We start from the raw sequence: 144,179 nt of genomic DNA, 5'->3' as shown, positions 1-144,179 counted from the left end.
CAGGTGCCCCACATCCTCCTTATCAACTGATGAGGTCATTGTTTGTTAGGACACTGGCAGCTAGAAAGTTGTAATGGTGCAAAATGAAAAAATGTGACTTTATGTGAATAATAGGCAGGCTTGATCCACTTGCTGACTTGTACACAACTTTTGGGCAGTTTCTAGCCATTTTGCCAAGGCACCCCTGAAGACTGGTTTAAAAAGTCTGCTCTACATCCAGGGAGTGGGCCCATGACGCCCTACATTCAGAGAGTGGACCCATGAGCCCCTACATTTAAGGGGCGGACCCATGATTACCTAAATTTATGGGGCGGACCCATGATTCCCTACATTCAGGGAGCGGGCTCATGATAACCTACATTCAGAGGGCGGGCCCATGATCCCCTACATTCAGGGAGCAGGCCCATAATTACCTACTTTCAAGGAGCGGACCATGATTACCTACATTCAGGGGGCAGATCCATGATTACCTACATTCAAGGAGCAGACCATGATTACCTACATTCAAGGAGCGGACCATGATTACCTACATTCAAGGAGCGGACCATGATTACCTACATTCAGGGGGCAAACCCATGATTCCCTACATTCAGGGGGGGACCCATGATTATCTACATTCAGGGGGCGGACCCATGATTACCTGCATTTAGGGGGCGGCCCCATGATTCCCTACATTCAGGGGGCAGTCCCATGATTCCCTACATTCAGGGGGCGGACCCATGATGCCCTACATTCAGAGAGTGGGGCCATGATCCCCTACATTCAGAGAGTGGGCCCATGATCCCCTACATTCAGAGAGTGGGCCCATGATCCCCTACATTCAGGGAGTGGGCCCATTATCCCCTAAATTCAGAGAGTGGGCCCATGATCCCCTACATTCAGAGAGTGGGCCCATGATCCCCTACATTCAGAGAGTGGGCCCATGATCCCCTACATTCAGAGAGGGGGCCCATGATTCCCCACATTCAGGGAGAGGGCCCATGATTCCCTACATTCAGGGAGTGGGCACATGATTCCCTACATTCAGGGAGAGGGCCCATGATCCCCTACATTCAGGGAGAGGGCCCATGATTCCCTACATTCAGAGAGTGGGCCCATGATCCCCTACATTCAGAGAGTGGGCCCATGATCCCCTACATTCAGAGAGTGGGCCCATGATCCCCTACATTCAGAGAGTGGGCCCATGATCCCCTACATTCAGAGAGGGGGCCCATGATTCCCCACATTCAGGGAGAGGGCCCATGATTCCCCACATTCAGGGAGTGGGCCCATGATTCCCTACATTCAGGGAGAGGGCCCATGATCCCGTACATTCAGGGAGAGGGCCCATGATCCCCTACATTCAGGGAGTGGGCCCATGATCCCCTACATTCAGGGAGTGGGCCCATGATGCCCTACATCAATATTTCTCAACCTTTTTTTCAGTCAAGGCACCCTTTACAATTCCGCAAAATCTCAAGGGCACCCCCTAAAATTTTTAAAAATGAAATTTTTAGTTTTACATAACGCAGCAACATCCATATGTTTATAACACCCAATATTAGCGGCCATTTGTTCTCCCAAAGCAAACACCTTTAAACACTGGTACTGACTAGTATCTCAATGTTTCGCTCTCCCAGCTAACCCCAGTACTGATGAAGAGGGGCAGGAGAGGGGCAGACAAGGGTGCTGTGCAGGTGCCCCACATCCTCCTTATCAACTGATGAGGTCATTGTTTTTTAGGACACTGGCAGCTAGAAAGTTGTAATGGTGCAAAATGAAAACCTTTGACTTTATGTAAATAATAGGCAGGCTTGATCCACTTGCTGACTTGTATACAACTTTTGGGCAGTTTCTAGCCATTTTGCCAAGGCACCCCTGAAGACTGGTTTAAAAAGGCTGCTCTACATCCAGGGAGTGGGCCCATGACGCCCTACATTCAGAGAGTGGACCCATGAGCCCCTACATTTAAGGGGCGGACCCATGATTACCTAAATTTATGGGGCGGACCCATGATTCCCTACATTCAGGGAGCGGGCTCATGATAACCTACATTCAGAGGGCGGGCCCATGATCCCCTACATTCAGGGAGCAGGCCCATAATTACCTACTTTCAAGGAGCGGACCATGATTACCTACATTCAGGGGGCGGATCCATGATTACCTACATTCAAGGAGCGGACTATGATTACCTACATTCAAGGAGCGGACCATGATTACCTACATTCAAGGAGCGGACCATGATTACCTACATTCAGGGGGCAAACCCATGATTCCCTACATTCAGGGGGGGACCCATGATTATCTACATTCAGGGGGCGGACCCATGATTACCTGCATTTAGGGGGCGGCCCCATGATTCCCTACATTCAGGGGGCAGTCCCATGATTCCCTACATTCAGGGGGCGGACCCATGATGCCCTACATTCAGAGAGTGGGCCCATGATCCCCTACATTCAGAGAGTGGGCCCATGATCCCCTACATTCAGAAAGTGGGCCCATGATCCCCTACATTCAGGGAGTGGGCCCATTATCCCCTACATTCAGAGAGTGGGCCCATGATCCCCTACATTCAGAGAGTGGGCCCATGATCCCCTACATTCAGAGAGTGGGCCCATGATCCCCTACATTCAGAGAGTGGGCCCATGATCCCCTACATTCAGAGAGGGGGCCCATGATTCCCCACATTCAGGGAGAGGGCCCATGATTCCCTACATTCAGGGAGTGGGCCCATGATTCCCTACATTCAGGGAGAGGGCCCATGATCCCCTACATTCAGGGAGAGGGCCCATGATTCCCTACATTCAGAGAGTGGGCCCATGATCCCCTACATTCAGAGAGTGGGCCCATGATCCCCTACATTCAGAGAGTGGGCCCATGATCCCCTACATTCAGAGAGTGGGCCCATGATCCCCTACATTCAGAGAGGGGGCCCATGATTCCCCACATTCAGGGAGAGGGCCCATGATTCCCTACATTCAGGGAGTGGGCCCATGATTCCCTACATTCAGGGAGAGGGCCCATGATCCCCTACATTCAGGGAGAGGGCCCATGATTCCCTACATTCAGGGAGTGGGCCCATGATCCCCTACATTCAGGGAGTGGGCCCATGATCCCCTACATTCAGGGAGTGGGCCCATGATGCCCTACATCAATATTTCTCAACCTTTTTTTCAGTCAAGGCACCCTTTACAATTCCGCAAAATCTCAAGGGCACCCCCTAAAATTTTTAAAATGAAATTTTTAGTTTTACATAACGCAGCAACATCCATATGTTTATAACACCCAATATTAGCGGCCATTTGTTCTCCCAAAGCAAACACCTTTAAACACTGGTACTGACTAGTATCTCAATGTTTCGCTCTCCCAGCTAACCCCAGTACTGATGAAGAGGGGCAGGAGAGGGGCAGACAAGGGTGCTGTGCAGGTGCCCCACATCCTCCTTATCAACTGATGAGGTCATTGTTTTTTAGGACACTGGCAGCTAGAAAGTTGTAATGGTGCAAAATGAAAACCTTTGACTTTATGTAAATAATAGGCAGGCTTGATCCACTTGCTGACTTGTATACAACTTTTGGGCAGTTTCTAGCCATTTTGCCAAGGCACCCCTGAAGACTGGTTTAAAAAGGCTGCTCTACATCCAGGGAGTGGGCCCATGACGCCCTACATTCAGGGAGTGGACCCATGAGCCCCTACATTTAAGGGGCGGACCCATGATTACCTAAATTTAGGGGGCGGACCCATGATTCCCTACATTCAGGGGGCGGGCTCATGATCCCCTACATTCAGGGAGCAGGCCCATAATTACCTACATTCAAGGAGCGGACCATGATTACCTACATTCAGGGGTCGGATCCATGATTCCCTAAATTCAGGGGGTGGATCCATGATTACCTACATTCAGGGAGCAAACCCATGATTCCCTACATTCAGGGGGCGGACCCATGATTATCTACATTCAGGGGGCGGACCCATGATTACCTACATTTAGGGGGCGTTCCCATGATTCCCTACATTCAGGGGGCGGTCCCATGATTCCCTACATTCAGGGGGCGGTCCCATGATTCCCTACATTCAGGGGGCGGACCCATGATGCCCTACATTCAGAGAGTGGGCCCATGATCCCCTACATTCAGGGAGTGGGCCCATTATCCCCTACATTCAGAGAGTGGGCCCATGATCCCCTACATTCAGAGAGTGGGCCCATGATCCCCTACATTCAGAGAGTGGGCCCATGATCCCCTACATTCAGGGAGTGGGCCCATGATCCCCTACATTCAGAGAGTGGGCCCATGATCCCCTACATTCAGAGAGTGGGCCCATGATCCCCTACATTCAGAGAGGGGGCCCATGATCCCCTACATTAAGAGAGGGGGCCCATGATTCCCTACATTCAGGGAATGGGCCCATGATTCCCTACATTCAGGGAGAGGGCCCATGATTCCCTACATTCAGAGAGGGGGCCAATGATTCCTTACATTCAGAGTGGGGACCCATGATCCCCTACATTCAGGGACAGGGCCCATGATCCCCTACATTCAGAGAGGGGGCCCATGATCCCCTACATTCAGGGAGTGGGCCCATGATGCCCTACATCAATATTTCTCAACCTTTTTTTCAGTCAAGGCACCCTTTACAATTCCGCAAAATCTCAAGGGCACCCCCTAAAATTTAAAAAGATGAAATTATTAGTTTTACATAATGCAGCAACATCCATATGTTTTTAACACCCAATATTAGTGGCCATTTGTTCTCCCAAAGCAAACACCTTTAAACACTGGTACTGACTAGTATCTCAATGTTTCTCTCTCCCAGCTAACCCCAGTGCTGATGAAGAGGGGCAGGAGAGGGGCAGACAAGGGTGCTGTGCAGGTGCCCCACATCCTCCTTATCAACTGATGAGGTCATTGTTTGTTAGGACACTGGCAGCTAGAAAGTTGTAATGGTGCAAAATGAAAACCTTTGACTTTATGTAAATAATAGGCAGGCTTGATCCACTTGCTGACTTGTATACAACTTTTGGGCAGTTTCTAGCCATTTTGCCAAGGCACCCGAGAAGACTGGCTGAAAAAGGCTGCTCTACATCCAGGGAGTGGGCCCATGACGCCCTACATTCAGGGAGTGGACCCATGAGCCCCTACATTTAAGGGGTGGACCCATTATTACATAAATTTAGGGGGCGGACCCATGAGTCCCTACATTCAGGGGGCGGACCCATGATTATCTACATTCAGGGGGCGGACCCATGATTACCTACATTTAGGGGGCGGTCCCATGATTCCCTACATTCAGGGGGCGGTCCCATGATTCCCTACATTCAGGGGGCGGTCCCATGATTCCCTACATTCAGGGGGCGGTCCCATGATTCCCTACATTCAGGGGGCGGACCCATGATGCCCTACATTCAGAGGGTGGGCCCATGATCCCCTACATTCAGGGAGTGGGCCCATTATCCCCTACATTCAGAGAGTGGGCCCATGATCCCCTACATTCAGGGGGCGGGACCCATGATTATCTACATTCAGGGGGGGACCCATGATTCCCTACATTCAGGGGGCGGTCCCATGATTCCCTACATTCAGGGGGCGGTCCCATGATTCCCTACATTCAGGGGGCGGACCCATGATGCCCTACATTCAGAGAGTGGGCCCATGATCCCCTACATTCAGAGAGTGGGCCCATGATCCCTTACATTCAGAGAGTGGGCCCATGATCCCCTACATTCAGAGAGTGGGTCCATGATCCCCTACATTCAGAGAGGGGGCCCATGATCCCCTACATTCAGAGAGGGGGCCCATGATCCCCTACATTCAGAGAGGGGGCCCATGATTCCCTACATTCAGGGAGAGGGCCCATGATTCCTTACATTCAGAGTGGGGACCCATGATCCCCTACATTCAGGGAGTGGGCCCATGATCCCCTACATTCAGGGAGAGGGCCCATGATTCCCTACATTTAGGGAGTGGGCCCATGATCCCCTACATTCAGGGAGAGGGCCCATGATTCTCTACATTCAGGGAGAGGGCCCATGATTCCCTACATTCAGGGGGCAAACCCATGATTCCCTACATTCAGGGGGCGGACCCATGATTACCTAATTCAGGGGGCGGATCCATGATTCCCTAAATTCAGGGGGCGGATCCATGATTACCTACATTCAGGGGGCAAACCCATGATTCCCTACATTCAGGGGGCAAACCCATGATTCCCTACATTCAGGGGGCGGACCCATGATTACCTACATTCAGGGGGCGGATCCATGATTCCCTAAATTCAGGGGGCGGATCCATGATTACCTACATTCAGGGGGCGGACCCATGATTACCTACATTCAGGGGTCGGACCCATGATCCCCTACATTCAGGGGGCGGACCATGATTACTTACATTCAGGGGGCGGACCCATGATTACCTACATTCAGGGGGCGGACTCATGATTACCTACATTCAGGGGGCGGACCCATGATTACTTACATTCAGGGGGCGGACCCATGATTACCTACATTCAGGGGGCGGACCCATGATTCTCTACATTCAGGGGGCGGACCCATGATTACCTACATTCAGGGGGCAAACCCATGATTCCCTACATTCAGGGGGCGGACCCATGATTCCCTACATTCAGGGGGTGGGCCCATGATCCCCTACATTCAGGTAGCAGGCCCATAATAACCTACATTCAAGGAGCGGACCCATGATTACCTACATTCAGGGAACGGACCCATGATTAACTACATTCAGGGGGCGGATCCATGATTACCTACATTCAGGGGAAGGATCCATGATTCCCTAAATTCAGTGGGCGGATCCATAATTACCTACATTCAGGGGGCAAACCCATGATTCCCTACATTCAGGGGGCAAACCCATGATTCCCTACATTCAGGGGGCAAACCCATGATTCCCTACATTCAGGGGGCGGACCCATGATTACCTACATTCAGGGGGCGGATCCATGATTCCCTAAATTCAGGGGGCGGATCCATGATTACCTACATTCAGGGGGAAAACCCATGATTCCCTACATTCAGGGGGCGGACCCATGATTACTTACATTCAGGGGGCGGACCCATGATTACCTACATTCAGGGGGCGGACCCATGATTCTCTACATTCAGGGGGCAAACCCATGATTCCCTACATTCAGGGGGCGGACCCATGATTCCCTACATTCAGGGGGTGGACCCATGATTCCCTACAATCAGGGGGCGGACCCATGATTCCCTACATTCAGGGGGCGGACCCATGATTCCCTACATTCAGGGGGTGGGCCCATGATTACCTACATTCAGGGGGTGGACCCATGATTTCCTACATTCAGGGGGTGGGCCCATGATTACTTACATTCAGGGGCCCATGACACCCTGCCTTCACAATATTGCCCTGACATCTTTCAACCTGGAAAGCTGAGTACATCTTGTGGCAGAAAAGAAGTATTTATTTTTGATTGGTCAATTGAATTATCACTGGGCACATAGATCCAGTTCAGAAGATCCCCACAAAATAGGAGCTTTCCTTGCAATGGGGGAATAACCCAAAGTTCAAAGTCCACACATAAACACCAAAAAATATCCAAGAGTCCAAAACCTTTTCTTGATAAAAATTGGTTCAGGGTTTAACTTCCACACCACAAATAATTATCCACAGTGATGATGCCATTTTAGGCGTCCCACCATTTTTAAACCAGAGCCCTGAATTGTTCAATCCCTGAAACGCGTTGGCTATCTTGTTTGTTCCTACTGTGAACTAGAAATGAGCTTGGGTGACCTCTTAACCAATTTCTATCCCGGATCTGAACTCCCGCTTTGTTTTGTACTCCAGTGAGCTGTGGGCTGGGTCACGTGAAGTGCGGGGCAGGGAATGACCCAGCCCCCAGCTGACCGGAATAAGAAAAAGTTGGCATTAAGCCTTTGGGTCAGAGTTGGGTTTGGAGGACGCCTGACCTTATCTCTAGTTCACCGCAGGAGTGAACAAAACAGCAAATTTGTTTCACGGAGGTCAAACAAGCTTCTTCAGGGCTCTGGATAAAAAAATGACGGCATATCCGGAGATAATTTCTGTGTAAGTCACAGAACATCTGGAGAATGTGAGGCATAAAAACAAAGGGCAAGCCCCCCAGAACATTCTTCGTCATTTTCTGTGCCTCCAGTAAACAATCTTTGCGTTCAACCCTTTTCTGTTTCTAGCTGAGATTTGCTCCTTTAGGTAGGTTCACACTTGAGTGTTGGCTTCTTCGTTGTTTTTTTTTGTGTTTTTGCACGCGTTTTCAGAGGTAAGAGGTTTTGTTTAGGCCAGGGGTCTCCAACTTTCTAAACAAAGAGACAATTTACTGTCTGTAAAACTGTATGGGGGGGGGGGCACTGTAGCCAGTGCTAGAAAAAATTTCCTGGAATCAGTGGGAGTGAACAAAGCCATATGATTGGTATTAGGGGGAGGAATAGTGCCCCATCATTAGTGTCAGTTAGAGGACTAGTGCCCCATCATTGGGATCAGTAGGAGGAGAAGTGCACCATCATTGGTGTCAATGGGAGGAATTGTGTCCTATCATTGTTATCGGTGGGAGGAATAGTGCACCATGATTGATGTCAATGGTAGTGTAGCACCCCCCCTAGGTCTACTGAGAGCAGGAAGGTACCTCCAGATACAGGGAGTGGGCTTACATTCACCCCAGGGCTGAGTCCATGGCTATAATGGGAAGTTTGAACAGAATATAGGCGCCAGTCACTTTAGATATTTTTCAATGCTTTAATTAGAACTTGAGAAAGGTTGTAGGAGAGAGGTTGAGGGGAGCAGGGGCGTAACTACCACCATAGCGACCCATGTGGGCGCTATGGGGCCCGCAGCCGAGTGGGGCCCAGTGAGGATAAGAGCACAGTCTCCCAGCCAGGGGAAGAGAGAGGAAAGGAAGAGCTGTCCGTATCAGCAGAGAGCTGAATTGCCCGATGTAAGAGATTTCATTAGAACTTCCAGTGTTCCCGGGGCTCACATCACATAGCTCCACCTTTTGGCCCGGTGCCTTTGATAGACAGAACGCCGATCCAATGCGGGACATGTGATGTCATCAAAGGCGTTGGGCCAAGAGGTGGGGCTATGTGACGATGAGCCCCGGGAAGACAGGAAATTCAAATGAAAGCTATTACAGTGGGCAATCCCGCTCTCTGCTGATCTGGGTGGCTTGCCTCTTCCTCTGCATAGGTGGGGCTGTATTGGGCACAGGTCACGCTGTATGTGGCACAGGTCACGCTGCATTGACACTAGGGCAGCTGTTGGGGGGGGGGCTGTTTGCAGGGGGGCCCCATACAACATTTTGCTATGGGGCCCTGCTATTTCTAGTTACGCCCCTGGAGGGGAGGTTTCAGATACCCTTTTTAGCAGATCACTTACAGACTCCTTGAATCAAAGAACAAAACAGCTTTTCTTCTAGCAGATCTTGAATACCTGGGTAGGTCTCTCACACAAACCTAACAACCAGTAAGATGTCTGGATAAGTCTCTCTCACAAACTTAGCAGCCAGGAGCTTGTTACCTTGATCGGATTGTAGAACAGCTTCACAATACCAGAACCTTTAAGCCATCCGGCGGTACTGTGAGGGTAGGTTAGATGTAGGTGCGTCCTCCCACCGAGTCACCAGGCCCTTCTGAGAGACCAGCCTTCATCCTGGCTCTCTCCAGCAAGGGCCCTCCCCTGGATCTCCTCAGCTTGGCTCGGCTTCTTCCACTCAGGCAAGACAGCCTAAGGACCACCTCAGGAGTAGTAGGCCCCAAACAGGCTTCTGGGCCTACTTGCAGAGCTTGCAGCAACGTAGCCTCAGGCCTGGAGGGCCACGAGGTGAGGACTGACTAGAACACATGGCCTCTGACCAATAATTACCCCTTCTCAGATTGCACAGTGGCCAGGAACCTCCTACTGGGCTGTTTCCGGAAAAAGAATATTCATTACAGCTCAACCTACCGGTAGTTGTTATTTTCACACTCTCCTGTGGTACCAGTGACACCTACTGTCAACAGTGGGAAATGCACAACACAGTCAAATTTAGAGCAGAACCAAATAAACTATGTACAATCGATCTGAGCTGTTTACAACTCAGCCAAAAACTAAATTTACAAAATAGCCACATTTTTGTGATCAGGGGCCATAGTAGGAATAGTGCCCCATAATTGGTGTCAATGGAAGGAATAGTGCACAATCATTGATGACAATGGGAGAAATAGTGCCCCATCATTGGTGTCAATTAAAGAAATAGTGCCCCATCATTGGTATAAGTGGGAGGAATAGTGCACCATCATTGATGTCAATGGGAGAAATAGTGCCCCATCCTTGGTGTCAATGGAAGGAATAGTGCACCATCATTGGTGTCAATGGGAGAAATAGTGCCCCATCCTTGGTGTCAATGGAAGGAATAGTGCACCATCATTGGTGTCAGTGGGAAGAACTATTTCCCACTGTTGCTGGCAGTGGGGGTAATAATGCCCCAAGGGCTGGATAAAAGCTGGCAAAGGGCCACATTCGGCCCCCGGCCCACAGTTTGGGGACCACTGGCTTAGGCCAATGTAAAGAAGGTTATTAGGAGGAGGATCAGAACAAATTACCACTGACAGTGATTTGCACATGAGATAGAAACTGAAACTGTCACAATAATGAATCTATCTGCAACTTTGAAACAAAACGTATACAATACATCAAATATACAATATATATATATATATATATATATATATATATTAGAACCAGGGCTTTTTTTTCAAACAATAGGTGCTGGAACTCAACCACGACCCCCCCCCCCGCACACACACCCTCCAAATCACATCAAATAGTGGGTGTGGTCATATTTCACAAACAGTAGGAGGGTCTTAAAGGGGCATTAAATATCAGGATTGCATTACATACAGAGTGCAGAGTTCATGGGGGTTACATACAGAGTGCAGAGCTGTCACTTATAAATACAGAAACCAGACTTCTGTGTTTACAAGTGATTGTGGTGACCAGGCACCAAAGGGTCTGAGCCAGAGGAGGTGGAACCGAGTTCCACCAATTCCCCCTGAAAAAAAGCCCTGATTAGAACACACCACTTCCAGAATGAATAAAACAGTCAACAAAGTTCATGAAGAGATGGCTGATGGTCCTATCACACCCGAACGTTTCATAAATGCTTTTAAGATCATGTGAGTTTTTTTTGTGCATTTTCGCACTACACTACATTCATTTCATGGGCTACCCTACATGCAGCAAATGCAACCCAGTAGCTCACATAGCTTTTTGTTGAGCTTCATGTGTTTTTTTAACCACGTGCTTTGACACGTTTGTCAATCATTTTTTTTCCTCATGGAAAAACGCACGTCTACTTTTGGGGTGCCATTAACAATGAAATGCAACACGCGCTTTTCACGCTTTTTGTAAATGCATACAATTTTACGTGCATTTACGAAACACTAAGCCTAGGTTCACACTGACAGCGGGAATAAACTCGCACAATTTCATTCCCGCATGTCAGTCCTGACGTCGGGGGGGGGGGGGGGGGATTTTCAGAGACATCTGACTCCCCGAAGTTGCCAGACGTAACACAGAAACTACTTTTGGGAATCGGTGCGGTGTTGCAAATGCGGCGTCACACCGATTCGGACGGTGCCATTGCCGGCAATAGCTGCTGATTTGGCATGCGATTTTACAATCACATGCCAAATTGCTGCAATGTGATCCAGGGCTAAAGTGTGAATGAGGCCCAAGTCGCTGCATTTCCAGAAAGCACACAAATTTGTTTGCGTTCCTGACACACATATAAATGTTCTTAATGGCACCCCAACGCATCTACTAACACACGCGTTTTCGCATTGCGTTCCGGTGTGACATGATTTCACGAAATCAGGGACTTTGTTTGCGCGTTTAAGAGCAGCCACTGAAATGAATGTGCTGCCCAATGCTCGGGAACGCATAAAAAACGCATGGATATGCGCAGTGTAAATGGAGCCTTAGAAGGACAGAGAATTACCTACAGTGAACCTTTATGGACAGCGTCACATAGGACCCAGTTCATGGAAAACTGATGAGCAAAAAATTGCGGCAGAGGCGGAGCATTTGCCTGCAGAAACCAATCAGAGAATTCTGAATCCGGTTGCTTTCTTTGCGACCCAGCTTTTGTAAATCACCCCCCTTGTGTTGTCTCTGGAAAAGCTTAAAATAAATGGCAGTTTTGCGGGTAAAATGACACAAGGGGAGCTGGATGGGGAATTAAAGTGTTACTAAACCCACAGCAGTAAAATCAGTCTGTATGCAGTAAAGCATGCTTGTTTTACTCACTGTGGAACCTAAGGGGTTAATCCTCCTCGTTGTGTAAAAAGGCTGTTTAATCCTGTCTTTTCTAATCCTCCCCTTCTTCCACTGTCCCCGAACCATCTCCTGATAGTACAGAGCCTTTGGAGTCATTCTGCACACGCTCGGTTTGGTGTGTATTGCTAGAGAATTTTTTTTTTCTTGGGAGGGTGCATGTGATCAGCACAGGGCCAATCAGCACTGTCCAGATAGAGGGTCGGGGGTCATGCAGCCTCATGAGACAGTCAAAGGAGAATGAAAACTCCTCCTATAAGCTTTAACTAGACACTGATAGAAGTCACAAGATTGCTATATACTGCTGATGAGAAAAGGTATTTATCAGTTTATATTTACTAAAATAATTGCATTTCCATGTTCTGTGTACTGTGGGAGACCAGATATAGTGAATGCAGGGCCCTGGGTTTAGTAACACTTTAAGAACCAGATGCAAAACTCCGAATTATAGCAAATCTCTTGGAAAGACATGTTGGTCCTTGGAATATTCCGGTTGGTTTCCAAGCTGCAAGATTGTGCAGTCCTGGAGCTGTCCACCAGCTGTGGTGCTGAACCTGATTATCGGCACTGATGCGCAGAGGAAACCAGCAAATTACAGAAGCTCAGACTACTGATCAGACCGATAGAAAATAATGGCCGACATGCCGATCCTTCAGCTTCATTAGTGTGCAGGTCATTAAGAACAAGTATGCAGATATGGATTTCTAATTGTTCCTACACACATTTCATAGTTACATAGTTAGGTTGAAAAAAGACACAAGTTCATCTAGCTCAACCATAAAAAAAAAAATAAAATAAGACCAGGATCTTAGTATTGAAGCCAAAGGCTCTGGATGACAGCCAGGCAATTAGCATTTTTAAAAAAGGTGGCTAGCAACTGAGGATCCTATATTTCATTATAGTGTAGTAAATTATGATGCATTTTCATATTCTGAGTACTTTTTAAACATAGAGAAAGTAGATTAGCCACTAGAGGGAGCTCTCAGTGGCTGGAAAGTGCTGTTCAGCCACGCAGGGAGTGCATTGTTTTAAGGCTCATTTACACTTCTCTTAAAGTGGTTGTAAACCCTCATGGTTATGCATTACTTACCTAAACTCTGTCATCCTCCGTCCGGGAACGAGCACACCAGCTGTAGCTGGTTTCTCGTGTCCTGATCTGATTGATCGTAGCGCAGCCATTGGCTTCCGCTGCTGTCAATCAAATCCAATGACGCGGCGCCGGGGGGCGGGGCCGAGTCCTGCATTCTGTGTGAATGGACACAGATGCAGGACTCGGGAGCACGCCCGCACGGGCGCCCACCAAGGAGAGCGCTTTTCCAACATGGACACTCGATGCGGGGAGGAGCCACCAGCTCCGCTGAGGGACCCCAGAAGAGGAGGACCGGGGCCACTCTGTGCAAAACGAACTGCACAGTGGAGGTAAGTATGACATGTTTGTTATTTTAAGAAAAAAAAGGAAAAAAAAAAAACTAGGGTTTACAACCCCTTTAAGAGTAATCTGCAGTGGATCGCTTTTCAGAGGGTGTTTGACAGGCAGCGAAAAGATGTTATGTAGCCCCCTTAGTGCCTGTTTTAACGCCTAAAGCCTACACACTACTGCACCTCAAATGGGTGCATTGCACATGATTGCGGCGTGAACCGATTCGCTTGAAAGGGTCATGTTCAGGGGGTGGTTTTTGCAGCATTGTGGCCACAGCCGATTAGGGAGTACTTAGGGAGCATTAAAAATGCGGCTCAACGGCCTATAATCAGCTGACTCATAGATTTGCATTGTGAGAAGGAGCAGTAAAATCATTGTGTAGCACTGCAGAGTAGGAAGCAGAGGCTGCAAATATAATGAGCAAATATGGCTGCCCCCACATATAGGTAAATTCAAGCTGTACAGTACATGGCAGCAAGGCTTCTTTTAGAATTTGAACACATTGATATCAAGCTGACCTCTTTTATGTGTATCTAAAAAAAAAAACTTTAAATGTATATTCATTCCCTTTAAATCAAACATGTTGGGGGTAAGCAGGAGTTGAGGTGCCACATACCACCATTTTCTGGCTCCTCCAGGTGCCTGCACACTGGATCTGATCCCTTTTAGAACATCTGGATAAGCCAAAAATCCTAAATGCCTTGGAATATTAAATACTGATGGAACTTCCTGTTTGCTGCCATGGTCCCGCCCCTACCCATGCTCATTATGGTTGGCTTCTCGTGCCAATGGGTGGCTTTTATTACCAATAGCAAAATGCATAGGGAGCAAGTTAACCACTCTGGGTTCAGTGCTTAGTTTCCCCAACAGCCAACAAAAAGTGATTGTACGGGTGAACTCACCAGTTGACTTCTTGTAGGTCTTGGAGGCTCCAATAGCGAGATCTCCCGGCCATATTTCCTAGCTGCATTGGAATTTAGTGTGTCCCAGCTCCTCCTGTTCCATTCTCCATATTATAAAGTAAAACATCTAGCAGGGATGGTGGGAACCCCTTGCAATGGACACAGCAGGTGTACAGACCCGGGAACTCAGCACAGGGATGGTGGGAAACTGCCATTCCGCTCCTTAACAGCGAGGTGTGAGGTTGCTGGTTCCTTTGCTCCTGTGCTTCCAGAGACCAGGGGCTAGAGTTGCTCCTCTGCCCCAGGAGTGATGCAGGATCCTGGGGAGGACCCCGGTGGAGGCCCCCTGGATAGGCCTCAGCCTGTGGATGACACTGGGCCTGGCCCAAGGAAAGATGAGTCCCTGTCTGCCTTTAGACGGAGGGTTATTGAAACGCTGAAGCGGATTGAGAAGGAAGAGGAGAAGTTGGTAGCTTTGAAAAATGAATTTAAAAAGAAAAAGCAGATTTGTGCCAAAGTGTTCAGCAAGAAAAGACCGGCTCTGAGGCCTGAGCTGAAAGACCTGGAACAAGCTCTGCGGAAGCAGAAAGAACTGGTGAGTTCTCTGAAGGAGAATAGTGGGACATTTAAAGAAAAATATAAGAATGAAGAAAGATTCAGCCAAATGAGAAGAGGAGCCGCTTCCTGCATGGAGGGTGAGGAGACCAGTGAGGAGATGCAGGTACAGACAGCAGAGAGTGAGAAAGTGGACCCAGAGGATGAGCCCAGCTCTTCAACACCTCAGACATCTGCTGAGCCCTCAATGGTGGAGGCCTCTGTCCCGTTCACTCCCCAGCAATGTGGAACACCTGAGCAGGAGGTTGAAGGTTCTGCCATGCTGGATTTTATCAATAAACTTGAATCCCCTCCAGGTGTGGCTTCCCAGGATGGTGAGGAAAAGATGGACGCCGTTCCTAGCCCTGTGGAAGAAAGACCTGTGGAGAGACAAGGTGCAGGTACAGTGTGTTTGCGGGATGGTGTGAACTTTAATGACAATGTGATTGCTGAGGGTTGTAGTGCTGCAGGCAGTCAGCCCAGACCCATAGACAATACACAACATGCAATAACATCTGCTAATAACTGTCAGCTTCAGTCTGCAGAGAGGTCCATGGACAATACAGAGACTTTGCCTGGACCAGGCACAGCGGCTGTTCCTGTGAATGGTGGAGGAGATGCTGGGTGCAGTAGTGCTACAACTTTCCAGGAGTCTGCAGCAGCCATGACTGTGATTGATCCCAGAAAAGAAACCATGTGCTCGGGGGAGGGTCCTGCCTCTGCTAATCAGAAGACTGCTATCCCAGCTGATTCAGACTCTCTGCCAGCAGGTTTGAATGTGTCTAAGGACAAGACTGCAAATGCTGCTGGTGTAAGAAAAACTTATGCTGGTGTTGCTGCTACAGGATCTGGGAAGGGGCAGCAAGTAGGGAAGGAGCATGAAAATGTTTTATCTTCCTCCATGTTTAAAAGGAGGAATGTTGTGCAATTAAGATGGGAAGGGGGTGGAATCCCCCCACATAGGAGGACAGTGGTGGATAAGATTCTACAGATGGGGTTTACACCCACAGATATCTTCGCCCTGATCAGTCAGGCAGGTTCCTATGAATATGATTTGTCCTTTATCCGTCCGGAGTCTTTGGACATATTTTGGGAGAAGTATGAACACGTGTGTAGGGGCCTGCCGGACTGGAAAGGGCTCATCCCAAAGCTTGTTTCACGCCAGCCCCTCATTAAAATGGTCACAATTTTGGTCCGCAATGAATCCATACCACAAGGGGATTCATCTGCATGGTTGAGGAGGTATGGAGACGTCCTGAGCCCCCTAAAAAAGATTGTAGATGATCGGGGATTATGGACGGGGGGTGGTCTGTGCAGCTAAAATTAAAGGTTGTTGACAATACATAGTACATAGTACATAGTACATACATAGTAGGTGAGGTTGAAAAAAGACACAAGTCCATCAAGTCCAACCTATGTGTGTGATTATGTGTCAGTATTACATTACATATCCCTGTATATTGCGGTCATTCAGGTGATTATCTAATAGTTTCTTGAAGCTATCAATGCTCCCCGCTGAGACCACCGCCTGTGGAAGGGAATTCCACATCCTTGCCGCTCTTACAGTAAAGAACCCTCTACGTAGTTTAAGGTTAAACCTCTTTTCTTCTAATTGTAATGAGTGGCCACGAGTCTTATTAAACTCTCTTCTGCGAAAAAGTTTTATCCCTATTGTGGGGTCACCAGTACAGTATTTGTAAATTGAAATCATATCCCCTCTCAAGCGTCTCTTCTCCAGAGAGAATAAGTTCAGTGCTCGCAACCTTTCCTCATAACTAAGATCCTCCAGACCCTTTATTAGCTTTGTTGCCCTTCTTTGTACTCGCTCCATTTCCAGTACGTCCCTCCTGAGGACTGGTGCCCAGAACTGGACAGCATACTCCAGGTGCGGCCGGACCAGAGTCTTGTAGAGCGGAAGAATTATCGTTTTATCTCTGCAGTTGATCCCCCTTTTAATGCATGCCAATATTCTGTTTGCTTTATTAGCAGCAGCTTGGCATTGCATGCCATTGCTGAGCCTATCATCCACTAGGACCCCCAAGTCCTTTTCCATCCTAGATTCCCCCAGAGGTTCTCCCCCCAGTGTATAGATTGCGTTCATATTTTTGCCACCCAAATGCATTATTTTACATTTTTCTACATTGAACCTCATTTGCCATGTAGTCGCCCACCCCATTAATTTGTTCAGGTCTTTTTGCAAGATTTCCACATCCTGCGAAGAAGTTATTGCCCTGCTTAGCTTAGTATCGTCTGCAAATACAGAGATGGAACTGTTTATCCCATCCTCCAGGTCGTTTATGAACAAATTAAATAGGATTGGTCCCAGCACAGAACCCTGGGGGACCCCACTACCCACCCCTGACCATTCTGAGTACTCCCCATTTATCACCACCCTCTGAACACGCCCTTGTAGCCAGTTTTCAATCCATGTACTCACCCTATGGTCCATGCCAACGCACCTTATTTTGTACAGTAAACGTTTATGGGGAACTGTGTCAAATGCTTTTGCAAAATCCAGATACACCACGTCTACGGGCCTTCCTTTATCTAGATGGCAACTCACCTCCTCATAGAAGGTTAATAGATTGGTTTGGCAAGAACCATTCTTCATGAATCCATGCTGATTACTGCTAATGATATCATTCTTATTATTAAAATCTTGTATATAGTCCCTTATCATCCCCTCCAAGAGTTTACATACTATTGATGTTAGGCTAACTGGTCTGTAATTCCCAGGGATGTTTTTTGGGCCCTTTTTAAATATTGGTGCTACATTGGCTTTTCTCCAATCAGCTGGTACCATTCCAGTCAATAGACTGTCTGTAAAAATTAGGAACAACGGTCTGGCAATCACCTGACTGAGTTCCCTAAGTACCCTCGGATGCAAGCCATCTGGTCCCGGTGATTTATTAATGTTAAGTTTCTCAAGTCTAATTTTAATTCCGTCCTCTGTTAACCATGTAGGTGCTTCCTGTGTTGTGTCATGAGGATAAACACTGCAGTTTTGGTTACTGAAGCCCCCCGATTCACTCGTGAAGACTGAGGAGAAGAATAAATTCAATACCTTTGCCATCTCCCCATCCTTTGTAACCAGATGTCCTTCCTCATTCTTTATGGGGCCAATATGGTCTGTCCTCCCTTTTTTACTGTTTACATACTTAAAGAATTTCTTGGGATTTTTTTTGCTCTCCTCCGCTATGTGTCTTTCATGTTCTATCTTAGCCATCCTAATTGCACCCTTACATTTCTTATTGCATTCTTTATAAATTCTGAATGCTGTGGATGATCCCTCAACCTTGTATTTTTTGAAGGCCTTCTCCTTTGCTTTTATATGCATTTTTACATTGGAGTTAAGCCATCCAGGATGTTTGTTCGCTCTTTTAAATTTATTACCCAATGGGATACATTGGCTAATGCCCTTATTTAATATGCTCTTAAAGCAAACCCATCTCTCCTCCGTATTCTTTGTTCCTAATATTTTATCCCAATTTATGCCTTTTAGCAAGGTTTGTAGTTTAGGGAAGTTGGCTCTTTTGAAATTCAGTGTCTTTGTGTTCCCTTCATGTCTCCTATTTGTGTGATTTATACTGAAACTAATTGTCCTGTGATCTCTGTTACCTAAATTGCCCCGTATTTCCACATCTGTTATCAGGTCTGTATTGTTGGTAATCAGTAGATCTAGTAATGTTTTATTTCTAGTTGGTGCGTCTACCATCTGACCCATAAAATTGTCCTGCAAGACATTAAGGAACTGGCGAGCCTTAAATGAATGCGCGGTTCCCTCCGCCCAGTCTATGTCTGGATAATTAAAATCCCCCATTATGATAACACTTCCCATCCTTGCTGCTAATCCAATTTGTGATAGGAGATCCGTCTCCACTTCCTCCCTCAGGTTAGGGGGCCTATAGCATACTCCCAGTATTATTTTCCCCTTAGCTTCATCCCTTTGGAGCTCTACCCATAAAGATTCCACCTCCTCCCTAGCCCCCTCAGTGATGTCATCTCTCACATTCACTTGTACATTATTCTTGATATATAGGCATACCCCTCCCCCTTTTTTACCCTCTCTATCCTTGCGGTATAGGGTATACCCTTGAATGTTTGCCAGCCAATCATGAGAGCTGTTGAACCAGGTCTCTGAAATTCCCACAAAATCCAAATCCTCCTTGTACAACAGTATCTCTAGTTCACCCATCTTGTCCGCCAGGCTCCTGGCATTGGTGAACATGCCACATAGTTTAGACCGGTCGCATATTGTCCTCATATTGGGTGTTTCAAGATTGCAACTAGGACTTGCTACTATACTCACCTTGTGTTTTTGTGCTTTGGTTAACCTACCACTAATGCCCCCAATACTACCCTCTGGAATATCTTCCGCGCTGGCTATCACTGTCTCTGGACCCTCCCCCCCATCGCCTAGTTTAAAAACCCCTCTAACTTTTTGGCCATCTTCATTCCCAGCAGATCTGCACCCTCCTCATTTAGGTGCAGTCCGTCCCTTCTATAGTACCGGTTACCGACTGAGAAGTCGGCCCAGTCCTCCAGGAACCCAAACCCCTCCTTACTACACCAGCTCTTCAGCCACTTGTTTACTTCCCTAATCTCCCTCTGCCTCTCTGGTGTGGCTCGATGTACCGGTAGTATTCCTGAGAACACTACTTTGGAGGTCCTTTTCCTCAATTTAGCTCCTAAGTCCCTAAAATCGTTCTTTAGGACACTCCATCTGCCTCTGACTTTGTCATTGGTGCCAATGTGCACCATGACAGCCGGGTCTTCCCCAGCCCCTCCCAGTAATCTGTCCACAAGATCCGTGATGTGCCGAACAATGTCGTCCAGCATCTGCCATCCTCAACTTTCCTGGGGAGGGACAGGCTGACCATCTTCTATCCAGGCCAGCCAAAGCTCTGCAATAAGTGTGGTGATAAAGGACATCTTGCATCCTCCTGTCCAGTGATGAAGAGCTCTCTGTGTCAGGGTATAGGACATTTGGCGAAGGATTGTAATATCATCAGGTGCAATCTGTGCACTGCGGTGGGACATCCTTACAGTCAGTGTCCTGAGGCAATGCACAACAATCCTGAGCTCATGAGAGAGTTCTTCCGCATGGACATGGAGGATGCTCGGAATCAGCAGCTGGGGTGCCTGTGAGTCCATCTGAGTCTGTGCCAATACCTAATGTGTCTCCCCAATCTGTGGTGTCCCAGTCTTTGCCAATACCTAATGTGTCTGTGTCTCCTTAGTCTGTGCGTTTACCTAGTGTGCCCGTTTCTTCTGTAGGTAAGGTATCAGTTGCCTAAAATATGTCCAATCCTTCTGTGTCTGTGTCTTCTAAAATTGCAGAGGCAGCAAGAGGTGCTGAGGCAGGTGCGTCAGGTGTGGTGCCAACCCCCCTCCCCCGACGCTGCAGGATTTCTATTGAGGATCGTGGGGTGCAGAGGAGTGGGGAGGATGGTGGAGAGCCTGGCCTGGTGGTAGATAAGGGAAGGGGGAGTGGGGGGGAGGGGGGTGAAGGGGGTGAAGGGGAGGATAGGGGTGGGGAGGCTGTTGAATCTGGTTTGTCTAAGGATGATATGGAGTGGTTGGATGATAGGAGGAGGAGGGAAAAAAGGGGGTTCAGTTACCTTAAATCCTAAATTTTTGCCTTTAGAAAATAAGTTTAAGGTCCTTTCAGATGATGAGGATGAATGGGACTCATTGAGTTCTGCATCCTCTATGGAAGATGAGTGCCAGGGTGCAACGAAGCGCGCTGGTTCTCCAGGAAGAGGGAGTAGTCAGGCTAAGAAATGGCTGCCTCAACTACCCTAATGGCAGTTCCCACTCCGTTAAAAGTGGCAACCATTAATGTTGCCAGCTTAAGATCAGTAAGTGCTGGTCATATGGCCTTATTTCTGCTCAGCGAGTTTGATGCTGACATTTTGTTTTTGCAAGAGACCCATCTGAGTAGTCTGGCCGATATACATCTGGCAAAGAAGGAGTGGAGACGTGGTCCCTCATTTTGGTCTCTTGCGGCCGAGCCTTACAGCGGAGTTGCAGTCCTTTTTTCTGGTATGGTAACGTGCCGGCGGGTAATTGAGGTAGAGATAGGGAGATGCATGGTCTTAGACGTCTCTGTGAAGGGGCAGGACTTGTGCCTGATTAACATCTATGGTCCCCAGACGAAGTGGGACAGGAAATGCCTCTTTACGAAGATTAAGCCTTTTCTTTTTATGGCCCAGCAGGTTATCTTTGGAGGTGATTTCAACACCATTACTAGGTCTAAAGACAGGAGAGGTTTCAGAGATAAGCTGGGCTATGACACCCTTTTTCTTAATGAGATAGTTAGGGAAGCAGGTCTGGTAGATGCGCACATTAAGCGCTGCCCAGACAGCACGGGGTTCACTTTTCAGTGAGGTAGTAGTCAGAGTAGGATAGATAGGTTTTTTTTTAAAGGGAGACTCTGCTTTTTCGGCACCTGTGTGTCGGGCAGTGGAGTTTTCTGATCACTGTATTCTATCTGTAACTCTGAATGCCCCAGACATGCCACCTAGGGGGAGGGGTATCTGGAGATTGAATTCGGCCCTCCTGGAAGACGAGAAAGTAAGACAATCCTTTGAGGATTTTTTTTCAAGCACAGGTAACGATCCTAGACTTTTGCAACAGCAAGTCAGTATGGTGGGAGCATGTTAAACAGCGGACTGTTGGGCTTTTCAAGGCCATAGGAAGAAAGAAGCAGCAGGATAAGTATATCACCTACCAGCAATTGCGGAGGAAACTTGACCGACTTGTTCCGAATGGAGGAGATTCTGGGGCGATCTCTGAGGTGAAGCTCCTCCTTAGGAGACATCAATATGACCGGCACGCCTCTTTGGTTCAGGAGAGGGATTACGGGAAATACCATTCGCCTGACCCTTACCAGAACTGTAAACAGAGCGTAGCAGTTAAGACGGTCAATGGCCTGAGGGACAGTACGGGCTCTCTGATGAAGTCTAGGTCAGGGATCCTGGAGGTTGTCAGGTCATACTATGCTGATCTCCTGGGAGGAAGGAACCTTGATCGGACAAGGATGTTGGGTTTTTTGGACTCTACACCAGGACTGGAAAGTAATGTTCCTTTGATGAATTTGACAGATGAAATCACTGAGGTAATCCAGGCTATTGATAAACTAGCCATCAAGAAAACTCCAGAGCCAGATGGTTTGACAGCCGAGTTCTATAAATGTTTTAAGACGATCCTGGCTCCCTACCTTGCGGAGGTTTTTAATGGCTGTTTGAATGAGGGTTCTCTCCCTCCCTCCATGAGGCAATCTGCAGTGATCCTTCTGTCAAAGGGTAAAGAGCCTTCGATGATTGGGAATTGGCGCCCCATTAGCCTTCTTAATGTCGATAGAAAGATACTGGCAAAGATTTTCTTCTGGCGATTATCACCAGTGGCAGGCAGTTTGTTATCCCACCACCAGCACTGTTCAGTCCAAGGTAGAAGCACTTTCTCAGCGGAGTTAGCTGTCCGGGAGGCCTTGGAGCGTTGTAGGGCTGCTGGTTGGGGTAAATTTTTGCTGACATTGGATCAGGCTAAGGCCTTTGATTGGGTTAATCATGAGTACTTGTGGCTCCTTCTTGACAAATATGGCCTGGAGGGGGGTTTCATTGATTGGCTCAAGATTTTGTACAAAGGGGCTGAAAGCTTTCCTCTGGTTAATGGTTGGGTCGGGCAGCCCTTTGCGGTCGGCTCGGGTGTGCGTCAGGGGTGTCCATTGAGTCCTCTGCTATATGTGTTTGCAATCGACCCCTTCATTAGAAGGCTAGAGAGTGGACCATTGTGTGGGGTACCTTTGGGCATCGCTGGTGAGCCTCCTTTGAAGGTTGCGGCCTATGCTGATGTTTCTGTTTTTATCTCTGGGACTGCGGAGGCGCAGGAGGTGGTCTCAGTGATAGGGCAGTATGCAGAGGCATCAGGTTCAAAGGTAAACCAGGACAAGTGCGAAGCTTTCTGGATGGGTGTGGAAGGTGAGAGCTTTGTTCTCCCGGATGACTTCCCGGAGCCCCAACAAAAAATTCGAGTTCTAGGCATTGAATTCGGCCCAGGTGACTATGGTCATGCAAATTGGGTGAACAGGCTGGAGAATGCCGATGCCAAGGTGGCAAGCTGGAAAGGTTGGCGGCTTTCCTTGAGGGAAAAGGTTGATCTGATCAAGACTTACCTGATTCCGATTTTTCTGTATGTCAGTTTTGTTTGAATTTTGCCAGTTTCTCTCTATACCAGGATCTATAGTTGTTTCTTCCAGCTGTTATGGGGGAACAGAATAAACCTTGTCAAAAGGAATGTGACTTACCTTCCTAGGCGGGAGGGTGGTCTAGGGATGGTCAACCCTGTAGTCTTTTTCTCTCTGATGTTTGTGAAGTACAATCTTGGTAACATGTTGGCAGAGAGACTGCCTGGGTGGGTTGGTATTTTCCAGTCCTGGTTTAGGCCCTTTCTGCGAGACTGGGAGAATGGTGGGCCAGTGAAGAGCTTGAGGGTCAAGCATGAACAGCTCCCAGCTTATGTTGCCCCGTGTTTGAAAATGCTTCGGCAGTGGCAAGTAACAGCAGGAGAAGTCAGATCTCTTCCAAGGAAACTTCTTGAGAAGCGGATCATGAGCTCTGCTTTTTGCGAGCCACTGGTCTTGAGGGATTGCCCAAGCCTGGTTTTGGGGGTGGGTTTGCGATTGATTAATTTGGAGAATCCCAATGAAGTTTAGGGATCAGGCTTGGCTTGCCTTTCATGGAAAACTATATGTGAAGGGCAACTTGAAGTTTCTTTCCATGAGTGATCGGGGCTGCCCGAGAGTGGAGTGTGGAGGAGTGGTGGAGTCCATGGATCACTTTTTACTTCAATGCCCTTTTAATATAGAGGTGTACAAGAGGGTGGGGAGGGCTCTGAGTCTACCCTTCCTCCCCCATATGAGTTATGCAGAGTGGGTGTATGGGGCATTCCAGACTCGTCGGGATTATGATTTGGAAACACTTTTTTTAGTTAGTCTAGTAGTCCGTTATTTCACGTGGAGTGCACGGTGTCAGGCATCCTTACGGTGTAAAATCCTCCCTGTCGAAGTGGTGATGCAGGACATTCTGGGTGAGGTTGGGAAGATTCAGGGTCTTGAGAAAGGCAGGTGGCAGCAGGAGGCCTGGATAAGGGCGTGGAGGAATATCAGGACTCTGTAGCTGCTGCCTGTTGATCTCGGGGTGTGCGGCTTTTCTTTGTATTCTTGATTCACTCCCCTAGATTTTCAAGATCAAATATATTTTTGATAAAAGGCTACATGCATGGTGACGGTGATGTTCCTTAGTCTGGTTCTCCCGTAGGGATTATGTTGTGCGCAATTTGGTTTGTATCATTTATTATGTTCTTGTTTTGTATAATCATATTCAATTATTTTGTAAATATGTTTTATTTATTTATTATGGTTTTATTGTATATAAGTTGTTGTTTGTAAGATTTTTCAATAAACAAAATTAACCCCTCATAATGGGCACAGCAGGTGTACAGACCCAGGAACTCAGCACAGGGATGGTGGGGACCCCTCATAATGGGCACAGCAGGTGTACAGCCCAGGGAACCCAGCACAGGGATGAAGGGAACCCCTCATAATGGGCACAACATTTGTACAGACCCGGGAACTCAGCACAGGGATGGTGGGAACCCCTCATAATGGGCACAGCAGGTGTACAGACCTGGGAACTCAGCACAGGGATCATGGGAACCCCTCATAATGGGCACAGCAGGTGTACAGACCCGTGAACTCAGCACAGGGATCTTACCAAGTGATAGAAGATATTCTCGCTGTGTTTAATTCACACTATGAACGAAAATGGCTGTGGGTGGACAGATACCCGTTATTTAGTGACGGCTCCCAGAGCAGTGATGTCAGAGAATCCAATGAGTGTCCAAACTTCATCATCCATCAGGATGGCGAAAGCTGACGGGTTGCTCCAGGTGATGGCGGTCGCCTCTAGCCTTGTTAAATAAGTGTTAATAATCATGGCTGGGGCTTTTGGCAGAGAACATATTAAACTATTTTCAGCCTCAATTCCCTTCCAGCCTCCAGGAGAAAACTCAGGGCTTAGTCATGCCGGCGTTTGACTAGACGCCCAAAAAAAGTACGTAAATGCAAGACGCCGCTTATTGTCCAAGTCACTGTGTTTCAGATTTAATTATATCTTTGTGTATGTTGGAGGGTTTTCCTGCGGTGCTTGGTGGCAGAGTGGTTAGCATGCCGAATTGCAGAGCTGAGTTAAAGGGCTCAGCTCCCAGCAGGGTTTTTCCCTAGGTTTTCCTTTGTCTATCAGTAGGGCGCGGGGGTCTGACGTTGAGAGTCTCCATGCATTCTGTGCGATTTGTCAGTAATACCAAAGGCATGCTGGGTGGTTAATTGGCCCCTGTCTAAATTGGCCTTGTATGCATGTAAAAATGGGACTGTTGTGAATGTACAGCGTGTAAAGCGCTGTGTAAATTGTTGGCGCTACATAAATACCTTTATATGTAATTTATACTAAATGAAACAATGTATACATATATATTATATATCAACAAAGTTATTATAAGACAATCGTAATAATAATTAAAAAAAATAGTGTGAAAATTTTGCATTTCCATAAAAGGCTTGGCATGCCATAAAATGCGTTTGCACATGGCACGCTGCCACCCCGCTGTTGTTTCTTACTGCAATCATATGGGGGAATGTTGTTACACATAATGGGCCTATAAATGTTGAACACAGCTGTGTGCCACTTGCTCAGTACGGAAGGGGTTAAAGGGTGCCTGTGCACATGAGAAGCAAGTGTAATGTGCTTGTCTAGCCGAGCACCCCCCTTGTATTGGCCCTTGTGTGTATATATACTGTATATACAGTTCTTCTCATAAGTTTACATACCCTGGTAGAATTTATGATTTCTTGGCCATTTTTCAGAGAATATGAATGATAACACAAAAAACATTTCTTTCACTCATGGTTAGTGTTTGGCTGAAGCCATTTATTATCAATCAACTGTGTTTACTCTTTTTAAATCATAACGACAACAGAAACTACCCAAATGACCCTGATCAAAAGTTTACATACCCTGGTGATTTTGGCCTGATAACATGCACACAAGTTGACACAAAGGGGTTTAAATGGCTATTAAAGGTAACCATCCTCACCTGTGATCTGTTTGCTTGTAATTAGTGTGTGTGTATAAAAGGTCAATGAGTTTCTGGACTCCTGACAGACCCTTGCATCTTTCATTTAGGGCTGTACTGACGTTTCTGGATTCTGAGTCATGGGGAAAGCAAAGGAATTGTCAAAGGATCTGCAGGAAAAGGTAGTTGAACTGTATAAAACAGGAAAGGGATATGAAAAGATATCCAAGAAATTGAGAATGCCAATCAGCAGTGTTCAAACTCTAATCAAGAAGTGGAAAATGAGGGGTTCTGTTGAAACCAAACCACGGTCAGGTAGACCAACTAAAATTTCAGCCACAACTGCCAGGAAAATTGTTCGGGATGCAAAGAAAAACCCACAAAGATGAAATACAGGACTCTTTGAAAACATGTGGTGTGGCTGTTTCAAGATGCACAATAAGGAGGCACTTGAAGAAAGATGGGCTGCATGGTCGAGTCGCCAGAAGAAAGTCATTACTACGCAAATGCCACAAAGTATCCCGCTTACAATACGCCAAACAGCACAGAGACAAGCCTCAAACCTTCTGGCACAAAGTCATTTGGAGTGATGAGACCAAAATTTAGCTTTTTGGCAACAGCCATAAACGTTACATTTGGAGAGGAGTCAACCAGGCATATGATGAAAGGTCCACCATTCCTACTGTAAAACACGGAGGTGGATCGCTGATGTTTTGGAGATGTGTGAGCTTCAAAGGCACAGGAAATTTGGTCAAAATGGTTGGCAAGATGAATTCAGTATGTTATCAAAAAATACTGGAGGAACATTTGCATTCATCAGCCAGGAAGCTGCGCATGGGACGTACTTGGACATTCCAACATGACAATGATCCAAAACACAAGGCCAAGTCGACCTGTCATTGGCTACAGCAGAATAAAGTGAAGGTTCTGGAGTGGCCATCTCAGTCTCCTGACCTCAATATCATTGAACAACTCTGGAGAGATCTCAAACGTGCAGTTCATGCAAGACAGCCCAAGAATTTCCAGGAACTGGAGGCTTTTTGCCAAGAGGAATGGTCAGCTTTACCATCTGCGAAGATAAAGAGCCTCATCCACAAATACCACAAAAGACTTCAAGCTGTCATTGATGTTAAAGGAGGCAATACACGGTATTAAGAACTGGGGTATGTAAACTTTTGGGTTGTTTGCCATTATGATTTAAAAAGAGTAAACACAGTTGATTGATAATAAATGGCTTCAGCCAAACACTAACCATGAGTGAAAGAAATGTATTGTGTTATCATTCATATTCTCTGAAAAATGGCCAAAAAAATCATAAATTCTGCCAGGTATGTATGTTAACTTATGAGCACAACTGTATGTCTATCTATCTATCTATCTATCTATCTATCTATCTATCTATCTATCTATCTATCTATCTATCTATCTATCTATCTATCTATCTATCTATCTATCTATCTATCTATCTATCTATCTATCTATCTATATCTATAGAAATATATATACCGTATTTATCGGCATATAACACACACTTTCTTCCCCTTAAAATCAGGGGAAAATCGTGGGTGCATGTTATACGCCAATCCCCCGCTAATTGGGAGCCTTTTGGCGGCTCTCGGCGGCTTTTGGCCACTCTTGGCGGCTTTCGGCCATTCTCGGCGGATTTCGGCGGCTTTCGGCCATTCTCGGCGGCTCTCGGCCGCTCTCGGTGGCTTTTGGCCATTCTCGGCGGCTCTCGCAGTCCCACGTGAGCCGCCAAAAGCCGAGTGCATCCGAGAGCCGCTGAGATTGGCCAAAAGCCGCCAGGAGAGGCCGAGAGCCACCGAGAATGGCCGAGAGCGGCAGCGCCATTTTTAAACGCCATTGCAAACGACACAGGGCAAGGCACATGGACACTGACAAGGCTGCAATGAGGGACAAGGCTGCAATGAGGAACAAGGTACAGATGGACACTGACAAGGCTGCAATGGGGGACAATGCTACATATGGAAACTGACAAGGCTGCAATGGGGGACAAGGCTGCAATGGGGGACAATGCTACAGATGGACACTGACAAGGCTGCAATGAGGGACAAGGCTACAGATGGACACTGATGAGGCTGCATTGATGGGCATTTAAATGTAAGTATTTTTCTTAAACTTCCCTCCTAAACCTGGGGTGCGTGTTTGCGTGTTATACCCCGGCGAGTGTTATACACCGATAAATACTGTATATATATATATATATATATATATGTATATATATATATATATATGTATATGAAATAGGAGCCTGAGATTGTAAGCTCTTTAAAGCGCAGGGACTGATGTGAATATACAGTATGTAAAGAGCTGCATAAATTGCAATAAAAAATGTATATAATAGATAATATATCAAAGACAAAATGTGCATGGAGTGCACACAGGGGTCGCCCCTTAGGACTTTAAAGGCAACAATGGAGTAATAGAAAGTAATTATATATAAAATGCACAGAAGTGCTGTTTTTATTAAATTCGTAGAAAAAATATAAAAAATACAAATATAGATACAGTTAACAATATACATGTGCGTTTACAAAACACATATCAAATTATACAAAGTCGATATGTCAACCCAGTGCTTACACCCTGTAGCCTATATCTTAAAGGTCGAGCGGATGATTATACAGCACATATCCCGACATGTTTTGGAAATTGGTATGTGTTATTCCTTCATCAAGGGATTTACAGTTGGGTGATCAATCTTTATATAGAAGGTTCATGGAAATTAGGACATAGCAAAACAAAGCAAAAAACAAACAAATGGTTTGAAACAGGCTGGCTGGAAAGTCCACAAACAAGCGGGGTGGGCAGCTTCGAGTGCAGGGCTGAGCGCTGACACACATTCACAAGAGGCGCCTGATAGAAGTCTGTATGCGTGACATGTATAGATAAGACGCAGACCTCTGGGCAGCAGTTCCACAACAGTGGAAGCTGCCCACCCCGCTTGTTTGTGGACTTTCCAGCCAGCCTGTTTCAAACCATTTGTTTGTTTTTTGCTTTGTTTTGCTATGTCCTAATTTCCATGAACCTTCTATATAAAGATTGATCACCCAACTGTAAATCCCTTGATGAAGGAATAACACATACCAATTTCCGAAACATGTTGGGATATGTGCTGTATAATCATCCGCTCGACCTTTAAGATATAGGCTACAGGGTGTAAGCACTGGGTTGACATATCGACTTTGTATAATTTGATATGTGTATTGTAAACGCACATGTATATTGTTAACTGTATCTATATTTGTATTTTTTATATTTTTTCTACGAATTTAATAAAAACAGCACTTCTGTGCATTTTATATATAATTACTCTCTATTACTCCATTGTTGCCTTTAAAGTCCTAAGGGGCGACCCCTGTGTGCACTCCATGCACATTTTGTCTTTGATATTTAAGTAAGGATGTCGGCAGTATTTTATACATAATCAATGCTCATTGTATTCTTTATTCAATAAATAATATAAAACAATATATACAGTATCAACTAAGCTATTAAAAAAGATGACCAGAATCCAATTAAAAGAAAAATCAATTCAACGCGAAAAATTCCTGGCATGCCATAAAATGCATTTGCACGCAAGACCTTAGATTGTAAGTTCCTTGAGGACAGGGACTGTGAATGTACAGTATGTAAAGCGCTGAGTAAATTGTCAGTGATATATATATATATATATATATATATATATATATATATATATATACACCTGTAATGAATAATAAATACAATTATGTATACATAATATATATCAACAAAGTTATTAAAAAGATGATTGGAATCCAAAAAAAAAAAAAAAAAGTCATTCAACGATAAAATGAATGGTTGGTGTGCCATAAAATACATTTGTGTGCAGTGGACGCATGACGTTGCACATAGTGGCTCGGCACAGAGGGGGTTAAAGGGTGCCTGTGTACAGGAGATGCACACGGTGTAATGTGCTTGTCTCTGTGGGGCCCCTTGTATATACCGTATGTAATATGGGGACCTTTTGGTGACCATATGCACTTCAATAAATAAATAAATGTATTGTCTGATTGATTCAGAATAATTTCTCTATAGTTAACAACCCATTTCCATTGATATGCCACACATGGGACGGTTAATAGTTAAAGACGAGCTCCAGGCTCCCCCCAAAAATGTAAGGTAAGATCGTAATTCACAGTCATGAATTATCAAACAAATCTCTGTTTCCACCAAGCAATCTAATAATCGAATCGACATACGATCCTAAGAATGAACAAAGTATATATTCTAGCTGCTGATTTTTAATTTAAGGACACTTATCTTTCCAGGGATCCAGCGATGTCCTCACCTGAGCCGATTCTTCAGTCGGCTTCAGGTGAAGGCGCTGGCATCTCACGTAAATGAGACAGCCTTTCGTGACCAGCAGGTAAGGTTACACTGTATAAAAATAAAACACAATGTGTGTTGTGAAATAACCACAACAATAAAAATAAACATGAAAACAGTGAAAAGTGATGTGAAATTCACACCCAAACTAAAGTCCGTATTCCAGCATATAGAGGTTATTAAACCACAAATACAACAGTCCATTGATAGACAGTGAGAAAAAAACTCTAAAGCAGAAATAGTATTCCACGTGCCGTCAATGTTGAAGTGAAGACGCAACAATGAAGCCACCACAGGTTGTATGAAGGCTTGTATGAAGTAAATACTTTTAGGGATGAGTAACTCTATCCCTCCCTTTTTGTACATATCCTCCCCAGTGAGGGGTATTACATTGGATTACATTGGTCTACTCATGTTATTTTTTTTATAGATCTTTGTGCACCCTCCCCTGAAGAGTGGTATCGTCTACGAAACGCGTCGGACTAATTTGGGTGCAGCCATTCTCCTGCAGATGGTTTTACTCACTACATCAATCCGAGTTCACCATTTTATTGTGTATTTTTTAGTGTTTTATTACATCTAGGGATCTAGGGATTATATTTCCAGACCACGTATTGGTTGGCTGGTTGCCATTAATATTCTTCTATATATATGGTCTGTAACATGTCATTGACAAGTTTTTTGTATTGCTGCATGTAATGTTATTATTATGTTATTGTGTCATGTTCTTTATTGTTTTAATAAAAACATGTTTTTCAACATCACCTTTTAGCCATGTTTACTCACCTCATTCAAAGTCACAATATCCCTCTTTCTAGCATACTAGCACATTATGCCATTGTCTTACAGGTGTTTTTTTTTTTTTTAACAGCCACGGTTTACAACCACTTTAAGGTAAGATTGTAACTTACGATCGTGGATTATCAGTTGAATCTCTGTTTCCACCAAGCAATCTAATAATCTGATCGATCAACATACAGTCCTATCCATGAACAAAGTATCTCAGTGCTGCCGATCGAGGCAAAACAATTGATAATTTTCGCTCTGGCGAATGCGTTTGCGATTGAGTCTAAATCGGACGGAAGGGAAGTGATGGGCATTCGATTTTTTTTTGCACATTCCAACGTTCAGATCGATTGGATAAAAAAAAAACAAAAAAAACGAAGGGTGTATGGCCACTGTTAGATTGTAAGCTCCTTCAGGACAGGGACTGGTGTGAATGTACAGTATGTAAAGCCCTGCGTAAATTGTCAGTGTTATATCAATAGCTATAAAATGTAAAAAAATTGAAATGATATATACTGTATGTATATAAATTATACAATATATTTTATATGTATTTTATATACACCTATTCTATACATATATATCAACAAAGTTATTTAAAAAAGCTGATCGAAATATATATATATATATATATATAAAATGTGTCATATTAAAAAAATATAATTTATATATATATATATATATATATATATATATATATTTAATATGATACATTTTATATATACTTACTATATACATATATATATATATATATATATATATATATATATATATATATATATATATTTTTTTTTTTTAATATGATATCTATCTATCTATCTATCTATCTATATATATATATATATATATATATATATATATATATATATATATATATATATATATATATATATATATATATATATATATATATATATATATATACTTTTTTTATATATATATATTATAGTAATATGATAGATTTTATTAATACTTATGTATATATATCAACAGTTATTTTAAGAAATCCAATTAAAATCTAACAAAAAAAAAAATGATATTCAACGTTAAAATTCATGACCATAAAATGTGTTTGCACGCGATGTGCTTTCACCCGGCTATCACATAAAGGCATGTCGTTGCACATAATGGGTTTACAAGTGTTAAACGCAGCTGTACACCACCGGTGAACACACACTGCGTTTTAAGTAGTGTAAGTCTTGCGAGCTTATCACAGGCACGAACACAACACTAACAAACGAAAAAAAAAAGAAAGGTATAAAAAAAAAAAAAAACGCCCATGTGCATGAAAAATGCCATAAGACGTGATTACACGGAGGGCGTTCCTCTTTAAAGGTGTGAACACACATCGGATAATAGATTAAATAGGACAAAGGGTTAATCCCCCGGTCCCTATCCCCAGAGGGGACCAGGCTGAGCCGGGGTCCCATCTGTCTGCACGCTTCCTGTCCATCCCCCACCGCACGCCTCTCCCCTCCTAAAACTCATATTGATTCAGCCCCTGGGCGAAGCATCACCTTCAGCTGTCAGAGCCCACCAAGCAGGCAAGCAGCAGCATCAGCATCAGCAGCAGCAGCAGCATCCACTCCATCAGAGCATCCCTTTAGCCCTTCATCTGGATCCCCCCCATAGGGGACAAGAGAGGGAGGGTGGGGGGAGGCTTCATCTCTCGTAGGTGGGAGAAGGTTGCACCTTTCCCATAAGACACAAGGCGGTGGATGTGGCTCTGATCGTCTCGGCATCCTTTCGAGCAGCTGGGGCTCCGGTCTCCCTGGATACACAGCATCCCTCGCACGCTCAGCCCCTGCCTTGGGGTAAAATCCGGAGGGCAGGATGTCTGGTGTCAGCCCCATCTCCCGGATCCTCTCCCCTCTGCTTCTCCTGGCTACCGTACAAGGTGAGGGGGGGACTAGGGGGAAAACGTTCGTTTTGCTGCAATGCTACATGCATGTAGGTGCAGACCCTGCGCGCCCGTCCATACATTGCACATGCACACCCCATTAACCATAAAAAAAAAAAAAAAAAAAAAAGGAAACACACATGCATCTTCATTTTACGGGGAGCTTTAGGTTAAATCCGCCACACGTGGAAAAAAAAAAAAAAGAAGAGAAAAAAAAGATCGTTGCTTTGCATTAAATTTTCTGCTGCTGCATAGGAATTTTAATGCAATAGGCATTTTTGAATTTTTTTTTGCATGTGTGTCATTGAGCAACAGAGGCAAGGCGTGCCGATTTTTAGGCATGTACCCATATAAATATGAATATATAGGTGTGTATGTATTGTATAGATGTGTATGTATCACGTTTAGGTGCAGTGTCTTTATTGCCTGCGTACGTAGAGGGAAAAAAAAAAAAAAAGGGGCCCCTCGGCTTCCTCTTTTGTCTTTGTTTGTGCCGTATGGATTGCTGGTTACTGTGCCGATATATATAGAATGTGCGACGGGCACGGGTTAGGCGACGTTCTCTGTAGATTTATGCTTAACATGGATCGCTGGGCTGTGGTTGCATGTCTCGGGTTTTTCTACGCGGTTGGACGCATGTGGCTGTCGGGGTTGGCTAGGTGGGGGGGGGGGGAATGGGGGGTGGTGGTGTAGGATGCGCCACAGGCCTGCGCGGCACGGAGGGGGTTAAAGAGTGCCTGTGTACATGAGGAGCAGACGGTGTAACGAGCTTGTCTCCCCGGGCCCCCCCCCCCCCCAATCCCCCCCCAGAGTCAGGTTATCTGGTAGAATGCCGCCCTTCTGTCACGTCTCTGTGGGAGATAATTCAATCAGCCTGCTCGTTGGTGTCTATATTGCTCAGTCATTTTCCTCCCCTCGCTCCTGCGCTCCCCTCTGTCACATTATAATGTATGTGTTTGGAAGTGTCACCTCCTCCCAGTTCTCTCTCCTTTTGGAGGTGAGAAGAGAAGGGGGGGGTGGGGGACAGAAATAGACCACGCTAGGAAAGGGGAGCCAGCAAACAGGTGTACCTGGCCAGCATGCCGGAAGCCATTTTGTGTTGCAAGCCTACATTCGGCCTATCAGCTCCCTGGAAAGGGATGACATCACCAAGGGGGTCTTATTTTTGTAGTGATGTCACTGGTTATGGTGGAATGCTCGCAGGCAGTGTTGGATGGAACAAAATGATTGCTTTAAAGTGAACCTGAAATGACTTGGCTTCCATATTTTTGAGGGGGGGGTCATGACTTTTTAAACTCTTATCTGCGTTCTCAGGAGAAGCGTTATTTTAACGTGTAAACTGAGCAAAGGCCTCCATTTTGTGTCCCTGATCTCTCTTTTCGGGCCTATCGGCTCTCCAGAGAGCGATGACATCACAAGGAGGTGTGATTCCTTTAGAGACGCTCCCAGCAACAAGGCTTGGTCAAGCTCCATTAGTTCAGGAAATGATGGTGTCAATAAACAAGCCGACTCATTGATAACGTCACTAGCATCGATGTGTACTCTTAGGAAAATTGGAGGCAGTCATTTTGTGTTGGCCAAATTCCAATCGGCCTATCAGCTCTTCAGAAAGTGACGCTCCCAGCTACAAGGCTTGGCCGAGTTACCTTTGTTCAGTAAGTGATGGTGTCAATAAACCAGCTGACTAATTGATAATGTTACTAGTATTGACATGTACTCTTACAAAAAATGGAGGCGGTCATTTTGTGTTGGCCAAATTCCAATCTGCCTATCAGCTCTTCAGAAAGTGATGACATCACAGTGATGTCTGCAGCTACAAGGCTTGGCTGAGCTCCATCCGTCCAGGAAGTGGTGTCAATGAACTAGCTGACTCATTGATAACGTTACTAGCTATATTATGTACTCTAACAAAAATTTAGGATGTCATTTTGTGTTGGCCAAAATCCATTCGGCCTATCAGCTCTCCAGTTATGACATCACAGTGACGCTCCCAGCTACAAGGCTTGGCCGAGCTACCTTCGTTCAGTAAGTGATGGTGTCAACAAACCAGCTGACTAATTGATAATGTTACTAGTATTGACATGTACTCTTACAAAAAATGGAGGCAGTCATTTTGTGTTGGCCAAATTCCAATCGGGCTATCAGCTCTTCAGAAAGTGATGACATCACAGTGATGTCTGCAGCTACAAGGCTTGACCAAGGTTCATTCATTCAGGAAGTGATGGTTTCACTGAACCATCTGACTCATTAGTAACCTTACTGGCATCAGTATGTACTCTTATATACTGTACTCTGTACAGTCTTGTGTTAACCAACCTCCATTCATCTTATCAATTGTCCAGAAAGTGATGGCATCACAGAGATTCATACTTTCTCAGTGATGTTCCCACCTACCTGGCTTGACCTAGCTCCATTCCTTCAGGAAGTGATTGTGTCAATGAACCAGCTGACTCATTAGTAACATTACTAGGATAATCTTCCCATCCTCCATTCATCCTATTAGTTGTTCAGAAAGTTATGACATCAAGGATATGCATGATTACTCAGTGGTGTCCCAGGTACAAGGCTTGACCAAGCTCCATTTGTTCAGGAAGGGATGGTTTCAATGAACCAGCTGACTTATTACTAATTTTACTAGTGTTGGCATATACTAGAGGCAGTTATTTTGTGTTGTCAAACTCTATTCAGCCTATCAACTATACAGAAAGTGATGATATCACAGAGATGTATACTTTCTCATTGGTGTTCCCAGCTACATGGCTTGACTAAGCTCCACCCTTTCAGTAAGTGATGGTGTTAGTGAACCAGCTGACTCATTAATAACATTGCTAGTATGAATATCTACGCTAACAAAAAAGTGGAGGCAGTCATTTTGTGTTGGCCAACCTCTATTAAGCCTATCAGTTAACCAAACGTTGATGACATCACAAGGAAGTGTAATTCCTTTAGTGATGTTCCCAACTGCATGCTTTACTGAGCTACATTTTGCCTATCGGCTCTTTAGAAAATGATTACATCAAAGAAATGCATGATTTCTCAGTGGTATCCTCAACTACAAGGCATAATTGAGCTCCATTTGGTTGATCAGCTCTCCAGAAAGTGATTACATCACTGGGACATATACTTTCTCAACAATGTCCCCAGCTTGACCAAGTTATGGTGTGACTGGACCAACTGACTCATTAATAATGTTACTAGCATCAGCCTGTATTCTAACAAAAAAATGTAGGCAGCCATTTTGTGTTGTCCAGAAGATGATGACATCACAAGGACGCATGATTGTTTTAGTGATGTCCTCAGCTACAAGGCTTGACAGAGCTCCATTCTGCCTATCAGCTCTACAGTAAATGATGACATCACAGGGATGCATAATGAACCAGTTGACTCATTAATAATGGACCTCTGTTCAGCCTATCATCTGGCCAGAATTTGATGACATCACAAGGAAACATGATTCCTTTTAGTGAAGTCCTCAGCTACAAGGCCCGGCATGTACTCTTACGAAAAATGAGAGCAGCCATTTTGTGTTGGCCAACCTCTATTCAACCTATCAGTTGTCCAGATAGTGATGACATTACAGAAATGCATGATTTCTCAGTGGTGTCCCCAGCTTCAAGGCTTGGCCAAGCTTCATTAGTTCAGTAAGTAATGGTGTGACTGAACCAGCGGACCCATTAATAGCGTTACCAGCATTGGCATGCACTCTTATGTGTAAAGCTTAAGGAAACAAAATGGCTGCAGAAAAGTGTGTTATTAAAAAAAGAGTGTCAACCATTTTGCATTGGCCACATTCCATTTCCATTTGTTCAGAAAGTGGTGACATCACAAGGATGCCTGATCCCCCAGTGGTGTCCCCAGCTCCAGGGTATGACCGAGCTCCATTCAGGAAGTGATAACGCTACTGAACCAGCTTACTCATTAATAAGGTCACTAGCTCCAGCACGTGCTCTTACAAATAAAGCTTAAAGAAGTAAAATGACTGCCGAAATGTGTATCTGTAAAAAATGGAGGCAACCAAATTGTGTTGGCCAACCTCCATTCAGCTGTGCAGAAAGTGATGACATCATAGAGATACCCGATTCCTCGGTGACCACCTCCATTTCCTTCAATACCTACTAGTGACAGGCTCTCTTGAAAGATGACACTTTGCTCGGTTCTAACTGACATATATTCCTTGTTACCGCCACTCTTTCCTTCAATACCTACTAGTGACAGGTTCTCTTGAAAATTCCATTTTAATTGGTTCTAACGGACATTTATTCCCTTTTGACCACCACTGTTTCTTTCAATACCTACTAGTGAGAGTTTCTCTTGAAAGATGAAACTTTACTTGGTTCTAACTGACATTTATTCCTCTTGACCACCACTCTTTCCTTCAATACCTACTAGTGACAGGTTCTCTTCTAAATTACACTTTACTTGGTTCTAACTGACATTTGTTCCTCTTGACCACCACTGTTTCCTTCAATACCTACTAGTGACAGGTTCTCTTGAAAATTACACTTTAATTGATTCTAATGGACATTTATTCTGTTTTGAACACCACAGTTTCTTTCAATACCTACTAGTGACAGGTTCTCTTAAAAATGACACTTTACTTGGTTCTAACTCACATTTATTCTTTTTGACCACCACTCTTTTCTTCAATACCTACTAGTGACAGGTTCTCTTGAAAATTACACGTTAATTGGTTCTAACGGACATTCCTCTTCCTCTTGACCACTACCATTTCTTTCAATGCCTACTAGAGACAGGTTCTCTTGAAAGATGACACTTTACTTGGTTCTTCTGACTGATATTTATTTCTCTTCACCACCACAGTTTTCTTTAATATCTACTAGTAACTTTCATGTGTGCTCTTTTTTCCTTTTCTCTAATTTTTGTTCTATATAAATAAAGATTATAAAGAAAAAGACTACTAGCGACAGGTTCTCTTGAAAGATGACATTTTACTTGGTTCTAACTGACATCTACTCCTCTTGACCACCCCTCTTTCCTTCAATACCTACTAGTGACAGGTTCTCTTGAAAGATGACACTTGGGTTTAACTGACATTTATTTCTCTTGACCCCCACCGTTTCCTTCAATATCTACTAATGACTTTGATGTGTGCTCTTTTGTGTAATTTATGTTCTATATAAATAAAGATTATAAAAATAAAACTACTAGTGACAGGTTCTCTTGAAAGGTGACACTTGACTTGGCTGTATCCATCTGCAGAAGAACTGCCATTTATTCCTCATCATGATGGCCATCAGTGCCGGAGTTAGACCTTGGGGGGCCCGGGGCACTTCAAATTCAGGGGCCTCTCAACATAGAAATGAAATTATATAACATATAAAAAAGAAACAAATAATCTAATTTATTGACTAAAACAAACAAAAAAAAGAAATAATAACGATTCATAAAGAATTAATATATAATATCTATGTAAATCAATATTTTTAACAATAATTATGTATCTAAAAGTAGACAATTATTACAATGCTAAAATCTTAATATGCAAAGTGGAAATATGTAATTATTTTTACCACTGATGTATAGGCGCGGCCTTTTCATCTGACCTGAATTATTATGATACGGATGAGGGAAATCGAAGCCTGCGCAAACATCAAATCGGTGGTTAAAATTCCAGAGGTTCAGGGAAAAAACCTTTGGGGAAAATCCCATGAATTTTGAAGAATTTTCGAGCGTCAAGATCCAACACCAGGTGTAACGAACCACTTGACCCCTGGAAGATTTACCCCCCCCCCCCCCTTCATGGCCAGGCCATTTTTTTGCTTTTTGGCACTGCGTTACTTTAACTGACTATTGCGCAGTCATGCAACGCTATACCCAAATAAAATGTATGTAATTTATTTCCCCACAAATAGAGCTTTTTTTTTTTTTTTTTGGTGGTATTTGATCACCTCTGCATTTTTTTTTATTTTTTTGCACTATAAACAAAAATAGACTGACAATTTAGAAAAAAATAAAACAATATTTTTTACTTTCTGCTATAAAACATATCCAATTAAAAAAAAAAAAAAAACGAATTTCTTCATAAATTTAGTGCAGTATGTATTCTGCTACATATTTTTGGTAAAAAAAAAAAAAAAAAATCCCAATAAGCTTATATTGATTGGTTTGCGCAAAAGTTACAGCGTCTACAAACTATGGGATATATACTGGAATTCTTATTAATTTATTAATTTTTTTACTAGTAATAGCGGCGATCAGCGAGTTATAACGGAGGCTACGCTGCGGACAATCAGACACTAATTGACATTTTGACACTATGTGGGAACCAGTGACACTAATCAGTGCTAAAAAATATGCACTGTCACTGTACTAATGACATTGGCTGGGAAGGGGTTAACATCAGGGGCGATCAAAGGGTTAAATGTGCGCCTAGCCAGTGTTTGTGTGGTGCTTTTACTAGGGGAAGTGATGCATTTTCAATCCTTGCTTTTGCAGGAACACAAAATCCATCACTTTCCCCCCTGTCCTGTGTCCTGTGTCTCTTCCCGATTATCAGTGGGTGCCGGAGGACATCCATTGCCTGGCACCCGCAGATCAGCTTCTGCTGTTAGTAATCACAGCAAAAGTGGTGCACACGTGCGCGCTGGTGGCGCACGTGCGCGCTGGTGGCGCACATGCGCCTCCTGGGTGGAAGTTGGCGAATCACCTATATATACGTGATTCTGCACAGAACAGCCGCCCTGTAGCAGTGTATCTGCTGTGGGGCGATTGGGAAGTGGTTAAACAAGCTACACCGACTGGATGATCGAACAATGTTTAATTGGTCGATCTGATGGGAAGGAATTGCCAATGAGGACTAAGAAAATTATCATAAATTTATTCTAATCTAAGGAGTAGAGTTTACGCAACGTCTTCATGAGTCCACAGAGAGAGACTTAACAATGTACAGTATTCCCGAGACAAGAGAGTATCTTCGATCGTACTGTAGGCTCCTTTTTTCGCTGAGTTCTCTGTAAAATCTATCCAAGCCTTATGGCAAGTCCCCTCTCTTTTTGCCGAGTGGACGGCATTGAGGTTCAGGAAACGGAAAATCACTTGTGGGAAGTGTGGTCGAGGGATCCGGGACATGGAAAAAACCCACTGGCAGTCAGGCTGGACTGGGACAAAAATTTGGCCCTGGACTTCATCTAGACTGGCCCACTTTGACAGGTCTCTCATGCCGGCTTGCCACCCAAGCCCCCCCCCCTCCCCCACTAGCCATTAGCCGTTCTACATTATTTCTCTTATAGGCAGTAGGGGAAGCTAGACATTATTTCACCTGGGGCAAAGAATCAGTTTGGCGCCCCCCCCCAATGGGACAAGATTAGGCAGGAAAGTGAGGCCGCCCTCCTTCCAGATCGTATGATGAGCTTCTCAGTGTTGACTCCTGAGCATCATGTCTGTATTCAGGCGCGCTGCATAACTAGCCAGGGAGAGGAGGTGAGCACTGCGGGGGGGGGGGGACGACAGAGGACCGGAGGGAGGCAGCGGTCCACTGTCACTGAAATCGGCCCACTGAGCCATCGGCCCACCGGGAAACTCCCTGTAGTCCCAATGGCCAGTACATGCCTGCTGGCAGTGCCAGGACAAGGTCACCTAGAGCCCAGGGGAAAGTGCCCCCCCAAGACGTATGAGCATTATATAGCAGCAAAAATCCCCCCCCACCAAAATAAAATTAAGCACTAATCTGCATGCTTACCCCCAAGCATAAATTCCTCCTCCTCCTCCTAGGACAAATCCACCCCCCCTCCTGAAATCGCCCACCCCAGCACAAACCTCTGACCCCCCCAACCCCCCTTCCAGCTCAAATCCTCTCTCTCCTCAAATCCTCCCCGCACAAATCAAAAACAATCCCCCTGCAATTTCCCCTCCCAGTACACATCCCCCCAATGAAAGCTCTTCTCCCAGAAAAAATTCCTCCCCACCCATCCTCCTAGCACTAATCCCCCCCCCCCCAAAGTTCCACTCCTGGACCCAATACTCCTAATCATCCCTACTTTTACAAACCCCCCCTCCCCCAAATTTCAACTCCTAGCCCAAATACTCCCAATCATTCCTACTAGCAGCCCAAATACTCCCAATCATTCCTACTAGCACAAATCCCCCCCCCACCCCTCCAAAAAAATAAATAATCCAAAAATCCCCCCAAATCACAGCTTCTAGAACCCCCTCCCCCAAATTTTTCCCTCCTAGAACATTTCCTACCCCCTGCCATCCCCTGAATTTCCCCTCCCGACACAAATCACTCCCCCCAATCTCCTTGTGGTGCCCCCACTCCCTCTCATGATACTACATTGCCCGGGGAAGCCATCCCTTCTGCCCCCCCCTGTCTCGGCTCTGCCCACTGGTTAGGAGTCACCTTCACTACTACACTTGGTGCAAGACACGGAAGGAAGGAAGGCATAGCTTCCAACTGTCCCTGATTTGGAGCAATGTCCCTCTGTCCCTCATTCCTCCTCATTTGTCCCTCATTTTGGTCTGATCTATATAGTTGTATAGAAAATGCACTTTTTATCTATCAAAAAAGTATTTTTCAGCGCTAAACCTTTCATCTGATTTCTAAATTGCTGCATTTGTAAATTTCAAAAGCCAATATAAAGGAATAGTAATGGTAAAAAAAGCACTTGTGGGTTTAACCAATCTTGTTTTTTTGTACAACTCTCCCTTAAGGGGGCGTGGTAAGGGGGTGTGTCCTATGCCTGCATACTTTTGCTGATACAGTAGGTGTCCCTCATTCCCATCTCAAAATGTTGGGAGGTATGCGCTTGGCTGTACTCATCTGCAGAAAAAGCCCACGATCACACCGGTGCGGCCTTGAAAACGCGCTACCGATTTCATGGCGGCTTGCGACTTCATACAACAAAAGTTTATTGAATAAATAATGAAATGAACTGAAATGAAATTGGAAAGAAGTAGTGCAGGAACCTTCTTCAAAGTCGCTGTAAAATGAGTTTCAGCAATTTGAACGGTTCCATTGCCGGCAACGGGGTGCGACTTGTCATGCAATTTGGAACTGTCAATTCACATGGCAAGTCGCACCGGTGTGCATGGGGGCTAAGTCCGATGTGTGCTGGAGAATCTCTCCCTCTGCCACAAAGTATCACTTTTACTTAATATATTTTAATCTCTTCCGAATTTCGGCCTGATGGATGTCCATACATTTTCTTTTACATAATCCGATGATCGGGACAGGTTCATTTCATATGGTGGAATGTATCACTTCAGCTCCTATTGGCACCAAACGTTTGACACATTTGTCATTGGCAACATTTTTGTTGTTCATATAATATGGAGAAGGTTTATTAAGGTGCATGAAACATTTAGCAAGAGAGTATAATTGGTGCTAGAGGAATATGTAAAAATTAATTTCAGCTATGGATATTATATATATAGTGACATTGGTCCAGCAATGTAATTATGTATATACCATACCTGGCCGATGCCCCTGGAAACTGAAAATCACTGGAGTACGCACCACTACTACACCACTACTACACCACTACTACACCACTACTCCTGTGATCTTCATTTACTTTTACATCCCACACCAAGTGTCTACCCTGCTGCATTTGGAACACAGAAGGTTGGCTGCTCGGCATGGGCACCATTGAACGCAAAGCATTCTCTGATTGGAGAAGGTGGGGAGGCGGGGAGTTGAAATCCACTTTGTCCAATCAGAGAACGCTTTGCATTCATTCAGAACATACAAAGCATTCTCTGAATGATAATAAAACACAATGGATAGCTGCCCAACCGTACAGATCCTAAGGAGTTGGTATTACCAGTGATCAGAGTGTCACCATAATGGCCCATAGAGTAAGATAAAGCCGACAACCCTGTGTCATCAGTAACTGCAATCCTTTATTGGATACATCGTGAGTACAGCACAAAAAGGCTAAAGCAGGCCATAGATGAGTCGAAAACTGAACGAAAATTCTTGGCTGTTCGATTTTCGCATCATTAGTGTGCCAGCTGCGACACACGATTTCCGTGTCTCAATTGAAAGTGCCTGATCCAACATGCTGGATTTTGTTTTTCGAAAAATGAAACAAATGATGGCACAATCATATGTGCCATTTTCGTTTTTCAATCGACACAATGTTTGGTTTTCAACTCGTCTAACGCGTTTCGACTAGAAAGCTTTAATCATAGCACGAGAGGGAGTATTTCCTGTGCAGAGTGGCCGACCTTCTGTATTCACAATACATTGGGCTGACCGCTCAGCGCAGGACCCAAGTGGAGATCATCGGAGTAGTTCTGTTTACTTCAGTGATTTCCAGCTTGCAAGGAGAAAAATGGAAAAGTATACAATGCCTGGAATTTATCTTTTCTTCAGTGATCGGATGGTGCCTCACTTCAAGGTTTGGGGAGAGGATTAGGTTGAAATGTGTGTACAGACCAGCTGAAACATTTTGGTTGTATTTTCTGGATTTTTGTTGGATTTTTATTTCTGCCAAAAGTAAGATGAAAGGTTCCAACAAGATCAGGATTAATTACTCTTCCTTCTGATACTGCTGTCTGGTCCAGATTACATTCTTTTGATCTTATTCAGCCCTGGAGAAGAGGAAGCCCTCAAAACACATTGGCTTTTCCTTGGCGATTGCAATTAAAATCTTATTGTAGACTTTTACAAGTGGAGAGATGCTTCTGTGCTTTGACCTGTATTCATGTCTCACTATCTGCAATAGTCCTAAGAAAAATAGAGCTGCTAGTCTACTTTAATATACTGTAAAACCCAGTGGCTCTAAAACATACATTGGATAATCCAACGCTTGAAGAATCTTAGATTTTTATTGTAGTCTGTGTCCCACTGGTGAGATTGCTCCCCTGCTTTTGTCCTGGTGACCATTACATCAGGTGTGCCCATCAGAGTGTCCCCATCAGACAGCAGGTGTCCCCATCAGAATGCCTCTTTACATCAAGTGTGCCCATCAGAGTGCCCTCATAAAGCAGATCTCCCCATCAGAAGGCAGGTGTGCCCATCAGAATGTCCCCATAGAGCAGGTGTCCCCATCAGACAGCAGGTGTCCCCATCAGAATGACTTTTTACATCAGTTGTGCCCATCAGAGTGTCCCCATAGAGCAGGTGTCCCCATCAGATAACAAGTGTCCCCATCAGAGTGCCCCCATAGAACAGGTGGCCTCATCAGAGTGTCCCCATCAGAGGGCAGTGTCCTCATGAGAGTGCCCCCATAGAGCAGGTGTCCCCATCAGAGAACAGGTGCCCCCATCAGAGTGACCCCATAGAACAGGTGTCCTCATCAGAGTGTCCCAATCAGAGGGCAGGTGTCCCCATCATAGTGCCCCTTTACATCAGCTGTGGCCATCAGAGTGCCCCTTTACATCAGCTGTGGCCATCAGAGTGCCCCCATAGAGCAGGTGTCCTATCAGAGTGCCCTTTTACATCAGGTGTGCCCATCAGAGTGTCCCTATCAGAGAGCATGTATCCCCATCAGAGTTCCCCCATAGAGCAAGTGTCCCCATCAGAGTTTCCGAAACAGAGAGCAGGTATCCCCATCACAGTTTCCCTAGTATAGAGCAGGCGTCCCCGTCAGATAGCACCTGTCCCCATTAGAGTACCCCATGGAGAAGGTGTCCCCATCAGAGGGCAGGTGTCCCCATCAGAGTGCCCCCATAGAGCAGGTGTCCCCATCAGAGAACAGGTGTCACCATCAGAGTGCTCCCATAGAACAGGTGTCCTCATCAGAGAACAGCTGTTTCCTTCAGAGTGCCCCCATAGAACAGATGTCCTCATCAGAGTGTCCCTATCAGAGAGCAGGTGTCCCGATGAGAGTGCCTCCATAGAGCAGGTGTCCCCATCAGTATGCCCCATAGAACAGGTGTCCCCATCAGAAAACAGGTGTCCCCAGCAGAGTGCTCCCAAAGAACAGGTGTCCTCATCAGAGTGTCCCAATCAGAGGGCAGGTGTCCCCATCAGAGTGCCCCTTTACATCAGCTGTGGCCATCAGAGTTCCCTCATAGAGCAGGTGTCCCTATCAGAGTGCCCTTTTACATCAGGTGTGCCCATCAGAGTGTCCCTGTCAGAGAGCATGTATACCCATCAGGGTTCCCCCATAGAGCAAGTGTCCCCATCAGAGTTTCCGAAACCGAGGGCAGGTATCCCCATTACAGTATCCCCAGTATAGAGCAGGCGTCCCCGTCAGATAGCAGGTGTCCCCATTAGAGTACCCCATGGAGAAGGTGTCCCCATCAGAGTGCCCCCATAGAGCAGGTATCCCCATCAGAGAACAGGTGTCACCATCAGAGTGCTCCCATAGAACAGGTGTCCCCATCAGAAAACAGGTGTCACCGTCAGAGTGCTCCCATAGAACAGAGGTCCTCATCAGAGAACAGGTGTCCCCTTCAGAGTGCTCCCATAGAACAGATGTCCTCATCAGAGTGTCCCTATTAGAGGGCAGGTGTCCCCATGAGAGTGCCCCCATAGAGCAGGTGTCCCCATCAGTGTGCCCCCATAGAACAGATGTCCCCAGCAGAGTGTCCCCATCAGAGGGCAGGTGTCCACATCAGAATGCCCCTTTACATCAGGTGTGGCCATCAGAGTTCCCTCATAGAGCAGGTGTCCCTATCAGAGTGCCCTTTTACATCAGGTGTGCCCATCAGAGTGTCCCTGTCAGAGAGCATGTATACCCATCAGGGTTCCCCCATAGAGCAAGTGTCCCCATCAGAGTTTCCGAAACCGAGGGCAGGTATCCCCATTACAGTATCCCCAGTATAGAGCAGGCGTCCCCGTCAGATAGCAGGTGTCCCCATTAGAGTACCCCATGGAGAAGGTGTCCCCATCAGAGTGCCCCCATAGAGCAGGTATCCCCATCAGAGAACAGGTGTCACCATCAGAGTGCTCCCATAGAACAGGTGTCCCCATCAGAAAACAGGTGTCACCGTCAGAGTGCTCCCATAGAACAGAGGTCCTCATCAGAGAACAGGTGTCCCCTTCAGAGTGCTCCCATAGAACAGATGTCCTCATCAGAGTGTCCCTATTAGAGGGCAGGTGTCCCCATGAGAGTGCCCCCATAGAGCAGGTGTCCCCATCAGTGTGCCCCCATAGAACAGATGTCCCCAGCAGAGTGTCCCCATCAGAGGGCAGGTGTCCACATCAGAATGCCCCTTTACATCAGGTGTGGCCATCAGAGTGTCCCTATCAGAGTGCTTTTTACATCAGGTGTCCATATCAGAATGTCCCTATCAGAGAGCTTGTATCCCCATCAGAGTGCCCCCATAGAGCAGGTGTCTCCATCAGAGTTTCCCCAACAGAGGGCAGGTATCCCCATCACAGTGTCCCCATTAGAGAGAGCAGGCATTTCCATCAGAGAGCAGGTGTCCCCATTAGAGTACCCCATAGAGCAGGTCCCCATGAGGGTACCCCCATAGAGCAGGTGTCTCCATCAGAGTGCCCCCATACAATAAAGTGCCCATCCTTAATTTCCCTGGTGTACCTGATAGATAAGCCCTTAGCCAGGCAGCAGGGGGCGGGAGCCTGTAGAAGAAGCGTGCTGCAGGGGGTGGGAGCTGGGTGGAGAAACTTGCTGAAGAGGAAAAGTGACGTCATTGGTTGCTGGGACACTGGTGGTGCTAGCAACCAAAGATGGCAGTGCAGCAGGGATCTAGCACTGCAGACTTGCGGGCTGACTGTCTGGACTGGAGGATCTCTCGGTCTGGGTCTGGACCGCGGTACACCATTTCATGAAGGCTATTGTAAACTAAATTGTACATTGAGCTGTAGGTACTTTATAATCATTTTAGCAGAGGTTTCCTGAAAATGATTTTAAGGGTTCCTACACAGTAAAATGATTGGACAAAGTCTGGGTTATAGTAATATGTATCGGGAGATCCCCCTGAAAATAATGAGTGTAGATTTTATATACTATGTGTAAGTCAGCCTGACCTTTGTATAAACAGAATAAGACTGGGATAATTTCTGAGAATCTAGAAAAATTCTGAGAATCCAGGATATGTGATTACAACATCAGCAGGAAGCCATGGAAACATATTTGATTAAAAAAAAAGGGTCGAGGAGAAGGGGATTGGCCAATGTTCTCAGAAAAGATTAAAACCTAACAAGAAACTTCCCTTATTTGCTTTCTTTTGGTCTGATAAATATACCATTACTAATATATACCAAGCTGATAACTTCCTGCATCTTCCATCTTAATAAATCAGCAGTATTATCATCCTTGCCCAGTTCTTCATAACACCCCCCTACCCCATGGATTAGGAGAGGGGGAGTGTAACGACACCCCGAGTATGAAAGGGGTTGAAGTCGTTTAAGACATTCCATTCCCAAACACAAAGGTAGCTACTGAACACTCGGATCAGCCAAACAAGAAACCCATACGAATAATTCTCCCCAAGTACGAGACAACGGTCTGTCTTGGGCTTCAAACAGGACTGAATCTTTATTCAAACACATGTTATACAGATCCCACTTCAAAACACTTCCCCCCACCCTTGGAAAACAGGGCGAGTTAAACTGTCCAATGACAATGTACACACAGGTCAGGAGTGTTTAACTTCTCATCAGAAAACAGTCTTAACAGGGGGGCTGCTGGAGGAATCCCCCCTCCCTTTTTCCACACAGCAAGACACTTACACATCCCATAATAGTTGAGGCAGACAGCCACAATAGACAATAGAATACAGTCACACCCCAACCATCACAGCAAATAGTACACAACATAATGAGACAGCACACATTATATATACATATATACAGCATTGAGTCTGACTAGCACATATCATAGTGGGGTTCTCATTCACCCTGTTCCCCTATTAGTGACTGCCGTCACAATGGCATATCCAGGGTTCCCAGACTCTGTGTGTCTTGGGGGACATGGACCTGAATCTAAAGCAACGCCACCTCCAAGGTCCCCAGGCATACAGCTCACAAGGGAGCACCGTTCCCCCAAATGCCAGGGCCCATAATCGGTAGGCAAGAGGCTGGCATTTAGTCCCCTCCAAAAGCCTCTGTCCCGGCTAGGTATGTCACATGGAGGTATTCTGTATTCTTGCCTAGGGTCACAAACGCTGGTCCTCCATTGATACAGTATGGTGATTGAGTGCTGCCACCCAAGAACAAGAAGTGTGTTACTGGCAGGATAACCAGGTGAAGTCTAAAAAAGAAAACAAATGCAGTCTAAGTCTAAGGACTGGTAAGCTACAATAAATGACATTTTTGTTCTTGGGTTTAGATACACTTAATGTTCCCATGCTTCTAGTCTGTAAATAAGAAAACAGAGGAAGACAAATTAATTTCCTTCTTGGGTATTGAGTTCCTAATTGTGGGAGGAGTTGGGAGTCGCATGTGCCTCATACGCAGGGCAACCAAGCTAAATCAGGGTCTTGAAGTGCAGGGAAGTGTGGATAAGTTAAGTAGGAGATCGGGCTCCTACCACTAAGCTTCAGGGTTACTTTGCTCAAGGTGTAGTAAGTACAGGTCTACTTTAAGCGTTAGATTTAGTGATAGATTAAGTTTTAGGGTTAGGTTTGGAAGGTTTGTGTTTTGGAGAGTGAAAAAGGTAAAGGATTAGGTTAAGGATTATTATTTGGAGTTGGGTGGAAGAGAAGGATTAGGATAAGGTTTATAGGTTGGTTTTAGGTGAAAGTCAAGGGTTAGGTTGAGGTTAAGGGTTAGATTATAATTTAGGGATGGGAGGTATGCCAAAGTGAAGGTTTAGGGTTATGTGGTATGTTGAGGTAAAGGTTTAGGTTAGGATATAGGTGTTAGGATGAGATGCAGGGTTAGGCTGAGGTTTCGGGTTAGGCGTTATGTTAAGATAAAGCTTTGGGTTGAGGTTTTGGGGTATGAAGGTTTAGGGTTAGTTGTGAGGTTGAGGTGAAGGGTTTGTTAAGGTTTAGCGTTAGGTGTAAAGATTGAGGTGAATGGTTAGGTTAAGGTTTAGGTGGTAGTTTGAGGTGAAACATTAGTTTAAGGGTCAGAGTTAGGCTGAGGTTTAGGTGAAGGAATTAGATTAAGGGTTAGAGTTTAGAGTTCGGTGTTAGTTTGAGGTGAAAGGTTAGATTGAGGTTTAAGGTTAGGTTAAGGTGAAGGGTTAGGTTGATCTGAAAGCTGGGTTAAGGTTTATGTGAAGGGTTAGGTTTGTGTTATGCTGAGGTAAAAGGTTGGGTTAAGGTTTAGTGTTCGGTGTTAGAATGAGGCAAAGGTTTTAAGGGTTAGGTTCAGGTTTAGAGTTAGGTCTTAGGTTGAGGATTAAATTAAGGTTTAGGTGAAGGGTTAGATTAGGGTTTAGGGCTTGGTGGTAGCTTGAGGTGAAAGGTTAGGTTGAGGTTTAAGGTAAGGTCCAAGGTTGAGGTAAAGGGTTAGGTTAAGGTTTAGGGCTCAGTGTTCGGTTGGTGTGAAATGTTAGGTTAAGATTTAGGGTTAGGTCTTAGGTTGAGGTGAAGGGTTAGGTTGATCTGAAAGCTGGGTTAAGGTTTATGTGAAGGGTTAGGTTTGTGTTATGCTGAGGTAAAAGGTTGGGTTAAGGTTTAGTGTTCGGTGTTAGAATGAGGCAAAGGTTTTAAGGGTTAGGTTCAGGTTTAGAGTTAGGTCTTAGGTTGAGGATTAAATTAAGGTTTAGGTGAAGGGTTAGATTAGGGTTTAGGGCTTGGTGGTAGCTTGAGGTGAAAGGTTAGGTTGAGGTTTAAGGTAAGGTCCAAGGTTGAGGTAAAGGGTTAGGTTAAGGTTTAGGGCTCAGTGTTCGGTTGGTGTGAAATGTTAGGTTAAGATTTAGGGTTAGGTCTTAGGTTGAGGTGAAGGGTTAGGTTTAGGGTTAGGTCTTAGGTTAGGGTGAAGGGTTAGGTTCAGGTTTATGGTTAGGTCTTGGGTTGAGGTGAAGGGTTAGCTTCAGGTTTAGGTCTTAGGTTGATGTGAGAGATAAGTTTTAGCGTTAGATTTTAGGTTGAGGTGAAGGGTTAGGCTGAGGTTTAGGGTTAGGTCTTAGGTTGAGGTGAAGAGTTAGGTTTAGGGTTGGGTTGAGGTGAAGGGTAAGATTAAGGTTTAGGGTTAGATCTTCGGTTGAGGTATAGGGTTGGCTTCAGGTTTAGGGTTAGGTCTTGGGTTGAGGTGAAGGGTTAGCTTCAGATTTAGGTCTTAGGTTGAGGTGAACGATTAGGTTCAGGTTTAGAGTTAGGTCTTAGGTTGAGGTGAAGGGTTAGGTTCAGGATTAGCATTGGGTCTTGGGTTGAGGTAAAGGGTTAGGTTCAGGTTTAGGGTTAGGTCTTAGGTCAAGGTGAAGGGTTAGGTTCAGGTTTAGGGTTAGGTCTTATGTTGAGGTGAAGGGTATAGGTTCAGGTTTATGGTTAGATCTTAGGTTGAGGGAAAAGGTTAGGTTCAGGTTTAGGACTAAGTCTTAGGTTGAGGTGAAGTGTTAGGTTCAGGTTTAGGGTTAGGTCTTAGGTTGAGGTTTAGGTTTAGGGTTAGGTCTTAAGTTGAGGTGAAGGGTTAGGTTTAGGTCTTGGGTTGAGGTGAAGGGTTAGGTTCAGGTTTAGGGCTAGGTCTTAGGTTGAGGTGAAGGTTTAGGTTCAGGTTTGGAGTTAGGTCTTAGGTTAATGTGAAGGGTTAGGTTCAGGGTTAGGTTTAGGTCTTAGGTTGAGGTGAAGGGTTAGGTTCAGGTTTAGGCTTAGGTCTTAGGTTAAGGTGAATGCTTAGGTTGAGGTTTAGGGATAGGTATTAGGTTGAGGTGAAGGCTTAGGTTCAGGTTTGGAGTTCAGTGTTGAGATGAGGATAAGATTGACGTTTTGGAGTTTGGAGGTGTCAAGCACAGGTGTGGCATGACAAATGTATGAAGAAATATCACACGCAGTAGGAGGGTCAATGCCAAATACCCTTAGGTAACGCAATTGCAAATTTACTTGTACAGTTTTTTTGATGCCAAAAGTTTTCTTTGGATACTTAGTAGATACTCATGCCTGGACTTTATTTTTAGCATATTTTATGATTCCCTTTGCCAGTTATTTAATAAAACTGAACCCATTAAGTTTACTATTAATATGTTACATTACTGATTTATTGATGTTTTATATGTAAGAGTATTGTGTTTAGAGGTTATAGATCGGTTTAAAAATGTTATTAAGGGAAACTAGTGCAAGTTCCTGTATCATTCTGATATCAGCCTTCTGTCATCTCCTGCACAGCAGCACCCAGACTTGGAGAGGGAGTGGTAGTCATTCAGGTGCCAACAGGAAACATACTGCCAGGAGGAGAGAGCAGAGTGAGCAGAATATAGACCTTATTGTTGAATATATATATATATATATATATATATATATATATATATATATATATATATTCCTATTTTCTGCTTCTCTGGGCAACTACCCAGGAGGTGAGGGTAAGGACAGTGGAGCTGGGCCAGCACAGCAGTAATTACCCACTTCCAGAAGGGGGGGGGGGGGTGGGCTCTGAGGAACAAGGGGGGAGGGAGCTGTGCTAGGAAACCAACTCTTCCTTTAGTAATCAATTGTTCTAGCGAGTTCAAAGGGACGTTCACCTAATGAATAAAAAATAATTTATAGAAAGGAAAAATGCTGTAAGTAAGTATTTCAATTTCTGTGCTTTAACCTGCAATGATTAGAGTTGGTGACAGGGTCTCTTTAACATGTCTATGTGTTGTCTCTCTTGCTCAGGACTGCCCCTGCTGGATGAGGAGAGTACAGACATCCCAGAACTGCTGCACACACCGTCCATGGGGCGCTCGGACCCCGTCTCCCTGGAGCAGCTGGTACATCAGGCTGTAATGAAGAAAGATTTCCTGGGTCAGGAGAGATTCTTTGCGGGTGAGAGATGGCGTGCTGCTGGCTGATGATGGGGGGGGGGGTTAACATTGGTAACATTGGCATATAAGTAGCACACAGCTTGCATTTTACTGGCGGGCCCTCTGCAGTGCCCTGAACCCACTACAGAACCACTGGCATTCTGCATATTGCCACCCCTCCCCCAACTCTGCATCCCGCTATGTAAGGTGGCATCGCCACTGGGAACTAGAAGTTTAACCTGTTAATATTTTTCCTTCCCTTGACCCCCCCCCCCCCCCCAATCAAAATGCAAATGAAATAATTCAATAATAAAATAAATGTATTATTTATTATTATTTATTATTTTATTATTTAAATAATAAATAAAAAAATTCTGTTTTCATTTTAGACCCTTATTTTAGACCCAGTAATGTCATCACTGGGTCTCTGTGATTCTCTATGCAATGCAGGCAGATCATGGCAGGTGGGAGGAGTCAGCAGGGGGCTGTACCTAGCTTTCTGAACACATCACAGCACCCTGCCCTCAGTACTCCTCCCAAGAGCCCTCATCCCTGATGCAAACAGTGGGTTGGCTCTTGGGAGGAGGTATGCAAATATCAAGATGCCTTGATAGGTGGGTATCAGTCCTAGGCAGGCCCAATTTATATGCAGACCACCCTAGGTAACGCCCACATGTGATGCTGAGCTTCTATGATTGAAAGAACTGAAATCCAATGAATGAAAGGGGTGGGCCAAGGACAGTCAGGCTGGGGAGTAATATTGCCATTTTGGATAGAGTAAAGCAGGGTTATAACCCCTGTCATTTTTTTTTTTTGGGCCATCTGTGTCCTATAGGAGAGATTTCTCTTCACTTCCTCTCCCATAGTCACAACAGGAAGTGAGAGGAAACCCCTTCAATGTGGGGAAATCTTTAAAATGAGTGTCCCCATCAGAAGATTTCCCCTCTATTCCCGTTCTGGTGACAATGCAAAATTTGGGATTTTCTTTTACCTTCACTTTTGGTAAATAGAGAGGGAGATTCTCCCAAATGGGAGTTGTACAGACAGCAATAAAAACCTGACAGGGGTTCTAATCCTTACACTATATCCAACATTAAAAAAAAAAAAAAGTTTGCCTTTAGTTATAATCTAATGTGTAAGGTATTGTTATGGAATAGGGCCTGCTGGGGAAGGTATTATATTATATATGCTGTTGGGTCTTCCATTCCAATGGGACCTGAGGAAGCGGAGTTAGCACATGAAACGTTGTGTTGTGCTATGTTGTTGATACGCCCTGTTTATGTTATCTCTCATTATAAGTAGTGGCAGGAATCATGCAGAGGGGCGGGAGGCTGATATGGCCCCTCCCCTTGGCATTCTTCTTGCCACCACTTGTCTCAGGCAAGAGCCTAGAATGTTATTCAGTAAGGATTTGCATCTACTTTTAAAACATCTATATACTGTATATGACCTGTAGACACGTGCAGAACGAAAACATTTGTTTTGTTTCGATTCGTTCTTTACATAAATCAGTTAATGAAATTTGTTTCATTCATTTTCGGAATTCGTTTAGTTTATTTGAATTCAAATCGATTTGAATTTTCTGAATACCATTCAAATTCAAATCGAATTCCATTTGAAATCAAATTTATTCTATTAGAAATTTGAATTTCGGGAAGAGGGTTATATTCTTTCTATTCCATTTTATTCTATTGTTTTTTTCTATTCTATTTTTTTCTATTCTGTTTCTTTTCTATTATATTCTATTCTTTTTTATTTTATTCAAAATTCTAATTTGTTCTATTCAAAATTCTAATTTATTCTATTCGAAATTTGAATTTCAGAAAATGGTTATATTGTTATAGTCTTTCTATTTTTTTTTTTTTATTCTACTCTTTTCTATTGTTTGTTCTATTCTGGATCTTGCTTTGCTGGGGTTTTTCGTCTTCCTCTGGATCAACTGTGGGTGAAGGATTGTGTATATGGGATTGCATTTTTTTTTATTGGTTAAACTGGATGGACTTGTGTATTTTTTCAACCTAACTATGTAACTATGTAACTATTCTTTTCTATTCCATTATTTTATTTTCTATTCTATTCTTTTTCTATTTTATTCAAATTTATTCTATTTGAAATTCAAATTTCAGAAAATGGTTATATTCTTTCTATGTTATTCTGTTCTATTCATTTTTTTATTCCATTCTATTTGTTTCCTTTATTTTATATTCTATTTTATTTTATTCTGCTCTTTTATTTTCTATTTTATTTTGTTCTGTTTTACTCTATTCTTTTATTTTCTATTTTGTCCCTTTTTTTCTATTCTTTTATTTTGTATTCTGTTCTGTTTTACACTATTATATTCTATTCTTTGATATTCTATTCTACTCTATTCTATTCCTTTATTTTCTATTCTATTTTATTCTCTTTGGAAAGTCGAATTTGATTTGAAAACTATTTGAATTTCGTACGAAATTTTGATTTGTTATTTCGGATCCATTTAAATTAGTTACTATTGTAATTCGGAAAATCGGATACGAAAAATGTATCTGAATTTCAATTTGGAGCTAAACAAACTGCACCTGTCTAATGACCTGTTCACCAAAATTAATATCATATATGTTTGATTTCATTTTGTTATTTGGTCTTGTGTCCGCACAGTTGGCACCACCTCCATCCCCACATTGGGCGCCCCCGTGGCGTTGACCGATGACCTGGCTCTGGCAGGGGTCAGCGAGACCTCCGGGGTCCTCACCACAGCCGTTGGTGGGGCTTTCTCTCTGCCACCACCTCTCAGTACCCTGACCCCTCCATCACCGGCACCCACAGGAGGCCCGGGGCCCTCTGCCGAGGGGGAGGAGGAGACGACCACCACCCTGATCACTACCACCACCGTCACCACAGTACACAGCCCCGGTGAGAATTCTACAACTATTGATGTTCTATTTATATGACATCATCACTCTCAAACTCTATAGGAGTGATAGGAGTCATCAGATTAGTTACATTTCACAAGAGTGACATCATTACTGTAGAAATATCAGTTCCATTTTCCAAGAGTGACATCACTCCCCGGGTATAAGATCTACAATAACAAGAGTGACATCACTCCCCAGGTATAAAAGGAGTGACATCACACTGCAACTATCTATTATATTTTATGGGAGTGACATTGCTACTCTGACAGTGATATGTAACTGCTCCCAAGATATGCTATATTTTATAGCAGTGACATCACTACAGTAATAATATCAGATATATATCATATGAACGGGATCTCTGCTGTCCAAGTATGTTATATTTTATAGCTTTGACATTGCAACTTTATACTATGTTATATATTGCTGTGACAACACAAGGCTAGATAAAGTAGTATTTTAGAGGTGTGGCATCACTGTTCTTGAAATTTAAAGGTTCGGTCTACCCAATACTCATATAACATGAGGGGTTCACACCATCCCTGCACTGAGTTTTCCTGTTCAGCACATCAGCTGTGCCCATAATGAGAGGTCCCAACCATCTCTATGCTGAGTTTCCAGGTCTGTACACCTGCTGTGCCCATTACGAGGGGTTCCCACCATCCCTGTGCTGAGTTCCTGGGTCTGTACACCTGCTGTGCCCATTACGAGGGGTTCCCACCATCCCTGTGCTGAGTTCCTGGGTCTGTACACCTGCTGTGCCCATTACGAGGGGTTCCCACCATCCCTGTGCTGAGTTCCTGGGTCTGTACACCTGCTGTGCCCATTACGAGGGGTTCCCACCATCCCTGTGCTGAGTTCCTGGGTCTGTACACCTGCTGTGCCCATTACGAGGGGTTCCCACCATCCCTGTGCTGAGTTCCTGGGTCTGTACACCTGCTGTGCCTATTACGAGGGGTTCCCACCATCCCTGTGCTGAGTTTCCAGGTCTGTATACCTGCTGTGCCCATTATGAGGGGTTCCCACCATCCCTGTGCTGAGTTCCCGGGTCTGTACACCTGCTGTGATCATTATGAGGGGTTCGCACCATTCCTGTGCTGAGTTCTCAGGTCTGTACACCTACTGTGCCTATTATGAGAGGTTCCCACCATCCCTGTGCTGAGTTACCAGGTTGGCACACCGGCTGTGCCCATTATGAGGGGTTCCCACCATCCCTGTGCTGAGTTCCTGGGTTGGCAAACCAGTTGTGTCCATTTTGAGGGGTTCCCACCATCCCTGTGCTGAGTTCCTAGGTCTGTATACCTGCTGTGCAATTTATGAGGGGTTCCTACCATCCCTGTTCTGAGTTACCAGATTGGCACACCAGCTGTGCCCATTATGAAGGGTTCCCACCATCCCTGTGCTGAGTTCCCAGGTCTGTACACCTGCTGTGCCTATTATGAGGGGTTCCCACCATCCCTGTGCTGAGTTCCCGGGTCTGTACACCTGCTGTGACCATTATGAGGGGTTCGCACCATTCCTGTGCTGAGTTCTCAGGTCTGTACACCTACTGTGCCTATTATGAGAGGTTCCCACCATCCCTGTGCTGAGTTACCAGGTTGGCACACCGGCTGTGCCCATTATGAGGGGTTCCCACCATCCCTGTGCTGAGTTCCTGGGTTGGCAAACCAGTTGTGTCCATTTTGAGGGGTTCCCACCATCCCTGTGCTGAGTTCCCAGGTCTGTACACCTGCTGTGCCTATGATGAGGGGTTCGCACCATCCCTGTGCTGAGTTCTCAGGTCTGTACACCTACTGTGCCCATTATGAGGGGTTCCCACCATCCCTGTGCTGAGTTCCCAGGTCTAGGCACCTGATGTGACCATTACGAGGGGTTCCGACCCTCCTTACTGGATTGTTATGTATTTTATGCTATGTAGACAGTAGAAGGAGGAGTCAGAGCCAACAAAGATGGGTGGGAACCCCTAAAACTCTCGAGTGTGCAGTAGCAGAGCTGGGAATTATGACTGGGAGATCTCACTACTAGCATAGCCATAGGAAACCAGGAGCTTACCAGGAGCCCACAAGACTCTACCTAGACCTGAAGTATCACTGTAGGGTATTTGGGGATGACATCACTGCTCTCTATTTATAATTTATTTCTTGCAAAGCTGACATTATTCCTAAATGTGGTATATTGATATTGTCTGCATTTCTCCTGTTCTTCCAGTTCTGTGTAACAACAATATTTCGGAGTTGGAGGGTATTCTGGAGGCTCCGGAATACTCTGGTGGAAGTTTCTTTGGTGGTCTGGACTGTACGTACAGTGTGTCCGTGTACCTCGGTTATGGAGTGGAGATTCGGGTAAGTCTCATAGCTGACACCCTTCTCTACGAAATATGAACTGAGTGTGAAATTAGAAAAGCCCCCAAAATCAGAATGTAAAAAGTCCAGAGACATTTTTTTTTCAGACTCTTTTTATCATAAACAGCCAACGGGTTTTGGTGGTTGAGGGTCTCCCTTCCTCAGGGCTTGGTGTTAGTGAATGAAGCATGTACTGGGCTGATTAAGGCATCCTGGGGGGGTAATCATTATTATCGCTGCTGATGTTGGTTGCAAGGCATGGTCAGGACAATTTACGATGAGAGGCATTAAATGCCTGGAATGTTACACTGACGCAACAAATAAACAAATCAAATTTAATTTTGATATATTGTGGCTGCCATGGGGCTTGGGTTTTTTTTTTTCTGTTGGTGGGGGCAACTAGGGAGGTTGTGCATGTTAAGATGACACGGATCCGGTACTGATCTCCCTTGCTTCCCCCCACTGGGAGTAGATTTATTGCCTTCTAGTCAGCCCTCTAATATTATTATATTATTATTATACACGATTTATATAGCGCCAACAGTTTACGCAGCGCTTTACAATGTATAGGGGAGACAACACAATTACAGTACAGTTCAATACAAAAAGGTACAGGAGGGCCCTGCCCCTAATATTAACCCTTTATGCTTCATTCATTGTTCCTCACCCTAAAAGATTCTTAGCTACAAATGAATAAATTCGAGGTTCGTAATTCTGCAAAAAAAAAAAAAAAATGAAGCTTGTAAAGTGATTGTAAACCTCAGACATGAAATATGAACAAAGCATATCCTTCTAGTGCAGGGGTCCCCAAACTGCGGCCCGCGGGCCGGATGTGGCCCTTTGTTTGCCTTTATCCGGCCCTTGGGGTACTATTCCTCCCATTAACACCAATGATGGGGCAATATTCCGCCAACTGATATCAATGATGGGGCACTATTCCTCCCACTGACACCAATGATGGGACACTATTCCTCCCACTGATACCAATGATGGGACACTATTCCTCCCACTGACACCAATGATGGGACACTATTCCTCCCACTGGTACCAATGATGGGGCACTGCTCCTCCCATTAACACCAATGATGGGGCACTATTCCTTCCACTGATACAAATGATGGGACACTATTCCTCCCATTCACACCAACGATGGGGCACTATTCCTCCCACTGACACCAATGATGGGACACTATTCCTCCCACTGACACCAATGATGGGGCACTATTCCTCCCACTGATAACAATGATGGGGCACTATTTCTCTCATTCACACCAATTATGCGGCACTATTCCTCCCACTGACCCGATGATGGGGCACCATTCCTCCCACTGACACCAATGATGGGGCACTATTCCTCCCACTGACACCAATAATGGGGCATTATTCCTCCCACTGATACCAGTGATGGGGAATTATTCCTCCCACTGACACCAATGATGGGGCACTATTCCTGACACCAATGATGTCATTTTTTTCTATGGCATTTTCTACTCCTACTGGCCACAGTCCAGCCCCCCTAAAGTTTCAAGGGCAGTAAACTGGCCCTTTGTTTAGAAAGATTAGAGACCTCTGCTTTAGTGTCTCAATCCACAGCACTAAGTGTCATTTCTGTCCACTGCCTCCTTCCTCTTCTATCAGCATGAATCACTTCTCAGGATTTTTCCTGACACGAAGAGGAAAATGGTGACAGGGGGAGGGAACTCCAGCTGATTGACAGCCTCAGCTGTGTTCCTGTTTTGAAAAGGGGGGGGGGTGTCTCTTCCCTCCAATCAGCTCTCAGAGCTTTCCTCACTGATGTAACTTCAGCTCTCCGCCCCTTGCTATTCAGAGCTGAGAGATCCTGTGTAAGTTCAGCACTTTGAGCGAATGTAGAGAAGAGAAGACTGCAGCTAAACAGGTACAACTTATGTTTTGTTTAATCTGTATCACCTGAGGCCAGTCACTTCACTGAGTATATGGAAGGGTTTACAACCACGTTAATGTTATAGAGGAATTGTGCGTAGGAACACTAATGAGTATGTAATAATGTATAATTCAAATAATAATACACTTTTTACATTTTTCTACTGAATAATAAAGCATGCTCGTCACTTTCTGGCTTTTATACTTCATAAAAAATCAGTGGATGCTAAAAAAATACCAGTAAGTTACTAAGTACATTTAAAGTTATTTCCCTGCACTGCTGCTCCACCCAAGCAACTTCTATCCCCCTCACTGGTCCCCATTGGTGTACTGTCTATGCCAGGGGGATCCAAACTTTCTAAAAAAAATGGCCAGTTTATTATCCTTCTTTTACAAAGGTTTATATAGTGCCCCATTGTTGGTGTCAATGGGAGGAATAGTACTCCATCATTGGTGTCAATGGGAGAAATAGGGCCCCATCTTTGCTGTCAGTGGGAGGAGTAGTGCCCCATTCTTGGTGTCAGTAGGAGGAATAGTGCTCTTTCATTAGCTGAGCAGGTCCTTTTCTCTTGAGTGCTCTTTCATTGATGTCAGTGGGAGGAATAGTGCTCCATCATTGGTGTCAATGGGGGGGGAGGGGACAGTGCCCCATCATTGGTGTCAGTGGGAGGAATAGTACTCCATCATTGGTGTCCATGAGAGGAATAGTGCTCCATCATTGGTGTCTGTGAGAGGAATAGTGGCCATTGTTGGTGTCAGTGGGAGGAATCGTGTCCCATCATTGGGGTCAGTGGGAGGAATAGTACTCCATCACTGGTGTCAGTGGGAGGAATCCTGCCCCATTGTTGGTGTCAGTGGGAGGAATCGTGCCCCATCATTGGTGTCAGTGGAAGGAATAGGACTCCATCATTGGTGTCAGTGGGAGGAATCGTGCCCCATTGTTGGTGTCAGTGGGAGGAATCGTGCCCCATTGTTGGTGTCAGTGGGAGGAATCGTGCCCCATTGTTGGTGTCAGTGGGAGGAATCGTGCCCCATCATTGGTGTCAGTGGGAGGAATCGTGCCCCATCATTGGTGTCAGTAGGAGTAATAGTGCCCCATCATTGGTGTCCGTGAGAGGAATAGTGCCCCATTGTTGGTGTCAGTGGGGGGAATAGTGCCCAGAGGTCCAAATAAGGAAAGCAAAGTGCCACATCCGGCCCCAGGGCGGCAGTTTGGAGACCACTGGTCTATGCTGACCGTTCTCCTGCTACCCATCTTTGATGTAGGCACACTTTATGTTAAAATCAATTACTTTATTGTCCCGGTTGACGCTAGAAGACATGACAGAGAGAGGTCACTAAGGGCCCCAATCAAAGTTTTGCTCTGGGGCCCCATGAATTATAGTTACCTGCCAGGAAGCCTTTTATAAAAGAGACACGTAGAACTTTGTGCTTACCATATAATAACTTTTATACATATTTATGATATGAATGAAGGTGCCCATTTATTACACTGATACAGACGTTTGTCACAGTGCACAAGGAAATGTATTCATAACCAGGACCTATTTTTAGGTGGAGAAGCTGAACTTGTCCAAAGAGGAGGCTCTGAGCATCGAGGGCGTGGAGGAAGACCGCCGCTTTCTGCTGGCCAATGAGACCCTGATGGCTGAGGGTCAGGTGATCCGTAGCCCAACCAATCACATTGCAGTACGCTTTCAAACCTATCGTGTCACCAGCCCAGGGGCCTTCAAACTGCGCTACCAAGGTGTGTCCTTCAATTTCCCGACCTGTGTTCTTCGCCTTTACGCTTTTCCCTATGTTAATATTTTATTGCTTGGTTGTATCATACTTTATCACCATTATGTAAAATAAATTAAAGCCTAATGATGAGAGAGGGAGTTTTATACTCCTAATTATACTGAATAACTCAATGGATGTGTACTTAATTATCTTCTCAGCCTACGTCCTGAGCTGTGTCTTCCCTCCGCGACCGGATAACGGAGAAGTAACTGTCACGGACCTCCACCCAGGAGGAACCGCTAACTTTCACTGTGCCCCTGGGTTCACGCTGAAGGGTGTAGACTCCCTGGTCTGTCTGAACATTACCCGCCCGCAATGGAGTGGCAAAGCGCCAGTATGTGCAGGTGAGGAGGGCTGGGCAGAAGGTGGAGGTGATGGGGACTGTGTTACACTGCTAGGTGGTACTTCAATACAGTATATATTTTTATATATATATAGATATAGATATATATCTATATCTATATATAGATATAGATATAGATATATATATATATATATCTATAGATATATTTATCTATAGATATATATAAAACATATACAGGACTTTTTTTCAGCAGGAACGTGGAGGAACGCAGTTCCGGCACCTTCAGAACTGAATGGCAAGGGGTACTGGGGTGTGCTGGAGGGTTCTATTGATGCTGGCTGCTGGGGAATCCATCGTTGCTGGAGGGGATATATTTTTGCAGGGGGGTCTACTGTTGCTGGTGGGCGATCTATTGTTGCTGGGGGTGAGACTTATGTTGCAGGGGGTCAATCAATGCTGGGAGGGATCTACTGTTGCTGGCTTTTGGAAGTCCATTGTCGCTGGGGTGTCCGTTGTTGCTAGATCTATTTTACTGCCTTTCTTATCATTAACAAATTCCATACAAAATACTTAGCACCACAAAATGATACTTGTTCTGCATTCTCTAAAAGGGGTGGTACTGAGAGGTGGGTAAGGGGTGGAGTCAAGGGGTGACTCGGGGGGAGGAGTTCCTGCACATATCAGGTATTATATCTGCACCCAGACAGATTCAAATAACTCTTCTATGCAACCATTGATGGATTATATTTTTTTAGATTACATATCAATATGCTGCTGTGATTGGCTCATGCCTTTCCTGCAAAGTATATCCAAGTCCAACATTTTTTTTTTTTCTAGTTTTGGATAAAGCAGCAGGAAAGGCATGAGCCAATCACAGCAGCATATTGATATGTAATCTAAAAAATATAATCCATCAATGGTTGCATAGAAGAGTTATTTGAATCTGTCTGGGTGCAGATGTAATACCTTATATGTGCAGGGACTCCTCCCCCCGAGTCAACCCTTGACTCCGCCCCCTACCCACCTACAAGGTTATAACTTCTTAGGCTTACCAACTCTTTTGGAGGTACAGAAACTCATTGTGATGGAGGGCTGAGTGGCCCCTTGCACAGACAGAATGTACATAATCCCTAAAAATGTATTCTTTACATATGTAATCCAGCAACTTGCGGAGGTGTGATACGTAACGCCACCATCGGACGCATTGTGGCCCCTGATGTCACCGCAATCCACAGCAACAACCTGAGCTGCCATTGGCTAATTGAGGCATCTGAAGGACAGCGGCTGCATCTGCACTTCGAGAGAGTCTCTTTGGATGAGGACAATGACAGGTCAGTCCCTTCCCTAACAACCCTCCACTCGTTAATGGCCATCTGAGGATAAAGCCACCCAGACATGTCATTCCAAATTCAGAATCCAGATAATTTATTTAGGTAAAATAGGGGATTTCTTTTGTGTTTTTGAATTGTTTGTTGTCAACATCCAGAAGCTCAACCCTACACATTTCGTCACTAAGGAACGCCCCCTGAGGATGTCATTTAGTGACGAAATACAAATGATAGAGTTTCTGGGTGCTGACGTTAGCACGCACGTTGTAAACTAAGTGGCGGCATAATTTAAAAGCTTTGGAAGCATTTTTTAGATGTGCTTTAATAAATCACCTTTGGATGATCTGCACTTTTTGAGTGTTTTTTATATTGTGGACATCAGTGATTTGATGGGATACTTGAAGTGGAAGCTGTGGCTGTGGACCATTCATGAAACCTTTATGGGAACTGTAGCACACTCATGTGCATAATGACATCTTCACTCTGAGGTCCATCCCTCCGGTAAGCCTTTGATTTAGATGTTGTGGTGGCAAAAGATTTAGCAATCACAGAGGTCTCCTTCATGTTGTGGAAATCTACAGCAAGTGGATTGGATTGGTGAAGTCACATATATGGGACTTTTTTTTACATCTAAGACACAGTGGTAGATGATTACCAACCATTGTCACATCAGAGGAATTTCACTAAAAGCACTGCTATATAAATCTTTATTTTAAAAATGTAAAAGCGTGATTTTGACAACTGGGTTATAAACTGCCCACCAACCAGATAAGGTTCTTTAGCACTCAAAGGTAAAAGGCTAAACTGTGCACTGATCCCCATGAGCTGTAAACTATTTCAACAATATAGGTTGCAGTTCCTGCCCTTTTTGCACCCCCCCTTCCTGCTGAAGTACCCAAGGCAGTTGCCTGTTCTGCCTACCCCTCTGTGTAGCCCTGCCCCCTTCCTTCTAGAGTATGGGTCCCTTCTTGCCTTGGTCTCTCTTCCCTTTGCTCTCTTTCTCTCACCCATCTCTTACCCTCCCTGCAGGTTGGTGGTTCACTCTGGTAGCTCCACCCTCTCCCCATTGATCTACGACTCTGATATAGATGATGCCCCGGAGCGGGGTCTGCTGAGCGATGCCCAATCTCTTTACATCGAGCTGGTCTCTGAGAACCCAACTGCACCTCTTCTGCTCAGCCTGCGCTATGAAGGTACGCCATTTCCCTAAACCTTCCTGAAGTAGAGGTGAACTTATATAGTTGAATATCGGGCAGTAGGGGTTTTTAATGGCTGTATACAACTCTCATTGTCTGTAATTTTCTTTAAAAGAATTGATCCTTACTACTAAATAAAGGTGCATGATTAGTCTCATTGTAGGCCTGATAGTTGGTATAAACTTGTCATGGTTCTATCCTGGTTCACGTGGCTGTGTCTCACAAAACAATTTTTCTTGGAGGGTAACAGAAAATTGTGTAAATGTTTTATATATGGCCATGGACATCTTGTGGGAAGACAATGGAAGGTGCCAAAGGGTATCGTCCACTCCTTGTGTTTGGCACTCCATCTTTCCCTTGACAAACTGTACTGAATAAACCTCCTGACAAATTGTAATCAACTTTAACTAATTATTCACTTCTTGTAAAACGAGCTCTAAAATTAGTTTGTCATGATAATGAAGGTCAACTAGATCTTAAATAAGGGTTTGGTTTATTTACAGATATGGATATACATAGATTCTAATTACAAAAGAAACGAAAGAGGACAACATAGGTGTTAAAGAGACCCTAGGCTAGGCTGTTCATTCTTACTGATCAGGTACCTGGTGCGGATCGAGGTGAAAAGAGGGCTTCTCTTGAACCTCTTGTCCAACACCCTTGGCAGTGGGGACTGGAGATGTGAGGGCACAGAGTGGCACATGGGCCAATGTTACAGGCAGCTCAGCGGATTCTGGCTGATTATGGACCACCAGGTAAGGATCAGATGTAGAAATGCAGAAGGAACAATTCAGTAGCTGCAATACAACCTGAAGGTCATCTACACCCGGGCAGCGACTTACCAAGTCAGAAGGCAGGAGCAGCATCAGGATGCAGACCAAAGTTACCATCAGCTGGACAGTGAGGTACAGGAACATCAGGCAGAGGCAGCCTGAGGAAACAGGCCAAGGTCAGTTAAGAGCCGGGCAGTAAGGTACTAAATTAGAAGGCAGAATGCAGAGGCCAAAATACAGGCTGAGGTCACAAGAGGTAGACAAGAATCCAGAGACAGGTCAGAGGCAAGCTGGGTTAAATAGAAGAAGACAAACATAGCAGGTCAGGAAGGTGGGAAGGGATTAAATGTTAGTTTTGGTTGGACTGACCCTTTAATCCAGTCATTCTCAACCATGGTCCATGGAACCCTGGGGCTCCTTCAAAGGTTGTTAGAGGTTCCTTGAGCTGTGGTTGATTGACCTCCTATCTGATGGTGCCTGCATAGTTCTGGGTCTAATGCCACTTGTCAGAGCCAGGACACCAATAATCTTTTTAGCTGTCTGGAAAGTGGGCATTCTGACCACCAATAGTATTTTTCCCAATGGTTTCCAATGTAAGGGACATTTTTCCCACTGACCCTAGATTTTAGCAGGGGTTCCCTGAGACCCAAAAATTATTTCAAAGGTTCCTCTTGAGTAAGAAGGCTGTGGTGCAAACATAAATGGGTGCAGGGTGTGTGCTAGTGAGGTCAGCTGTTGATATCCTTCCTGTGTCTAACTGGTTTTCATGTCCTAAATCTACATACCAGGAAATCATGAACTTTTCTACCCTGTTTCCCCCAAAATAAGACCTAGCGTGATTGTCGGTGATGGCTGCAATATAAGCCCTGCCCCCCAAATAAGCCCTACCCTGTTTCCCTGAAAATAAGCCCTACCCTGAAAATAAGACCTACAAGGACTTTAACTAGGGCTTCTTTGGGGGGTAGGGCTTATATTGCAGCCATCACCGACCATCACGCTAGGTCTTATTTTCGGGGAAACAGGGTATGGAACACACTAGGGGCTAAGGTAAGGCCTTGTCTTAAAAAACATAGAAAGCTTTTATATTTATGCAACAGAAATACGTGGTATATTGGTACAAAGGGGAGCTGGAATTTAGAAAAAAGGTGAACTTTGCATTTAAAGCAGCCTTTCCCAGCCTTTTTACTCAAGAGGAACCCTTAAAATAATTTTTGGGTCTCAGGGAACCCCTGCTAAAATAGTCTGTGTGAAAAATGTCCCCTACATTGAAAACCGTTGGGAAAAATAGTATAGTGGTATACAGGGGAGCTGGAATTTAGAAAAAAAGGTGAACTTAAAAGCATAGTTCCGCCATACTGTAGCTGACTTTTAATATTCTGAAACGTACCTTTCCTGGAATCCATCGATATTGGCACCCCAGCCGATGTTGCCTGTAAGGGAAACTGGCAGTGAAGCCTTGCGGCTTCACAGCTGGTTCTCTACTGCGCATGCGCGAGGTCATCTACTACAAGGTTGTGAAATTTTGCCATGGTTGTCGCTCAGTACGTTAAGGTGAGAAAAGAGCCAGGAACTTCAGAATTTACTGGAAATGTGAAAGGTCAAGAAAACTTGGTTTAGACTCCAAAATGAAATATTGCTTGGTGGGTAAACTGATCTTTTAATATCCCCACCTCAAAATCAAAATGACCAATCCGCTCAACTTTTTCATTTTTTTTCTCTCTCTCTGTTAGTGTTTTCTGAGACGCGGTGTTATGAGCCTTTTTTGGCCCATGGGAATTTCAGTACCACAGACCCCCTCTTCTCTGTGGGGACCCTGGTTTCCTTCTCCTGTAATGCGGGGTACATGCTTGAACAAGGCCCGCCGGTCATAGAGTGCGTGGACCCAGCTGATCCCCACTGGAATGAGAGCGAACCGGTCTGCAAAGGTAAGAGACATCTGTTACAGATGGGTGTGCTTTTTTTGCAAATTTTGCTCTGCTTTGACTAGGATGGTGAACTTGGCCTCACAGTTTTCAGTGCCCGCTGCCACCCGCTATTCAGGCGCCTGGCCCCTTTTTGGGCACCAGAATTACAGCGGCAGGGTTTTTTTTTTTGAAGCACCTGATTAGAGCCATAGGCTATAATGGGCGTCAAAAAAGGTGACCTGCGAGCGCCATGCTGGGCCAAGACGGGAGAAGACAGCATCGAGGAGCTGTCCCACTGAGACAGGGTAAGTGCAGACGGCGGGTGGGGGGCACACTGGCAGCATTTGATGGGGCACAGTGGGAGCGTTTGATGGGGCACAGTGGGAGCATTTGATGGGGCACAGTGGGAGCATTTGATGGGGCACAGTGGGAGCATTTGATGGGGCACAGTGGGAGCATTTGATGGGGCACAGTGGCAGCATTTGATATGGCACAGTGGGAGCATTTGATATGGCGCAGTGGCAGCATTTGATATGGCGCAGTGAGAGCATTTGATATGGCACAGTGGCTGCGTTTGATGGGCACAGTGGCTGCGTTTGATGGGCACAGTGGCTGCATTTGATGGGCACAGTGGCGGCAATTGATGGGCACAGTGGCGGCAATTGATGGGCACAGTGGCGGCAATTGATGGACACAGTGGCTGTGTTTGATGGGCACAGTGGCTGCGTTTGGGCACAGTGGCGGAAATTGATGGGCACAGTGGCTGTGTTTGATGGCACAGTGGCTGCGTTTGATGGGCACAGTGGCTGCGTTTGATGGGCACAGTGGCTGCGCTTGATGGCACAGTGGCTGCGTTTGATGGCACAGTGGCTGCATTTTATGGCACAGTGGCTGCGTTTGATGGTACAGTGAGGCTGCAATTGATGGTTTTTTTTTTCAGAATTTTTCGGTTTGTTTGTGCCCCCCCCAAAAATTTTGGGCACCAGCCGCCACTGCTTAATTCAGTCATCTGTGATTAGAGGTCCACATACTTTTGGCCATAGAGTAGCTGTGAAGGTCAGGTGTCCAAAAACTTTTGGCTGTATAGTGGTATATACAAACTCTGCATAGTAATATATATAAGAACATCATATTCTTTATGTAACCAACTGATTTAATCTTATCAGCCCTCCAAGCGGGATACTGACCACTTTACCAACAATATAAATGACCAATGATGGCCACTTACAAATGTGAAGTCATTCAAGCGGAGTTCCACCCAAAAGTGGAACTTCCGCTTTAAGCACTCCTCGCCCCCTGACATGACACATTTGGCATGTCATTTTTTTTTGGGGGGGGGGGAGTGTGTACCCTTTTTTTCGAGGGACTTTCTGTCCCACTTCCTGCTTCCTATCTTCAGCCGCCTAGGCGACTCCTGCTCTCGCCCTAGGCGGCCCCTCCCTGCCAGCAATCTTCTGGGACACAACTCAGGTCCCAGAAGATCGGCTTGCCAATAGGAGAGCGCAGCGCGACTCGCGCATGTGCAGTGCGTGCCTGGCCGTAAGCTGTCACGGCCGGGTGCCCACAGTTACCATGACAGCGCCGAGGAGAGGAGGGGGAGTGGAGCTAGCCTCCGGGTGGCCGCGTCGCTGGACCATGGGGCAGGTAAGTGTTGGTTCATTAAAAGTTAGCAGCTATGCTTTTTGTAGTATTTGGAGTATTTGTGGCAATCTACGGCTTGTCCCAGAAGACAGCAGGGACCACACAGGTCCCAGAAGACAGCAGGGACCACTCAGAACGCGCAGCGCAACTCGCGCATGTGCAGTAGGGAACCAGACTTCACTTCCTAAAACCCTTACTAGCAATTCCAGCGGCTCCACCCGGGAGCCGAGGGAGGGGTCGGCTTCGGGTGAGGACATCGCGGGCTCCATGGACAGGTAAGTGTCCTTATTTTAAAAGTCAGCAGCTGCAGTATTTGTAGCTGCTGACTTTTGTTTATTTTTTTTTTTTGGCGGAACTCCGCTTTAAGAGCAATTGCTGAAAACAAAGTATCATTTCCCTTGAGTGACCTATGACACATTTGGCGAGCCAGCCAGTCATTCGGGATAGACCGACCTTCATTGCCCACCGACCAGCCTGCTTTACATTCCTGCTATTCCTGAGATGTCGTCTCCACACAGAGCTTCAGGAGGGGGGGGAGGTGCTCAGATATATATTTGTGTTTCTCAACAATTTCTAGTTGCCATGGTAACTAATGTAGGGCTCAGAATTAACTCCTTCTCTCCCGTAGAGATGTAACGTCAGCATAAGATTTCTCCAACCTAAAAGTGGCTGGATGGGAGGCGAGCGGGGGCGGCGGAGTTAAATCCAAGGACTGCTTTAAACTCATCACATTCATTTAGCTCACGGCTGGAGTAGGTGTCACGTTTGGAGATTACTGCGAATTAATAAACACTTTTATTACTGAGATCGCTAAAAATACCTCGGATGGCTGATTAGCCCGTGTTTAGAGGGATCTATTCCTCTACTGTGCTTAATAATCACATCGCACTTCTTCAGCATCTAACGTCCACGTCCATGCCTTCAGGGCCACCATTGCCTCCCAGAGTGTACCCCCCCAAATCTCAAGGCCACTGGGTCATTGGCCCTTTTTAATTTTTTTACCAAATTGTTCAAAACACCAAGAAGATGGGATGATTTAGCATGGCAAAGATTGCAAAGCATTCCCTTATCCTTAATGAGTCACTGCGAGGAGCACTGCTAACAAAAGCCCTACATACACCGCCAAAGGAGGTGATTGTGAAGAATGTCTGGGTGAGGGTGTGTGACCTTTAGTCCACAGGCTACAATGTGAAGTCTATAATGCACTATGTGTATAGGGCTCTCAGTCAAATGCAGGGTGCAGTATGTGATGTACAGTGTATGATTCACAGTCTATAAGGTACAGTCTAGTATTACTGTCTGTAATGCAGAGTCTATAGGGCATCGTCTATGATGCACTGTCTGTAATGCACAGTCTGTAATGCGCACTCTATAGGGCACAGTCTAGGATGCACAGTCTGTAAGGCCCAGTCTACGATGTACTGTCTGTAATGCACAGTCTATAGGGCAAAGTCTAGGATTTACTGTCTGTATTGCACAGTCTATAGGGCATATTCTAGGATGTACTCTCTATAATGTACAGTCTGTAGGGCATAGTCTAGGATGTACTGTCTTTAATGCACAGTCTGTAAAGCACAGTCTATAGGGCATAGTCTAGGATATACTTTCTATAATGTACAGCCTATAGGGTATGGTCTAGAATGTATGCACAGTCTATAGGGCATAGTCTAGGATGCACTGTCTGTAATGTACAGTCTATAGGGCAAAGTCTAGGATATACTGTCTATAATGTACAGTCTATAGGGTATGGTCTAGACTGTATGCACAGTCTATAGGGCTTAGTCTAGGATGCACTGTCTGTAATGCAGAGTCTATAGGGCATAGTCTATGATGAACTGTCTGTAATGTACAGTCTATAGGGCATAGTCTATGATGCACTGTCTGTAATGTACAGTCTATAGGGCATGGTCTAGAATGTACTGTCTTTAATGCACAGTCTGTAATGCACAGTCTAGGATGTACTGTCTGTAAGGCCCAGTCTAGGATGTATTATCTGTAATGCGCAGTCTAAAGGGCATAATCTAGGACGTACTGTTTGTAATCCACAGTCTATAGGGCACAGTCGAGGATACCCTGTCTGTAATGCACAGTCTATAGGGCATGGTCTAGAATGTACTGTCTTTAATGCACAGTCTATAGGGATTAGTCTAGGATGCATTGTCTGTAATGCACAGTCTGTAGGGCACAGCCTAGAATGTACTGTCTGTAATGCAGAGTCTATAGGGCATCGTCTATGATGCACTGTCTGTAATGTACAGTCTATAGGGCATGGTCTAGAATGTACTGTCTGTAATATACAGTCTATAGGGCATGGTCTAGAATGTACTGTCTTTAATGAACAGTCTGTAATGCACAGTTTATAGGGCATAGTCTAGGATGTACTGTCTGTAATCCACAGTCTATAGAGCCCAGTCTAGGATGTATTGTCTGTAATGCACAGTCTAGGATGTATTATCTGTAATGCACAGTCTATAGGGCATAGTCTAGGATGTACTGTCTGTAATCCACAGTCTATAGGGCACAGTCGAGGATACCCTGTCTGTAATGCACAGTCTATAGGGCATGGTCTAGAATGTATTGTCTTTAATGCACAGTCTATAGGGATTAGTCTAGGATGCATTCTCTGTAATGCACAGTCTATAGGGCACAGCCTAGAATGTACTGTCTGTAATGCAGAGTCTATAGGGCATAGTCTATGATGCACTGTCTGTAATGTACAGTCTATAGGGCATGGTCTAGAATGTACTGTCTTTAATGCACAGTCTGTAATGCACAGTCTATAGGGCACAGTCTATGATGCACTGTCTGTAATGTACAGTCTATAGGGCATGGTCTAGAATGTACTGTCTTTAATGCACAGTCTGTAATGCACAGTTTATAGGGCATAGTCTAGGATATACTGTCTGTAATCCACAGTCTATAGAGCCCAGTCTAGGATGTATTGTCTGTAATGCACAATCTATAGGGCACAGTCTAGGATGTACTGTCTGTAAGGCCCAGTCTAGGATGTATTGTATGTAATGCACAGTCTATAGGGCACAGTCTAGGATGTACTGTCTGTAAGGCCCAGTCTAGGATGTATTGTATGTAATGCACAGTCTATAGGGCACAGTCTAGGATGTACTGTCTGTAAGGCCCAGTCTAGAATGTACTGTCTGTAATGCACAGTCTATAGGGCACAGTGTAGGATGTGTTGTCTATAATGCAGTAATGTTTAGTGTGCAATGCAATGTCTTCCATACAGTATACAGTGCAGTTTTTCGCACACATGGTCTTATTAATATACTGTATGGTATACAGTACAGTACATAGTGTAAAATGTGCTGTCTACAATACAGTCTGCAATAAAAGCAGAGATTACAGTATACACCACGTGCCTCCAGTTCCCAAGGAAATGACAACCAACATCCTGAAGAATATTAAAGATAACCTGTCATTCCAGAAATATTGGAGTTGCCATTGCTGACTAGCAAGTTTAAGGGCTGTCATTTTGATCCTTGGTTTCATTACCTAGATAGTGTTGACAGGCTTTTGTTTGCTTCCGATGGGTTTTGTATTCCTTTACAAGGCTATGGGAATGCAAAACCCATTAGAAGCAGGTCAAATGCAGTTTAGAAGGAGGTCAAATGCACCTGTCAATGAATTCTGAATGGCTTTAGAAGCATCTCAAAATGATACTATCAACTCAAGGCCACAAACCCGTCAACACAGGCCCTTATATATAAGCATGTACCCAGGAAGGTCCAGTTACTCCTGAACTGCCATTTGGCATACTTACAGGTCAGTGACTCACAAGAGAGTGGCCTCCTAATATAGTCCCCTTAGTAATGGTGCAGGTGACAGGTACCCTACAGCCATCCATGATTTAACCACCATGTTTTCTGTTTCCCATGTCATAGCACTGTGCGGGGGAGAGATCTCTGAGCCAGCTGGGGTAATCCTTTCTCCAGATTGGCCCCAGAATTATGCCAAGGGCCAGGACTGCGTGTGGGGTATCCACGTTCAGGAGGATCGCCGGGTTCTGCTGGAGATAGAAATGTGAGCAACAAATTTTTGTTTTATATATTTTAGAGAGAGCCAACAGGTTCTGCACCTCTTTATGGAGTACATAACACCAATCACATCAATCTCTACTCCAAAAGGGAGGCTCATTGTCTAGGAAACCTATGGAGGACCTCTACAAGAACTCCACCCAGATAGCAGCTAGAATTAGCATTTTATTGAACCCAGAGCCACGTGCTGCAAGAAATGAATTTTAACTACTTATCAGACATATTTAAATAGAATGCTTTGTACAAATTCACAATAGTTTTATGTGCATATGATGAAAGGGGAATCACAGAAATTGATATTTGATATTACGGTTCAAAAGGACCAGTGAACAAGAGGGGCATGTACATAGGACATAATTCATGATTTTTTTAGGTTTCACAGATCATCTTGGCCTCTGTCAGTGTAATCAGCCCACTGTGGACTGCAGAGGACATCTGCTTATGGACTTGATTACAGCTTGCACAACCTATATCAGCTGCTGCAGAGTGGCAGTTGATGGAAGGTGAAGGATGCATGGCAATAACAGAAGATTGTGGTTTAACTGCCACTGCCATGGTAGGAGACACATTCAGGAAAGTAAAACTGTCTTTCTTGTACAGTTTCATTCTCTATCTCCGCCTTTCTAAAATTTTTTACCCCAGAGGAACCCTTAAAAATATTTTCAGGACTCTGGGAACCTCTGCTAAAAATAAAAAAAATCATTGGGGGTCATTGGGAAAATGCCCCTTACGTCAGTGGTCAATGGGAAGAATCCCCCCCCCCCCTTACATTGTTGTGAATGGGACAAATGCCCCCCTTACATTGTGGTCAGTGGGAAGAATGCCCCCCTTACATTGGTGGTCAATCGGAAGAATGCCCCCCTTACATCAGTGGTCAATGGGAAGAAGGACCCCTTTACATTGAAGGTCAATTGGAAGAATTTTCCCCCTTACATCAGTGGTCTATGGGAAGAATGCTCCCTTTACATTGGTGGTCAATGGGAAGAATGTCCCTCTTACATCAATGGTCAATCAGAAGAGTGCCACCTTACATTGGTTTTCAGTGGGAAGAATACCCCATTACATTGGTGGTCAATGCAAAGAATTCTCTCCTTACATCAGTGGTCAATGGGAAAAAGGCCCCCTGGACCAGTGGTGATCAGAAAACCACCCTTACTGGCTGCTAAAAAGACAATTGGCACCATGTCGCTGGCTCTGCTAAGTGGCATTGCCTCTGGAACTATGCAGGCACCATCACATAGGAGGTTAATCAGCCAGAGCTCAAGGAACCTCTACCAAACTATGGATTAACCTTAGGGTTCCACAGAACCCTGATTAAGAATAGCTGATCTATCTTATGCCCATGGGTCCGGGTTGGCTCTTGAAGCATCAATTTTACCCAACTGAATAGTCAGCAGTGCTATAGCGGAACTACAGGCTACCATGTTGTTAGAGACCAGCTGTGTCTAACAGCTTTAAATGAGCAGCTCTGTCTATGGAATTCAGTGCTGTTTGTGGAATTATATTTTGGTAGTGCTAAATGGTCATATGAAAAGGATTCCGGGGACAGAGCTGCATTCCATAGACAAAGCCATTTCTACAACTTGGACACCTAAATTTAAAATACAGGTATGTGCACACGATATGACCCAGACCTACAGTATATTCATACAGTACAGTAGAGTAGCCCATCACATATCTCTTCATTCCTCATAGTCTCAACATCCGACGGAGCGATGCCCTGACGGTATATGATGGTGATGACCTCACAGCACGCGTGTTGGGACAGTATATGGGCGTCCATCAACGCTTCAACCTCTTCTCTTCTGCTAACGATGTGACTATCCAGTTCCAGTCGGACCCCAATGACCCAGTGTTCAGCCTGAGTCAAGGCTTCATCATCCACTTCAAAGGTAAGAGACTCTCGAACCAGGTACAATGGTTATGGGCTTTCTGCAGTCTCTTAAGCACCCATAATGCTCCTGGTAGCCATTGACCATGTGATCTTAGCCTAGGCTTTAGGTCATATGAGGGGGCTGAAAAGCAGACTTTGTATCTATGGCAAGAAAGAAAGACTCAAAACAGTAATGTGATTTGACAGTGTTGTTTTGTACCCTATTGATTAGTAAAAAGTGATTTTTAATGACCTTTGCCCTAGTCGTTTTACAATGCATTCATATGGGCTGTCAGTTAGAGAGAGATAGCCAGAAAGTAAGCAGAGACTGCTGAGTTTTCTTAGTAAAAAGCCCAGCCTCCTCTGCAAGCACAGTGCCACGGAAGCAACCTGTACTAAAAGTTTATTTTCAATATAATGAAAATAAAGCTTTAAAAGATCGGTTTATAAACCAACAAACATACAGTTAGCCAAACATGGTCATAGTTTCCTTTTATGTTAACATAAAATCTTTGCATACATGATTTTTTAAAGGTGTTTTATTTATGAAGCTACCTTTCATGCATGTTTAGGGTCCATCTAGAGTAGGTAATTGGTTTTATTATGAAATAAAGGTGTTCTCGGGATTCTTTTCCTTTCTCTAGAGGTGCCCCGGAATGACACATGCTCAGCGCTGCCTGACATCCAGTCCGGCTGGAAGACGTCATCGCACCCAGATCTTATCCGTGGCACAGTCGTCACCTATCAGTGTGAACCTGGTTATGACATCATTGGCTCAGACATTCTGACCTGCCAATGGGATTTGTCCTGGAGCAATGCCCCTCCCACCTGCGAGAAGAGTGAGTGAGCATTTTCAGTCCATCCTGTGTGTAGTTAGAGCAGTTCACCCCCCATAGTCTGAAGGACCTGTTCATAAATGATTGAAACTGATACATTTCATTTAGAATTCTATCAGTTTTACCTTCTTGTAAGAGTGCCCTTTATCATGGTGGTCAGTGTGAAGAATGCCCCCTTATATTGTTGGTCTGTGGGAAAAATGCATATGATATTAGCGGTCAGTGGGAAGAATGTCCCTTACATTGGTGGCCAGTGGGACAATGTCCCTTAGATTGGTGGTCAGTGAGAAGAATTCCCTTTACACTGGAGGTCAGTTGGAAGAATGCTCCTTACATTAGTGGTCTTTCAGAGTAATGCTCCTTACATTTATGGTCAGCTGGAAGAATGTCTCTTACATTTGTGGTCAGTGGGAAGAATGCCCCTTACATCGGTGGTCAGTGATGCTCCTTACACTGGTGGTCAGTGAGAAAATTCCACTTACATTGGTGGCCAGTGGCAAGAATGCGCCTTACATTGGTGTTCAGGCAAAATAATGCACATTATGCTAGAAGTCAGTGGAAGAAGTGTCCCTTTTATTGGGGGTCAGCAGGAAGAATATCCCTTACATTGATGGTCAGTAGGAAGAATGTCCCTTACATTGGTGATCAGTGGGAAGAATGTCCCTTACATTGGTGATCAGTGGGAAGAATGTCCCTTACATTGGTGATCAGTGGGAAGAATGTCCCTTACATTGGTGATCAGTGGAAAGAATGTTCCTTACATTGGTGGTCGGTGAGGAAAATGCACATTATATTGGCAGTCAGTGGGAAGAATGCCCCTTACATTTGTGGTCCGTGGGAAGAATACCCTTTACATTGGTGGTCAGCTGGAAAAATGTCCCTTACATTTGTGGAGAGTGGGTGGAATGTTTCTTACATTAGTAGTCTTTTGGAGGAAGAATGCTGTTGTTGTTACTATTGACGACCCTCACACTGGTGGTCAATAGTAACAACACCCCTTACATTGGTTTTTAGTTGGAAGAATCCCTCCTACATTGGTGTTCAGTGAGAAAATTCCCCTTACATTGGTAGTCAGGGGAAAGAATGCACATTATGCTAGAAGTCCTTGGGAAGATTGTCCCTTACATTGGCGGTCAGAGGGAAGAATGCTCCTTACATTGGCGGTCAGAGGGAAGAATGCTCCTTACATTGGTGGTCAGAGGGAAGGATGTTCCTTTTATTTTGGTTGGTCAGTGGGAGGAATGTTCTTTACATTGGTGGTCAGTGGGAAGACTGTCCCTTACATTGGTAGTCACTGGTCAATGGGAAGAATACTCCTTACATTGGTGGTCAGTGGGAAGAATACTCCTTACATTGGTGGTCAGTGGGAAGAATACTCCTTACATTGGCGGTCAGTGTCCCTTACATGGGTGGTCAGTGGGAAGAATGTCCCCTACATTGGTGGTCAGTGGGAAGAAGGCCTCTTACATTCAGAGATATACATGACATCTACGCTACTAGGTCAAAAATCCCTATTTTTGTCTCTAGTTCTGAACTGTGCGGACCCCGGGGAGATCGCTAACGGCATCCGCAGGGCGTTTGATCCACGACTTCCTATTGGCTCTCATGTGCATTATTCCTGCAACGAGGGCTACACGCTGGAAGGCAGTGAGATACTCACTTGTTACAACAGAGATACCGGAACCCCCAAATGGAGCGACCGCATCCCCAAATGTGTCTGTGAGTAACACCCCCATTATCCCACGTGATCTATGTCTTATTTCTGTGTTTTCCCATTGGTGGCATGTTGAGGCAATTATAAAAATTGTTTGAGCTGTATGATGTATAATGAAGATCTGTTTTCACGCCGTGAAAGTGCTTGCAGATTTTTGGAGCACTGGCAAGTTTAGTCTCATTCTACTTTGTTACGATCTCTTGGAACCTTCAGTTGTAAGGTATTGCCACCTGGCTCCATCCAACTACCGCCACCGTTACAATGCCAGGTGATGATGTCACATTTCTGGATGGGTTCTCTGCAATATAGAATTAATAAATCTTTGAGGAAACCTTTTGTTTCTGAGAGATATAAGAAAAATAGCTGGAGCCCACCCAAAAACTGAAATATTAGATTTGGCCTTTAGGCTTTCTTATATGAATAATCGGGAATGCAAGCCTACAAAACCGGTCTTTTTATGAGGAGGCGTTTCAGCACAACAGGGTTAGAACTCCTAAATGGCAGAGTTTGAGAACACCCGTCAGGAGGAAAGCATGAAGGTTGCCATCATTGACCACTTTTTAAAAAGCTAATTTCCTGGCTGTCATGCTGACACGATGTCCTCAATACTTTGAGGAGGCTCCATTTATGACAAAGTGACGGAGTCTTATAAACGTCCACCAGCCGACCACTAATATTCACTTTTACCTTGCTACCCTATCACTGCTTCGCTCCATTGTGCAAAATTCCCAGTGTTTCTGGCAATGGGGAAACATTCCATCTCCTCCCATAATGCAGTGCTCAAGCCAAAGCAGCCAATCTCTATGCCTGAACTATATCACCTAAGGAGGAGGATACCACCCAAGCTTACATGGGATTCAACTTCCAGCTTGGATGAAGCAGTGGGGGACTGCAGGAAGCAGGAAAAAAAATAATTCAGGGTGGTGCTATCAAAATGGGAAGATTGTCCCTTATATTGGGGATCAGTCGAGAGAATATTGCTTACATTGGTGGTCAGGAGGAAGAATTTCCTTTACACTGGTGGTTAGTGGAAAGAATATCCCTTATGTTGATGATCAGTGAGAAGAATGCTCCTTACATTGGTGATCATTGGGAAGAATGCCCCTTACATTGGTGATCAGTGGGAAAAATGCCCTTTACATTGGTGATCAATGGGAAGAACGCCCCTTACATTGGTGATCAGTGGGAAAAATGCCCCTTACATTGGTGATCAATGGGAAGAACGCCCCTTACATTGGTGATCAGTGGGAAGAATGTTCCTTACATTGGTGATCAGTGGGAAGAATTCTCCTTACATTGGTGATCAGTGGGAAAAATGCTCCTTACATTGATCAGTGGGAAAAATGCTCCTTACATTGGTGATCAGTGGGAAGAATGTTCCTTACATTGGTGATCAGTGGGAAGAATGTTCCTTACATTGGTGATCAGTGGGAAGAATTCTCCTTACATTGGTGGTCAGTGGGAAGAATTCTCCTTACATTGGTGGTCAGTGGGAAGAATGTTCCTTACATTGGTGATCAGTGGAAAGAATACCCCTTACATTGGTGATCAATGGGAAGAATGCTCCTTACATTGGTGATCAGTGGGGAAAATGCCCCTTACATTGGTGATCAATGGGAAGAATGCCCCTTACATTGGTGATCAATGGGAAGAATGCTCCTTACATTGGTGATCAGTGGGGAAAATTCTCCTTACATTGGTGATCAGTGGGAAGAATGTTCCTTACATTGGTGATCAGTGGGAAGAATGAGCCTTACATTGGTGATCAGTGGGAAGAATGTTCCTTACATTGGTGATCAGTGGGAAGAATGCTCCTTACATTGGTGATCAGTGGGAAGAATGTTCCTTACATTGGTGATCAGTGGGAAGAATGCTCCTTACATTGGTGATCAGTGGGAAGAATGCTCCTTACATTGGTGGTCAGTGGGAAGAATGTTCCTTACATTGGTAGTCCGTGGGAAGAATGTCCCTTACATTGGTGGTCAATTAGAAGAATGTCCCTTACATTTGTGGTGAGTGTGAAGAATGTCCCTTACATTTTTAGTGAGTGGGTGGAATGTTTCTTACATAAGTGGTCTTTCGGAGGAATGCTCCTTGCATTAATGGTCAGCTGGAAGAATATCCCTTACGTTTGTGGTCACCACTGGCCACCAAAATGAGAAAGTCGCTTTAACCCCTCACTGCCCAGGCCCGGCATCCCTTTAACAAGATCTTTAATGGCGGTGGATGGGAAGGATTTGCCTAATCACATGACCAATGTGATTGGCTGTCACAGTGGCCACATGATCAGGAGCCAGTCCCCCCATCTACCGATCATTAACAAAGACCAATAACTGTTTTTGACAGCTCAGTCACTGTGTTTTAAGTGTGCAGTGAGCATACAAAAAAAAAAGAAGCTTTGCCACCAATGGATGCATATGTACAGCATGTGGGCTTTAGAGCTCACCCTCTTTGCCGCTGCACATATGCAGGCAAGAGGTTAAAGTGTACGTTTGGGCTAAAAAACATATTTAGTGCTGGGTCAGAGTCTGAGAAACTCCAAACTGCAGCTCTTGTCTGGTCTGCAGTGATCAGGACTTACCAAGAGTGGTCCGAGGAAGGAAAACTGGTGGACTGGTGACAGGGTCATGGGCAGCCAAGGCTCATTGATGCACGCGGGGGGGGGGGGCGAAGGCTGGCCCCTGTAGTCCAATCCAATAGAAGAGCTACTGGAGCTCAAATTGCTGAAAAAGTTAATGCTGCTTCTGATAGAAAGGTGACAGAACACACAGAGCATCAGTTTGTTGTGTATGGGTTTGCGTAGCTACAGACCAGTCAGGGTGCCCATGCTGACCCGTTTCCACAGCCAAAAGCACCTACAATGGGCTTAATACACTTTCTGTCCTAGGGTGACAACACTGCTCCTCCATAGATACAGCACAGTGAGTGTTGTCACTCTAGGACAGGAAGCAACAGGTGAGTAGACATGTGCAGTTTGTTTCGCTCTGAATTTAAATTCTGACTTTTTCTGAATTTTTTGTTATTTGGACATTTGGATGTATCTGAATTTCCGAATTACAATAGTAATGAATTTAAACGAATCCAAAATAATGAATTAAAATTTTGTGCCCAAAATTCGAATTCAAATAGTTTTCGATTTGAATTCTAATTTTCAAAAAAGAACCAAATAGAAAATAAAGGAATAGAATAGAAAATAATGGAATAGAACAGGAAATAAAAGAATAGAATACAATCGAGTAAAACAGAACAAAGTAGAAAATACAAGAATAGAAAAAAAATAGAATAGAAAAAAAAGGATAGAATAGAAAATAAGGCTGCTTTCACACTGGGGCGGTAGGGGGCGTCGGCGGTAAAACAGCGCTATTTTTAGCGCTGCTTTACCAGCGGTATTCGGCCGCTAGCGGTGCAGTTTTTACCCCCGCTGGCGGCCGAAAAAGGGTTAAAACTGCTCGTATATCGTGGCTATAGCCGCGGTATTGCTGCGGTATAGCCGCGCTGCCCCATTGATTTCAATGGGCAGGAGCGGTTTAGGAGCGGTGAATACACCGCTCCTTCACGGCTCCAAAGATGCGGCTGGCAGGAGTTTTTTTCTTCTCCTGCCAGCGCACCACTTCAGTGTGAAAGCCCTCGGGCTTTCACACTGAACAAACAGCAGCGGCTGTTTTGGGTCGGTTTGCAGGCGGTATTTTTAACGCAATAATGCCTGCAAACCGCCCCAGTGTGAAAGGGGTGTTAAAGAAACAAAAAAAAAGAATAGAATAAAAAAGCAGAATAGAATAAAAGAAAATAATACAATAGAGTAAAACAGAACAAAATAGAAAATACAAGAATAGAAAAAACAATAGAATAGAAAAAAAGGGATAGAATAGAAAATAAAAGAATAGAGTAAAACAGAACCAAATAGAATAGAAAATAAAAGAACCAAAAAAATAGAATAATATAAAAAACGGAATAGAATAAAAGAATAGAATACAATAGAGTTAAAACAGAACAAAATAGAAAATACAAGAATAGAAAAAAAATAGAATAGAAAAAAAAGGGATAGAATGGAAAATAAAAGAATAGAGTAAAACAGAACAAAATAGAATAGAATAAAATAGAATATAACCATCTTCTGAAATTCGAATTTTGAATAGATTAAATTTGAACAGAATAGAAAATAATAGAATAGAATAGAAAAGAATAGAAAAGAAAATAATAGAATAGAATAAACAATAGAAAAGAACAGAATAGAATGAAATAGAAAGAATATAATAATGTAACCGTTTTCCGAAATTCAAATTTCAAGTAGAATAAATTTGAACAAGAATTGAATAGAAAAGAATAGAACACAATAAAAAAAGAATAGAATAGAAAAAAACAATAGAATAGAATGGAAGAGAAAGAATATAACCATCTTCCAAAATTAGAATTTTGAATAGAATAAATTCGATTTTTAATGAAATTAGATTTAAATGGAATTTGAAAAAATTGAATTGATTGGCATTTGAATACACAAAATGGATGAAACAAATTTAACTAAACTAATTTATGTAAATAACAAATTGAAAGGAAACAAATCACATTCTTTCATCGTGCACATGTCTACACATGAGTTCAAATTTCTAAACCTGCTCAGAAACTCTTGAAGCCGCAGGATCAATATAACAGCCAGGAAGCTAGCACTGGCACTTGTAGAAGACAGTCAGCAACAGCCCTATAATTCTCTCATGATGGGTTTATTTGAGCTTCCTATATCATATTTATTATTACACTTTTGGGATGACAAGTCAGAGGTGTCATTTGGCGAAGCGACGTGTAAGATCTCACGGCTCGGAGAGATGCCGGGTACTGCGGCGGGAGGTGCCGGGGGGGTTCTGGACAGCTGTTGGCATCGATGTGTGATAAAGGGGTGCAAGATGTGTTTACAGCGATATGCTGATGTAAGGGTGCTGTAAAAGCTCAAGGGCTTTATAACTCGAAACAAAAGGTCATGTTGTGAATTTGTATACCGAGGAAGAGTCCATGATGTAATAGCATTTTTTTTTATTTGTGTTTTTGTGTTCTTATATACAGTACTTATCATTAGCTTGACATAGGATTCAGTGAGAGAGTATAAGAATGGCAACTCTACTTATTTTTCCAAGGGTAGCCTTAAGGCTTGGCTCACATATGCAGCTCACAGCAGGAGTCTGGTGCATCTCCATTCACCGTTCCAGGTCCGACTTCAGTGCGAATTTTGGGCTGAATTCGGACCTGAAATGGACCAAAAGACGCACCAGACCCGCTGCGGAGATGTGTGGGGGGGCGATCAAGGGGTTAACTGTGTTCCCTCTCTGTGTTCTAACTGAAGGGGGGAGGGGACTTGCTAGGGGAAGAGATAGATCGCTGTTCATACTTTGTATGAACAGAGGATCTGTCTCTTCTCCCCTCAGAGAACCGGGATTTGTATTTAAACACAGTATATACATGGTGGGAAAAACTGTGCTTTATCTGAGTTCCCCTGCATGTCCAGCTTTCTCATCCACTCCATGCACCTCCTTCCTTAGTCAGGGTCCTTCACTCTATACCCCCACCTTCTCATTGTGCACCCCCACATTGTATCCCCCAACTCCATACACACCCCCGCCCCCCCCCCCCCATTTTTCACCCCAGTTCCTCCACCCCCTTACTGTGTACCCTAACTCCATATAATCCCCCTTTCACCCCAGGTTCACTGGTGGTTGGAAGGAGAAGAGAGATCAGAGCCTTCTTCAACTGCACCAAGTAGCACCCCACTACACACTCAGCGGGAGCCCACTGCTCGCTCTCTACTCAACTTTGGCCTAGAAGTTGACCTAGAACCGCACAGTCGGACCTGGATCTGGGACCTGGCAGGACCAGCATGGGATCTCCCACCCGAATCCTTACTAATGTTGCACCCCTAAGAATTTTGTACCCAAGCAACCACTCAATGGCCCTGCCCTCACTACGCCACTGTCCTTACTATGCTTTTCAGCCAGCAAAATTCACCTTCCATAGGGATAAATGGTGCACAACGCAATCTCACCTGTATGCAGCCTATATCTCTTAAGAAAACATGATGTTATTTATTTTCTTTGTTTCATTAGTAACTAGAAGTTAATTCCTTTCCATTTACTGGCAAGTATGTATTTTAGTTGTCAGACGCGCCAGTTGTTTCCATTTACTGTTCACACACCCTACTAACTTCAGCACTTTTGTTGCTGCTGGTGTCTGTGCATTCTTCCCTAATACATTAATCATAGCCCATCTTACATAATTTATATTCCATTTTAGATTTTATTGTGCGTCCGGTCTTGCTAAGAGATGTAACAGTAGTGCCACCTAGAGGTGCAATGGCGCGGAGCAGAGCTGTCGCAAATAAAGTGGTTGATGCTGCCTATTTGCCATTTGTTCTTCACCTATTTTGGGCAGGCTTTGTGTTTGGTCCAGGGATAAATCTTTATACCGGCCGCAAGACCTGCCTTGTGTATCTGCACTTGGCCCCTTTTCTTTTCAATATTTTTATTGAGGTTTTGTAATACAATTATGGCATTAACAATATATATATAAAGTATCCTCTTGCAGGCCAACATAGCCAGTCAGGAGCTATAGACATGTAAAGAACAGATCTCTAACAGGTGGTCTTGAGTATTAAAACATGCCATGTATAGGTCTTCAAACTTAAATCAATAACCGCTATGAGGAATCATCAGTCTGTTGTGTATCTTATCAACTGTAGTATTTTGGAAAGGGGATCAAACCATAACGATAACAGAAATAACACATTGTCACAAAGCATGGTGGTCCCGTGGGGTGACCCCTATAATTGGTCAGCTTATAGCGTGTATTTGGTTTTGAGAATACAGTTGGCTCCTCTAGATAGAGGCGAGTCCATCGACCAGTTGAAGATGAAGTAGTCTAGACCCTCATATCCACTGCCTATGTTGATGGGCTAATTGATCATTTTGCACTTGGCCCCTTTTATTTATTTTTGCACTTATTTATCATTGGCACTTGCACTGCATGTGTGGTTTGTTGTTTTTTTTCTAACAGAGACGGATAGTGCAGGATACTGGGGTCTGCCCTGATGTCGGGGAGAGGATCCTTGGGTTGGCTTTGGTCCCTAAGGAGTGGTGTCCACCTGGTTTTCGGCCTAGGAAGACTGTAGAGTGCCTTGTCTCTGTCTGGAGCCTTGCATCCCGGGGGCTTAGTTGAGGCCCTTCCTCTTCAGAGGATGGACCAGTTGCAGTACTTCTGTGTACTCTTTTGTGTGCTGTGATTTCACAGGGGATCGGCTAAGCACCATACTGTGGAGTGCCATCAAAAACTGTACTTTACTTCTAGGTCCAGTCCCTGGACTTTTCATAAACAGCATCTCATAATCACCAGTAGTAGTTAGCTACATTCAACAGGACTTACTGTGACCCGTATTGGTTTAGTGGTGCCGCTCCAAGCAGAGATGCTCTGTTTCGTTGGTGCCCAGGAATAGTGGTGGCGACACAAGATATCACTCATCCAGTAGTGTGAGAAGATCAAAGCAGAAAAACTGCCTCATGCCCGGCCCAATCCTGGCAGTACATGTATATGTGGCAGCCTAAATTGACGATGCTCTGCAAACCACGCCCAACTGACGCGTTTTTTGCAATACCCATCAGGGTTTAGTCATAAAAGGTCTATGACTAAGCCCTGATAAGCGGGGCGAAACGTGTCACAGGGGAGTTGCTTGTGGAGCAGCGTTGACTAAGGTTGCCACATATACATGTACTTCCAGGATCGGGCCGGAGATTTTTCTACTTTGATTTTACAAGACTTGTTTTGTAGTGGTAAAGATGTTTCAGCCCTTATCCAGGGTGCTTCCTCATATTAAATGTGTGTTGGGAACATACCTGGCATCTATAGCCACATGAGTAACTCAGTCATCTTCATCCAATCACCATGGGGTGAAAAAAATTAGGAAAACTTAGTTGACAGTGGTGCTGGATCTGAATTTTGGGTTATCATGCAGCTCCTTGGCCAAGGTGCCCATTAGGATTCCTTTGGTGCTCTATTGGTGATTCTTCTGCTCTTTGATTATCTTTTTAATTTATTCCTTTGGTGCTCCATTGGTGATTTTACTTTTCCTTGATTATCTCTTTGATTCCTTCCTTTTGGTGCTCCATTGGTGATTCTTCTATTTCTTGATTATCTTTTTGATTCATTCCTTTGGTGCTCCATTGGTGATTCTTCTATTCCTTGATTATCTCTTTGATTCATTCCTTTGGTGCTCCATTAACGATTCTTCTATTTCTTGGTTATCTTTTTGATTCATTCCTTTGGTGCTCCATTGGAGATTCTTCTATTCCTTGATTATCTCTTTGATTCATTCCTTTGGTGCTCAATTGGTGATTCTTCTATTCCTTGATTATTTCTTTGATTCATTCCTTTGGTGCTCCATTGTCTTTTGCACTTTATATAAAATGTTTTAAGACAAATACTTACTGTTGAAGAACATGACAGGAGGTGTGAAGAAAGAGCAATCGCTTATATCATATTTTTTCACCTCTCCTGTCATTTTCTTGGGCAATAAACACCCGCAGGGTGTTCCTTGCATTCCCTGCCTTGACATAAATTCATGGTGATTGAAATTAAAGGGGTTGTAAAGGTAAAAATTTTTTCACCTTAATGCATTCTATGCATTAAGGTGAAAAAACTTTTGACAATACCGCCGCCCCCAGCCCCCCCGTTTTACTTACCTGACGCCTCGAATCTTCGCTGCTCGTTCTCGTCATCTCCACTGCAGCTCAGCCTGGTCGCTGATTGGCTGCAGTGGATGGATTGAAAGCAGCGCAGCCATTGGCTCGCGCTGCTGTCAATCACATCCGATGACGCGGCGCGCCGGGGGGCGGGGCCGAGTGATACAGCGAGCGGCTATAGCCGCCGGCTGTATCACGGGAGCGCGCCCGCAAGCACTCACCACCATGCGAGGGAGCTCGCATTAAGGTGGTGAATGCTTGCGGGGAGGAGCTGAAACAGCCGCCGAGGGACCCCAGAAGACCAGGTTCGGGGCCACTCTGTGCAGAACGAGCTGCACAGTGAAGGTAAGTATAACATGTTTGTTATTTTAAAAAAAAAATCATTTTACCTTTACAACCCCTTTAAGTGTCCACATTTTTTTTCTCCATCTCCCCTTCCTAACAAAAAAAGTAAAGGAAAAGTCTCCTTTTGGATCATTCAGGAATGCCCTCCACATCCTCCTCCATAGCTGGCTGCCTGTCCTGTTTCGGGTTGAATAACGGGAAGCATCATTCAACCCACTTCGTGTGATCCCAGGCTGTCAGTGACATACCTAGAGCCAGGACAAGCGGTGGGCAGGAGGGACGGCTGCCTTGGGTGCAATGGTTTATTGCAGGGATGGGGGGGTGACCTGTGCCAGTTGCTTCTGTCACAAGGCTAACAGCGACATCACTGCTAAGCCTAAGGGGGGATGCAGTTTGGCATATTTCCCCTGGGCGGTGGATGACCTTGTCTTGGCAGTGGACATACCAACTGGAAGGTATCATCACCTAACTTGGGCACACAGTATAGCTATCACACATCATTACGTGGGTGGTGCTCAGCCCAGCCAGAAGAGAAGAGGAAGTACCTGATATGTGACCAGACTGGCCAAAATACATCTGGAATAAAAGCATATGAGGTTAAAAGAAAAAATGGTAGAGTGGAGGATTCATCGAAGGACAGGGTAGTGTAGAGGGAGGATTGGGTGGGGCGGAGGAAATGATACTGGAGTTCTGCTTTAGTTACCTTTGTGAAAATTAGCCGCCCGGCTTCTAAAAGTCCACAGCAAATTTATTGATGTTATCCGGCACAGGAATGATCCACCTTCTCCTTTTCCGCATTTCACTCCTTTAGAAGCTTAGTCAAAGAGACGCCATGACCAGCCTCCTAACAAAGTGAAATGCGTAGGAGGAGCAGGCGGCTTACCCCTGTACTGGATAACATCAGTACATCTGCTTTGGCCTTTTAGAAGTTGAGCGGCTCCATTCTTGTTTTTTGGTATCCTAGAGATTTCACCTGCATAAACCTGAGTGCAGCTGCTCTACCGCTGCGATCGCTGACCTCTAAAGCGTACACAATGCTCCGTCCCCACCTGCATTGTCTATTTATAGATGATAACTGATCTTCTCCAGCTGGGCCTGCTATCCTTGCGACCTTGAAAAAAATATGGACACTAAGGAATTTTTTTTTTTTTGGCACACATACGCTGCAATAATTCAGCACATTGCAATGTGACTCACATGACTCTTCAGTTAGGTTTGGCACATATGACGTAAGGTTGGGGGATAAAGAAAATGCATGAGCCATTTACTGTATTTTATAAACTTTAATTTTTAATTCAAGAAGTAAAATGAATGAGCCATCTTTTGAATAAGAGTGCAGATACTATAGTGTGTATTACCATGAAAAGATCCTGGTGACCACGCCAAAAAATCATAGTGTATATTCCCATGAAGACATCCTGCTGATGTATCTGGAATGACCTCCTAATTTTTGTTTTCACCGGATTTATCTGACTGTTACGTAAAGTGGGTTTGGTTCATTGTTTTTGCAAATTCCTGAATCTGTTGCATGTTTTCAATCCTTACTGTCTGAAAACTATTTTTTCAATAAAAATATTGTTAAAGTCAAGATCCTGCTGACTATGCCAAAAGTCATAGTGTGTATTCCCGTGAAGGGACCCTGGTGACCATGCCAAAAAAAAAATCATAGTGTATAGTCCCATGAAGAGATCCTGCTGAATATACCAAACAATCATAGTGTCTTGAAAAAGTATTTATACTCCTTGAAATTTTCCACATCTTGTCATATTACAGCCAAAACGTAAATATATTTTATTGGGATTTGATGTGATAGACCAACACAAAGTGGCACATAATTGTCAAGTGGAAGGAAAGTGATAAATGGTTTTCAACATTTTATACACATAAATATGGGAAAAGTGTAGCATGCATTTGTATTCAGCCCCCTTTACTCTGATACCCCTAACTAAAATCTAGTAGAACCAATTGTCTTTTGGTCTGAATCACACCTATGCATTTTTAGTGCTTTTTGCATTTTACTGATTTGCACTACAGTCCATTTAACATGGTTTTCGATAGAACACGTTCTGTAGTGAAAATCTGCAAAATGCAAAAAGCACTAAAAATGCATAGGTGTGAATCAGGGCTTAGAAGTAACCTAATTTAGTAAATAGAGTCCACCTGTGTGTAATTTAATCTCAGTATAAATACAGCTGTTCTGTGAAGCCCTCGGAAGTTTGTTAGAGAACCTTAGTGAACAAACAGCATCGTGAAGGCCAAGGAACACACCAGACCGGTCAGGGATAAAGTTGTGGAGAAGTTTAAAGCAGGGTTAGGTTATAAAAAAATATCAAGAGCTTTGAACATCTGAAAGAGCACTGTTCAATCCATCATCCGAAAATGGAAAGAGTATGGAACAACTGCAAACCTACCAAGATATGACCGTCCACCTAAACTGACAGGCTGGGCAAGGAGAGCATTATTCAGAGAAGCAGCCAAGAGGCCCATGGTAACTCTGGAGGAGCTGCAGAGATCCACAGCTCAGATGGGAGAATCTGTCCACAGGACAACTATTAGTCGTGTTCTCCACAAATCTGTCCTTTATGGAAGAGTGGCAAGAAGAAAGCCATTGTCGAAAGAAAGCCATAAGAAGTCCCACTTGCAGTTTGTGAGAAGCCATGTGGGGGACACAGCAAACATGTGGAAGAAGGTTCTCTGGTCAGATGAGACTAAAATTTAACATTTTGGACTAAAAGCAAAGCACTATGTGTGGCAGAAAACTAACACTGCACATCAACCTAAACACACCATCCCTACTGTGAAACATGGTGGTGGCAGCATCATGTTGGGGGGATGCTTTTTTCAGCAGGGACAGAGAAGCTGGTCAGAGTTGATGGGAAGATGGATGGAGCCAAATACAGGGCAATCTTAGAAGAAAACCTGTTAGAGTCTGCAAGACTTGAGACTGGGGCGGAGGTTCACCTTCCAGCAGGACAACGACCCTAAACATACAGCCGGAGCTACAATGGAATGGTTTAGATCAAAGCATATTCATGTGTTAAAATGGCCCAGTCAAAGTCCAGACTTAAATCCAATTGAGAATCTGTGGAAAGTCTTGAAAATTGCTGTTCACAGACGCTCTCCATCCAATCTGACAGAACTTGAGATATTTTACAAAGAAGAATGGGCAAAAATGTCCCTCTCTAGATGTGCAAAGCTGGTAGAGACATCCCCAAAAAGACTTGCAGCTCTAATTGCAGTGAAAGGCGGTTCTACAAAGTATTGACTCAGGGGGGCTGAATACAAACGCACGCCACACTTTTCACATATTTATTTGTAAAAAAATTTGAAAACCATTTATCATTTTCCTTCCACTTCACAATTATGTGCCACTTTGTGTTGGTCTATCACATAAAATCCCAGTAAAATACATTTACGTTTTTAGTTGTAACATGACAAAATGTGGAAAATATCAAGGAGTATGAATACTTTTTCATGGCACAGTATATTCCCATGAAAAGATCCTGCTGTCTATGCCAAAAAGACATAGCGTATATTCCCATGAAGAGATCCTGCCAACCATGCCAAAAAATGATAGTGTGTATTCCCATGAAAAGATGCTGCTGACCATGGCAAAAAAAAAAAAATCAACTACACCAAAAAAATCTATTTGTTGTGGTGTTTTGTACTGTGATTAATATATTGAGAGTAGACCTAGGGTCAGATATACGTATGTTAAGTACCTGGGTGCGTAATAGGTGATAGATAACACATCCAGGTACTAATAATTACATCTCACAGGTTTAGCAGTGCTCTCCCCTGATGATGCCTTCATCTCCTTTCTTTTCTCTGGAAGGATTGTGCCATCTTTGTTCATTCATCATCCAGGCTCAGCATTTTCTTCCTGGACTAAGATAGCGGCTTGGAGATGAGATGGTTATGTAAATCCTGGTGCCCATGCGGTTCTTGGCTGTTTTCCTAAATGTTTAACACAGATTAACCCTTGCTGCAGCCTCTCACCTTGTGACTTGTTACAAGTTTACAAGAGGACTGGTGACATCATCTCGGCTTAGTCAACGTCAACGGAAAGCTTTTTAATGATAAAAGTTGCAGCTTGTTTGAAAGATGATAATGTTGCTGTATATTGTCGCATGAAAGGTCCACTTTAATTTCAGCAGATGTCAAGTGAAGTGCTTATAGTTTTCCCTTCCATGACGCAATGGCCATAATGGTGCACATAGTGATTGGGCAACAGCTAATTTGCAACTTATTGTTTTTTAATGCCTTTATGCTGCCATCAGCATATATACTTTATATGATATTGTATTTAATGTTATGATGAATTGTAACCCACTTTCTAGTGAAGTACGAGCCTTGCCTGAACCCCGGAGTTCCAGAGAATGGGTACCAGACCCTGTACAAGCACCATTACCAGGCAGGAGAGGCTCTGCGCTTCTTTTGTTATGAAGGTTTTGAACTAATCGGAGAAGTGACCATCATCTGTGTCCCTGGGCACCCATCACAATGGACCAACCAACCACCTCTCTGTAAAAGTGAGTACCACTCCAGCTAGGGGTTTAGCTTCTGCTCCATGCAGTAACAGTCCTTACAGAAGTATAGAGGATGCCATTTCTGACCTTCTTCTGAAATTGCAAACTGCCTGGCTGTCAGTGACTCAGAGAGGGCCGAATCCTGAACTGACATCACAGTCAGGTAACTAGAATTTTTATTAACAGGTACAGTGCCTTGCAAAAGTATTCACCCCCCTTGGCTTTTTACCTATTTTGTTACATTACAGCTTTTAGTTCAATGTTTTTTTTATCTGAATTATATGTGATGGATCAGAACACAATAGTCTAAGTTGGTGAAGTAAAATTAGAAAAATATATACATAAAACTTTTTTTCAGAAATAAAAAAAAAATGATACATACGCATGTGCGTATGTATTCACACCCTTTGTTATGAAACCCATAAAAAGCTCCGGTGCAACCAATTACCTTCAGAAGTCACATAATTAGTGAAATGATGTCCACCTGTGTGCAATCTAAGTGTCACATGATCTGTCATTACATATACACACCTTTCTGAAAAGGCCCAGAGGCTGCAACACCTAAGCAAGAGGCACCACTAACCAAACACTGCCATGAAGACCAAGGAACTCTCCAAACAAGTAAGGGACAATGTTGTTGAGAAGTACAAGTCAGGGTTAGGTTTTAAAAAAAAAAAATATCCAAATCTTTGATGATCCCTAGGAGCACCATCAAATCTATCATAACCAAATGGAAAGAACATGGCACAACAGCAAACCTGCCAAGAGACGGCTGCACACCAAAACTCACGAACTGGGCAAGGAGGGCATTAATCAGAGAGGCAGCACAGAGACCTAAAGTAACCCTGAAGGAGCTGCAGAGTTCCACAGCAGAGACTGGAGTATCTGTACATAGGACCACAATAAGCCGTACGCTCCATAGAGTTGGTCTTTATGGCGGAGTGGCCAGAAGAAAGCCATTACTTTCAGCAAAAAACAAAATGGCACGTTTTGAGTTTGCGAAAAGGCATGTGGGAGACTCCCAAAATGTATGGAGGAAGGTGCTCTGGTCTGATGAGACTAAAAATTTTTGGCCATCAAAGAAAAGCTATGTCTGGCGCAAACCCAACACATCACATCACCCAAAGAACACCATCCCCACAGTGAAACATGGTGGTGGCAGCATCATGGTGTGGGGATGTTTTTCAGCAGTTGGGACTGGGAAACTGGTCAGAGTTGAGGGAAAGATGGATGGAGCTAAATACATTCTTGAGCAAAACCTGTACCATTCTGTGTGTGATTTGAGACTAGGATGGAAGTTCACCTTCCAGCAGGACAATGACCCCAAACACACTGCTAAAGCAACACTTGAGTGATTTAAGGGGAAACATGTAAATGTGTTGGAATGGTCTAGTCAATGCCCAGACTTCAATCCAATAGAAAATCTGTGGTCAGACTTAAAGATTGCTGTTCACAAGCCAAACCATCCAACTTGAAGGAGCTGGAGCATTTTTGCATGGAGGAATGGGCAAAAATCCCAGTGGAAAGATGTGGCAAGCTCAGAGAGACTTATCCAAAGCGACTTGGAGCTGTGATAGCCGCAAAAGGTGGCTCTACAAAGTTCTGACTTTAGGGGGGTGAATAGTTATGTACATTGACTTTTTCTGTTATTTTGTCCTATTTGTTGTTTGCTTCACAATAAAAAAAAAAAAACATCTTCAAAATCGTGGGCATGTTCTGTAAATTAAATGATGCAAATCCTCAAACAATCCATGTTAATTCCAGGTTGTGAGGCAACAAAACACGAAAAATGCCAAGGAGGGTGAATACTTTTGCAAGTCACTGTAAGACCAGATCAACCAACAGCTTTCCTTTTTAACGTTCATACACATGAAGGAGAAGGATCATTTGTTAAAGAATTGTTGTTATTGTGGCCAAAATGGACAGTTGTATTGTAATTTTGGGTAGAGGGAAGAGTTTGGGTTATCCTTCTGCTCCCCTGTCTATTTTTTAATCATACTTTCTCCCATAATGTTGGCCAATTGGCCAATAATGTTAACAGTCCTGCTCTGAAGGACACATAGGGGCTGGTTTACTAAAAACTGGAGAGTGCAAAACCTGGTGCAGCTCTGACGACAAACCAATCAGCTTCCTACCTCAAATTGTTTAATTAAGCGTTGGTAATAAAACCTGATAGCTGATTGGCTACCATGCACAGCTGCACCAAATTTTGCACTCTCAAGTTTTAGTAAATCAACTCCATACTGCCTCAACCTTGAAAAATGTGTATTGGGTTGGGTTAGTGATGGCGAACCTTGGCACCCCAGATGTTTTGGAACCACATTTCCCATGATGCTCATGCACTCTGCAGTGTAGTTTAGCATCATGGGAAATGTAGTTCCAAAACATCTGGGGTGCCAAGGTTCGCCATCACCGGGTTGGGTGGTTACTCATGTATGACCCTCTTTAGCTGCCTTGGGCAAATCCAGTCCTTGCATCTTATTGCTCCTTTAGGGAGGGAAAGGGGTTGGCCTAGGGCTACATGGGCGTTCTCAGAAACTGAAAACATCAAATTTAAAAAAACCTTTTTCGTGCCACTGCAGGATTTTGTTGGAAGAAAAGTTTCATGAGAGGGGAGAACTGGGTTGGGGTGCAGGGGCACCATTATTAATTTTGACGTCAAATTTCGATTTAGCTTTATTCATAGTCCTATGGCTAAAATGCCATTTAACTTTTAGTCGTATTTTAGTCATCTGAATTGTTTTTGGTTTAGTCGTATTTTACTTCCAATCTATGTATGGTTTTACTAACACATGTCAAAGTTTCAAAATTGTGCTTAAGCATTAGGATTTGGTTTTGCCTTGGGAGTGAAGGGGTTAAGGTATAACCCCTTCGTGCCTAAGGGTAAAACAAATCTTAATGCTTCGGCACTGCACATGCTCAGTTGACAACCAGCCAAAATTTAAAAAAGTGATGGCAAGTGGCAATGTTAAAAAAAGGATGGGACAATAAATAAGACTTACTAATAAAATAAGTACAAATATTTTTTATTTAATTTTCAGTTGCCTATGAGGAGCTCCTGGATGACAGGAAGTTGGAAGGTCTGACTTAGTGGATGTCTATTCAGTCATCACTTTCCGCACAAACTTATCACCACCACCATAAACATACGCATCACTCGTGCCATTACATTTCTGCATTGTTATATTAACATGACTAGGAGCCTCCGCTTTATTCATCACTCATCATCATCTAACCCCACCTCCGAGGTTCGTGGTCTGTGTCACCTCTTTCCATTTCAGGTCCATTAAAGAATATGCTCTTCCCCTAGGTGAGTGACGTGTCTTTGCTCTCTCTTCCAGTTGCCCAGACAACAGACCCCTCGCACCAAATGGAGGGTGGGAACATTGCGCTAGCCATTTTCCTGCCCATTATATTGGTCATTCTTCTGATTGGCGGAATATACATCTATTACACAAAGTGAGTGCACTCTTGGTGGGATTGGCAACACTTATGCTGTTTGTATGTACGATGATAGCTGATAGATTTGTTCACAGAGATGGACTTCTGACCCTCACCAGTGTTGCCCTAGCTAGGCTTCACTGCCGGTTTCCCTTAGTCGAGATGGTGGTACCAGCACCCAATAGCAAAATTGGCTCGGGTGAGGACACCGCTGGATTCCTGGGCAAGTAAGTGCTCTAACATTAAAAGTCAGCAGCTACAGTAGTTGTAGCTGCTGACTTTTAATTTTTTTTTTTTTGGGGGGGGGGAGTAGGAATCTTTATCTTATTTCACTTTTATACCTTACTGTATTTATTGCAATATGTTTCCATTTGGAATTTGAATTAATTTTCAAATTGAAATTCATTTTTGAATTTGAGTTTGGATAATTTGTTTTGTTATCATTTATTTTCGGATTGGGAAATTCAGATACATCTGACTCTTCGATTAGTCCGAATTTCTAAATGCATTGCACATGTCTAACCTGAACTAATGTAGAACTCTCACAAAAGAAGACTTGTAGAATATGGCGATAAGAGGAGCAGCCGGGTGACAACAAGGTTGGCGTAACACCCAAAACTCCCCAGTGGACAGAAACAGAGCCAGGAATTATGGCTGGGAGATCTGCCAGTTAGAGTTTCCAAGATATAGGAATCCAGTAGGATGACTCAGCTTGCCAGAATTTACCTGTAACTAAAATATCACTTTTGGTGGACTAAAGCTTTACTGAGCAAGTGCTCAAGTCATCTCAGAAAACTGAACATCTCTTGTGCTTCCCTCCTCAGGTTTCAAGGAAAGTCTCTTTTTGGATTCTCCTTCCCAGCTTCCCATTCTTACAGTCCCATCACCGTGGAGTCCGATTTCAACAACCCATTATATGAGGCTGGGGTAAGTGTGACAACCTGTCATTGATGGTGTAGAATGGGACCTGGTGCATGCCAGATCGGGAAGAGGTCTTAGCGCTAGCTCAGGAAATACTAGAATGATTGTATCTCACAGCTGGCCTGGGAAGACCTTGGAATCCAATAAGTCAGGAGCAATACCAAGCCCTGACATAGAGGGCATTTGTCCTGGATCTTTGACTTAGTGCCCTGGGATTTTTGTTGAGTACCCCTGGTCCTCTACTGAATGCTCTGGGTCTTCTGCTGAATGCCTGGGTCTTTTAAAGAGTTTCCCTGGCCTGCTACAGGGTGATCTGGGTCTTCTACTGTTTCCGGGATCTTCTACTGAGATCTCTGGGTCTTTTACTGAGTGCAATAAAGTCTTCTAGTAAGTGCCCCAGGTCTTTTATTGGATCTTTTTGCAATCATTGTTGTCTTCATCCTGGTGCCCTGGGTCTTCTAAGTGTCTCAGTTGATCTACAATGTGTCCCAGGTCTTCTAATGAGTTCTGTGGGTTTTCTACTGAGTTTTCTGGGTCTTCTACTGAGTACCTTGGATGTTTCACTGACTGTCCTAGGTCTCTCTGCAGTCACTGTCATTATCCCAAGTGTACAGTAACTTCAATATTTGCTAAGCCTTGACTACCTAGGATCGGTTGGACCACACAAAGGTGGGCAGGAACATCTGAAACACCCAGGTGGGCAGGAACCTTCAGGAAATGTTGAACGGGGGGGGGGGGTTGATTCCCAAAGAGATAGAAGACTTACCTTTAGCAGGTTCCACCTATAAGTATGAAACATTCATTTTGAAAGTGTGTGATTTATGACTTAATTTTGGGTAGATTGACCCTTTAACTACAGGAATTAGCATGTATATAAATAATACAAATAGTCTGGCGCTAAAAGCTATTGGAATAAGACCTAAAAAATATTATACTGTATACCAGAGTCTAAGAACAGTGTTTTGAAAAAGTATTTGCCCCCTTCCAGATTTTTTTTTTTGCATATGTGTCACAAAAAATGCATTTTTAAATGATGATTTAATTTATTAAGGGAAAAAAGCTGTCCAAACCTGCTTGGCCCTATGTGAAAAAGTAATTACCCCTTAAACCTTATAACTGGTTGTGCCACCCTTGGCGGCAACAACTACAATACAGTGTTTGCAATAACTGGCAATGAGTCTTTTACATTGCTGTGGAGGAATTTTGGCCTACTCTTCATTGCAGAATCATTTTAACTCCACATTGTTGGGTTTTCCAGCATGAACGGCCTGTTTAAAGTCATGCCACAGCATCTTAGTCAGATTTAAGACTTTGACTAGACCACTCCAAAACCTTAATTTTGTTTTGTTTCTTGAGAAATTCAAAGGTAGACTTGCTGTTTTTTTTTTAAATTATTGTCGTGCTGCATAACCCAAGTGCACTTGAGCTTGAGGTCAGGAACTGTTGGGCAGACATTCTCCTTCAGGATTTTCTGGTAGAGCGCAGAATTCATGGTTCCACCAAAGATGGCAAGTTGTCCAGGTCCTCAAGCTGCAAAGCAGCCCCAGACCATCACACTACCACCACCAAGTCGGGCTGTTGGTATGATCTTCTTTTTATGAAATGCGGTGTTAGTTTTAAACCAGATATAACGGGATGCACGTAGGGTTGCCACCTCATCCCTTTAAACCTGAACACATACGAATTACACAGGTTCCGAGGCTAATTTAATGCAGATAAGGCACCAAGTGAGTTTAATTACCGCCTTAATCAGCCCCAGAACCTGTGTAATTAATATGTGTTTGGTTTTAAAGTGATGAGGTGGCAACCCTAGATGCACGCCTTCCAAAAAGTTCAACTTTTGTCTCATCAGTCCACAGAATATTTGTCCAAAAATCTTGGGGATAATCAAGATGTTTTTTGGAAAATGTGAGATGAGCCTTTGTGTTATTTTTTGTCGGCAGAGGCTTTCACCTTGGAAATCTCCCATGGATGCTATTTCTGCCCAGTCTCTTTCTTATTGTTGAATCATGAGCACTGCCCTTACCTGATACAAGTGAGGCCTGCAGTTCTTTAGATGTTGTTCTGGGTTCTTTTATGGCCTCCTGGATGAGTGCTCTTGGAGTAATTTTGGTAGGCCGGCCACTCCTGGGAAGGTTCACCACTGTTCCAAATTTTCTCCATTTGTGGATAATGGCTCTCACCATGGTTCACTGGAGTCCAAACCCCTTTAAGACTGATACATGTCAATTACTTTGTTTCTCATCTGTTCTTGAATTTCTTTAGATGACGGCATGATGTGTTGCTTTTTGAGATCTTTTAGCGTGCTTCACTTTGTCAGACAGCTTCTATTAAAGTGATTTCCTCATTCAAGAGGTCTGGCAATAATCAGGCCTGGGTGTGGCAAGAGAAATTTTACTCAGCTTTCCAAAAAATGTGGTTAATCCCAGTTCATTCATGATTTAGCAAGGGAGAGGGGGCAATTACTTTTTTACATAGGGCCAGGGAGGTTTGAACAGTTTTTTCCCTTAATGAATGAAATAATCATTTAAAAACTGCATTTTGTATTTACTCGGGTTGTCTATGTATAATATTAAAATTTGCTTGATGATCTGACAAATATGCAGAAAAATAAAAATCAGGAAGGAGCCAAATAATTTTTCACTTAACTCTATATAAACTAGCATACTCTAACTTACATATCGTCTTTTCTGTTTCAGGATACCCGGGAATATGAAGTGTCAATTTGAAGATGAACTATGGGTACAACATGGGGCGGGTGGGGTTATACATGAGGGATATTCCAAATTATACACAGACTGAGGGTCTCAATTTACAGATCGCAATCACAAGCTGCACAGTCCCTCACCGTGCGATCGTCTGTCATGTGACCTTTCACCATCAGCCACAGAGTTCTAAACACCTGCCCTTCTCCTTAAAAGGAGCCACCGTCTTGGTGAAGACCACGATTGGCTCCGGCTCCTTGAAATAGCACAGGAAGCTCTTCTGACCAATTGTAAAAAGAGAAAAAAAAATTGATTGCGAGAAACTAGCTCCAGGACAAAATCTTGGACTTTTTGTCATGCTGGGTGCCGATTTCTAAGAAAATTTACCTATGACAGGCTGACCACCACCTCTTCCGTATTCCACCCCGCTTTACGGCAACGTGATGGAAACCCCCTATGTGACGAAACCATTGTGCTTGTGTTAAACATTTTTGTAAGTGCCAAATTTAGTTGATTTTTTTTTTTTTTTTAAATATTTCGAACGAAGCACAACTCCATATTTGGGGAGGTGTGTTCATTTTGGGCTTTTTAAAACTTTCAATTATGTTTATGGAAAAAAAAAAGTGTTGTGAAAACTTAAAAAAAAATAAAAAATCAGGGAGATATTTGACCTGTATATATAGATAGAATTCACTCTTGGTCTCCAAGAACATGGCTGCCCTTGCCCAGCTCCAAACACGCTTGTTGGTGTCGCGTCTGTTTAAAACTCTGTGCCTTCACCGTCCGATCTCTCCATCGTTCATCATGTGACCTTCCCACCCTTGTCAATGTCATTTGTGCCAAAGTAATAATGCGATGTCTGTGCTCCAGAGGGAGCTACTCGAAAACCATGAAGCCATTAAAAACCTCCAGCGTCCAAGTCCGTTGGCCAACCCCATTACCACACAGTGTTGCTCTTTTCACTGTTCCTCTGCCAGAATGGGTCAGAGATTATCGCTCAGCTGTACAGCTTCATCACACTTCCATTTTTTTTTATTTATTTATTGGTTAAATCAACTTTGTCCAGGAGATTCAAACAAGGCCAACAAAACTGCGCTAAGGAGCGCCTGAAAATGGGCATGTTTAAATCTCCCGCATTGTCTGTCTTCGTCACTTTTGCTTCTTGAACTTGCTTTATTTTCAGGCAATAAAGAGCGAGATTTGTAAAACATGGTCTCCTGTTTTCTATGGGACTCTACTATCAAAGTAAAGCATATGTCCACACCATGTATCACTATGACCAGGCCAGAATGCTGGTACCCAAACTGGAACACGGTCACTATTAAAACAATAAGCCTAACTAAAAATTGTAGATGTAATCCCAATTGCTAAAAGCGTTATATAATTATTAACATTTTTAAAAGGTTACTCCACCATTTCAGATAACATGAAAAGGTGAACTAATTCGCAACACACACCCCTCCTCAAACACACCCCTGGTTCCTGCTGCACATTTTTTGCTTAACCTTCGCTGCCCATGCTAGCCGATGTAGTAGGCTGTGCATTTAAAAATCTGTGCTCCCCGGTGACCCTCTTTTTTTCGGGACGAATGATCCTCGTTGGTCATGTTGTGGCACTGGCCAATGCCTGCTCACCACCATAATGTCTCCGGGCTGTGTACTGAAATTTTCAGATGCATGGCCCGCTACACTATCTATGTGGGTAGCAGAAGACAGTCAGGGAAGGAGGCAAGTACAGCAGGGATTGGGGGTGTAGGGAGGGCGTAGTGCAGGGGTCTCAAAACACACTAAACAAAGGGCCAGAATACTGTCCTTCAGACTTTAGAGGGGCCAAGACGCTGGCCAGTGGGAGAAGAAAATGTCTTGGCGTCAGTAAGAGTAAACAAGGCCCCGTCTTAGGTATTAGGGTTTGGAAATGTGCCCCAATGTTGGTGTCAATGAGAGGAATTGTTCCCCATCAGTGGGAGAAATAATTACATAGTTGGTAAGGTTGAAGAAAGACACTAGTCCATCCAGTTCAGCCTGTGTTGGGGTGCGTGTGTGTTCATGTCGATAATCATTTCCCATAAGCGGTATATTATGATCACTAAGATACATGTCCCAGAGTTTTTTAAAACTATCAATACTTCCTGCTGACATCCACGATTGTGGAAGGGAGTTCCACATCCTCACAGCCCTGTCAGTGAAAAAAAAAAACCCCTACGCAGCTTAGGGTTAAACCGCTTCTCCTCTAGATTCATTGAGTAGCCATGTGTCTTTTTACACTCCCCGAGCCTGAATAGTTTTCTTCCTAAGGCGGCACCACCATTAGGGTATTTATATATCACCATGATGTCTCCTCTCAAGCATCTCTTCTCCAAGGAGAATACGTTTAATGGTTGTAGGCGTTTCTCATAATTGAGGTCCTCCATTCCCCTTTTTAAATTTTGTTGCCCTTCTTTGAACTCTCTCCAGCTCCAGCACATCCTTAGTGAGGATTAGTGACCAGAACTGGACAGAATAACTCAGATGTGGCTGTAATAAATAAATATCAATAAATAATAACGGGCCATTGTTGGTGTTAGTAGCAGACATTATGCCCCATTTTTGGTGTCCAGGGGGGGGGGGGGGGGGTAGTGCCCCAAGGGCTGGATAAAGATAGGCAAAGGGCCACATCCGGTCCGGGGGGGGGGGGGGACAGTGCCAGGGCAAGGGGTGGGCAGGAGGGACAGCCACCCAGGGAGCAGCACTAAGGGAAGGCACCCCCCTCACCCACGCAATCTCCAGATCAGTGGCTATCAACCAGTGGGCCACAGCTTAATGGTCTGTCTATAGCCGACACAAAAACACACCGTACATGTGTAACTACCTTTTAGGAACAAGAAAGCAAGTGATTGGCCATACATGAGCAGTGTACACTCCATGCCAACGCTCGACAGCCGACGCAAAGGAGCAGCGAATGGGCACAAGGTGGTACACCCATTCTTTGGCATGGATTAGGAGGGGGGGCTCATTTCTACATTCTTGGCCTGGGTACCAGAGGATCCTGTCCCAGTACTGACCACTGGTGTAGCGAGTTAGTTCACACTTAAAGTAGAACTATAGGCAATGTTTTCCTAATTTTGTATAGGGTAAGAGTGGGTTATAACCCTGTCAGATTATTATCATTTTTTTTTTCCCATCGGGGAGATTTCCCTTCACTTCCTACCCCATAGCCAAAATAGAAGTAAGAGGAAATCCCTGCAAATGATAGGAATCCCTTGGGGACAACTCAGGTCACCAGAACCAGTGTACCCATTAAAAGATTTCCCCTCTTACTTTCTGGGGACAACCCAAAATTTGGGGTTTTCTTTTACTTTTAATATTAATGGTCTCTCAATGTAAAAAAAAAAAAAAAATGGCTTTAGTTATAACTTTGAATGTGAAAAAGTGAACACTTTAACCACTTTACACAAAATCGCGTACCTGTACGTCATTTTGTTGAAGTGGTTGTACTGGGGTGAAGCCTGTAGCTGCAGACTTTACCCCGGTACTGTTTTTTTTATAGAGCTGGCGGTCGGCTATGTGTTGATAGCAGCCACTCGGCCGCTATCACGAGCAAGCGGGAGGGGACGCGAACGACCAACCGGCATGTCTGCTGGCTTACCGGAGAGCCGAATGAAGCCGGAATCAGCTTTGATTGGGTCGCCGATGTAAAAACCCGTAAGCGACATCGCAAAATTACTTCCGGTTTACTCGGCTGCCAATGCCACCAATTTAAAAAAAATTTCAGTGTTCCAAAATGCCGAGTACCTGTCAATGCCTATTACTGTCACAAGGGATGTTTACATTCCTTGTGACAGCAATAAAAGTGATCAGATTTTTTTATTTTTAATTTTTAAAAGGGTCAATGTTAAAGCGCCCCTGTCCCCGCGAACCAAAGAAAACCCATAGGTAAGTCGCGCCTGCAAATGTAAACGGTGTTCAAATCACACATGCGAGGTATTGCCACGCTCGTCAGAGTGAGCAATAATTTTCGCAAAAGACCTTCTCTGTAACTCTAAACTGGTAACCGTTAAAACTTTTTAAAAGGTCGCCTAGGGAGATTTTTAAAGTACCATAGTTTGTCGCCATTGCACGGGTGCGTGCAATTTTAAAGCGTAGCATGTTAGGTATCCATTTACGTGGCGTAACATCCTCTTTCACAATATGCAAAAAAATTGGGCTAACTTTACTGTTTTTTTTTTATTCAACAAAGTAGGTACCATGTGACAAAATATTGCAACAACTGCCATTTTATTCTCTAGGGTCTTTGCTAAAAAGTTATATAGAATGTTTGGGGGTCCTAAGTAATTTTCCAGCAAATGTGTAAAAAAAAAAAAAGGGAAACAAGTAAATATAATATACCTTTGAATCCATTTTCTAATTACTAGCAACAGAAGGATTAAATAAATGGTCAATGTTAAGAGAGTGAAGTTCCACATTAACCCCTGGTGATCCTACCACAATGGACCTTGTTGCAATCACTTCCTGCGTACTTACCAACACATTAAAGCGGAGTTCCACCCATTTAAAAGTCAGCAGATACAAAAAGTGTAGCTGCTGACTTTTAATAATCAGACACTCACCTGTCCCACGGTCCAGTGATGTGGGGGAACGAAGCCCCGCTCCTCTTCCCCCTCCTCTCCAAGGCGCCGACATTCTAACTGCGGGCGCCCAGCAGTCGCTTCACAGCTGGACGAGCCACGCTGCGTATGGCCGGGCAATCTTCTGGGACCTGTGACGTGTCCCAGAAGATTGCAGGGAGGGAGAGGGGAGAGGTGAACTTCCGGCGCCGCAGAGCCCGGGGAGGAAGTGGGAGCTGGGTATCCACTCAACCCCCCCCCCCTAAAAAAAAAATTACATGCCAAATGTGGCATGTCAGGGGGTCACCATCCATTTTTGGGTGGAGCTCCGCTTTAAGACCCATTTCTCTGGCAGCCGTCACCCCAGCCCATTCTCTGGCAACATCCCACAGCTATATATGTAGAAACCGCCCACTCATGGCTGCGATCTCCCCAATTAAAGCAGAAATAAAGTCTCCACCTAAACTGCGAGAAAGCAGGCTCTATATTTCAGGATAGGCAAGTAACGTCTCTTCTGCAATAAAATGCATGCCTGCTCGCAGTCTTCTTTCGAATGTACACCAAGTTGTGCATGTGCAGCTCAGTTTTTCAAGGGGAGTCCCCTCTTCTTCAGGGGCTCTGATGAAGAGGGGACTCCTCTTGAAACATGTTAGCCATACTTGACCTGGGTGGTTTCTTCCCATGTAAGAAAGTATGTGCATTGGATGTCACGTTGCTAGAGCTGGAATTAGCTGCTGAGCTTTTGCACATTGCTCCAACCAAACAATAATATAAAGTGTGCTATCCTTGTGCTACGTATAAGTTAATAACTCACATAAGAGACATAATAAAAGTGCATTAAACATACACTATATTACCAAAAGTATTGGGACACCTGCCTTTACATGAACTTTAATGGCATCCCAGTCTTGGTCTGTAGGGTTCAATATTGAGTAGACCCACCCTTTGCAGCTATAACAGCTTCAACTCTTCTGGGAAGGCTGTCCACGAGGTTTAGGAGTGTGTCTATGGGAATGTTTGACCATTCTTCCAGAAGCGCATTTGTGAGGATGTTGGACGAGAAGGCCTGGCTTGCAGTCTGTGCGCTAAATCATCCCAAAGGTGTTCTATCGGGATGAGGTCAGGACTCTGTGCAGGCCAGCCAAGTTCCTCAACCCCAAACTCGCTCATCTATGTCATTATGGGCCTTGCTTTGTGCACTGGTGAGCAGCCATGTTGGAAAAGGAAGAGGCCATCCCCCAAACTGTTCCCACAAATTTGGGAGCATGAAATTGTCCAAAATGTCTTGGTATGCTGACGCCTTAAGAGTTCCCTTCACTGGAACTAAGGGGCCAAGCCCAACCCCTGAAAAATAACTCAACACTATAATGCCCCCTCCACCAAAATGCTTTGGCCTTGCCAGAAGAGTTGAAGCTGTTATAGCTGCAAAGGGTGGGCCAACTCAATATTGAACCCTACGGACTGACGCCATTAAAGTTCATGTGCGTGGAAAGGCAGGCGCCCCAATACTTTTGGTAATATAGTGTATGATGAACTCATCCTAAAATTGACATATCTGTGCAAAAAAAAAAAAGTATCTATCTAATCTATCTATATATATATATATATATAGATATATATCTATATCTATATCTATATCTATATCTATATATCTATATATCTATATATATATATATATATAGATATATATATATATATATAAGCAAAAAAGGTGCTCAGATTTTCTAAGCTTCAGTTCCTATTTCCTTGCCGTGAAGGAATGATGACAACGTGCCCCACCGAAGAAAGAGTGCTCCCAAAAGGAATCACCACAAGCGATTAACCACTTAAGGACCAGCCTCGTTTTGGATTTTAGGTGTTTACATGTTTAAAACAGGGTTTTCTGCTAGAAAATTACTTAGAACCCCCAAACATTATATATGGTTTTTCTTCTAACACCCTAGAGAATACAATGGCGGTCATTGCAATACTTTTTTTTTGCACCGTATTTGCGCAGCGGTCTTATAAGCGCACTTTTTTTGGAAAAAATTCACTTTTTTGCATAAAAAAATAAAACAGTAAAGTTATCCCAATTTTTTTTTATATTGTGAAATATAATGTTACGCCAAGTAAATTGATACCCAACATGTCATGCTTGAAAATTGCGCCCGCTCGTGGAATGGCGTCAAACTTTTACCCTCAAAAATCTCCATAGGCGACGTTTAAAAAATTCTACAGGTTGCATATTTTGCGCTACAGAGGAGGTCTGGGGCTAGAATTATTGCTCTCGCTCTACCGGTCGCGGCGATACCTCACATGTGTGGTTTGACCACCGTTTTCATATGCGGGCGCTACTCGCGTATGCGTTCGCTTCTGCGCGCGAGCTCGTCGGGACAGGGGGGTTTTAAAAAATTTTTTTTTTTATTTTTATTATTTATTTTACAATATTTTATTTATTTTTACACTGTTTAATAAAAAAAAATTGTGTCACTTTTATTCCTATTACAAGGAATGTAAACATCCCTTGTAATAGAAAAAAGCATGACAGGACCTCTTAAATATGAGATCTGGGGTCAAAAAGACCTCAGATCTCATATTTACACTAAAATGCAATAAAAAAAAAAAAAAAAAAAAAAAAAGTCATTTAGAAAAATGACTTTTGAAAAAATATGCCTTTAAGAGGCGTGGACGGAAGTGACGTTTTGACGTCGCTTCCGCCCAGCAGTGTCATGGAAACGAGTGAGCGCCATCTTGGCCTCACTCGTCTCCAGACAAACCACTGAGCAGGACGCGATCGCCTCCGCTGCTACCGACGGCTCCGGTAAGCGGCGGAGGGCACCGGATCGCGGCGGGAGGGGGGGGGGCCCTCTCCCGCCACCGATAAAAGTGATCTCACGGCGAATCCACCGCAGGGACCACTTTTATCTGAAAGCCGGCCGCCGCACGAAAACGGGGATACCGGGGTTATGGCAGCTAGCTGCTGCCATAACAACGATATCCCCGTTCAAAATTAGGACGTACATAGTCGTGCGGCGGTCGGGAAGTGGTTAAATTAGCTCCTTACCAGCTGGTCCCACAAGGAGACCATCAGACACCTTGCTGCATAGCAGCCATATACACCACGATCTTGCATGCAAAGGTTCCATGATCTCCTAATCCAAGATAGGCTTCATGGAGGAAGTTAAAGTACAGAGGAAGATCCACATAGTGTAGTATTTCACCAAAATTTTATTAAAATGATAAAATCAAATTTACACATTTTGTAAACATACGTGTGCTCCAGTACATATGTAACATATGTTACAAACAACCAGCAGGTCCAAGCGATCAGGTCGACTTGCGGAATAACGTCATGTGTGAGGCCCCTCCCAACGCGTTTCTCTGTAACCAGCGTCATCTAGGGATAGAAGGCTCACGCGGGAGGTCAACACAGACTTATATACAGCCCAAAAGGGGTAACGAGGCTTAGGTCACCTGTGCATGTGGTTTGTACAATCTTTGTACATGAACATAAGAAATATACAATCAAATGCCCCCCCCCCCCCCCCCCCCCCCCCCAATTCAGGCTATTACTAAACATTACCTTGTATCAATAAATTTGTAATGTTAATTTTGCACATTACTGTTTGAGAGTATAACAATGGTCTACTGTTATTCTGTTATTTATAAATGGTCTGCAATGGTAATGCACTAGGCTGGTGCACCCTCTGTTTTCCCAGCTAGACAGTACCAACACAGGGTGGTAGCAGGATACCAAGTACTGGAGCACACATTTACCGATTGTCGGCACTAACTGGGGGTAAATCCAACATTTTTTTCAATAAGCCACCAGAACAGGGAGAGAAGAGGAAATCTATTGGGACGCCTATTCTGATGTTCTGATTTTAAAGGAGATTCTCTCACTTCCTGTTGTGCTTCTAGGGCAGGAAGAGAAGGCAATTGTCAAGGGATATTAGATATACTTAAAAAAATCAGCATGCATGAACCTTCTCAAATGGTGCAAACAGGAATACAGAATGTCCACAGCCAAACAGAATCCTCCTTGAGCTAATCCATCTTCAGTAACACAAGATCAGATTGGTTACTATGGAACGTTTGAGTCAGCTTTAAGAATATTCTTAAAATTGTAGACGAAGAACCATTTAAAAAAAGAAAAAAAAAAAAAAAAAAAAAAAAAAAAAAAAAGGAAGTCTTTTATTTGCTACTTATTTGTAGAAAAAAAAATGTGAATGGCTCAGATTTGTGTGAGCGTACTATGGCGCACACAGCGAGAAATAGGGGAATTTTGCACACGGAGATCATTGGAGAAACATTCCCAGATTTTTTTTTTCCATCAGTTACATAAAGGAGATTTTTTTTTTTTGCTCCGATTTGCACCCCTGCTCAGACATTCATAAGAATGGGGCTGAGTTCCTGTTTTGCCATGTGGAGAATGGACAACGGCTGGACGAACGGGCTGTAAGACTCTCTGGGAGTCGAAGTGTCACACGGCCATTTGGTGAAGAAGTTCATCCATCTGCAAGAGGTACAAGACATTGCATCAGTCACAATTGTGGTCACAAAGTGGTTAATGATTGTTAATGATAGTTGTTCAGGAACTACAATTCCCATCATGCCTAGTCATGTCTGTGAATGTCAGAGTTTCACAAGGCCTCATGGGACGTGTAGTTCCACAACAGCTGGAGGACCATAGTTTGGAGATCCCTGGACTAAGGTTATCAGTGGTGTACCCCAAGGTTCAGTGTTGGCCCCCCTACTTTTTAATATCTTTATAAATGATATAGGGTCTGGGATTAGAAGTACCATTTCATTTAAGGATGGTTCTTTATTGACTTTTGACCAGTTAAAACAGGAATTTAATTTGCCCAACCAAATGTTCTTTCGACATCTGCAGCTGCGCCACGCTGTCAATCTGGAATCGCACTCAGTTGAGAACTTCCTGATCTCAAAAGAATGCAGATATGATCCTTTCCTCTCTTTACCTTTGGATATCGGGACGTGAAGCCACCAAGATGACCCAACTGTGTCAGACGTGGCAAGCTGATATCCCAGGTTTGGTTGCTGAGGAATGGGAGGATATTCCACAATTTATTCCTATGCTGATCTCAGCTAGGGATAGATGTATTCAATTGAAAAATTCTTACAATCAGGCTTATTATTCCCCACAAAGACTATCCATTATATATTCTGGGGTTGATCAAATCTGTTCTAGGTGTGGAACGGAGGTTGGAACATTTATACATATGGCATGGTCCTGTCCTCCAGCCCTATTGGCAAGGGGTATTGGAGGAGTTGGATGCTCTTGTGCAACAGGTCTCTCTGGATCCAGCCTTCTTACTATCAGGAGCTGGTTCCTAAACAGAGGTTTTCTTTCATCAACGATGCTTTCTCTTCTATGCAACATTTTATGTACATTATACTTAAATGGAAGACATCTGCGGCCCATACGATCAGGCAGTGGAGAGAACTGGTGAACCAGGTACTACCCCTTTATAAACGGACATATATGGGTCAGAACAGTCTTTAAAAAGTTTAACAGAATTTGGGGTGATTGGGTTTAGGTGAGAGGACTGACCGTGGCTGCCTGGTCTGCCCCCCCCCCCTTTTTTTTGTAGCAAAATTCTCTATCACATGGGATACGAAACACCTAACTTGAATATTCTGCATCCCAAATATAGAATGAAGTGTTAAGATACCCTTTTTTCTCAATGAAGATTATACATGTTGTGCAAGATATTACGTTATTTGTGGTCATGGACTCCAGCACTTGCTAGGGCTTTGAAACATTGATCTGTACTCATTTTGTATCATAGAATTTGGAATTGTGTTATTTTGTTACAAAATAAACGGCATCTGTTTACAAAAAAAACCCAAAAAAGCGTACTATTTCAGTCTTTACAGATGACACCAAGCTATGTAGTGGAATAACGTCCTTACAGGATGTCTCCAACTTACAAGCCGACCTCAATGCACTGTTTAAGTGGGCAACTAAGTGGCAAATGAGGCTTAATGTAGTGTAATGTAATGCGGAATTAACAAATTTGTCAAAATTAGTTAAAAAACGAATTGGGAACTAAACGAATTGCACGTCTAGTTTAATGTTGATAAATGTAAAGTTATGCACTTGGGGCTAAGAATATGCATGCATCATACATACTAGGGGGCATAGACGTGCGCAGCCTATTGCTTTAGGGTGTGCACCCGAAAACTCAAGTACACATACGTGTGTGTGTGTGTGTGTGTGTGTGTGTGTGTGTGTGTGTGTGTGTGTGTGTGTGTGTGTGTGTGTGTGTGTGTGTGTGTGTGTGTACCTATCAAAATATATACCAAAAGTATTGGGACACCTGCCTTTATACACAAACTTTAATGCCTTCTCAATCTTAGTCCGTAGGGTTCAATATTGAGTTGGCCCACCCTTTGCAGCTATAAACAGCTTCAACTCTTCTGGGAAGGCTGTCCACAAGGTTTAGGAGTGTGTCTATGGGAATGTTTGACCATTCTTCCAGAAGAGCATTTGAGAGGTCAGGCACTGATGTTGGACAAGAAGGCCTGGCTCACAGTCTCCTCTTTAATTCACCCCAAAGGTGTTCTATCGGGTTGAGGTCAGGACTCTGTGCAGGTCAGTCTAGTTCCCCCCCAAACTCGCCCATCCATGTCTTTATCTACCTTGATTTGTGCACTGGTCCAAATCATTTGGTGAAGGGGGGGTTATGGTTTGGGGTTGTTTTTCAGGGGTTGGACTTGGCCCCTTGGTTCCAGTGAAGGGAACTCTTAAGGTGTCAGCATACAAAGACATTTTGGACAATTTCATACTCTCAGCTTTGTGGGAACAGTTTGGGGATGGCCCCTTCCTGTTCCAACATGACTGCACACCAGTGTACAAAGCAAGGTCCATAAAGACATGGACTTAGCAGGGGTGGTGGGAAATTAACTTTAAGTGCAATAATTCACACTATAACCATAACTAAAAACATATACAATTAAGTGTAACACTCTAAAAAATAAAAATTCCAAAGTGCTATAATGGTGTGAACCTCCTAACTAAAAAGTTGTTACACTTGAAGGTAATTTGTATTGTAATTATCTGTAGAGGGGTTTCCACCATCCCTGCTAAGGCAGCACTGATGGGCACCGATAGGCAGCACTGATTGGCAGCGTTGATGGGCACTAAGTGGTAGCACTGATAGTACTGATTGGCACTGACAGGTGGCACTAATGAGCTCTGATTGGTAGCACTTATGGGCACTGATGGGCTCTGATTGGCAGCACCGATAGGCAGCACTGGTTGGCACCGATAGGCAGCACTGGTTGGCACCGATAGGCAGCACTGGTTTCCACCGATAGGCAGCACTGGTTTCCACTGATAGGCACTGATAGGCGGAATTGGTTGGCACTGATAAGCAGCACTGGCACGGATAGACAGCATTGGGTGGCACTGATAGGCAGCATTGGGTGGCACTGATAGGCAGCATTGGGTGGCACTGATAGGCAGCATTGGGTGGCACTGATAGGCAGCATTGGGTGGCACTGATAGGGGAGAGGGGGAGTTTCACATTCAGGAGATCATGAGAATTGCCAGAGCTGTTCAGTGTATGAAACTGTCAGACAGGGGCGGACTGACCATTGAGCGACTCGGGCACTGCCCGAGGGCCCTGGGCCACTAGGGGGCCCCATCAGTATTGCCAGCCTCAGTAAAACCAGGGACAGTATGTATAAATCTGTGTTTTTTTTACATCTGTCTGTGTATACTGTGTGTACATGTATGTGTATACTGTGTGATTGTATACTGTGTGGCCCCATAATCTCTGATTGCCTGGGGGCCCCATAATCTCCTATTGCTCGGGGGCCCCATGAGTTATCAGTCCGCCCCTGCTGTCAGAGAATGACACCGCATGCAGGGAGAGACACCAGCTGTTAAAAGTCCGCGGTGATGTCGGTGGTGTGCGGGACTGAACAGTTACCAAACACCAGCCAATATGATGGGTCTGGGCAGGCCCCTACATTTCTCTGGCTCCGCCCCCTCTCTGAAGCAGCCCAATCATTGGCTGGTGTTGGCGATTGGTCCCACCCACCCCCGACATCGTGGCTGAGTTGTGATGACTTACGACTCAGCCGCGATGTCGGAGGTGGGCGGGACCAAGCGCTATAAACACCAGCCAATGTTTGAGCTGCTTCAGAGAGGGGGCAGGGCCACATAAATGTAGCGGCCCTTCCAGACCTCATCCCATTGGCTGGTGTTTGACGGCCGCTCGGTCTCGCCCGCCCCCCGACATTTTGACAGCTGGTGTCTCTCCCTGCATGCAGTGTCATTATCTGACAGTTTCATACACTGAACAGCTCTGGCAATTCTCACGATCTGCTGCCTGTGAAACTGTTTCACAGGCAGCGTGGGCCACACTCTCTTGGATGCAGCATTTTGTGGCAAATCTCTGGAGACAGCATGGGGTGATTAGGGCGTGACCAGACAGACCCGGCACACCCTGTGCGCACGCCTATGCTAGGGGGAGTACAACTGGGGGAATCCATGGTGGAGAAGGATCTGGGGGTTTTGGTAGATCATAAGCTTAATAACAACATGCAATGCCCAAGCTGCAGTTTCCAAAGCGGGGAAAGTCCTTTGTATTGAGAGGTATGGACTCCAGAGAGAGATATCATCTGTACAAATCATTAGTAAGACCTCATCTGGAATATGCAGTTCAGTTTTGGGCACCAGTTCTCAAAAAGGATATCTGGGAACTGGAGAAAGTGCAGAGAAGGGCAACCAAACTGATAAGAGGCATGAAGGAGCTCAACTATGAGGAAAGATTAGAGGAACTGAATATATTTACCCTTAAGAGGAGATTAAGGGGGGATATGATCAACATGTACAAATACATAAGGGGTCCATATAGTGAAAACATCAAAAAGTGACGGCAGAAAAAGACTGAGTAGTCCATGGAGTCTCCCCCCCCCCCCCCTCCCATTAACTTTGTTGTCTGACTATAGATTTAGGTTTATCCCAAGCATTTTTAAAGCGGTTTACTGTTGACTGTCTCACTACTTCTGTTCAGGGCCGTCTTTACTATTGATTGGACCCTGGGCGGACATATTCTTGCCCCCCCCCCCCATGAAATTTCGTGCTCCACTAAATCAGATCAGGCAGTGATTGTAATTGGTTGATAGAGGTTACAGCATATCATTACTGCTCATTGGCTGCTAGAGGTCACAGCACGTGACTTCTGCTTGTTGCTAATTGGTTGCTAGAGATTACTGTGCATCAATACTGCTCACTGATTGGTTGCTAGAGGTTACTGCACTTTAGTACTGCTCACTGATTGGTTGCTAGACTGTACTCAGGGAGGCATGATATACGTATGAATGCCGCCTCTATTTACATATCAATGCAGACGGTCCAACACTATTAAAATATTAATAGTGCCGCTATTTACATATGAATGCCTGTTATATGTAAACACAGGGTCTGCAGGTGAGTCATCTGTACAAAACAATAGGGCAGAGCTGGGCAGCATTAGTAACAGAAATTCACGCTGAGATACAGCACAGGACTAAAACTTCAAGGGACAAGGGAAGTTAAACTGGGATAGTTGGCAAGTATGAGGCAGCTGCTTTGGGCCCCAAAACAATGACAGGGCCCAGGGCAGCTGCCTCTTTTGCCCTGCTTAAAGACGGCCCTGCTTCTGTTGGTAGTTTATGCCAAATCATCAACCACCCTTTCAGTAAAATAATACTTTTTAAGATTAGTTTTAAACTTTCCTCTTGTTAGCTTGAGGTCATGTCCCCGCGTTCTTGATTTTGGTTTCATATTGAAAAGACTGCCTTCCTGAACCTCATTCACCCCCTTTAAATCATGTCCCCCATTTCCCTTCTTTCCTCCAGACTGTATATATATTAAAAAAAAGGCCTGGATTTGTTCCTTATTGTACATAATATAACTGGGTACTGACATTTATAGGTAAAGTTGATCCAGGGATAATCCGATTGCCTCTCGGGGGATCGGGAAGGATTTTTTCCCCTGCTGTAGCAAATTGGATCATGCTCTGCTGGGGTTGTTCTCCTTCCTCTGGATCAACTGTGGTTGAAGGATTGTGTGTATATGGGATTGTATGATTTATTTTAATTATTGGTTGAACTAGATGGACTTGTGTCTTTTTTCAACCTGACTAACTATGTAACCACTTACTTCCAACCAAAACTAACATGGGCGTGTCTGTGCACCATCCGCAGTACGTAATCAAGTGGTGGGAGTTCTTACCAATAACTTGTACATCGTCCTGCTGGGCAGCTGCCGCCAGACCTGCCCCCTGCAGTATCCTGCTGTAAGAGCCCAGGCTGATGCGACAACACACTCCCAGGAGGCGGGATCATGACAGCCTGCATCACGTGATGATGCACTCCCAGGGGGCGGGTCTATGACAGGCTTTGTCAAATGAGTGGCTAATGGTGCTGCCGCCCATAGCTGTGCTTTCACTATTGCAGAGGTGGGAAGTACATATACGAGGTGGACTTTTCCTAAATGCATGACAGCCAGAATGCACAGCCTCACTTCAACCCCAAAGATGACAGGCGAGGGAGTGGAGTATCTGCAGGGGGGCAGCACTGAAGACAAGTTCAGCATTGCAGTGCCTTACACCTTACATTGTTAAATGTAATTTTTAGACATTTTGTATAACTTACCCCATAGAGGTAGGCTTCCCAGAGCCGGTGCTTGGACATGATCCATCTGCAGATTAAACAATTTCATTAACTTGTTTAAAGAAACTTTCTATTTCATGGACTGTCCAAAACCCTCTTGTAGCTTCTACTAAATGTACCATTCCTTTGTAGCCCCCTATGCAATATGTTCTATAGCAGTGATGGCGAACCTTGGCACCCCAGATGTTTTGGAACTACATTTCCCATGATGCTCATGCACTCTGCAGTGTAGTTGATCATGGGAAATGTAGTTTCAAAACATCTGGGGTGCCAAGGTTCGCCACTGTTCTATAGTATATAGAGGTTTACTGCAAGTATTTTCCTCCATTGCCCTAGACATGAATATCTGTCTGATGGGCTATCCGCCTAGGATTCTAACTCCCCCATAACCCCATCTGTTACCATCCCTGTAACCCCAACACTAACTTTTCTTGTAACCCAACACCAAGCTCCCCTGTAACCCCAAAACTATCCCTTCCTCTAACCCCTCCCCCTGAAAACCCCAACTCCCTCATAACCCCATCTGTTATCACCCCTGTAACCCCAACACCAACCTTTCTTGTAACCCAACACTAAGCTCCCCTGTAACTCCAAAACTAACCCTCAGTGTAACCCCAAAACTATCCCTTCCTATAACCCCAACCCCTCCCCCCAAAACCCTAACTCCCCCGACAGCGCTGAAAACTAAAAATTGGTCTGGGAAGGAAGGGGGTGAAAAGGCCCGGTATTGAACCGGTTAAAGCTCAAAAAAAAAAAAAAAAGAAAAAGAAAGAACAACATTTTCCTTCTCCATTTTGTAGGCAACTGCTTTTGTGTGGCTTTCCGGCGCTCTTGCCAATGGGTTGAGTGGTGGGAGGTAAAATGCCTGGTCAAGCATGTGGTACCCAATTGGTGTATCTGCCAGGCTTGATGCACTTGAGGCAAAGTTTGCAAATAGCAACAGTGCGATCGGCTGCACATGTACTATAAAAAAGACCCGGACACCTGAGCTGTGGGAAGTGGGCCAGGAGATAACAGCTCCACAATGTGATAGAATAGGGTGGCTGCTCTCCACTCTTCCATGATGGCTGCCCTGTTGAGGTTGTGCCTCACCCTCACTTTCCTCCTCTGCTCTATCTGGCACCAAAGTCACGTCAGTGACCTCATCATCTCCATCCTCATTACCACTGGAGACAACTTGGAAATACTGTGGGGGTGGGGGACATGAATGCCAATTTGTGTACCAGTGTCCTCCCCTCTGTAGGCTCATGTTCCTGCTGTCAACCTCAGAACCAACATCTGAATCAAGTAATGGCTGTGCACCGTCAAGGAACAAGTGGCTGACACTATGTTCAAATAACTCAGCTGACTCCTCCATGCCGGATGTTGGGGCTTTGGCAGGAATAGCTGTGGGCAAGGAGGCAGGTTTTGCCACTCTGGCAGCTGCAAGGGACTGCGCACTAGTCTCTGCTTGGGTGATGGAGAAAGAGGACAGTTTAGTAAGTCAGTCCACCACCTTCTCTGCATGCTGTGGCTGGATGGCATGGGCAACATCACTAAAGTGAGGAAATTATGCCCTGCCTGCGGACTGACCACGTCCACCTTTGCCTGTGGACACATACACTGCTGGCCCCCCTCAGTGTCATGGGAACGTCTGCCTCTCCATGCTGTCCCCCCCCCCCCCCAGACATGATGGGGGCACGCTTATTAACAAAATGTAATAAAGATGTGTAAAATGTGTACGTGGATGCAGTTTAATCAATGCAAAGTGGTGTTTGGTGCACTTTAATGTGAGTAATAACTACACACACACCCCACGGATACACTGCAATATACTGCATCAAACATGCAGTAACGCACAGAACTATATAGCGTTACACTTGCAGTAACGCAATGAAATATACGGCATTAAAATTGTATTAACGCCCAGAAATGTACTGCGTTAAACCTGCAGTAACGCAATGAAATATACGGTATTAAATGGTCACTACACTCACACTAATGTAAAGATGAATGGTTGCACTACACTCACACTGACCTATCACTAGATTCACACTAAACTAATATTCTACACCGACAATAGAATCAGAATAGTACACCAACTGTCTAATAGCAATGAACAGAGCCCTTTTCTATCCCTTTCCACGCTGCTATCACATTACAAATGGCCGCTATAGAGGGAATACTTTTATAGTGTGGGGTGGGAATAAGAGCAATGAGCCATGATTGGATACAGTCAATTATGACAGCGATCTGTGCCCTGATTGGGCGAAGCCTTCATCGTCTCAGCCAATCAGGGCTTTCAATGCACTGTGTGGCGGCGCAGCGCATTGTGGTCGTTCAGCTGGCCGAACGCCCTGATAATTTGGTTGCTTCGGAGAATGTCCGAACAGCCAAAGTTCGGCCCGAACCGTTCGCTCATCCCCAATCACCAGTAATTCTTATTATACAGGATTTTTTTAGCACCAACAGTTTGCACAGCGCTTTACAATATAAAGGGTGACAGTATCATTACAATACGGAAGGAATAGAAGGGCCCTGCTCATTATAAAACCACACTACTACAAAATGCTGAAAAAAAAAAACAAAAAAAGGAACTACAGCTACAGCTTTCTATAGCCAATGTTACTGGATTTTTTAAAACGTCCAGTGTGCATGAGGCCTAAAGCTTGACACTCTTCCACTGCAGTGCATTGTAATAACATACACATTACCACAATATACATTAGGAGTGAGAGTTCCAGTGCCATTCATAGCTTGCCTTAATGTAACGCACATTAAGACCTCATGCACACTGGACGTTATAAAAAAAAAAAAAAAAAAAAGACAGTAACGTTAGCTGTAGAGTGCGTTTTTCAGCGTTTAAAGTTTTTTTTTTCCTGTTTTTTTTTCGGAAAAACTATCCTCCCATAAAAGCTTATGGTTCAAAAACACTGATAAAAACGCTAAATAGCCACGTTAAGCTTTTTTCAGAGTTAGAGCAAAAATGAAATAAATAAAATAGATGCATACATACATAGCGATGCCCTCTTGAGGGTCGCAAGATAAACCAATACCCCTCTGGTTTCCCTGACCCTGTGAGAAGGGCTGGCCCAAGACATTGTGCTGCCTGGGTCCAAGAACGAAATGCTGCCCCCAACCCAAAAAAAAAATAAAAAAAACAAAAATCATACCCACCAAAAGGCCCCCCACAGCCATTATTCTATATCATGATAAATAAAACTAAAATTAAATTTATTAGGAAGTCAGATTTTGCCCTAAACACATAAGTGTGAACCTCGGTTAAGAGCTAGTGTAGTATACAGACAGGCTAGTGGGTATACAGAGGGGCTAAGTGGTATACAGAGAGGCCAATGTATATATTGCAGACTCCCCACCCAGCTCAGGGTGAGAAAGTTCCTCCCGACTTCATGATATGGGCAGAGACTCGCTCTCACACTCATCTCCTGTCTGCACTTGGCGCGAATTGGGTAGGTAGCGGCGGCCCTGCTCCCTTTCTCAACTTGCCGCCCGGGTCCCATGGACCCACTGGGACTAGGGTTGCCACCTTTTCTTCGAGTCAACATAAGGGATGCTCTGGGAACTCCGATGCAAGGGGGAACACAGAGAACTCCGATGCAAGGGGGAACACAGAGAACTCCGATGCAAGGGGGAACACAGAGAACTCCGATGCAAGGGGGAACACAGAGAACTCCGATGCAAGGGGGAACACAGAGAACTCCGATGCAAGGGGGAACACAGAGAACTCCGATGCAAGGGGGAACACAGAGAACTCCGATGCAAGGGGGAACACAGAGAACTCCGATGCAAGGGGGAACACAGAGAACTCCGATGCAAGGGGGAACACAGAGAACTCCGATGCAAGGGGGAACACAGAGAACTCCGATGCAAGGGGGAACACTGAGAACTCCGATGCAAGGGGGAACACAGAGAACTCCGATGCAAGGGGGAACACTGAGAACTCCGATGCAAGGGGGAACACTGAGAACTCCGATGTAAAAAGGGTAGCTCTGATGTAAGGGGTGCTCTGAGAACCCCGATTTACCTTAGTGCTCTCACTCAGAGGCAGGAGGGAGAAGGATGGTGAGCTCACTCACCCCTTGGCAGCCAGCACCTTTCATTCAGATGTATCTGAGGCTGCTGGACTTCAAATTTCCGGCCCCCACTTTCCTTTTCTCAGGCACAGTCTGAATAATGTGTCTGGGTTTCAGGCAGTTTGAAACCTGGACACACGATTCCAAACCCGAACTGTCTGGGTGAATCCCGGACAGGTGATAACCCCTAACTGGGACCCATGGTAGGGCCGGCCCTGCCCATGAGGCCTCTGTCACCTCCGACACCCTGGGTTCAAAACATTTTTTGTTTAGATAACACCAGCAGTAATAAAATACACCAAACTTAGTTAATTCAGGAATAGTTGACTCAATAGGATAAATGGAGAAAGACAAAAGAACAAACCTGAATTTAACTCCAAAACACTATTATAAAGGGTATTATTGGTAGCAAATCACTACAGTTAAAACTATATTTCTTATCCCAAACAAATTATATATAATAAAAAAAATTATATATATATATATATATATTATAACCATATGCAGGGTGAGGTGCACTAAACGATCTTGGCTGTGCTAATAACCTGGTCCCTCCCACGGACCGATATGTAGAAACGATAAGTCAGGATTGCTGCACAAGAAATTTATTTCTGTAAAAAATTACATGAATATCAAAGACATCGAAGCGATACCAGATGCAGCTGGCTGTGACGTTTCGGGCTTTGACAGATAACGCCCTTTCTCACAATCGTATGTCTGCAACTGGTTACATACATCACATGGTATATATACACACACAAGTTCCTTAATTATATTTAATTAAACTGGAATTAATCATCCTACATCTAGTAACAGGTTTTTTAACTAAATCATTTCTCCTCATTTCACGTGGTTGGAACAATCAAATGTCAACAGGTATTATTGCCTCGTCACCAAAAAAAGGAAAAAGAAAAAAACAAAAAGGGAAGAGAAAAAAGGCAAAAAAAAAAAACAACAAAAAACTTTTTCCATAAAAGACGTTCTTCCAGGAAAAAGTTTTCTCTTCACAGTATCTATAGAAAAAAAAAAAAACCAGCAAAATAATAATAATAATAAATAATAAGATGTAACAATGAACACGGAGTATCACCTTTTCACAATAATATGTAGATAAATTATTATTTTGAAAAGGTTTTTTAACTAAATAATTTCTCCTCATTTCACGTGGTTGGAACAATGAAATGTCAACAGGTATCATTGCCTCTTCACCAAAAAAAGGAAAAAGAAAAAAGAAAAAAGAAAAAGAAAAAAAAAAAAAAGGCAAAAAAAGGGCAAAAAAAAAAAAGGCAAAAAAAAAACCCAACAAAAAACTTTTTGCATAAAAAAAAAAAAAAAAAAAAAGACGTTCTTCCTGGAAAAAGTTCTCTCTTCACAGTATCTATAAAAAACAGCAAAATAATAATAATAAGATGTAACAATGAACACGGAGTATCACCTTTTCAAAATAATAATTTATCTACATATTATTGTGAAAAGGTGATACTCCGTGTTCATTGTTACATCTTATTATTATTTTGCTGGTTTTTTTTATAGATACTGTGAAGAGAAAACTTTTTCCAGGAAAAACGTCTTTTATGGAAAAATTTTTGTTGTTTTTTTTCCCTTTTTTCCTCTTCCCTTTTTGTTTTTTTCTTTTTCCTTTTTTTGGTGAAGAGGCAATAATACCTGTTGACATTTGATTGTTCCAACCACGTGAAATGAGGAGAAATGATTTAGTTAAAAAACCTGTTACTAGATGTAGGTTAATTAATTCCAGCTTAATTAAATATAATTAAGGAACTTGTGTGTGTGTATATATATATATACACCATGTGATGTATGTAACCAGTTGCAGACATACGATTGGGAGAAAGGGCGTGATCTGTCAAAGCCTGAAACATCGCAGCCAGCTGCATCTGGTATCGCTTCGATGTCTGATATTCATGTAATTTTTTACAGAAATAAATTTCTTGTGCAGCAATCCTGACTTATTGTTTCCATAAGTATCTATCTATCTATCTATCTATCTATATGTTCAACCTGCTCTTACAGAGAGTTCTTGGTGAATGTAGCTTTGATAGTTTTAACGACACGATTTCCTAAGGCTGGGTTCACACATCCCCAAATCTGTCTCACAGCAGGGGGTCAGAAGCATGCTGGTTTACCATTCAGGTCCATTTTCCGCCCCGAAATTTGGGCTGAATTCGGAACTGAAATGGACCAAAAGCCGCACAGCATTTTTCTGCAAAACGCACCGGACTTGCTGTGGAGATATGTGAACCGGCTCCATAGAGAGCTGGTCAAAATCTCCTGCTATTGCGAATTGGATGCGGGCATGTCCGCAGGTGTTCTTCCAGATATCCGCTGAGTAGATCTGTTGAAGTAGGCCGCAAACTGCTGCAGCTCACCCAGTAACAGATTCTCTGCACACTGATCCATGACGGTCCCAAGTCTCTCCCAGCGGTCGGCTCTTCTCCATCAGCCCTCTGGTAATAGTATTTTCACACAATACAGCTAGAGGACGAATCTTTCCCATATGGACTACATGTCCCAAGATGCCTTGCTTTGGTAAAATTGAGTTGACCTAAGAAACTGTGGAAAAATAATTTTTTAAAAAGGAACCAACGTGTCAAAGGAAAATGAATGTATTGTAGAGTTGAAATGAAGACTTATTTTCTGACAGGTCCCCTTTGAGAAACTCTGTTCCCAGAGCAACACCTCTATCAGTGGGTAAAATTTTCTGTATGCAGGGACAGTGCAGAAGGGGAGGGGGGTCTCAAAAAGTCTTACCTGGCGGCTCCAGACTTTTATCATTCTGCGGTAGAGGAGGAGGGGGGTTGTGGAGTCTTCTGTCAGAGAAAAAAAAAAAAAATACATGTCATCACACATAAACCATGCAAGATCTGGAGATAGTAGGGTATAGTGGATCAGAACAGAGCACATTTAGGTAGAGGGCATATATATATACTTTGTGGCACATAAACAAAGTGACTGATACACTATACAGGGCTTAGAAAGGTGGAGTTACTGGAGGTCTCTGGGGAATTTGTTGGTGCCATTTAATCAGGTATGCTGTACTCACCTTGGTCTTGTAAGCAAAGTGGAGAACACTGCACCAGTCAAGGGCACACCTAAGTAGGTGGTATAATTCTAAGGTGGCCATTTGTGGATTATGGTCACTCTTTGATTGTTGCTGTGATTTGGAGGGTCCCCGGGTGACAGGGATATGCCAACACTTTAAGGGTCTAAGAATAAGACATACCACTTGGAGGGTCTCAGAATACACAAACATTTGGTGGGTCCCATAAACAGACACATCAACACTTGGAGGGTTCAAGAACAAAGATACAGTGACTCTTGGAGGTACAATAGTGGACACTTAGTGGGTCCCAGAACATGGACATTCCAAGACTTGAAGATTTTTAGAACAAAACAAAAACACCAAACACTTCGTGGGTCCCATCCAGAACACAGGCAAACCGACATTTAGAGGAACTCCTGACAAGACACGCCAACAGTTCCAGAAAAAGACATTGACACGTTGAGGCACACCAAACACTTGTAGGGACCCTTAACAAGGGCAAATTGACAATTGTAGGGTCTCAGGAAAAAGACACACCAACACTTGGAGGGTCTCATAACAAAAACACACTGACACTTGGCAGATGCCAGAATGCAGACAAACCAACATTAAGAGAGTCTCAAAACAAGGCAAATGGACACTTCCAGGATCACAGACACACCAATACTTGAAGGGTTCCAGTACATAGACACACCAACACTTAACGGTTGTCAGAACAAGGCATACCATACATGGAGGATTCCAGAACAAGATGCACCAACACTTAAAGGTCCCCAGAACAAAGACACAGCAATAGTTGGAGGGGCCCAAAACAAGACACAGCAATAGTTGGAGGGGCCCCAAAACAAGACACAGCAATAGTTGGGGGGGCCCAAAACAAGACACAGCAATAGTTGGGGGGGCCCAAAACAAGACACAGCAATAGTTGGGGGGGCCCAAAACAAGACACAGCAATAGTTGGAGGGGCCCAAAACAAGACACAGCAATAGTTGGAGGGTCCCAAAACAAGACACAGCAATAGTTGGAGGGACCCAGAACAAGGCTTCCAGGCCACCCTGGAAGTTGAGCAAACTGACTTGCAGCCAGGGCCAACCATGCAAATATTAAACACGAGAGACCGAGAATATTATATATATATATATATATATATATATATATATATATATATATATATATATATATATATATATATATATATATATATATATATATATTATATAGAAAATTACACATACATATCTGAACCCCAAAAAGTGCCCAATAGCCCCAGCATGGAGCAGACACAGATAGGAGTGCATTTCACCTTTATTGGTTGATTCAACTTTATCCAGGAGATTAGAACAGGCCAACAAAACCACGCTAAGGTGAAAAATGGGCATGTTTAAATCTCCTGCATCTGTCTTAATCACCTTTTCTTCTTGAACTTGCTTTATTTTCAGGCAATAAAAGAGCGCTTTGTAAAACACGGGGGTTATTTACAAAAGGCAAATCCACTTTGCACTACAAGTGCACTTGAAAGTGCAGTCGCCGTAGATCTGAGGGGGGCATGCAAGGAAAATTAAAAAAAAAAAAAAAAAAAAAACAGCATTTTTACTTGCACATGATTGGATGATAAAATCAGTAGAGCTTCCCCTAATTTCAGAGTTTCCCCTCAGATCTACAGCGACTACACTTACAAGTGCACTTGTAGTGCAGAGTGGATTGCCCTTTAGTAAATCAACCCCTTGGTCTCCCTTTTCAATGCGACTTCAATTTAAAAAGTAAAGCATAAGATGTCCGCACTTCCATGTATCACTATGACCAGGCCAGAATGCTGGTACCCAGATTGGAACACAGCCAGTATTAAAACAATTAGCCATACTCAAAAGTGCATATCCCAAGAATTAACATTTTTTTAAAGGGTTAGTTCACCTTTTCACAAAAGTTGAAAAGGTGAATTAACTCGTAACACCCTTGGTCCCTGCTGCATTTTATCGATTACCTTCACTGCCCATGCTAGCGGATGTACTAGTCTGGGCATTAGCAATCTGTGCTCCCCAGTGACCTTCCTTCTTTCGTGACACCCCAGAGTGATTTTCATTGGTCAGGTCAGTCATGTTCTGGGACTAACCAATGCCCACTCACCACCACGATACCTCCGGGCTGTGTACTGAAATGTTCAGATGCTGGGTCCACTACACCAGCTGCATGGGTAGCAATAGATAGACAGGGAAGGAGGCAAGTACAGCGGGTACTAGGGGTGTGGAGAAGGTGTAGTGAGTTAGCTCACAATTTAATTAACTTATAATATTTAAAGCAAACTCCCCCATCCATCCAAGTCTCCATGCTTTATTTTGCTGAGAAATCACTTAGAAAAACACCCCCCTAGCATTTCTGGCTGTGGCCATCTTTATTAAAGGCAGATGGGAGCTTTTACATCCTGAAATCCATGTGCCCTTTGCTAAGGCAAACCCCCCCCTTCCCCTACTGAAGACTCCTGGGATGCATGACATCATTTGCTTAGGCCTGGACACCAGGAAGTAACTGAAGAAATGTAAAATAAAAAGTTTAAAAAAAAAAAGTAAAATATGATATACCTTTCTTATTTACCAATGATAAATATGATAATGCCAATGCTAAATATGATATACTTTCTTATTTACCAATGCTATTAGCATAAGGATTAAAATTGTCCATGTTGATTGAGAGGGTGAAGTTTCACATTAAATGAATCCCTGGTGATCCTGCCACGATGGTCCTTGTTGCAATCACTTCCTGCATACTTAACACATTAAGCCCCATTTCCCTGACAACTGTTACCCCTGCCCATTTGCAAGAAACATCCCACGGCTATATATATGTAGGAACTGCAAGAAAGCAGACACTTTCAGGATAGGAAAGCAATGTCTCTTCTGCAATAAAATAAAACCTACATGCCTGCTTGCAGTATTCTTTAGAATGTACACAGATTCTGTGTGTTGACATCAGGGAACTCCTGTGTATGCACAGAAGTGACATCATCTTGCACTGGCCAATGAGGACTGCTAAATATTAATGCACAGTAGAAGATTCCGGCGAGGAACCTTAGGCCGTCATAGGAGAGGCAAGTTTTGCAGATTTTGGTTCTGCTTTAATACTTTTGAGTTACTGCACATGCTCAGTAACTCAAATACGGGTGATGCTGTGATCTCAAGACAGTGTCACTGGAACTGAGGTCTGCGATGCGGGACTGTCCCAGCATAACCGGGACAGTTGGCATCTAAAGTATGTTTCTGTTATGGGGTGTCTCCCAGCCGTGCTCCCTACATCACCCTTCCACATATCTCCCTGTTGGAGATTACAAGGGACTGTACCGATACACGTTGCTCAGACATGGGCCAACATTGTCACAATCAGGAAACTGGTCCAGAGCAATCATGTGCAGCCAGTACTGAAGTCAAAGCATGTAGATAGGAAGAGGCTCAAAATGGCTGGAGAAGACACTAAATGTTATCCAGTTACAGTTTATATCTACTTTAAGTGTAGTAACCCATTCAGCCAAACAGAATCCATTTTGTACTGGTTGACCTGCGGTAGATCGGTTGCTCTTTGGTTACTCTTTAATAAAGCCGGTAAGGAAGGGATTCCCAGACTCAGTTCCACTGAAGTCCAACTTAGCCTCTAGTACCAGTTTTACCAGGCCTATCCAACTGGTAGCCCATGGGCTGCTTGCATTCTGAGGGGCCTTTTATGGCTTGCGAGGCCCCAGCTAGACTGTAAAACAAAAAAAAAAAACAAAAAAAGCCTCCTGCTTTCTGTTGTGGTGTTCGGAGACTGATGGACCTTCACTGCTCCACTCCAGAGACGCGTTACACCACTAAGCTTTGCTGCCCTCTTAAGGCTGGGGCAGCCCTGATATCACATGTACTAAGAAACAAAGAGCCCACCAGCTTAGTGGATTACCATTGCAGACCATTTATTAATAAAAGTAGACAGGTGCTATACGCTCAAACAGCAATGTGCAAAAGCTCATTAGCCAATTCCAGATCTAGTAACGTGAGATCCAATGCACACACTTACTTGAACAGTGTTTTATTCCCATTTAAGCATGGCTGACTCGTTTCAAGGGGAGTCCCCTCTTCATCAGGGGCTCTGATGAAGTGGGGACTGCCCTTGAAACTTGTTAGCCATACTTGACCTGAGTGGATTCTTGCCATGTATGAAAGGGTGTGCATTGGATCTCACATTGCTAGATCTGGAATTTGTTCGGCTTGCGAGGTCCCAGCTAGACAATACCAACACAGGGAGTGTGGCAGCACACAGATTTACCCATGTCAGCACTGCAAATGGGGGTAAATCCAACACTTTGAAATCACTAGAACAGAAATAGAAGGGGAAATTTATTGGGACGGTTGTTCTGGTCTCCTAATTTTGAAGCAATTTCCTCTCAATTCCTGTTGTATTTATGGGTCAGGAAGTGAAGGTAATAGTCTCCAATGGGATTTAGATGGATGCTACCCATAAAAAAAAAATAAAATTAAAAAAAAAAACCACAACATTTTTGACCATTACATATACTTTAAAATCGAGATGCATGGACCTTCTCAAACGGTGTAAAGAGAAATGCAAATTACCCACAGCAACCAATCAGAATCCTCCTTGAGATAATCTATCTTCAGTAACATATACTCAGATTGGTTACTATGGCATATTTATTGAGTCGGCTCAGGTGTTCAGAATAGTCTTAAAAATTGTAGACGAAGAACCATTTAAAAAAAAAAGGAAGTCTTTTATTTGCCACTATATGTAGAAATATTAAAAAAAAATGCAAAACGGCTCTGGTTTGTGCGAGCGTTCTATGGCATTCACAGTGAGAAATGGGGGAATTGCGTGCGTGGAGATCATTGGAAGTACATATTCTTGGATTTTCTTTTCTTTTTTTTCTTTTTCCTCCACCAGTTACATAAAAAGCAGATTTTTTTGCTCCGATTTGCACCCCTGCTCAGGCATTAATAAAATACGGGGCTGGATTCCTGTTTTGCTATAGGAGAATGGACAACGCCTGGACGGATGGGCTGTAAGACTTTCTGGGAGTCGACGCGTCCCGTGGCCATTTGGTTAAGTAGATCATCCACCTGCAAGAGGTACAAGACATGGCGTCAGTCACAGCAACTTACTGCCAATCAAAGCCAACATGGGTTAGTCTTCGCACCATCCGTGGTATGTAATCAAGTAGTGGGAGTTTTTGCCAGTAACCATTTCTCCAGTGACTTGTACATCATTGTGCTTGGCAACCACCGCCAGACCTACCCCCTGCAGTATCCTACTGTAAGAGCCCAGGCTGATGTGAAAACACAGTCCCAGGAGGCGGGATCATGACAGCCTGTATCACATGATGCACTCCCAGGGGGCCGGTCTATGACAGGCTTTGGTCAAAGGAGTATCTACTTGTGCTGCCACCCATAGCTGTGCACCCACAATTGCTGAGGTGAGGAGAACGTGCACAAGGTGGACTTTTCCTATATGCATGAGAGGCTGAATGCACAGCCTCACCTGAACCCAGAAGATGACAGACGAGGGAGTGGAATATCTGCAGGGGGCAGCACTGAACACAAGGTCAGTATTGTAGCGAGAGCTGTGCCTTACTAGTTATGTTGTTAACGGTTTGGTTTTTTTTTTTGTTTTTTTTTTTTTGTTTTTTTTTTTTTTTTTTTTAAATTCAAGCGATGCAAGTACTTAAATCTGACCTGTCTCTTACAGCAGAACTCAGAACCAACCAGGCAAGGCTCATTTTGTTAACACGAACCATGCTGATAGGAGAGAGCATAGTGACAAATCAGCCAATTAGTCTGCTGCTTTTCCCATTTACTGGTCGGATAAAATATACACACACGCCTTTTTGTGGGAATGTGGAGGAACACCGTTCCGGCACCTCCAGAGCTGAATGTATTTTATGGCAAGGAGTTCTAGAGGGTCTAATGATCCTGGGGATCTCTGCATGTGGGTGGTCTATTGTTGATGGGTAGGTCTCCTGTTAATGGTCTATTTTTGCTGGCTGCTGGAAGATCTGTTGCTGCTCATGGGGGTCTATTGTTGCTGGCTTGGTATTTTTTTGCTGAAGGGAGGTTCATTGTTGCCTGGGGTTGCCTATGGTTTTACCCAACACAGGATTTGTACTTTATCAGTTTGTTAATCTGGAGTTTAGCTTTAACTTATAGTATTGGAGCCTATAAACCAACAGTCCACTGGCAACTTTACAAGGCAGTCAGCTTTACAGCAGGTTTCACATAAAAAAAAACAAAAAAACAACAAAAAAAAAAAACACAAATTTTTGGATTATTTTATAGGTACATGTATTTTGGCAATTTTACCTTTTTAGCATACTCTGGGTCTTCTTGTGGCTGGAATTTTCCAGACTTATGACGATGGCGAGATGTGCTGCAGGCAGAAAAGTCACATGACTGAAGGTGCAGGGACTCTGATGTTTGTAAAATACATTTCTATTCATTTGTATATCTTACCCCACAGAGGTAGACTTCCCAGGGCCTGTGTTCGGACACGATCCATCTGCAGATCAAACAATTATTTCAATAATTTGTTTAATTAGACCTTCTAATTACTGGATGGTCCAAAATCCTCCAGGGCAATTTTCCTCCATTGCCCTAGACATGGACATCCGTCTGATGGACCATTTACATAGGATTCTGCTCTGCAACTCAAACTTCTCCTCCCTGTAACCCTAACCATCCCTGTGACATTAACCCCTTGTGTAACTCCAACTCTTCCTTCCCTGTAACATTAACCCTTCTTGAACCCTCAGCTCCTAGCCTTCCTGCAACCCCAACACTATCTCTTCCTATAAGCACAACAACCCCCCTCCCCCCCCCCCGAAACCCTAACTTTTACCCTCCCTGTAACCTTGACATCAACTCCCCCTGTAACCCCAATACTAACCTTCCTTGTAACCCCAAAACCAACCCTCCCTATATAACTAAACCTATAAGAATTACTTTCCCTGCAAACCTAACTCTCCCTGTAATCCCATGACTAACCCAAGCCCAACCATCATCACACCCCCCCCCCCCCCCACCTCTTATTTTCCCTGTAACCCCATCTGTTACCAACCCTGTTATCCCAACACTAAATCCCTCTCTGTAACCCCAACACCATGTCCCTCTCTGTATGACAAACTATAAAATTGTTTCCCTGTAACCCTAACCCTCAGTCTAACCTTTTTTGTAGCCTAGACCCTCAGTGTAACCCCAACACTAACCTGCCTTGTAACTCCAACACTAAGCCCCCCTGTAACCTCAAAACCAACCCTCCCAATATAACTAAAACCATAAGAATGACTGTCCCTGTAACCCCCTACACTAAGCCCCCTGTAACCCCAATACTAACCCCTCCTTCAAAGACTAACCTGCCCTAAAAACCCAAGTTTTACCCTCCCTGTAACCCCACTGCAAACCCTCCCCATATAACAAAATACTATAGGAATTATTCTTCCACAACCGACCTTCCCTGAAACCCTAAGTCTTACCCGCTCTAACCTTAGCCTTCCCTGTAACCCCAACTCTGCCTGCCACCCCAACACTAACCCTCCTTATTAAAGCATCCTGAAACCCCAAGTCGTACCCACCCTGTAACCCCAATTTTCCTGTAGCCCCCAGTGATGCAAGCCTAACCCCTTGTTTGGATATAGTTACCTACCCTTAACTGTTTTTTTTTTTTTTTTTTTTTTACCCCCAAAGGGCCACCACTTTTGTACCAACAGATACAAGCCTTGTGATCCCAGAGGCAGCCCCTACTATGCCGCCATTAACCGGTTATTGGAATGTTTGGCTCCTAGGCATGATTTTACAAGTAGTCCCAGGCTGAAAGGCTTGTATGGATCAACATCCAGCCATTGGGTGACAACCATGAGACAGGGCAGTCAACACCTCCCAGGTCACCTCACTGCCCCCTTGTCTGCTGAGAGTACTCCGATCCTGACATATCTTGCCTGACCCGAGACTGTAGTCTACTGTAATACAAATCTAGGACTGGGAAGTGTAGTCATTATCACCACACCAACGAGAAGAGACAGCTGTGGAATGCCTCCCTTCACTTTGGACAGGAGTGGATGCTTTTAGAATCATAGAACATGCTGACCTCTAGCTGAACGGACTTGTTCCTGAATTCTAAAATAATTTGCCAACCCCTTATATTATCTTCGAAAACAACAGCCATAGGTGTGTGCAGCCTATTGCATTAGTAGGGCGTGCGTATATGAGTTATTATATATACACACACACATACATATATACACACACACACACTCTCTAGCCCCGGGACATTGAAAGAAGTGCGCAAGTCCTTCTCTTATGGCAGAGCCAGTAAGAGGGTGATCTTTCCCATCTTCCCGCTGGCACACAGAGCGATAATGCAAGTGCGCATGGGGTCATTAGTGTGTGTGCCCAGGCACATCCAGCGCACGCCTATGCAAAAAACTATGATGCATACCTTCCAAAATCGACTTTTGCTGGGCTCGGGAGTCCTTCTCCTGATTTCTAAACCAAAAAATGAAGACATGATATTTATTTCAGTTAAGGAAAATCAAAAATGTCACTATTGTAAATAAAAAAACAATTTAGTCCAAACAATAGTGTATTGCCTGGGTAGTTTTGTTTGTAGAATCTGGATAGTAGCACTGACCTCTCCATGCAGTCACTACAGACAAGGTTGTCCTGTAGCCCAGGTGGAGTGGGGACGGAGGAAGGAGCCAGGCGCAGAGGGATATAAGAGCCATGGCTCATAAGGCAGACCCGGCCACAGCGCAGAGTTAGGGGGAACCAATGGTCAATGGTCAACTGCTGTCCATGGACCACACACCAACCTCGCCCTCCTGAAAAAAAAAAATTAAAAAAAATAAATAAATAGGTGGTCATTTGTCTACACCTAATGTTCAGCAAGTCATAGGAAATATATTACATACCAGAGGACTGTGTTGGTTATAACTGCAGTTCACAACTCTAAGGGCCAAAACACTCTTCCACTGCAATGCCCTGTAGTAACGGGTGCATTACTACAACACACGGTGCCTTAAAAAAGTATTCATACCCCTAGAAATTTTCCACATTTTGTCATGTTACAACCAAAAACGTAATGGTATTTTGTTGGGATTTTATGTGATAGACCAACACAAAGTGGCACATAATTGTGAAGTGGAAGGAAAATGATAAATGGTTTAAATTTTTTTTTTTTTACAAATAAATATGTGAAAAGTGTGGGGTACATTTGTATGGCGCCCCCCTGAGTCAATACTTTGTAGAACCACCTTTCACTGCAATTACAGCTGCAAGTCTTTTTGGGGATGTCTCTACCAGCTTTGCACACCTAGAGAGTGACATTTTTTTCCCATTCTTTGCAAAATAGCTCAAGCTCTGTCAGATTGGATGAAGAGCGTCTGGATTGGATTTAGGTCTGGACTTTGACTGGGCCATTCTAACACATAAATATGCTTTGATCTAAAAATTCCATTGTAGCTCTGGCTGTATATTTAGGGTTGTTGTCCTGTTGGAAGGTGAACCATCATCCCAGTCTCAAGTCTTTTGCAGACTCTAAGGTTGTCCTGTATTTGGCTCCATCCATCTTCTCATCAACTCTGACAGCTTCCCTGTCCCTGTTAAAGAAAAGCATCCCCACTACATGATGCTGCCACCAGCATGTTTCATGGTGGGGATGGTGTGTTCAGGGTGATGTGCAGTGTTAGTTTTCTGCCACACAGAGTTTTGTTTTTAGGCCGAAAAGATCAATTTTGGTCTCATCTGACCAGAGCACCTTCTTCCACATGTTTGCTGTGTTCCCCACATGGCTTCTCCCATATGGGACCTCTTATGGCTTTCTTTCAACAATGGCTTTCTTCTTGCCACTCTTCCATAAAGTCCAGATTTGTGGAGTGCATGGCTAATAGTTGCTAATTTGAAGGGGTATGAATACTTTTTCAAGTCACTGTATATTAGGAATGTGTGTGTTGTGGTGCCATTCACTTTAAACAGCACCTCAATGCCCTAGGGCAGGGGTCTCTAAGCTTTCTAGAAAAAAAAAAAAAAAAAAAAAAAAAGGGGCCAGTTCACTGTCCTTCAGACTTTAGGGGGGACGGATGTCGGTGTCAGTGGGAGGAATAGTGTCTTGTATCAGTGAGGAACACTGCCCCAAGGGCCAGATTAAGGAAAGCAAAAGGTTGCATCCAGGCCCCCCCCACCCGGGGCACAGTTTGGAGACCACTGCACTAGGGCAACACCGCTCCAATGCACATGCTGCAGTGCACCACAAGATAGTAACACACCAACACACATGGTGGTGCAAAGTGTTACCAAAAATGTGCATGTCCTTTTTTTGACATTTTGGGGCATTGCCAGCCCATTCATTTTAATGGGCTGCTTTAAAATGCACATACAATATATTGCCGCAAAATACCAGGACATCAAGGTCTGCTGTACTCTGACCAGAGAAGCAGGCATTATAAATACCGAATATCTTGTAGCATCAGAAAGCACAGCCTGGGGCCAATATTTGATACATGCCTCATATTTGGGTCCTTTCCATTTTGGACCCGATGCTTACAGATTCAAAGTAAAAAAGGGAAGATTGCATACTATGGTCACTAAGAACTTATTTTATTCCAAACTAGCACAAGGCACTGATGCAATTCCTCTATGACAAAATGCATAGAGAAATAACCAACCTGTGCCCTGTGTCAATTTGGAACAAAAGAAGAAGTTTCGTAAATTTCTTTACATGGATGTTGTCAAAGCTGAGACAGAGCCTGGATCGGCCCCAAATTTCTGTTTGGCTGCTGAATAGACCAATCTAGAAGAGCAGGTGTTCTAGTATATACTAATGCCTACAGGGCATACACTGGGCCACAACATTCTAGCCATGGGGATTATAGGCCCATGTAACTGTCAAAAGTGCTTCTTTTTTTTTTTTTTTTTTTTTTTTTTAACAGATTGGATATAAAAAGGAGGTATGGAAGGAGAACTTGGCATTGAAGACTGTTTTTGGACAGGTCTCCTTTAAGAAACGGAGCAGGGCAATAACACCTCTACTGGTGGGTTTAATTTTCTGTATGTAGGGGCAAAAGGGGGTTTCAAAAGGGTCTTACCTGGCACCTCCAGGTGGCTTTCATTCTGCGGTGGAGGAGGAGGAGGAGGAGGGGTCTGAAGAGGCTTCTGTCAGAGAAAACATGTCGTCACAAACAAACCATGCAAGAGGATTAGATCTGGATATAGTAGGGTACTAAGGTAGAGGGCATAAATACTTTGTGGCATAACACAAAGTGACTGATACATTGCACAGGGCTTAGAGAGGTGGGGTGACTGAGGCCCCTGGGGAATTTCCATACAGGAAAAAGGTGAGTATAGCATACCTGACCAAGTGGCACCAACAAAGAGGAGAACACTGCATCAAAGGCACACCTAAGTAGGTGACATAATCCTAAGGTGGCCATTTGTGGATAAGGGCCCACTTGGATTGTTGCTGTGATTTGGAGGGTCCCAGGAGGATGAGGACATGCCAACACTTTAAAGGTCCCAGAATAAGACAGAATACTTGGAAGGTCTCCGAAGAGACACCAACATATGGAGGGTCCTATAAACAGACAAGCCGACACTTGGCGGTTCCTGTAATGCAGGCAAGCCAACATTTAGAGGAACCCTGAATAAGGCATACCAGAACAGACATACGGGCACTTAGTGTGTCAGTGTTCTGGAAGTCTCCAAGTTTCTGTTCTGGAAGTCTCAGAGTGTTGGTATGCCTTAATTGGGTTCCTCCAAATGTTGGATTGTCTGTGTTCTTGCTGTTGTGTTTCAGATGCACAACAATTGTAATAAATCTACATTATTTTACTTCTATGTTTTTTGACTAACCATATTCACCTCACTCAAAGTCCCAGGGCGAACCCCTTGTATACATGTCTGTGTTCTGGGACCCGCCAAGTGTCAGAGTATGTTTTTCGGGACCCGCCAAGTGTTCCTTGTGTCCTTGCTCTGGGACCCGGCCCCCCCAACAAATGTCAGTGTGCCCCACAAGTGTTGGTGTGTCTGTGTTATGGGATCCTCCACGTGTCGTGGTAACCTCCAAGTGTCTTTGTTTTGTAACCTATCAACTGAGATCGCCAACATTTAAAGGAACCCAGAACAAGACACACCAACAGTTGGTGGGTCCCAGAACAAGGCACATGGACACGTCAAGGATTCCATAACAGACACCGCTTCTTGAAGCGTTCATTTATACTGAGGGCTCCCAGGGCAAGGCACACCGAAATGGAGGGCTCTCGAGAAAAGACACAGCAATAGATTGGGGCCCCAAAACGTCACACCACAAACGTATAGGGTCCCAGAATAAGGCACTATGGCACGCTGAAAGCAAACTGACTTGCAGCCAGGGCTAACCACGCAAAATGTTGAACATATGAGAGACCATGTTTAAAAAATAGGAAGGTTCCTCCTTACATATGGCAAGGCTTCAGACAGCTGAACCCCAAAAAGTGCCGAACAGCCTCAGCCTGGGGCAGACTTGTATAGGGGGAGTGCATTTGGGTTTGACTTACTTGGCTGCTGTTTGAAGATGGTTTTAAGTGATCCTTCAGCCTCTGGATGAGGTCCGTGTTCTACAGACAGAAAGAGAGTCAATGTTCTGCTCTAGGCCACTAATGCAACACAGGCCCCCCCCCCCCCCCCCCCCAAGAAGACATCTCACCTTTCCACCTCCTCCCAGGCCCAGCTTCTTGCAGTATTGTTGCAGCTGAGCCCTCTTCATCATTTGCAGGGAGGAAGGGGTTAGATCCAGAGTCAGCTCAGGGCCCGGTTTCCTCTGTCGGGGCATGGCGGACCTAGTAATGGCTGCAAACATACAGAGCATTGCACAGCAGATTCACTTAGGTACAGGTTGGTCAAAATATCAAGGTGTTTTCAAATGGAAGATAAAACTCTCTGCAGCTTGAACTTGAGGATGGCCAGCATTTTCTAGCCCTTTTCTCCCCAGCTTGATTGTCCCTCGTCCCCTTTCATTCATTGGATTTTCCCTCTTTCAATCATGGAAGCTCAGCATCACTTGTGGTTGTTGCCTAGTGCGGTCTGCATGCAAATTAAGCTTACCTAGGATCACCCACTCCTCCGGACTGACACCCACCTGTCAAGGCATTGTGATATTTGCAGAACTCCTATCCAGAGCCAGCCCATCATCAGGACTGAGGGCTCCTAAGAAGGAGTATTGAGGCAGGGTGCTGTGAGGTTTTCAAGTCGCTACTGTATGTAGAGCACCCTGCTCCCCCCCACCAACCGTGATCTCCCTGCATGGCATAGAGAAGCACAGAGATCCAGTGATGACATCACTGGGTCTAAAATAAGGTACATTATGAAAATGCACAGATTGTATTTTAAACTGCAATCATTAAGTTGGTGAAAAAGACAAAAGGAGGAACCAGGGAAAGTAAAATGTAAGCAGATTAAACTTCAGTTTTAAGATTGGCACTAAAAAAACAAAACAAAACAATGCATAGTAAACAATGGCAGTACGCTTAGGATGCAAGAGCTTTTAACCACTTGACAACTGGGCACTTAAACCCCCCTCCTGCCCAAATCAATTTTCAGCGCTCTCACATTTTGAATGACAATTACTCAGTCATGTAATACTGTACCCAAATGAATTTTTGTCCTTTTTTCCCCCCACAAATAGAGCTTTCTTTTGGTGGTATTTGATCACCTCTGGGTTTTTTTATTTTTTTATTTTTTTGCGCTATAAATGAAAAACAGACAGAAAATTTTGAAAAAAAAAAAAACAAAAAAACACACATTTTCTTAGTTTCTGTGACAAAATTTTGCAAATGATTAATTTTTCTTCATAAATTTTGGCCACAATTTATACTGCTACATATCTTTGGTAAAAAAAACCCCAAATTAGTGGATATTATTTGGTCTTTGTGAAAGTTAGAGAGTCTACAAGTTGTGGTGCAAATCATAAAAAAATTGATCACACCCGGTGTACTGGTGGCCTATCTCATTTCTTGCGACCCGAACAAGCCAGGAAAGTACAAATACCCCCCAAAAGACCCCTTTTTTTTAAAGTAGACAATCCAAGGTATTTAGTAAGATGCATGGTGAGGTTTTTGATGTGGTCATTTTTTCCCACAATTATTTGCAAAATTAAGTTTTTTTTGTTTGCTTTTCCACAAAATTGTCATTGTAATAGGTTATTTCTCTCACATGGCATGTGTATACCACAGATGACACCCCAAAATACATTCTGCTACTCCTCCTGAGTATTACAATACCACATGTGTGGGACCTTTTCACAGCCTGGCCACATACAGAGGCCCAACATGCAGGGAGCACCATCATGTGTTCTAGGAGCATAAATTACACATCTAACTAGTTGACTACCTATTTCACTTTTGAAGGCCCTGGAGCACCAGGACAATGACACGTGACACTGATGACAGATGGCACGTGACACTGATGTGGCACTAATATGTGGCACTGATGACACATGGCACTAATACGTTGCACTGATGACACATGGCACTGATGACAGATGGCACATGACACTGACACGTGGCACTGACGACACGTGGCACCAATACATAGTGATGCCAGATGGCACTGATAACAGATGGCACGTGACACTGACAGGTGGCACTGATGACAGATGGCACTGAGGACACGTGACACTGGGGGCAGGTGGCACTGTGTTGTGTTAGTGTACCTGATTTTTTTTTCACTCCTGCTGCATCACGGAAGCTCTCCCTCCTCACACGCTGTCTCTGTGTGAGGAGGGAGAGACGGCGATGAGAGATGATCTCATATGTTTACATATGAGATCATCTCTCATTGGACACTCCGACTGAGTGCTATGGCCGCTGTGATTGGCCATTTAGCACGATCTGTGATTGGCTGTATCCAAGGGACAGGGCCAACACAGACTTCCCCCGCCACGCGCAGGGGGAATGTAAATAGGAGGTCGTCAATTAACCCCCTGCGCTGTAGCCGTCTTTCGGCTATAGCACGGGCGCGAAGTGGTTAATTCAGATTTTTTTTTGTTATAGGGTGACAACTATCTCCCAATTATGCTTCTGTGTTGTCACCCTGTCAGGGCTTTTTTTTCCCCCTCAGAGAATAGGTGCAGGAACTCCTCCCTTTCCGAGTCACCCCTTGACTCCGCCCCCTACCCACCCCTGAGCAACGTTCCTTGGTCCCACCTCCCAGTACCACCCCTTTTAGAGCATACAGAACCAAGTGTCATTTTGTGGTACTAAATACTTTGTATGGAATTTGAGAATGATAACAAGAAGGGCACTAAAATAGACAACAGATCCACACCAGCAACAATTATGCCGCATACACATGATAGGATTTTCCAAAAACAAAATCCATGTTTTTTTTCCCCGACGGATGTTGGCTCAAACTTGTCTTGCACACACACGATCACACAAATTTTGTCGGAAATTCCGAACGTCAAGAACGCGGTGACGTACAACACGTACGACGAGCCGAGAAAAATGAAGTTCAATAGCCAGTGCAGCTATTCTGCTCGATTCCGAGCATGCGTGGAATTTTGTGCGTCGGAATTGTGTACACATGATCGGAATTTACAACAATGGATTTTGTTGTCGGAAAATTTTAGAACCAGCTCTCAAATTTTACGTGACGGAAATTCCGATGGAGCCTACACACGGTCGGAATTTCCGACAACAAGCTCCCGTTGCACATTTTTTGTCGGAAAATCCTGTCGTGTGTACGGGGCATAAGGCTTCATGTACAAGGGACGTTTCTACAACCTCTCCTGAACGATTTAACTTGACAGATAGTAACCCACGTTTAAAACGTCTGTTTTGCCGCGTTTAAAAAAACAAAAAAAAAAAAAAAAACATATAAGACCAACCACAGCAACAATAGATCCCCCCCATGAGCAACAGAAGAACTCCCCAGCAAAAATTTCTTCGCAAAAATAGACCCTCCAGAACACCTTGCCTTTACATACATTCAGTGCTGGAGGTGCCTACTGCGTTCCCCACATTCCCGCCCGCTGGAAAAAAAACCTACACGCGGTCACATGCATCCACTGTAAACACTACAAGCGGCTATGGGACTCTGGGCACACGTTGCTCGGGCATGGTCCACTACTGGTGCTTTTAGGAAGCCGGTCCAAAGCCATGATGTGCAGCCACTGCATGTAAACAGGAAGTAGCTGAAAGGAGGTCAGCAGCATTGAAAAAAAAAAAAAAAAAAAAAAAAAAAAAAAAAAAAAAAAAAAAAAACACACACACACCACACACAAAACCCCACACACGTAGACATTTTTTTTTTTTGTAGCACACAAATTTATATATATAAAATTTTGTTTTAATAAAAAACAAAAAACAAAAAACGAACGAACGAACACACGCACACACACACACACACACGCGCACACGCGCACAACACAACACATCAGAGCAGGCGCATTACGCTCACAATAACGCACGCTGTGTGGTGTGAACAATCCCTACATAATATTTCATGATTGGATTTCAATTGACTAAAGCTGGCCATTCAGACATTTTTTCATATGGAAAGTCTGAAAAAGTTTAGAAAATCGAATGAACATTCCACAAAAAAAAAAAAAAAAAACAAAAAAAAAAAAAACTAAAAATGATCAAACAAAATTCTATCAAACTATTAAATCCCAGAGCTGCGGGAAGAGCGCTAATCGAAGGTTCATAAGCTAATAAATGATAGAATCCACAATAAAATCCTCAAACCTCCTTGTTGGATAGATTTCCATTTGGTTTCTATTGGCAGCTGGCAATAAACATTGAATATAAAAATGACGATTCCGCCAATTATAAAAAAAAAACAACAGATCAGCCATCCACAATATCCTTCCATCACCAATGACTACACCCTTCCAACATTTTGAACTGCAATTATTTGGGCCATTAAACTCTCTATACAGTATATTTCTTTACATCCCATCATCTCACCCTGTAGCACAAAAATGTCTGCCTGTGTGGGGGAGGGGAGAAAGGAGGGTCATTTAGGTATTCACCTAATTAGTAACAGCCAATTATAAGAAATGTGTCTCCAGCCAAGTCACCCCCTTTGGGCTCTTTCAGACAGCAAGAAAGAAAAGTGAACAATGGTGGATTGTTTTTCAAAGGAGCGTTCAGAAGGTGCTACTGCTGCATTCTGACACCTGTTTTTTTTTTTGTTTACTTTTGTTTTTTGTTAATTTTGTTTGAATTACCAAATGGCAATTTATTTTATTATTGCAGGCCAAATGCAGCCCCATGCCCTCAGCAGGTGATTTTGACAGGTGCTGCCACCTATCCAACTCTGCAGCCAGAGTTACATTTGCAAAGCGTTGCGATGTGTGCACAGCCTTATTAGACTGCAATGTTAAAAACTCCGGTGGGTGGTAAAACCACAGCTCAGTTGCCTGTTTTCACCATAAAAAAAGAGCCCCGTCTGTGATATTTCTGGGTCAGCGCTGCCACCCGCAGACAGGGGCGATGATGCGAAGAAAAAGGTCGCACCAAACATGTTACAGCGTTTGTCCAAAAATTGCAGCAAAAATAAGTAGTTAAAGTTGTTATATATCTTGCAGAATTCTCTTCCTCCTTTAACCCCTTCAGCTCCGGAAGGTTTATCCCTCGTTCATGACCAGGCCATTTTTTTGCGATATGGCACTGCGTTACTTCAAATGACAATTGCGCGGTCGTGCGATGCTGTACCCAAATAAAATTGATGTCCTTTTTCCCCACAAATAGAGCTTTCTTTTGGTGGTATTTAATCACCTCTGCGGTTTTGATTTTTTGTGCTATAAACAAAAAAAGGCCAGCAATATTAAAAAAAAAATATATATATATATATATTTTTTACTTTCTGCTATAAAACTTATTTCAATAAAAAAAATGTAAAAAATCTAATTTCTTCATCAATTTAGGCCAATATGTATTCAGCTACATGTTTTTGGTAAAAAAAAAATCCAAATAATAATGATTGGTTTGCACAAAAGTTATAGCGTCTTCAAACTATGGGATATTTTTATGGAAGGGCCGTCTTTAATAATGATTGGACCCCGGGCAAAGATTTTCTTGGGCCCTTCTGAATCCACTTATCAACTATTTACACTATTTACAGGCAGAGGGGGGTCAAGAGGAAGCTGCTTTGGGCCCCACAAAAATGACTGGGCCCAGGGCAGCTTCCCCCTTTTCCCCTGTATTAAAGATAGCCCTGCATAGGCAGACCGCTGTTCTGCTTATCTCCGAAACGATCAGCGGGTCCTGGCGGATATCGAGTCCGTCGGACACGCTGATTGGCTCGATCGCCGGCGGCACGTGTGCACACACCAGACCCAGAAGTGCAGGATCACATGCAGGTACGTGATTCTGCACAGAGGAACCGCTCTGCCATTTACAAGGTGCTTCACTTCAATGGGCTGCCCTATGCATGATTGTCGCCCAAATGAAGCTCCTGCTCCTTTTTGGGCGACAGACTTAGTGCGATTTATAGATGGGCATTTTATTTTGCAGTGACTGCCACGCAATTCTGTCATTTAGAATAATTACTCACTGACCAGTCATGTACCCGGCACATCGTTCGTCTGCAGGCATCATCCCGATACTGTTTTTTAGAGCCGGTGGTCGTCTGTAGACATGTGCGGTTCGTTTAGTTCCGAATTAAAATTCGGACAAATTTTCATTATTCGGAAATTCGGATATAATTAGAATAGTACCGAATTTCAACGAATCCGAAATAACGAAATTCTAATTCGGACGAAATTCGAATTCGAAACGTTTTCCAAATTCCAAAGAGAAATAAATAGAAGTTTTTCTATTATATTCCTTTATTTTCTATTCTATTTTATCCTTTTTGGAAATTGGAAAACTATTCAAATTCAAAAACTATTCGAAAACTATTTGAAAACTTTTCGAATTCGAAAACTATTCGAAATTGATTCTAAAACTTTTCGAATAGATTTGAAAACGAATAAACAAAACGAATCCCGAAAACGAATTAAACTAATGAAACAAATTTAACTAAATTTATGTAAATAGCGAATTGGAACGAAACAAAACAAATTTTTGTTTGGGTTTTTTTATTTTGTTTGGGGGACGGGGAGGCCGGCGAGCAAGACCCCCCCCCCCCCCTGCTGTCTGCCAGTCCACCGGCACTTATCTAGGCAATGATAGGGATCGGGCAGCGGCGGACACATCGGGCAGTGGCAGGGATCTGGCATCGGCGGGCACATCGGGCAGTAGCAGGGATCGGGCATCGGCGTGAACATCGGGCAGCGGCGGGGATCGGGCAGCGGAAGGCACATCGGGCAGTGGCCGGGATCGGGCAGCGGCAAGCACATCGGACAGTAGTGGGGATCGGGCATCGGTGGGCACATCGGGCAGCGGTGGGGATCAGAGCATCGGCAGACATCAGGCTGCGGCAGGCATCGGGCAGTGGCTCATGTGTCTTCTCCTCCTCGCTTCCGCTGTGTGTCTCCTCCTCTCCTCCTAGGCGTCCAATAGGATCGCCATTCCTTTCAGCCAGTCGGGTGATGGGTATCAGAACCGCATCCCGATTGGCCTGGAGAAGGATCAGTGTTGCAACAGTGAATATTCATTCGTTGTTGCAACACAACTGGGTGGGCTTCAGATGCAATGCTCTGCGCCCCGCGCCCACCCTATTTTGAAGCCTATGATCAGGTGCTTCAAAAAACACCCCTGCCATAGGAATTAATGTGCCCGACATCCTGAAAGGGGCTGGGCACGTGGATAGGGAGGGCAGCGGCGGTGGATAGGGGAGGCGGTGCGTGGATAGGGAGGGCGGCGGCGGTGGACAGTAGAGGCGGTGTGTGGATAGGGAGTGCGGCGGCGGTGGATAGGGGAGGCGGCGCATGGATAGGGAGGGCGGCGGTGGTGGATAGTGGAGGCAGTGCGTGGAAAGGGAGTGCGGCGGCGGTGGATAGGGGAGGCGGCGCATGGATAGGGAGGGTGGCGGCGGTGGATAGGGGAGGCGGCAAGTGGATAGGGAGGGCGGCGGTGGTGGATAGGGGAGGCGGTGCATGGATAGGGAGGGCGGCGGCAGTGAATAGGGGAGGCTGCGCGTGGATAAGGAGGGCGGCAGTGATGGATAGGGGAGGTGGCGGTGGATAGGGAGGACGGTGGTGGTGGATAGGGGAAGTGGCGGTGGATAGGGAGGGCGGCAGCGGTGGATAGGGGAGGTGGTGGTAGATAGGGAGGGCGGCGGCGGTGGATAGGGGAGACAGCGGTGGATAGGGAGGGCAGTGGTGGTGGATAGGGGAGGCGGCGGTGGATAGGCAGGGCGGCGGCGGTTGATACGGGAGGCGGCGGTGGATAGGGAGGGCGGCGGCGGTGTATAGGGGAGGTGGTGGTGGATAGGGAGGGTGGCGGCGGTGGATAGGGGAGGCGGCAGTGGATAGGGAGGGCGGTGACGGTGGATAGGGGAGGCGGCGGTGGATAGGCAGGGCGGTGGCGGTGGATACGGGAGGCGGCGGTGGATAGGGAGGGCGGCGGCGGTGGATAAGGGAGGCGGCAGTGAATAGGGATGGCGGCGGCGGTGGATAGGGGAGGTGGCGGTGGATAGGGAGGGTGGCGGCGGTGGATACGGGAGGCAGCGGTGGATAGGGAGGGAGGCAGCGGTGGATAGGGAGGGCGGCAGCAGTGGATAGGGAGGGCGGCAGCGGTGGATAGGGGAGGCGGCGGTGAATAGGGAGGGCGGCGGTGGTGGATAGGGGAGGTGGCGGTGGATAGGGAGGGTGGCGGCGGTGGATAGGGGAGGTGGCGGTAGATAGGGAGTGTGGCGGCGGTGGATACGGGAGGCAGCGGTGAATAGGGAGGGCGGCAGCGGTGGATAGGGGAGGCAGCGGTGAATAGGGAGGGTGGCGGCGGTGGATAGGGGAGGTGGCAATGGATAGGGAGGGTGGCGGCAGTGGATACGGGAGGCAGCGGTGGATATGGAGGGCCGCAGCGGTGGATAGGGGAGGCAGCGGTGGATAGGGAGGGCGGCGGCGGTGGATAGGGGAGGTGGCGGTGGATAGGGAGGGTGGCGGCGGTGGACACGGGAGGCAGCGGTGGATAGGGAGGGCGGCGGCGGTGGATAGGGGAGGTGGCGGTGGATAGGGAGGGTGGCGGCGGTGGATACGGGAGGCAGCGGTGGATAGGGAGGGCGGCAGCGGTGGATAGGGGAGGCGGCGGTGGATAGGGAGGGCGGCGGCGGCGGTGGATAGGGGAGGTGGCAGTGGATAGGGAGGGTGGCGGCGGTGGATAGGGGAGGTGGCGGTGGATACGGGAGGCAGCGGTGAATAGGGAGGGCGGCAGCGGTGGATAGGGAGGGCGGCAGCAATGGATAGGGGAGGCGGCGGTGGATAGGGAGGGCGGCGGCGGTGGATAGGGGAGGTGGCGTGGATAGGGAGGGTGGCGGCCTTGGATACGGGAGGCAGCGGTGGATAGGGAGGGCGGCGGCGGTGGATAGGGGAGGTGGCGTGGATAGGGAGGGTGGCGGCCTTGGATACGGGAGGCAGCGGTGGATAGGGAGGGCGGCGGCGGTGGATAGGGGAGGTGGCGGTGGATAGGGAGGGTGGCGGCCTTGGATACGGGAGGCAGCGGTGGATAGGGAGGGCGGCGGCGGTGGATAGGGGAGGTGGCGGTGGATAGGGAGGGTGGCGGCCTTGGATACGGGAGGCAGCGGTGGATAGGGAGGGCGGCAGCGGTGGATAGGGGAGGCGGCGGGGGATAGGAAGGGCGGTGGTGAATAGTGGAGGTAGTGCCTGTCCGCCCACAATGGATGAGCCGCCTCTGAATGGCACCCAAACACGCGTCGCACCTTTTGCTTCGATTTGGAATTGCGTGCAAAATCACAGAGATTCAGCTTGCAATTCTAAACGGCCTACTATGAACGGGGTCTCACAGAGGTTATAAGCCTCCCTTAGAGCTTGCTTACATTTGTGAAAAGCGATCCGCAGTGAATCTCTTTCCGCAGAGCAGCAAGGGGACGGCTAACAGGCATTCAGGTGGGGACACGATCGACTCCTGGATACCTGTGAATGGGCTTTTTAGATGTTTTAGATTAGTGGTTTTGGCACGGCCCCATTCACTTCAATAGATTGCATCAGACGGTGGTACTGAAGGGGGATATTTGCTGCGATTCAGCAGGTGTAGACCCCCATACCGCGGCCTTTCCACACAGGAACACATTGCTGTCTGCCGGAGTTGACATGAATTGCACAGAGTGTATAGGACTGTCTACAGATTGCATCGTTTTGGTCAATCTAAAGGAGATTGTATAGAGATTGTACAATCAGATTGTATGATGAGCTTTAATCACAAATCACACATACTGCCACCTCAATGATATGGAGAGCCCACAGAGAACAGTGTAGTGTAGTGGATGGGGGGCACACACACTGGAGGGATCTGTGGATTATATTTGTCTAGGAGAAAGTCTCTCCCTCGCACACACTGACACCTCGTTGCCCTGGCAACCGGTAAGACAACGTAATCACGCCGTCAGTGCGGGCGGTGATCAGAGGGGGGGGGGTGTCCAGCCTCTCCGCCAATGATTGGCCGAGCAGCGGACACGTGCGGTTAACCATTTGTGTGCGGGGCCGACGCCCTCCCAGCAGGTAACAGAGAGGAGGGGCGTGTCATACCGCTGACACTCGCTGTGCACCTGCTGAGGGGTAATACAGGGAGAGGGGCGTGTATGGGGTACAGAGGCGGATGGGGCTCTGCAGGGCAACGGTATACCTGGGATCAGAACACCTGGACAGGTGACACCTCTGGAATGCTGGGATGTACACCTGGGATCAGAACACCTGGGGAGGACAGGGGGTAGGTGTCTGGTATGTATACCATTTATCAGTACACCTGGGGAGGACAGGGGTGTAGGTGTCTGATATGTACACCTGTGACTGGTACACCTGGGCAGGTGACCTATGTAAATCAGGGGTATAGGTGCCTGGTATGTACACTTATGATCAGTACACCTGGGGAGGTGACCTATCTAGAATAATGGGTATATGTATCTGCTGTGTACACCTGGGCAGGTAACCTATGTAGATCAGTGGGTATACAGGGGTAACTGATCTGTGCACCTGTGACGATTACACCTGGGCAGGTGACTTATCTAGAACAGGGGGTATAGGTGCCTGGTATGTACATCTGCCCAGTTAACCTATGTAGAGCAGCGGGTATAGGTGTCTAGTATGCATACCTGTGATCATTACACCTGGGCAGGTAACTTATCTGGAAAAGTGGGTACAGGTAACTGTGGTCTATACCTGTGGTCAGTACACCTGAGGAGGTGACCTAGCGAGAATAGTGGGTATAGGTACCTGGTGTGTACACCTGTCATCAGTACACATGGGCAGATAACCTCTCTAGAACAGTGGGTTTACTTGGGTAACTGCTATGTACACCTGTGACCATTACACCCGGGCAGGTAACCCATCTAAAACGGGGGATATAGATACCTGGTATGTACACCTGTGATCAGTACTCTTGTGGAGGTGACCTATCTAGAATAGTGGGTATAGGTACCTGGTGTGTATACCTGTTATCGGTACACTTGGGCAAATAACCTAACTAGAACAGTGGGTTTACTTGGGTAACTTCTATGTACACCTGTGACCATTACACCTGGGCAGGTGACCTATCTAGAACAGGGGGTGTAGGTGCCTGGTCTGTACACCTGTAATTAGTACACCTGGCCAGGCAACCTATGTAGAACAGCGTGTATATACCTGGTATGTACACACCTGGGCAGGTAACCATCTAGAACAGTGGGTATAGGTGCCTGGTATTTATACCTATGATCAGTACACCTGGGCGGGTAACCATCTAGAACAGTGGGTACAGGTGCCTGGTATTTATACCTATGATCAGTACACCTGGGCGGGTAACCATCTAGAACAGTGGGTACAGGTGCCTGGTATTTATACCTATGATCAGTACACCTGGGCGGGTAACCATCTAGAACAGTGGGTACAGGTGCCTGGTATTTATACCTATGATCAGTACACCTGGGCGGGTAACCATCTAGAACAGTGGGTACAGGTGCCTGGTATTTATACCTATGATCAGTACACCTGGGCGGGTAACCATCTAGAACAGTGGGTACAGGTGCCTGGTATTTATACCTATGATCAGTACACCTGGGCGGGTAACCATCTAGAACAGTGGGTACAGGTGCCTGGTATTTATACCTATGATCAGTACACCTGGGCGGGGAACCATCTAGAACAGTGGGTACAGGTGCCTGGTATTTATACCTATGATCAGTACACCTGGGCGGGGAACCATCTAGAACAGCGGGTACAGGTGCCTTGTATTTATACCTATGATCAGTACACCTGGGCGGGTAACCATCTAGAACAGTGGGTACAGGTGCCTGGTATTTATACCTATGATCAGTACACCTGGGCAGGT

At 44.6% G+C, this 144,179-nt stretch overlaps 2 protein-coding genes across 2 annotated transcripts; one reads left to right on the top strand and one right to left on the bottom strand.

The window, feature by feature from the left end:
* The first annotated feature begins 32,891 nt into the window (after positions 1-32,891).
* Positions 32,892-98,579, top strand: SEZ6L2 (seizure related 6 homolog like 2). The gene is made up of 18 exons (XM_073635955.1): positions 32,892-33,402; positions 52,048-52,197; positions 54,813-55,067; positions 57,278-57,411; positions 60,868-61,060; positions 61,254-61,439; positions 62,562-62,730; positions 63,757-63,920; positions 66,427-66,621; positions 72,141-72,279; positions 73,989-74,185; positions 74,811-75,005; positions 76,530-76,721; positions 90,116-90,307; positions 93,346-93,384; positions 93,646-93,763; positions 94,570-94,672; positions 97,366-98,579. The coding sequence occupies exons 1-18, from the start codon at positions 33,339-33,341 to the stop codon at positions 97,393-97,395; spliced, it is 2,715 nt and encodes a 904-aa protein (XP_073492056.1). The 5' UTR covers positions 32,892-33,338; the 3' UTR covers positions 97,396-98,579.
* A 25,352-nt stretch (positions 98,580-123,931) lies between these two features.
* LOC141147963 (uncharacterized) lies at positions 123,932-132,583 on the bottom strand. The gene is made up of 8 exons (XM_073635122.1): positions 132,458-132,583; positions 132,309-132,368; positions 130,863-130,929; positions 128,411-128,600; positions 128,219-128,265; positions 126,365-126,396; positions 126,088-126,162; positions 123,932-124,851 (listed from the first exon to the last, which is right to left on the bottom strand). Exons 1-8 carry the CDS (start codon positions 132,581-132,583, stop codon positions 124,726-124,728), a joined length of 723 nt encoding a protein of 240 aa, XP_073491223.1. The 3' UTR covers positions 123,932-124,725.
* Positions 132,584-144,179: the final 11,596 nt, after the last annotated feature.

The sequence above is a fragment of the Aquarana catesbeiana genome, linkage group LG06, assembly GCF_042186555.1.
Source record: "Aquarana catesbeiana isolate 2022-GZ linkage group LG06, ASM4218655v1, whole genome shotgun sequence".
Taxonomy (NCBI): domain Eukaryota; kingdom Metazoa; phylum Chordata; class Amphibia; order Anura; family Ranidae; genus Aquarana; species Aquarana catesbeiana.
The sequence above is the reverse complement of the archived record's forward strand: the minus strand, read 5'-3'. Positions and strand labels throughout refer to the sequence as shown.

Coding starts and splice junctions, on each gene's coding strand:
- LOC141147963 (XM_073635122.1), bottom strand. CDS start 132,583: ATGCCCCGACAGAGGAAACCGGGCCCTGAGCTGACTCTGGATCTAACC. Junction 130,930..132,308: donor CATCTTCAAACAGCAGCCAA/GTAAGTCAAACC, acceptor TTTCTCTGACAG/AAGCCTCTTCAGACCCCTCC. Junction 128,266..128,410: donor TGTAGTGACTGCATGGAGAG/GTCAGTGCTACT, acceptor TTTTTGGTTTAG/AAATCAGGAGAAGGACTCCC.
- SEZ6L2 (XM_073635955.1), top strand. CDS start 33,339: ATGTCTGGTGTCAGCCCCATCTCCCGGATCCTCTCCCCTCTGCTTCTC. Junction 33,403..52,047: donor TCTCCTGGCTACCGTACAAG/GTGAGGGGGGGA, acceptor TCTCTTGCTCAG/GACTGCCCCTGCTGGATGAG. Junction 52,198..54,812: donor TCAGGAGAGATTCTTTGCGG/GTGAGAGATGGC, acceptor GTGTCCGCACAG/TTGGCACCACCTCCATCCCC.